This window comes from Gavia stellata, chromosome 17 (genome assembly GCF_030936135.1).
Source record: "Gavia stellata isolate bGavSte3 chromosome 17, bGavSte3.hap2, whole genome shotgun sequence".
NCBI lineage: Eukaryota > Metazoa > Chordata > Aves > Gaviiformes > Gaviidae > Gavia > Gavia stellata.
Window position 1 is genome coordinate 14,382,867 of NC_082610.1, and position 121,896 is coordinate 14,504,762.

Here is a 121,896-nt window from a genome sequence, read left to right on the forward strand (position 1 = left end):
TGCCAGATTTCTTATCAGAAGAAATGGCTTTTGACTCTTGGAACATATTGTTTTCATTCCATGTCTAAAAAATTTACATTTGTATTTGTGAACTATGTTCAGTGATTAAGTAATTAACAGTACATGGAGAGTACCTGATTCTATTGGTTAAGGTTCATGTAAGTTAAATTTCTGCAAGTAATTTTGTCATTACGACTAACTTTTGAAGTATCTGGGAAAGCATGGCCTGACTTCACAAACTTCTTATAAAACATCATGTCCATTTATAAAAATGATTTATATATGTTTCAGATTAACACAAACAGAAAACAAATGTACCTGTGCGTACTGCTCTGGCAACTGGAATCTTGTTACCTTACATATAGTAAAATAAACTGATATATACTCATTTCATTTATGTCCCAAGTCAATATATTCCTGCATATGCTATAAAAACAAAGGCTTTTAGCTAGACCTCTCAGAAGCATGATCCTGTTTATAGGTCATTATTGCCTAAAGCCTCAGTATAAAAAAATAAATACTAAAGCATCATTCCTGCCTATCCTCTCTAAGGCTCTTTTATTTTGCTGGGCAGTGTACAGAATCGGGCTTCTCAACTCAAAACCTGAAAATTCTTTAGTTATTTTAATTTACATGCCAGATTAATACATTTTACAGCAATTCAACGTTTTTCTGTTCAGAAATATGTTAATTGCACCATTACATTTGGTACAGACCTATTTGTGTAGGAGACCTGGCTGGGGAGCTAACTAAATAGGATACATCCCAGAATTTCAGTTAACAGCACAACTGCCCCATGTACATTTTAACAATTCCTAAACTACTAAATATATAAATTAAGTGTGGAAAATGGTTATCTTTTTTTCCCTAATATATCAGAAAGCATTGAAAGTTTAATTAAGCATTTCCTTAAAACTGGAACGCTGTTTTCCTTCTTTCTTCCACCCCTCTCAGAACTTGCATGAAAAATGCATCAATCATGGGAACGGGCCATGTTAACAAATAAAAGCAAAACTAAATTTATGTGTAAAGGATAGATTCCTAACTTTCAGCATTAAAGAAAGCAAACATGCCAACTACATAATATATTAACGAACAGGGCTATTTGAGTAACTTCACAATAAGTAATCAAGTCCAAAACTGAAGAACATAAAATCTTGTTTAAATCCAACCTTTAACAATACTATTTCACATCCGATGTTCACTTTTTTATATAAAAGTGCCTCAGAATTAACAGCAGCAATTCAAATACATGATGTAAGCAACTTCAGTTAAAGAATGTCACTCAGCTTTGGTATTTGGCTAACCCCCGATATATAGCTTCTTTGGTAATTTTTATGTATCAGCTAATGAAAGCAGCGTGTAGTGTTTTAAACCCCAAAGGCTGCATGCATCTAGGAGACCTACATTTAGGAAACTACTACATTGCAATAAGCCTTACAATAATTAAGTACTAAAAAACAAAGTGGCCAGGAATCACAAACTTTCAAACCATTATCAAGCACGCTTTGGTATTAAGCAGTAATTATTATGAATTTTAGAGTCTTTGTAATTAGCAGCAGTCACAGAGAAACAGATTACAAATCAGCAAATTTTACAAATCAGCAAGTAAGTAAACAATAATAAAGGGTAATACAGGTACATGTTCACTTCATTTACTAATTGTACTGTTTGTTCACTATGCTTTTTTCTCTAGCAATATATTGGCATAATATTCACATTTAATAAACATTCTAATTCTAGTAAGGAAGACACTTTGAATATAGCAATACAAGTAATCAAGTAAACATAGCAGTACAGTTTGTTGCAGATCAGCACTAGTGAATACTGATTCAGTGAAATTTATTATGTGATATCTATTCCTCTTGAAAAAAATATTTGAATGCTCAGTAAATAAAAACCTCTGTAACTCAGTTCATGGGCAATGTTATGCTAATAGTTATAATGAGATAAGATACATGTGTTTCATGTAACTTGCAATTGATATAATGTTTTTTCCAAACGTAATTAAAATTCCATCAAGGTTGAACTAGACAAGACTTTCAGGTCTCAAAAAACCCTCAAGATTTTTTTCCATGCTTCCATAAACTCTTACATAATTTAAACAATCACAACAGGAATCATTATGGAATGGTATAAATGATATTGCAAGTACATGCTAAACAAGAAATCCGTTAATGATGTAAACGTAAATGTAGTTCTTCACTGATACAGTGTTTGAGTTTGTTATATTAAGCATCAGTCATTGCTACGTAGTTATTACTAATTGAGCGTAAGTGCAAAGATATCATAATGTAAACTTCTGGGTTTCATTAATCAGCTCTGGTAAAACCTATTGCTGTGTCCAGTTTGCTCTCTTTCAAGGTCCTTTCCTCTCAGGTTGTTGTAATTCAAACACAAAAACTCCAAAGCAACGAAAGAACCCTTCTAAATGTGTTGCTTTTGTTACTGTGGGTCAATTATTATTTCATTGCAAGAAAGATCCAACAGGTGCACATGGCTGATTGTTTCTACATCATTACTTTGTACCCCAAAACGCTGGACACATTTGAGCTACAAATAAGCACATAAAATTTAATCAACTGAAGTTAATACACTTGCATTATCTAGATTCAGAATTTGTAAAATTTCCACAGCATACCCTCATTTTTGCTTACATAGTCAATTCAGACATGTTGTTAACAATAGGGGAGAGAGGCTTTTTATGATGGACTAGTCTTTGCTGCTTGGGTAAACCCCACAGAGATTAGCAGTATTTTCTAAAAGATCCTGTTTATTCTTACTCATAAAGAATATCACCTGACAAAAATGAAGAGCTTGGAAATATTTAAATACATTTTCACATCCAACTATTCTTCCTCCTCTTACTGTAACATGCCTAAAGGTAATAAGCGCTAGTTTTGAGCACAAAAAGAGCTGAGTTAAATGAGCAAGTCACTTATCTGCTACTCAGTCTTGTGAAACTGCTGTCTGCTTTACCTACATTTGTTTGCATTTGACGACTAAATACAATCCCTCAATGTTTGTAAATAATCATGACGTATCATTATACCATACAGAGGAGACAAAAGCAGCAAACCCAGCAGAGTTACAAAAACATTTCAAGTCTTCAGCTGGTGTGCAGTTTCTGATGTGGTAAATTCAGGCTCTGAGTTGTCCTGAGCCCACAGCACGCAGCGGGTACTGCTTTCAATAAACTGTGAATGGTGAAAGGGAGAGGGAGCTTCAGCTAAGATGCTAAGAGCAGACTGATAAATTACTGCAATTGTACGCAGTATTGACTATGAATGCTGAACAGTCCTATTGCTTTATATGAGGAAGAAAAGTAACTTTTAGCTAAATAAGTAGACTTAAATAGGAAAGATTACTGAGACAAGTTGTTTGAAATTGGAACACTTCACTGCATGTCATGACTTCCTGGACAACATAGAAGGCTCAGGTTGTGTATGATGAACAACTTGGTCTTAACAATTAATAAAAATAATATTAACCTAAGAAATGCTGGTGCCGTGCTTAGGTTTTAGAGGACAGACATAAACCACGTAAATTTGTAATTTTAAAACCAGATGATTTCTGTCTCTTACCACAATTTATTCCTGTCTGCCTTTTTACTCAAATGAATTCCTTCTGTGGTTAGAATTACAAAATACTTCCACATTAATGAGCTAATTAGCTTAATTGCGTAATTTTGCTATTTTTTTAATCTCATGTTGAATCTCCAGAAGAAATAGTTACTAAGTCACAATTACAGGATTCTGTTACAATTCTCCTTCTTTTGGGAGGGGGCGGGGGAAGTTACATGTACGTGTTTTGTTCTGGAGATTTATTTACATAGACTGTCTTATTAGACGATCATTACTTTGAATGCTAAAACCGAATTAATCTCCAAACATCTTAGAAGTCAAGATAATGATACATAATAGTTTATGATAATCTTTGAATGCTTAATATTCCAGATAATACTTTTTTTTATTAAAGAGGTAAGATATTGTACATATTTCCACATAATTTCTGTCAAAGCACTATTATTCAGACGTCTGCAGCCTGATACTTCAAGTCAAAGGTTTTGGTTTTATGTAATTATGAACAAAATAAATAGTGAATATGTTAATATCTTCTTCTAGGTCCAAGCTTTTACAATACTTACCACAAGAAAGCATTAAGTATGATGAACTTCTGAATACATTAAGGCCTATAAGGGTTTCATACACATAACTGAATGAAATAATACAGCCAAACAAAACAGTTGAGGTTGTACTCAAGCATGTGCTGAAACACAGGCCAGACCCTGAAGAGGTATAACTCAGCACAATTTCTTTACTGGGTTGTTTTATGCCTGCTGACAATATAATGTAATTTTAGCAATTTAACAGAATTTAAATGAATGTTAATTAACAAGGACCTGTCTTAATGATTTAGGGTCAATAAAATGGCTATCTGAAAGAAGTGGAAATGAGAGAAGCTGACTGAATGATTCAGCTCACTTTTTCTTCCCCTCTTCCCCCCAATAAATGACTGACTTGGACTGATTTTGATCTTTTTCAGAATATATTTATGCATCTGATGCTCATGTGTTAAGTCAGACTTCTCTGAAAAACCAAACCAGCTCCCTAGTTAGATTTAATCTTTAGCACTATTAATGAACAGAGTCCATAAAATGCCTCTATTTCAATTCAAGACAGAAATTTCAATTAGCAAGTTAAGGACTGAATTGCCATTGAAATATTAGTATGTATTCTTAAGTTTAATGCTATTTCACTGAAGGTGTAGATTTTATAATAAAACATGATTCAGCATAAAGTAAACTTTTTATAGAGAGATGCTACGTATGAAGAAAGTCACCCATTTTCTGTTTTATTATTAATCTTCAGTTTTGCTTACAATAGAATGACAAATTGTACTCGAATAATCAGCTTTGAAAAAGGGAAATCTGGCAAAAAAATTCACATTTGACAAATTCCTTCATTTTTATTGTCAAAAAAATTAAACTATCCCGCTATTCTCCAAATAAGCTCATGTAAAAAAATCAGTACCATATATAATTACAGTTCTCTAATATCTTAAAGCCAGTATTTTGACAGCCATTTGTTGAACTTGATAGCCCATTATCTTTATTTTTATTAGGAAATAAGCATCCAAATTAGGGAAAAAATTCAGCCAAAGACATCCTCATTTATTTAAATGGGTAATTTCTGAATGACTTCTCCAATTTTTTTTTTTAATTTATACATTATATATTGCATAAAAGTGATGTTTTAAAAAGTTATGCAATTCCATCAAAACTTTCCATAAAGCTAATATGAAGTGTTAGACTATTAATGTTATTTGAAAAAATACACAGATTATACGTGGCCTGACTGTTGAATCAATAATCACATCAGCGTCAATAGATTCTGCTTGTAAAACATTAAAAATCACTGTCTATTGACAATTTCACCTTTAAAGTGAGAGCTAGGGTATGATCAAGACACATTTCAGCTGTAGAGGTGCACGTCATTACATACTTATCTGGAGATACACGTTGGTCCATTTCAGAAAAGTCCAAGTTTGTTCAGATAAGGAGGCCGATTGCTTAGATTTAAAAAAATATAGTAGTAGGAGCATCTGGATACAGTACCAGAAGCCAGCATACTGCTGCTTCTCTTCATAAAACCAAAAATATGTGCACCAGAAAAAACTAGAGAGACCAGATAAAGATTTGTGTCCTTCTAGTTTCTAAAGAGTTAGTGTTTAATTAGGTTGACACAATATTTCTGCTACTCACTGATTGTTCCTCAAAGTTTGTTACTGCTGAGCTACAGCTTGGATCATCGCACCGACGTTTTCCTTCACCAGAAATGGGAAATCTCATCTAACAATGGCATATCATAGCAGCTCCATCTTCCCAGTGCAATCACGGACACTTTTTAAACTGACAAGCGCTATATCCACTAGAGACATCTTATCCCACAAGAAACAATTTTTTTTTCCACTACTCATTTCTAGTTTTCTTTGCCATGTGCCTGTTTTTGACAAATTAAACTAAAAGATGTAATTTGTAGTAACTTGGTCTTTGCTGCCATGTGATGAAGACTGAAATGTTGTGACGTACCTTTGAAACTGACTGCTTCACTTAATGTGGAATGCAACTGGATCTCCCTTTCCCACCCTTAGACAGGACAAATACATTAACACCACCTTATTGCAAGTATGCTGACATCACGCATAGTGAATACACTTGCACAAGAAGCCTCTTTTACCTGTATTTTTTTTCTTCCCTTAGTAACTACATCTTGGTATCCTTCAGTCACTTGTTTCCATTATGTCTGGTTGCCTGTGAACCACGGCAGATCTCTCTAGGCCTTTAGTGCTGACGACATATGAACATCTTAGCAGTTGATATCATAGCCTGCTTTTAAAGGATACCACATTACAGACAGATAAATTTGAGATCATCCAGGCAGATCTAATTGCTAGCAGCAGCACGTGTTTCTACAGTTTGCTAAACAGAGCAGCCACAGTGTTTGCCACAATATAAACTTAGAAAGATAATGTGTAATGCTGGTGTTTCTCCAAACATTCGCTCAAGTTTGGTTAAGACTTCTGATTTCCCTGAAATCAGTGAACCACACTTGTATGGGTTTTCTGGAGGTCTAATATTTCTTTTGTTTGTTGGTTTTTTTTGCTAACTGATTATGGCTCTAATAATGCCATTTCTTTATTTATTCAAGCATCTGATGTAAAACTGGTAACAAAGTTGAGGTACACACAGACAGTTACCGCCTGCACCATCTTAACTGTCTTTATATTAATTTACTAATTAATTTCTCCAACTGTAATAGTCAAGGAAAAAATAATGAAAAACATGGTATTCAAACATCAACTTCCTCATGGATATGAATGAAAGAAAAGCAGCAAATGCAGAAACTTATTAACTCAGAGCTCCAACACAAGCTATGTCCTCTGTTCCCACCTGTTGGGTTTTTTAATACACACTCTACCCTACACCAGTAGTCAGGTAGTAGAATATTGTTCCCTAAACAAGGCATCAATTTACCCATTCTTCAATTATACACAAGAATTTCTAGGCAAGTGATCCCAGATTATAGTTAGAAAGCCAAGCTATTTAAACCACATAGCTGGTTTAAATTTGTTTCCAATTTCAAAGGATACTTTGTTTAAAGAACTTGATTACATCTAAATCCGTTATTAAAAATGAATTTCAAATACAACAGATGCATTTTAGCCAAGATAAAGTTCAGTCCTTGAGAAAGCTATCAACCGTATCTGGGACAATTTTGTCACAGAAATACACAGAAAGGAGAATCTAGAAAGCACTAGATATGTCTAATAATTTCCTGAAATATTAGCCTGTCAAAGTTTCTAAGTTAGGCACCATATTATTAATATCTTTCCCCATGTAAAAAGGGCAAGATTACAGTCAGGGCACAATTACATACAATAATAATTAGATCTAATTATTATTGCTTTGATGAATACAGTATGGAAAGCTTGAAGAGAAACTTTAAAGAGAACCTCCTAGAATGTGATTAACCTTTCCATGCTGATACAAGAGAAAGCACAAAATGGTTTTCTGAAGCAAAGAGCTGGGCAACTGTGTCCAAAGTTATTATATGGATGCAAAAGTTGTCCACATGGTGAGAAACTGATTGGAATCACAAGACTACATTGGGAAGGAAGAATCTAATGTTTGTATTTGATGTGTCTGAAGAACAGGAGACAACAAAGGTACTTAAAGGTGAAAATGACAGCAATTTGGAACAGTGCTGGTCCCTGCCCATACCAAGATTACAGGGCACACAATAGCCAGGGCATTGACAAAAAAAATTTGGCAGTGCAAACAGAAGGGAATGATTAAAACTTAGAAATATTCAAGTGGATGTGGTAAGATTTAGTCATGTTCTGGATGTGTGGGTCAAAGGAGAGAAACAAGCCAAAGAAGATGCCAAGATAACAGCTTTGAGTGAAGAGAGTCACAGTTACACTCTCTGTTCTTTCTAGTTACTCTGTTTTGGAATGGAGAACAGACAATTAAAACAGCATCTTAGTATTTTGAAATATTATAGCCCAATTTTTATTTAGAAACTTACCAAATAGCAACTGAAGACATTTATTGGTACATAGAGGCCATAGTATCAATAGTCACCGTTAAACAGATGCAGGTATTATATCATATGGTACCTTAAGAACCAACCAAAAATCACTAAACTACCTATTTCCGTTTGTTGGTGAAACTGGAAGATGACAAAAAAATACTACATTACCCTGAAATTAATTTCTTCATCCCTATTTAAATAAAACACTTTCTATTTTTCTGTATTTCTTTGAGGACCTTATTTCTTTGAGGATTACTACCTACCAGTAGTAAATGAAAAGGTATTTCTTTATTCTTAAAACTATTCTGTCACAAGGAGAAATTTAGTTAATGCTCTTCTAATTTATGATAGATGCTATCCTACTCAAACCAAGTTTTCCTTATACTGAAATTGTTGATCCTTAGATGGTAAACTCCTCAGGACAGGGCCCTATTCATAGTCATATCCTTTGACAAAGGAATACGCTAGGAAGAGTCTCGTTAGGCAACAGGGATGCTACTAGAGAACAATTATATTCCCATGACATTTTGGAATGAATTCTGTATCCATTTCTTCAGGGTGTTTTTGCACAGTCATACCACTGAAATAAAAGCTAATTATTTCATCGTAAATGATCTGAAAACAAATAAATAGTAAGGTGGTGAAGTATGCTGTCGATACTAAGTTACTGAGATAGTAAAAATAGAGCTGGCTGAGGGAATCTGCATCCAGCCTCACAATCTTGAGTGCATAGGCAGGTGAAATTTAATGTAGATAAGCATAACGTGAACACAGAAAAAAATCCTATCCTTACCTATAAAATCATCTAGTGGATGTAGATGTGAACAGTCAGAAAATAGATCCTGGGATCTCTATAGTTAATGTTTGTTCAGTGTTCAACAGAACAACGTTCAGCAATGCTCAGTTTGTCTGTTTTCTGCTTCCTTAACAAAGCAAAACAAATAAATGACAGGAATTTTAAAGAAAGAACTGGATAATGACAAGAAAACCATTATTTTTGACTGTTCTTGTATCTTGAATACTGTGTGTAACTCCTGGTGTCCTCAAGTCCAAAAGCATATAGTACTGCTCACAAAATAAAAAAAAAAGACAGATTAATAAGAACATATGAAAAAAACCAAATAGACTAGAAGTCTTCAGCCTGGAAAAGACAAGACTGAGGAAAGATATCAAATCATGAGTTGAGGAGAGAAGGTGACTAGAGAGCAGCTGTTCATTGTTTCTATCAAAATGAAAAGCACCTATAACAGATAGGAACCTAAAAAAACCCAAAATGAAACATTTCACACAATGCATAGTCAAGTTGCACTGAGCAAGGACCTCTTCCTGTAGTACGCTGCAGATGCCAAAAGCCTATGTGGACTTAAAAAAAAAAAAATCAAGCAAATTTGTGGAATAAAAATCTACTGACAACTGTTAAAAATAAGACACCATTTCTGATTCAGAAAGTGCTAAAGCCACAGATGGTTGCATTCAGGCTATTAAGGGATCATATGATGTCCTATCTCTATACTCTTCCTTAGGCACTTTCTAGTGTCCACTGCTACAGTCATATACACTCAAATATGGTATTTTAATGAAGACTACACTATCTAATTATTTCTGAAATGCATGTATTTATAGCTGGATTCAATTGGAAAATAAAGGATATACATAATAGCAAGAAACATCTCAGCCTTGAAAACATTTACGTATACGCTTGATTGTGGCCCAGTTGATGTCGATAACATATGAATAAAAGGTAATGTAAGAATATAACCCCCAAAGGAACTTCACGCTTTCTCTTTTGAAAACTTTTTAACAAGCATTCTGTACCATCATATTGGTACGAAGTGTACCAAGCCAGGACAGAATTTCTTTTTTTGGGGGAAGAGTGTAGGAGTATTTCTTACAGAGGAAGGTGTACAATGGTATTCAAGTTCTATCTATTTGATCTGCCTTTTGAAAAGCAAATCATCACTTATTTCCATCTTCTTATGTAGAGAAGATACTTTGCCTGTCACTGCATATTGTATTTTCTGTCAGGAATCGTGCTGGATGATTTCTGCATATTGGCAACGTTTAGGCCCGCATCCTGCGGCAGCACTTCCTGCTGCACCACCGCTTCCCCAGAGCAACTGCTACTCGAGTGCTATCCAAATGTAGCAAATCACGCACAACGGCACCAAGTCATTTCACGAATTCCTTGTTTCAATAAGCAAAAAGTGCAATCGCTGGCTTACCTGATCTGGTTTCTAAACCCATTTAAGTAAAGCGGTACAATATGTTGTGGAAACATGGCTCAAAGGACACTTACTTTAAGTAACGAGGTAAAGGTGCAGAGAGTTATAATCAATTTCAAACGTGCTAAGCAGTTGCTCTTCCAAAAACAAACAAACAGGATGAATGAGCAAAGGCATTGCTCGCAATCCCATTAGCTGCCTGTTTTCCCTTACAGCAGTCTAAACACTTTCCATAGTCTGGCCCAGAATTATTGTTTTGATCCATTCCAAAGGGATTAGCTGTGCAAATAATCAGACCTGGTCGAGCAACGCGGTCTGATCTGTAACTTAGTTAACAACGGCTGAAAAAGGCGTAGGCAATTACTCTAATCCATACTTACTTTTCAGGTGTTAAAAACCAAAAGAGAGCACACTTCGATACTCTCTCCCTCTGCGCTTTAAAGCCCGTGTAGCAACTTTCCCGTGGTACCTCAGAACAGAAGGGCAAGGGGAAGAAAAGAAGTTCAAGCAGCTCAGCCTTCCCGCCCCTACACCGCTTCACCAGACGTCCCCTCCCGCAGCTGCGGCGCGCTGCCGAGGGCGGTGCGCGGCCGTCCAGGCCGGCGGGGGCCGGGCCCGCTCGCCCCGCGCTCGCCCGTGGGGGCGGCTGGCCGCCGCGCGGGACGTACGTGTTTTTTAAAGGATCTCCTCAAAGCGCACGGAGGGCGCCGCGGGACTCCTCCGCGGGCTGCGGCGGGAGCCGCTCCGGGGGGACCGGGGCCCCGCCTATCACCTCAGGGCAGGCAGCCGCCGGGCACGGGGCGCCCTCCCGCCCGCGCGGGCGGCGGGAAGGAGCCGGCGGCTCGCGCCGGGCGTGGAGCGCGAGCGCGCCTCCCCCCCCCCGCCCCCGCTACCGTGCTGCCGTTAGCGCGTGGCAGTTAGCGCGCAACCGCTCCCGGGGCGCGTGCCGCCGCAGGGGCTTCCGCGCGCGCCGTGTGCAGCGGCGTGAAGTGAGGCGGACGGGCGGGCGGGCGGGCCGCCGGCTGTTCCTCGCCTCACTCCCACCCCCGCCGGGGCTTCGCCAGCGGCCGCTGCCGCCGGTGAGCGCTGGGAGGCGGCAGCGAGTCCCTGCCGCTGGATCCGCTCGGGGAAAGCGAACGAGCGAGCGAGACTTTTACCTTTTCTCTCTTTCCCGTCTTTACCCACCATGCTGCGGACGCCGCTGCCCGCGGAGGAGAAGCGGCGGCTCGGCCCGGCGCCTTTCTCCTGAGGAGATGAGGGAGGCGCGGCCGGGCCGGAGCTAGGGCGACCCGCGCCTCTCCCCCGTCCTCCCCCCCTCCCGCGTCCCCGACCACCATGAGGGAAGAGAGAGAAGCCGCCGCCGCGGCCGCCTCCCACCACGGACCGAGCAAACCCCCGCAGCACTGCCAGCAGCCGGACGGCGGCGGGGCGGCTGCCCCCCTGGCGCTCCCCGGCAGCGGCAGCAGCCCGGAGAGCCTGCGGAACGGCTACGTGAAGAGCTGCGCGACCCCCCTGAGGCAGGACCCCCCGAAGAGCTTCCTCTCTCTGCTGCTGTTCCCTGCCGCCGCCTCCTCCTCCTCCTCCTCCTCCCGGGCTCTGCTCAGCCTGGGCGCCCTGGCCGCCGTTGTCCTCTCCCTCCTGGCCTTTCACGGCCGGGGCAGCGCCGGGGGCCAGCAGGACGCCAGCAGCTGGCGGAGCCCCCGGCCGCTGCATGCCTTGCTGTGCCTGTCCCGCTGCCTCAGCCCGCTCTTCAGCATCGCCTGTGCCTTCTTCTTCCTCACCTGCTACCTGGCCGGCGGCAGGCGCGGGGGGCACGGCGGCGGCACGACCCGCTGGTGGCTGCTGGCGCTTCCCGTGTGCTGCTACTCGGGGGACTTCGTGGCGCTGCAGTGGCTGCTGCCCGCGGAGGGGCACGAAGAGGAGCCCCAGCCCCCCGCCGAGCCGCAGATGGTCCTCGGCAGGCTCCTGACAGTGCTGGGCTCGGTGGCAGCTCTGACCCTGCTGCAGAGCTCCCTGAAGTTGCGCCGGAGCCTCCTCGTCTTGGTCTTCTCCAGCCTGGTGTGGCTGGTGTCGCTCACCAGCCTTCACTCGCTCCCCCCAGCCCTCAGACCGCTGCTGGCCGGCTCGGTCGGGGTGGCAGGCTGCCTCCTGGCACTCTGTGGCGGGGAGCACGGCATCTTCTCGGCTCAGAGCCGAGGAGCGCACCACCAGCATCATCACCGCCCACGGCTCCCCAGCGTGGAGGAAAAAGTGCCTGTGATCAGACCCAGGAGGAGATCTAGCTGCGTATCCTTAGGGGAAACTTCGGCCAGCTACTATGGCAGCTACAAAATGTTTAGGAGACCCTCGCTGCCTTGCATTTCGAGAGAGCAGGTAGGTTTCTCCGAAACTGGAGGGAGAAACTTTCTGAGGAATGAGCGCCACTCGCTTTTCCTAACTGCTGTATATGTCTGTGCTGGATGTCTGCTAACTGTCAAACTCCTGTTAGAGGAATGGAGGAAAATGTTAGTCTCTTAGCGGGTTTCTCAACTCGGTTTTGCAGAATCGATATAATCCTTTATGTCTGCATAGAAGCTAGATCGTAATAATGTATTTGCTATAGGACAGAAGGCTCGCTCGCTTTTCATACGATCTTAAATATTAAAAAGTAGTTCTTATTGATTAAAACAAAACCCCAAACCAAACGTCTTCCGCTATCAGCTACCTTGTTATTTTGATTGTTACTTTTCCAAAGCCCACCACCTCCTCCGCTTCTGGCAGACTTTACGAGAGAAAGAAACCACAGCTTTCTAGCTGCTCAGCACTTCAGGTTCTTACCGCTTTCTATCGACAAAATGATTGCCAAGTGCTAAAGAAATAGCAGGTTTTGAGAGATATTATTTATCAACTGTTGGCGCTGTTTGAGTGGCAGCTGTCCTTCTGTCTTGCAGATCACTGTCTCTTGTTTCTCCCTCTCAGCCTCTCTTCCTCGCTCCACGTAAGTTAACATTAGGTTTGGGCTGATGGGATTTAAGAAACTTCTTTTTACTGAAGAGAGAGCTGTTCAGTAGAGTCTGGAGGGATGCCCGAAACGCTCAGTTTTCTTGAATGGAACTCTGTTGGTTTCTACCTCCCGGAAAACTTTTCAATGAGTCTTGTTTTTTGTAGCGCAAACCCCCGTGGGGGGGAGTTTGTTTTTATTTGGGAACTTGCACGTGAACTGCAGGAACATCGAGTTGTGTTGCCGGTGGAACTGGCCTGAGGCTGCGGCAAGTGGATTATCAGCCCGTAATAGGAGGGAAAATAGGGGGAGTGTATTTAATAAACGTGCAAGTGAACAGTTTCTGGGAAGTGATTGTTGCTGCAGAATCCCCCATCTACTACTGTTGTGTCTGAAATTCATGGATACTAAAGGAAATGTTCTAATTTTGCTTTGACATCTGTTCCATAATGCACTTGTGATTGACTGTGAAATAGGTCTGAGGAAATACGAGGTGAACCTGAAACGGTGGAGTAGTTTTCGACCATTTCTTTTCCTGTATTTGCACAATAGAATAATACAACGGTAATTGTTTCTGCATAAAAGCTTAAAATGCAAGTATGCTGTAACAGGCTTCAGAAATAACTCATTCAATAAGTTTCAAATTATCTAATGTATACTATGAAGTAAACATTAAAATATTGTACTAGCAGTTAAGATATGTAGGCAATATTACATAATAATTTACTTTCTCTGCTCCCTTCTGGACAGTAAATGCTCTCTTTTTCTGTCACATTTGTCTGCAGTACAAAAACCTCAGAAAATGTGGTTTCATTAACCTTTCTAGATGATACAAGATATTTGTTGTTGTGCAAGTGACTAAATGCTTCCTTTGATATTCGGCTCACTTCCTAAAAGCATGCGCGTATTTCAAGTTAAGGCATTTATTATTCTTTAAGTAACATCATAAATGTCAACCATAACTAAATACGTAAAATTTATTGGCAGTACTTAAATCATACGTGTTCATAATAAAATGTAACTGTTTGGTAGACTTCCAGAATTTGATATCTTTGTTATCACTAGAAGTGAACAGCAACAACAAAGAGATCTGAGGATCTTTATTTTCCTAATAGTCTATTATGCTTTACAATAAATATTTGTGCTTTATTAAGCACAGTTTAAATGGGATTCAGAGATATATGTTCTGTGCAGTATTTTATATGTGATTTTATAAGCATAACGCAGGTTAAATCCTCTGATCTCCTGTCTGACTTGGAGAGAGATCAGACATTGTAGAGCTGATAAAACGTCAATTGTTTGGGCGGGGGCGGTGGGGAGAAGTAAGCCTATAATGTGTGACTTTATTTGAATAAACACTATGAGGTTTTTGTATTGCTTCCTTGAAACAGAAGGAGTGTATGCACTTAATGCTTTTCAGAGAGCATTTATTATGTGAAATTTCTTTAAGGACTGACTGCATGTTTTGCAGATCTTTATAAAATATTACAATGATTCTTTTCCAATATTAATATTCTAAGACAGCGAGTTTAATGAGCATTGTTAGGAAGATCAGTGGAGTATAAGGAATGTGTTGCAGGTCCACCATGACAGGGATACTTTGATGAATGAGAGCGAAGTTGCTATTGTGATCCTATTAGATGTGTTTTGCAAGATTGTTATGAACCTCTTGTATGTAGAGGTTTGTATGAACCACTGCAAGCAGGGGTGCATAAGAACAAAAAAAGGCAGATGTAGATTTTAGCTACTTTTTGAGTAAAATAGGGAATGCTAGTATTGACCTTAATTTTTCTGTTACTTGTTGATTTGAAATTATGCCCAACTCTCTGTCTAGTTAAATACATGAGAAAATAATTATATTGAGTTGACTGGTTTTTTCATTAATAAGCTCAAGCCAAAAATTCTAAGAGGTCTGTGTGCATGGAGTGTGTGTGGGGGGAACGGGCATGTACAACCAGTAGTGTGTGCACCCTGGAATCGGGTGGAGCTATCCCTGTTTTTTGGGGTAGAAGTGGAAAGAGGCCCTGTCAGCACAACCCTGTAAATGCTTTCTAATTTGAGCAATCTGTATGACAAATATTTAGATTATTGCTTTCTGTACTTGAACAGGTATGGCAACTATAATGCTGGAAGGTTGATTAAAACTAATTACCTTTATTCTTCTCTTTTATATGAGTGTCCATACTTCAGCCACCAAAGTCTACAAATTTGTGCTATGTGTGGCTTTTCTGCAGTACATACAGCTAGTAATGTAGTTTGAGATGAAAGGAAAAGAGTCTTGAATAGATTATAGCCTTAATTTTTTATGTGAGTATACTTAAATGTCATTATCAAAATATAAATACACATAGAAGGAAGCAATATGACTAATGTTAAGGTGAAAAAATATGCAAATGCAATGTCTTTTCTGAACTCTACTATATTAACACTTCTGCTCACAGAAATTCATATGATTTTAGCAGTAAACAGGCTTTTTGTATTCTTACTTCAGTATTTATCTTGGACCTAGAGAGGAATTGCTTATTAGCAGTATGACTGCAGTATTGATTGGTATTACAAATTTTGTGTAGATGATGTTTTCATTGCATGTATTAATTGGATGCTAATCTGCTACCTGTACCTACCGCTACTGGTATTCAAAGGGTTTATCTTCATAGACTGTTGCACAGTTAGCACTTAACCCTTCCCCGCGCCCCCCCCCCCCCCCCCCCCCCCCCTGCCCCATGAAAGCCAAATCAGAACTGGGAATCTAAAAGGTGCTTGTTAGTATTGCAGGTCTTATAAACACTCTATGTCCTGAAAAATACTGTAGTAAACCTTTTTTTTTTTTATTTTAACATGATGGTGAACATGTATATGAGAGCAAATAACTATGTGTAGGAACTCATACATAGGAACTTCTCAGAATCCAGAAAGAATATGTGATTTCTAAAATTATTATTTTTCCTTGAGTAAAGAATAGGTGTTCCTAAATAAATATACAGGCTATGTGTCCAAAACAGTCTGCAAACAGAGATGATACTCTTCCTAGCTACCTGACTAGGTTCAAACACATAGGAAGACTGGTATATTTCATAGATAAAGACTGCTTTCATGTTGCACTCTGTTAATTACAGGAAGAATTGTTAGGTTGTTGGATTGAGTGCCACTGCTCCCTAGTTTCTGTTCCAAGCTATCTCATACCTTTGATGCGTTACCTTAGGAAGATCAGGACTCAATTTCAAAAGTTTAAAATATTTATGTAACTTGAAATTAATGCAGTTCCTTATTTGCTTAGACAAGTTATATCTGTGTCTGTTACCTATTTGTGAAACAAATTATAATTTGTCCTTAAGTACTCAGGGTATAAACTTTCTAGCGCAGAAGCTGTCAATATGTATTTTACAGTGTCTTAAAATTGTTAAATTTGGATACTGTTTGCAGCCTAGAAACATGTGAGCCTTTACCTGTTGATTGCAGTCAGTAACATAAAATGTAACTCTCCTTGCTATGTATTTGACAAACTAGCTCTTTGAAATTTTAAGTTTTCCCCTAATGATTACAATGACTGTTATCACAAGTGTACCTGCATGTCAAGATTTGTTTCTGTTGTTAACAGAATCTTCATATCTCTTGGGTTTTTATTGTTTGTCTTATGAGGAAAATCAAGGTAGAATTGTGGGTGTGTTGAGCTGTGAATGTAATCAATTTCAATGGGATGCAATTGAGTGAGTGTGGGGAATAAACAAAGAGAAGGATTACATGGTGAAAACAATAGTCTTGGAAAATTGTTTTTGCAACCATATTTCAGATGAGTAGGATTATATTGTTTCTGTCTGGTTCTCTCTGACCTTGACAAAATATTTTGTGCTAGATGAAATGTGAAATGGGAAGACTCTTGGTAAGAGTTGCATCCTTTTTTCTTCTTTCTTTCTTCTTTTTTGTTTTATAAAGTTATATTCTTGAAATATCATACCAGAAAGAAAGGAAAATTTGAGCATGGTCTGCTAATAGAGACCTGTAGACAGGTCAGAGTTTAAGATGGTATCCTCTGGCAAAGCGACCACCAGGACCATACAGTGGTTCACAGAGAATGACAAAGAATGCTGTTAGGGTGACTGAGTGCAGTTAAGAGCTGTGTTAGCTAAGTTTTACCTTAAGCTGGTTTTTAGATATCCAGGGCTGGATGGCAGCTCATGTTCTGGACAGAAAAAGTATGCTAAAAGCAGGGAAACATGTCTGTAAGTCGTCAGTGTAGCAAAGGGGGTTGACTGTTTCTGCAGGTGTGGTTTCCTGGAAAGAAAATGTAAAAAGGGAAAGGAAGGAGGTCAAAGACAACTGCTGTGGAAATGCTGGAGAAATCTGGAGGAAGGTGAGGCTGGCATATTACAGGAGTGACCAGAGTGCCAATAGGAAAGAAATGGAGGAAGCTAGGAGAGAAGGTTCTAAGAACTGGGTGATTGACTTCTAAACAGACAGGAACCACGGATGCTAATAAATTAGAGTTCACAGGGTAACAAGTAATGGTTACAGATGATGGTATTTGGGAAGGGGAAGTGTGACAGAAACAGATCCGAGAGATCTGTCCTTAAGGAAGACCAGTTAAGTGAATGGCCTTATCGGTGAGTGTGACCAAATGAAGTGTTCTAGGAACTAGAGGCAGCATAACTATGTATGACTGATGAAATAAAATTATAGTTTCCGGAGCAGTTTTATATTTGCAAATGGATCATACAGCTTTGGAAAAGGATGTAATTCATAGAAATACAGGCAGCTGGTGACCAGGAGTAAGTTTTGATGTGGTGGGCCATACCTACTTTTTCATAGCTTTTATAGGTAGCATGTTCCTTTGAAACAAGTGCAAATTTACTGGGAGAGGGACAGAATGGGGCACAGATATCCAAGTAATTTTTTTATATCCCTCTATTTGTTTGAGAGTTCAATATTTATGAAAACCAGTGCTGCTATGCAGAACATTCATGACTACCAGTGCTACCTCACTTTGTGCAGGAGGTGTGGAAAAAGCTGACATATTTCCAATTAAATGACTGATTGAATAGTAATCCTGACAAGTTTTGTTACCCAGTACTGAGTTGCCAGCCTTAATGTTCCTTTATGCAAACACAAATACCTTCACTAAGTTAAAGGCACATTTGCAGCAAATGTTCCTTTTGTTGTTAATTTGATAAATAAAAGTTTGTTTTATGGAATGTTAAAATGATCTTTTTCCTATATAATTTACTACTTTTAAGCTATTCAAGTTACTATAGAAAATGTACCACGTGAAGCTGTATTTGGGTGCTTTGGATTAGGTTTTGACAGATCTTCCCTCTTTTATGAGGAACATTCCAGGCTTTTTGGTATGAATTAAGCAATATAGGTACGTTGATTTAGCTATATCCATGCTGGTAATAGTAATTGAGAAATATACATGGGGTTTAATTTGGGGTGAGTATTTTTAGTATGCCCAAACCAGCCAGTGTTGCTCCCCTACCCCAGAGGAACTGTACCACTGTTAAGCGGTGATACAGCAAGCCTGTGTCACATCTGCTTGTTTCTGTCTATTGTCAGTACAGTTTTATCAGCAAAGTTTATAATATAGAATAAACTCTTCTGAAAGTGTGTGAAACTTAAGGTTTGCAGAGGGAAGTTTTATCAGTTTTATTGAAATAACAGCTTAACTATAACTCCCTGCATAGGCACTATGGTATTAGCATGCCTCTTTTAACCTTCATTATTGGTCATGTTACATTTACTTTTGATTAGGTTAAACCCTTTTAACAGGATAGGAGCTAAACTAGAAGCTAAAAAAGGTGTTCTTATACTAGGCTCACTGTCCGCAACTTTAGCATGATTTTTGTTCCAATGTGACCTAAAATTAAAGGCCTGTATTTACATTTAGGGTCTTTTTATTTTTCTTAGAGTCAGTTTAATATTACAGATTCAATCATAACTTATTTTCTGGGGGTTTTTAATGTTGGTTTGTGGTTTGTTTTTTTTTTTTTTTTCTCCTAGGCACTGTTGTGTGATACCTGTTTGCCACTTCAGGAATATAGTTTTGTTCCTTCCATCTAGTAGATTCTCTTAAAAGAAGACTAAATTTCTGGGTACTCTAAGTTATTAATATAGGATAAGAAGACAGGTTTTTTTTCAGAACAGGTATCAGTGAGTTTTTCTAGTACTTTAGGCTCTCCAGAACAGTTTCTATTCTTTCACACAAATTGCTGATACACCTACTGTTTTTTCAACATTTGATGACTGATAATCTGAGGATTAGTGTTTATTTTCTTTGGGAGAGATGTATGGTGGCTAAGGAACCTAACAGTGTGTATGCTTTACAGAAGTGGATGGCCTCTGAGCTGGGCTTGTAACCTGGGAAAGGATAGGTGTGAACTGACTTTTTGTGAGCTTTCTCCAAGGCAGGGATTGATCTCTGTATTTATAGGACATCATCAGTAGTTAATAAAATTCAATGTCATGTGTGTCATTTAATGATGCTAACTTTAAAAAGAAAGGTATGTATTTGAAGGAAGTCTTAAGTAATTATTGTCTTGATTAACGTCCACACTAACCTTCATTTCATTTGGTTTGCCACCCAGACAGTGTAATGTGTAAATGCACTCACAGGCTCTTTGATACCCGCTCTTGCAATTCTGTAGTACCCCACACATTCTCACTCTCTTAAATTATCCTCATTACATAATACAAAATTGTATTTCAGTTAATTTAAACTGCATTTTTGTAGATACAAGCAGTTATAGTCTTATGTGTGGGTAGTAGGGGAGGGAAGTTTGTGTTGAAACCTGAAGCTGTCACTAGCAGACAGCAAAAGTTTAGATCCTGCTGTGCCTGTGAAACACCATCAGGTCTGGCACTGCCCTGAAGGAATTGGCTTGGACTGGAAGAAATAAAAGCACACTAGCACGGTTTTCCTCTTGACTCGCTGGATCTGCGAGAAGCAGGCTGTATTTTGCTCAGGGAAAGATGAATGTTGATCTGTGTTATCCTGTTTCCATTGAGATTGTCCATACAAAAGTGCACTGAAACACAGGTGTACCTACTGTGTATTGCTGCTTATAGACTGGAGTAAATAAACACATACATTCATTATGATAGGGGCTTGGTTCTTCCCAACATGTTAGTATGTGATAGGGCAGTGTATTTCATGTCTTAACTAGAAAACACAAGCGAGCTTGTGTTGTCCACCCTGTATGTGTCCTCCTTTTGTCCTTGTTTTAGCTAACAGCATTTTCGGGGCAGCATGGTATCCGTTTGGGGATCACTGAAGCATGCCTACAAAGTAAATTTCAAATGAAACTTGCAATGAGAGAATTTCAGTTGATTATGCACACAGATGTTTAACTAGGCATCTTCTAGTCAGGTTTTTTTGGTTATTTTTACTAGTAAAAAGCTAAGGAATATTAGGTAGGATCTTTCCAGTGATTAACAAAATGTAGTATGTCTATCTGAAGTCAAAATGAGTGATTACCATGATGTAAATAACAGCTTTGTGCTGTTATGGCAAGGCATTGAAAGTATCTCAACTTACTTTTATGTAGTTATAGGAAAGCATTAATTAGAATCTGTATCAGAGATTCTTGCTGCTTTTTATTCACCATAGCAGAATGTTTCCATGCCATGGTGATATTGAAAATCTAAGTTTTCCTTCTATTTGGAGTTTCTGGTTGAACAAGTTTTATTAAGAAAGAAGATTTTGGAACAGCTTTTGTGTTAATGACTAGGCTTTTTTGTCATTGCTTTTAATTAATTTATTTTTCATAACTGGCAACCCGTTTGTTGTATGCCAAAGAATTTTTAAAGAAGCTTGAAAATAATAGATTTGCAAGTGATTTTCTATGATGTCAAGATGAAAATAAGAAGACGGGAGTAGATGAGCAGAGGCAGATGCTGGCTATTGCTTGTAAGGGTGGCCTGTTTTCAAACCTTCTGGGACAATGACCGTCATATCGGAGACAGCTGTAGAATGTTCTGAAGAAGAAAATAGTACTTCAGTCTATGTGTGAAGGATAACAATTTTTTTATATGAAGAATAAAAATCAAAACTAGTTAAACCCTAAGCTTCAAACAATCTTGTTAAAACTAAGTAAAACTCTGTGCTTACATATGAATTTTGTGTAACCCATTATTAAGACAGTTAAGGATAAAATTTCAGGACAAATTCATTTAGAAACTGATGTTATATCCGTAAATATGAAATTGATATCTTGTTCAGGAAAGTATCTTACAACTTTAGAAAAGATTCAAACTGTGTTTCATGTGATAAAGAGATACCATTTTGGGATTAACTGCAAAAGTCAATACAGCTTTAATAACAGACCTATAAAGGTACATAGTTAGTCTTATGTAACTTTCCTTGTATGAGACTAGTTGCTGTTAAAAATCTCATTGCTAAAGATTTGTAAGTCTTCTATACTTGCCTTAACACTTAGTCTAGTAGGGAGCTCCCTAGAGTCAGCAGAGCACTTAAGCTTTCAAGTGGAAAAGAATATGTGTTTTACAGTGTTTAAGCATTGAGATTATAGTCCTTACTTGTTTAAAAATTCCAGGGTTTAATGTAATTTATGACTTTAGCTCTCTAGTAGCAAGTGTTAACAATCTCAAATGAATACCTTCTTAAAGTTACATTCTTTTAACCTGTCTGGTGATGGACAGGATCAGTGTGCCTTTGGAAGGCACATCTTTATTTTTAATTATTTGGGCCTTGAAAGTACAAGAAAAATAATTTCTCAGGAGATTAACATTCAATAGTAAATTGCTTACTTGCTTATCTTTTTTTGAAATGTCATTTTTCTTTCTCTTTCCCTGTCCTTAGTTGTTTTTAATTTTACAATGATTTTAACACCTCTTCCTACCAGTGTGTTCTTTCTCTTTCTACATGTTACAAGATCAGTAACATAATTTGGTCCAAAATTACAAGTCTGTTTCAGCAAAGACATAAAAATGTTCTCACTGAAAACATTTTACTTTTTTAGAAACCTAGCAATCGAATTATTGTTTAAAAAAATGTGTAGACATTTGGTAACATATAATTTATGAAATAGAATAATTAAATATTTCTCTGCATTTACAGCATAAAAATATTTCTAGAATCCCTTACTTCAGTACCATGTAAATTTCCATTATCGAAAAATGATACAAAAGTGGACTGAATTTGAAAAGGCGCGTACATTTATTTTTGACATACTCATACAGACCTTATCCTTTACCTTGATACTATACAATATTGTAAAGTTCTTTGTTTTTAAAATTTTGTTGTTTTATTTCTGCAAGTTAGATGGAAGGTGCTTACTCACCTCCTTCATTCTCTGTAAGCATAACTGCAAATTTATTTGTAAGATCTGAGCTCTTAATATGTAGGCTTTTGTAGTTAAGAACTTATTCTTCGCTGCCCAAAGAGAATCTGTATGTCTTTGGTAGTTTCAAAGCTGATAACAATCCTCTGTTTATTTCCTGGATAGAGGGGACAAAGGTTTTCTAGGTTGTTTTTTTTTGTTTTTTGTTCGTTTTGTTTTGGTTTTTTTGACAAGACTAAGCCTTTAGCCATCTTGTTTATGTTTTGCATCTTTCCTATTATAAGCAAGTGAGGAGGGAGAAATAGAAGTAGTTTTGGCTCAAGTTCTGTAGTTCTAGCAGGAGTAGCTGGCTGACTAATGATAATAGGGAACGTCTTTTTCTTCCCATCAGCTCTGCTTCACTTACTGAGATGTTCTGCAGTGGTAGCCCTGCAGATTTCAGCAAGAGGGGTAAGCCAAGAAAAGCCAGAGTCATAAAGAACAGCGAGTTCCCTGCATCTGTCTTGTCATGAGTGTCATTTGGGAGGTTATCTAGCTTGGTAGGCAGAGCTGTATTTTTCTTCTCGTGTCCCAGTCAGAGTATAGCAGGAGGCAGAGCTGGATAAAAACTGTGTATTGTGATGGTGGATTCTGTAGTTGGTGGATTGTTACAAGGCGGATAACAGTTCTGAGTATTGCAAAAGTACTACATCGTTAGTATTTGGATAGACTTCCAAGCCTTTGTAGAGGCTAACCTTCTATGCAAAATGGTCTTATTATACATCAATTACATAACTGAAATGGTTAAGTCATTTGGTGCCTATGTTCTTATTTAGATATAAGTATTTTTTAGTGCCCTCTGACAGAACTTGTATGTGGATGTTCCTCCGCTTGGTTCTAATCCAGGCATCTAAAACCCCATTTTATGTCCTCAGCAGCCATTTTATGTCATGGTTTTGGAGAACCTGTCTGAACCTTGAATCCCATAACCTAAAGCTGTCATGTGGCTCATTATTTTTCTCAGGGTTTCTTGATCCATTGTTGAGTAGGGTTGGGGTGGGAATCTTTTGTATCCCAGCATAACCCTGCAACAAGAGGCTCGCTAGCGTGTGCTGGTTTGCTTCCTTCCCCTACAGGGATATTCGGGTTCCTCAGCATGCCTTGTGTCATCACAGGTTTTCTGCCTATCGTTGCCTCTTCATCCCTGAAACTTCTTGATCTCTTTCTGGAATTTCCATAATCACATACCAGACTACTTCCTTTATATTTTTCTGAGCTGGCTTTCCATTCAATTGAGGAAAATTGTCTATTGGTGAAGAAAACATTTCTTTCTTTTTTTCTTCTGCCTTCCTACCTACTATGTGCGTACTGCAACGTCAGAATGAAAAGAAATGCAGGTGTATGGGAAGAATCTAGGAAGTGATGCAGAGGAAAACTATACTATAGAGTAGAAAAGTCTGCTGATGGAAACATCTACATTTAAAGAAAAACATCACTGAGGTGCTAACAAGTAGTTAATTGCTGATTAAGCCAGAACATTGATATCATGTAAACATGGTAGCCCTTTTCTGTTTCTTACTTTCTAGATAAGTATAGTTGCCAGTGCATACCTGCATACTGTTCTTCGAAGTTTTATTTCAGGCCGCTCATTTGTCTGTACCCGTGGGCTTCTTGGCCTAACACTTCGTGGTTTTTGTTTTGGAATATGGATAAGTTATGAAACTAGATTTGAGCAAGAAGGCCTCCCAAGAAGCTGGAGAATCCGTGATGTATTTGAAAGGATGAGACTTCCAGTTACTGGAAAATCAGGACTGTTTTAGACCTCCTTTTAGAGCGGTTCTAACTTGATATGAACCTCGCCTCCTGAGTGACTAAGTTTTTGTGAAAGAAATAGTGAAAAGTCCCTAACGTCGCCTCCTCCCTGCACCTTCACCCTCTTTAGCGGTCAGGAAGCTGCCGTGACAGGTTGTTCTGGCTAGCTGTCATCTGTCTATTTCAGAATGCTTTAGGGGATTTCCCACTTAAAATTGCACTGGGTAGGTCAGTCAGTGAAGGTGGGAGACTTTTTTTTCAGCAGTAAATTTCATGTGCATTTTGCCTTGGGGAAACGTTGCCCAGAAGTGTTAATCAAAAAATGTTACTTTTATCTTGCCTTTTTGCTTTCTTTGTGTCCCGCAACTACTCCATAGTACAGAAAAACAGTTATATTTTACACCAAATAAGTACCGATGTCAGCACATAAAAGCTCTGGCTGGAAATAGTTTGTTTCATGTTTATTCACGTCCTGAAATGACCAAACTCACATTTAAAGATAAACCCTAAAATTATCCTTTTTTTTGTGTGTGCAGTATATTGTCAGAAAGGCCAATATTTGCATTTTTTATTAATGTATTTGATTTTCTTATTTGCTCTAGAATCTGCAATTCCCCTGAACGATAGCTCACTGAGATCTATGCTCTCTACATTTTTTTAGATCAAAATGTGATTTTTGTTTTCCTTGGTGTACACAGCAACTCTTTTGTGATACTTTTTTAAAACATGCTTCCTACTGATATATGAATACACATCTATTTGAAGTGAATGTGAAGTAGTTTCATAGATCTTGATGTTTGTATCTAATTTACTTTGGGTATAAAAAAAAATAAAGGAAAATTCTGGAATTATAAAGTTAGAATCAGAGATACAGATAATTTGATGTTTTATGTAAAATCTGCGGGTGACTAATTTTTTTTAAACTTAATTTGTGGCAGAAACTTTCAGTAGTGCAAATGCAAATTAAAAGTATCTCTGACGTATTTTTTTATTTTAGATGATGTTTTCTTTCTCGTGTTTTCCTTCTCAATTAAAAAGAAAACGCAGTGTAGACAGCTACTGCAAAGGTGTGAGAAAATTAAAAATGCATGCACAAAACTGCTGTAAAAGTTAATTTACAGGTCTGATAGGTTAACTGTAAAGAGTTAGTCAAGGGTTAAGCTCAGTGTGTTTCGCTGGCTGCTGAGTGAAACAGGATGCAGTGACTACATTGTCAGACTGCTGGTGTGAGTGCAAACAGATGAGGAAATGCTGGATCAGGCACTTCAGCAACTTGGGCTGTTACCTAGGAAACCGCTTGCGTCATACTTGCCAGCAATTAGCTTACAGTTCTTTTATTTTTGATAGTGTTGCAAGCTGAACTCGACTGTTACAAAGGGAAAGACTGGCTTCATCTCAAACTGTTCGGTTGTGACTGCAGCTATGGCGCTCATGAGAATTTGCAAAGTGCTACTTCAGATAAATTGAAAAATTATTTAAACTCTCCAGCCTACCTCTCCAAAGAACGTTGTAGTTGTTCTTGATTCTGAAAGACATACAATCAAATTTTTGTGATCTGTATGAAAATGATCTTCCCTAGTTACCAAAATTAAGTACTACGCAAGTTTCACCAGTGTTTCGGATATCACTGCCTTTTTCGAGCAATTATACTGAAGCATTCGTGTGTGTTACATATTAAAACATAGTTTTCAAAATTAATGCTCCCTGAGGTTTAACCTCTAAAGCAAGGGATTCTTTTTCTAAATACTTTTTTCCTGTGTTGATTAAAATTCAGTAACTTCCAGTGGTTACCTAGCCACTAATATAAACCAGTTAGTGTTGAAAGCAGTGTGTGTTTTATCTCAGAAAATCATCATGTCTTGTGCATTTCACTTAAAAACTGTAAACAAATTCACAGTAACTGATTTAATATTGATGTATGTTGTTAGTATGGGTATCGCCTTATGGCTAGTTATTTTTTAGGGAAAAATCATGCAGTGACCGACAGGTTAAACCAAGAGTGTTTGTCACTGTGTTTTTACTTTTTTTTTATATATAGGCAAACACACAAATAAATGTAGATTTTAACAAACGAGTATTATAGTACATAGTTAAAGGCTAAATCTGTTAAAATGTTGAGGTTAATACAGAATACACTTCTGTTCCTGTGTTTGTGTGAAGCTTAAAAAGTTAATATGTTTTAAGTGTTTGAATACTGGGGTTTTCAAATTATTTTGGAAGAATTCTTCCATATAAAACTCCCTCATTTTCATCCTTGTTAAAAGAATAACTTTGACAGATCATCAGTTAGAGCTGTGTTAGTATCTGAAGTCTATAGGCAAAGCTCTTGGGCAGGGTGGGGGGGAAAAACCCCAATGAACCAAACCTCCCTAACCCCACCAAAAAACAAAAATCCCTAACCAACCAAAAAAACCCAAACTCCAAACCCAGTTCTTCCCTGCCCCAAACCCTTGTATTCAAGGCTTAGAAAGATTAAGTATCTCTGTTTCTGCATGTTTGTGATAGATTATCATGTCTTTAAGAGTCTAGCAGCCCATATTTTTAGCCCATTTTTCACACTGTAGGCCAGTGTCATCTATGGTTAGCTGGTCACTGGGGCTGCATTCCAAACAGTGATCACTGTCTACCTGGCCTGGGATCTTCATACGGGATTGTCTCCAATTTTATTTTATTTAAAAAAAAAAAAAAAAAAATTGTGTGTGGGTGGAGGTGGCTAAAGCACTGGGTTGCCATTCTAAAGGAAGAGTAACTTGGTTTTGCTGCTAGTTCAAAATTGTTTGATTGACTTGTCCGACCTCACTAGCACATATTGTTGCACATGGCCACTGCTTGGTATGTGCTTTATTTGATATGTATTCATATTAGCTGAATTGCAAGTTATGAAGTTTTACCATTGAAGTCAATGAGTATTGGGATTTAAAGCTGTATGATTAATAAACAGCTAATGTAGATGTTAACAAAGCAAGAGTGGGAAATCTCAATTTTGAATTGTGAATTTTGTCCTAAATCTTCTTTATCTCTTCAATTCCTGACAGTAAAATGGTGGTTATTGTGCCATCAGATCACCACTGTGTTCCATGAGTGTATGTCCAGTAACTTTGCCGTTTATTTAGGACAATGCCTGCAAGTTATGCAATAGATCAAAAATATGTAATATTTTATTTTATCCTCATTTAGTGTTTTAGCCCTGTAAGCCTTGTCAGTCTTCTGTCAATGAAGGAGATAGAAGTTACATGATCCCATACTTATTTTTCTGCATAACTTTTAATATTGTTTAATTATCTGAATTTAATAATCATTCTGGCACTTGTTAGCTATTTTCAAAGTGCTTTTATGAGCTGACAACATTCAGTTGTTGTTTCCTGAATGTCACATTCTCAGCCAGACTGGTACACATGCATGTTTCAAAAGATAAGTCTGTAATAACAAATGGAACTACAGCTTAGTAGGACACTACTTGGCTATTTAATCTTTCAGGCTATGAAAGAGAAAAGGGATTAAGGTCTCTTCCATCTTCTTCCGACTGTGATTTTTACTGAGGAAAACAGATCAGATTCTTTGCAACTCTTATGCTATGAAGTATTTTGTAGAAAATTCCACTGAACGTATCAAGAAAGTGTGTTGTTTGTTTATGTATGTAGCTAAAATGGCCAGCAGTCAGATCACCTTGCATGGATAGTTTTGTGCATCAGGAATATTTTAATGCTTTTCTGAGCAACACAAAGCGTTTTTTTCCTTGTTTTGTTTTCTCATCATACGGTTATGTTCCTAAATGATCATTAGAATCACCTAGGATGGGCAGGCTTTTAAAAAATACTATTATTATTCCCATTGTCTAATTTTAATAACTTTCTTCCAGGTCTTCTTGTTTTCAAACCATCTTTGCCAGTAATGGGTTTTTGTTTCCATATAATCATTAAGATCAAAAGAGGAAATGATGTAGACTTACTTCTGTTTACTGCCCCCTTTCTCCTGACATTAAAATCTCCCTCTTTCCTCTGAATAGGAAGTTTATCTACAGCTCCACCATAGGACATCATAACTTCAGCCTGCAGTAAACCTGTCATTGGCCTTCTTTGTTTGTTTTGAATTTTCGGAGGATAAAAGCTAGGGGGAATTACAGAGAGGCATGCCTTAGCCATCTCTAAATTTTCCTGGCATGTCACAAGTTTTCCTTTATTATTTTGTGATTTTTCACTGTTTATTTATTGCCTGTGTCCAAGTAAGTAACTTGTTTCCAGTTTCTTCAGTGTCAGGCTTTCTCTCAATGTGGTTGGTATCCACATAGAATTTGAGTCCTTAATTAATCAATAGAATGTAACAGTTCCCTAAAATCTTGTGGAATGGAGAGCTTGTTTCTCCTTTTCATTGCCTTAGATGAGAGTTACAGGTGGTTTTTCCTCAGTCGTCATATCCCACTACAGTTTTCTTCTGGGATAGTAATTTTACAAACATTTCTGACTTAAAATGTTGTCCTCTGTGTACTGTAGCTGTTTAGAGGAAATGCTTTTGCTAAGATGCACATTGGAGGCCGAGACTTCAATGGCTTTTAAGGTCAAGTGATATAGGAATATTAGTAACTTTTCTATACCTCCCTCTTGTTTTTTTTTCTTTGGGTTTTTTGATGTCTGGTGGTTTGGTTTTTTTTTTTTTTACATTTTGGAATGTTGAACTCTTGTATTTGTCTCTGATATATATATATATATTTTTTTTTTTTTTTTCCCCCCTAGCCTTCCTCATTGTTCCTTCACATTTTGGTGTTTTTTTGGTTTGGGTTTGGGTTTTTTTTTCTCTCTTTTTTTTTTTTTTTTTTTTTTTTTTTCCCCCCCTGATAATACCAGCAGCAGAACTAACTAAAATGTGTGGTGCAACAGAGCAGCTTTTGTTGGCTGGGAGGTACAATTGCAGTGCAAGTCTTGATTAAAATTTTGAGTTCTGGGGTCAGAGCATGATAATTTTCTGATGCTAAGAATTATGTCCAATTTAGATTAACTTTTATGTAGTCGCAAAAAAGGAGTTATTTTTTTTTTTACCTTTGGACATATCCTTTCTAATCTGAACCTCTACTCAAATGTTCCAATTCCCTGAATGCTTTGTGTCACTTCAACTGAAAGGAGTGGTCCTTCCCAACACTGTCTGCTCGTTCCTGCCCTGGCACCATCCTCCTTTGTGCTGACACAAGCATTTGTGAGACTACACTGTGAACTAAATTGGGGAACTAACCCATGTTAAAACTAATCAGTTCTTTTTGTAGCTCCTTGCCACATGTCTGCATGAATGCTATTGCTACGTAAGAGAGGGAGTGACACAGGGATGGGAACGAGCAGCTGAGTGAGGGCAGGACTGCTCCTTTATTGTGGCAATGCCAAGTTGTGCTGATTTAAGAGAACTAATGGCATTGCAGTGTGAAGAATGTGTTAGAACTTCCTAATAAATCGGTCAAAATAGCATCCCCTCATACCCAAAGGTGTCTATATTTTTTCTATGTCTTGAGTGAACAGTATATTCTGTGTTTGTCTACTTGAAGTAAAAGGAACAGAATGCTTCAACATTGGGTAGCTGAAATATGGCAAACAGGTACTTAAAATGTATGATACTAAGCATTGCAGTCAGGTGTGGTACCATGCTTACAAGGTATAACATTATACACGAAGTTTTCACAAAGACCTTGAATGGAAAGGTGCAATTTAGATATCTAAGTTAGACTTGTACAGTAAATGGGGCAGAGGGTTCTTTTGAAAAACAATTGTAAGATTGTGTGGTAACAGACAGAATCATACCGCATTCATATGTGAGAACAGAATGAACAGGTAGAGCACACATGTGAATCAGATTCTTCCTAATATCTGAGTATTTGACACTCATGTAAAACAGTGCTTTAATACTGTTGTGTTTATGTGAAAATTCTTCATTATTTTTGGAGTGAAGTAAAATGAAAACATTATAAAACTCTAACAACACTTTTGTGAGTCACCTTATGAGTCTTGGACTCTCATCAATCCATCATGGTTCCATCTACAGGACTACACATGTAATATGGTAGTAGAGAAAAGCTATTACTTTAGAATATAGATGTGTAAGTCCTCTCATGCTGAGTCAGGAAGTATGTCTGTCCCGCTTTGATGCTTCTACGTATTGTGATGATTTTTGCACCCACTTTTGCGGGTACCTGAAGTTTCCAGTAAAATAAGTTGCTACAGTAAGGAAGCTTCAATCCAGCTCTTTGCAGTAACCCTCCTTGGCTCTTAGTTTTCATGTTGCCAAAAATTCACATACATGACAGCAAGGAAGAGGAAAATGTGATCAAAATTACAGTTTCTTATTAATAGTTCTATCAGGTTTACAATTTTTTATAATATGGAATTGATCAATCCAATCATGTATCACTTATTCCTTTAATAGTAACTCTTGAGTCTGTTCACATTACAGAGGTATTTGCTTATGTTCTGTCCATCATCCCAGTAGAATCACCAATGTAAAAGGCATTAGCTACAATGATAATTTTTTGCAGAAGGGGTTGGGAGTGGAGAAATGGAAGCAGGCGCACCACATGTCTCATTTCAGCTTTTGAATAAATCAATCTGTTGGGGAGTATACACAAATGACTTCAGGTATCTGCTTCTGTTATGAACTTTTTGAGTTTTCTCCTACTGTATGCTGGAGGTTTGTGATCAAAGATAAAATCTTGTGAAAAGACCTGCAGTCCTGCTGCTCTGAGTTCTTAGCTCTACCCCTTTATGAAATCTGAAATATTAGATCTTGCATTGTGCAACTAATAATGCTCTCCTAATACAAAGATGGTTTCTCATCACCTAATTAGTTTATTTTTTTTAAATAATGTTCAGGAAGATAAAGCAGAAATTTGCCCTTGATTACGTTCACATTTTGTAAAAAAAAAAAACATTAACAAAAATGGTGATTATATAGACGCTTGACAAAGATTAAGCTCAAACCCAGGAGAAGTGAGGGGGAAGTGAAAAGAATGATTAGCTGGAGAGAATAATTACATAAAGGAGAAACAAGACTATAGAAACATAAAGTTTGTAAGTAAAGCCTAACTATCAAGCTGAATTCACTTGATAATTTTTTTTATATTCCATACCAGTTATTCCTAGCCAGAAGATGGAGTTAGAACACTTTTTTTTGATTATGTCAAAATCAGGATTTAGCAATTCTTAGGGCTCTATCTCTTCGGTAGTGATTGTACAAGATAATCTGTTCTAGACAATGCTGTGTGAAGTGCCAAGGATGTGCCAGGTCCTCTGTTGCTGGAATTCCCAGAATATGGTCTGTAAGATCTTTATGGCTAGTTGGCAAGAGTATACTGAAGAGCTAAAACAGTACAAAGACTTTTCAACTGAAAACTTTATTAGAAATATATTGTGAGAAGTAGTTGAGGGGAGTTATTCTTTGACGGAGACAGTTTGGCAATCACTTTCGAAGAGTGTAAGAGTGGTCCTTTGCAGTCATTATAGTGGATGACTGCTAAAAGGTATAACGGCCCTACAACATCTCAAGAAAAGGGGTACAGTGACTACTGTTTGTGATGGCTTTAAAACAGCTACATCTAATGCTGTCAACAGTACAGCTGAGACAATTTGCAGCATACTGTGAAACCTACTCAGGAAATTGGGTGAACACAGGTGGATAGTTTGTGTTGAATTCCATTCTGCCATTAATTACAAGTGTTTGATTGTACTAGTATTTAATATAGCTTGATCCACAACAAGATTACAGATTTTGTTGCTATATTAAAATGCTAAAAAAGCTGTAATGCATTTGTATTTATTAGATTTCATTACATAAAATAGAGCTTTAGTCTCTCTTTTCTTGGAACACTTATAAAGCAAAGGATTCTTATTCTGCCAAAATGCTTAAAGATAGTACTTTTGGAAGATAGTATTTAGTCAGAAAATTTCAACAAAGTATTCAAAATGTCTCAAATTTTCAGTATAAAAACTGGGACTATTGAGATTATCATAAATACTGTTTAGTGAACTGATTCAGGGTTTTTTTATTTTGTTCATTCCATAACTTCTTGTATGTGCTTTGTGTAGCTTTATTGTTTTTATTTGATTGAAGGATTGTTGCATTCTGCTGTGGTGGTTATTTAGTAATGATTGTTAGAACATTTACTTCAAAGTTAAAAGAAAAAGCAAATTCATGTACCCAAAATTCTAAAATTTTATGAAAATAAAAAAAGAGAAGTAGAATGCCTAACATTCACAAAACATGTTTCCCCCCGTTTTTCAGATCTGTGTATTTAATGACTGACTTGTTATGATGTGTCTAAATATTGTAAAATGCCCTGTATGTTCACACTGAAGTCTCATAACTTCAAAGCAGCTACACAACTTTTTTTGTATTAGCAAAATTATTGACAATGTCAAAAATATAATCAAAAAACTTTGAAATTATATTACAGCGTTTGCATTTTGACATTTAAAACACGTTGCTTAGTATTCTGACTAGTTTCATAACCTGTATGAACTGTGCAGTATGCTTTTGTTTGAGCAGTTGTAGTAATTTTTAGTAACCATTTATACACACTGAGAAACTGCATTTTCTAGTTTGCGAAGTAGTAGCTCATTTTCTGTGTCCCGAGGCAATTAATTAAAACTGTTTAAGTGTGATAGTGAGAGTTAACATTGTTTAAACATAATAGCATGAGTCAGTGTTATGGTGTTTGTAATAACAAGTTTCCACATCACTTTTTTTTAAGCACCAATACAATTTTTTTTTTTAAGAGTAAATCAATTGAACGGTTCCATTCTGGAAATGAATCAGTATTTCTTTTATAAGTAGCTTTTTCTAGTCTTAACCAATTCATTTTTGTGAGCTCCAAGTTGAGTTTCCTCTAAACAACATCTTTCATCATTAAAGCTTTAGTCCTGAACTTGCAGTACTTCTTGAAATCATAGTCCTTACAAGAAGCTAAAGCATCTTTTGTCTATGTAAATGTTTCCCTAAAGTTTACTTTACAAGACAAAAAAGTGTTCCTGTTAAACACTAATAAAAGACACTGTCCCATGCTGTCAAATATCTGGACTTGGCGAGGAATTTTTGTTTCCTTAGCACAGATTTTTTTCCAGGTCATCTCTAAAGTGGGTATTCTGACCTTCTTTTTGGATGTAGTTCTGTAAGTTAATTTGTTGGCAATATAACCCTATATTAAATTATGACCTTAACTTTCTGTAAATATATACAAATTTATGTATGTACATGTGTATGTGTGCACACATCAAAGACAGTTTAATTCAAGTACCTTTTTGTCATGTAATCATCCATCCCTTGTATCTTTGAATTCATTGGCTTATTTCAATTAAATTTGACAGAGGATAATGATCTTGAATAATAAATTTCCTGTAACTTTTGTGAAAATCAGTAGTCAGCAAGAGAAGAGAGCCTACTAGCACCCTCATTACGAAAAAGACTGAAGAAGCCACAAAAGACAGATGGAATGAGTACTCTAAATACAGGAAAATGGGGCATTTAGAGCTTGCAACTCTAAGTTGCCAAGTAATCTAGTCATAAGAAGAAAGTTCCAAGGATTTCATCATTTGTGCTCCTCACAGAGCTACTTACCCCTTTTTCTGAAAAAGTGTGTTTACTGTTCTGATATTCCTCGTTGAGATGTTTTATTCAAGTTTTGGGAAGATGGTCTTCCGTGTAGTGAAACATGACAGCGTATTTCCTGTCACGTTATAGGACTTAATTTACTGTTCTTCAGTCTTTACCAGTTACAGAAACAAGCTGTCTAGCAATGACAGCTCCAAGATAAATGAAATGTTGTCTCATTTATTGGCTGATTTATTTATGCTCTGAGCCTTTCTCACAGTAGACTATCACTTTTTTTGTTTGTAACAGACTACTAGATGGGGATGGCAGTGGCCATTCTTTGAAGGAGGCGCTCAAACAGGTTTTGGCTTGGCATCAGGCATGCTTCACTGCTGTTGCTGGGATGTGAAAGCAAGTTGTCTCACTGGTATTTTATTTCGTGTTGTACCTATTCAGAAGTAGAAGAATAGGTCATAGTCTATTCTTGTGGAGGTCTGAATAGTAAAATGGACAGCAGATAAAAGGATATTGCAAAGAAGCCTGCTCTTCAGGGAAAAGATGAATTTTCATAGAATTTATTTTCTCAGGATGACCAGAAAGCCTAAACTTTTATTAACATTGATTCCCAGTCATTTTTCTCAGTCTTTTCTGATGCTGCAAGTTACTTTTCTTAGAGGGGAAAAAAATAACTTATGTGTGAGTGAAGTATGATTCTCATTGTATCTACAAGTTCACGTTTTGTTTGCAGATAAGATAGTTTGTATGTTTATCATTTATTATCCTGTTTATATGTATGTGTTGTCTATTTCAGCAGTAAGGTGTTTTTTTTTTTAAATTAACTAGCTAACATTTAAGCAGGAGAGGGTGAAGAAGGAAAAAAAGACACTTACTTAAAACTTGTCCGTTTCCAAGGCCAGTTATTAGAACAACAAAATCGATCTCCCTGTAAATCTTACCTCTTTAAGGGATACAAAGCTGGCATTGTAGGAGCATAATTCTAACTAGAATTCTGCAATTGTGTGCTTAGTGCATTGGCTGCATTTTTGGTAACAACTGGACATTTGCTTCTGGGTCTTTGCTTCCTATCACAAGTTATATTTAAAAGATTATTCAGGTGGCTTCTGAATGCCTCTGTATGGGAGGTTTACCAGCAGTCAGCCTTGGACAACAGTCTGCTGCTGTCCATTGAAGCACAGTTGAACTATGTTCTAGCCCCTCAAAAATTCTCAAAGTATAGCAGTTTGAACAGCTAGTTGTTCCCTTTGGCACCTTGATTGTTTCCAGATACAGCAGCAGAAAAATGATGCTTTGTTTTGCAAGAGTATTAGAAAACTGGCAACTTAGTTCTCACCTGTCATGGTGGAAGGTGTGATGGGAAGTACATTCAGAATCCTGGAAAAGGTGACTTAGAGTCCATGTACAGGAATATAAACCAGAAAGCAAGCTGAAGCAATTTCTGAACTCTAACAGAATCAATGAGGAAGGCTTTACTGAGTTTAGTAGAGCCAATTTTTTTTTCTTCCGATCTCTCTGCTTGACTTGCAGATAAAATACTTAGACCTTTGGCTGGTGTTGGAATGTTTCAGTTTGAGATCAAATAGCTATTCTTGGCCCAAATTACTTCTAGACATTTTTCAGAGACCATATTCTTTAGGGGTGCATTGAAATCACAGAAACAGCGTTCTGCCACTCCTGATAGCAGACCAAAAAAATACTATGAGATGAATGATTACCTGCTTCAGATCAAATTGATGTTACTTGCTCCTTTTCCTTGTCTTGGTTTTAGAGAATTTGGGGATGGATTGTGTAAAACTGTTTGCATGTCAGGAAGTTAATATTTAAAAAAAGATGATTATCCCTGTTTACTGTCTTTTTATATAGTTTTTCCACTTTGCATATGGATGGTGGGTTTCTTTTGGGATGAAGGGGTAATTTTCCTGATTTTGATCACTTCCATTTGATATAGCATACGTTCCAGTTAGCTTTCCCAAATTTATAGTAATTCTTATGTTAGCTTAAAGGAAAAGGCAGATTGTTTTCTCTTGCCATGCAGTTTTTTGATTGGAGATGTGTACAGCAAAAAACTGTGATAAACGCATACACAGCTTCTCACGTCTCAGTAACTAATTGTAGTTCAGGCGTTGAGAGTGACTGTTGAATGTAAGGTTTCGTATTGGAAATATGTCAAAAGAATATTAAAGTAAGCATGCATGTTTTTGTAATATTGACTCGTATTATTCAGTTTTCTTATCTGCAATGCCCTTTTTTGGCCATTCTAGTTTTAGCTTCTTCCTTCATGTTTTCTCAGAGCCAGCAGGAGGAATGTGAATGCAGAAGGTACAGACTCTGTTATGATGTCTAACATTATAGTGCATTCCTATTAGGCCCAGCTCTGGTGAGAAAACTGCTTAATTTTCATAGCCTGAAGCTGGAGAATGCCTACTAGATGTGCAAGACATAAATTAGCACTTAACTTTAAATAACATTTTTTGAACTTGTGCAAACTATGCAAATTTTTTTTTTTCTTTTTCAATAGATTTCTGAAAGTGTAACAAGTGGTTAAAACTTTATAATATGTTGTTATAGAATGGAAAGCATCAGGCTACTCAAAATTTGGGCTTTATTTGTAAATTACTCTGGACTAATAAATAATCCTGTACATACAGTTTTCACACACATTCTTTCTAAATTAAAAGTCTGTAACTGTAAAATTATTTGGGAAGCTGTCACAAACAGATTTGCAGCTGTATAGTTTTATGGTTTTTATTCTTGAGGTTCTTCAGAATAAATAACTCAATACAAAAATTAAAATAGAGCATTTCTAAGTTCCTTAAATACTAGACTTTCTAAACATTTGACTATTTAGAAAATAGTGATGGGATGATTATTTCTACTGGTGCAGGTTGTTTTGTGGGATCTTTTGTTTTCCTGCTGTGGTAACAACAGGGCTTTGTCCCTGTAAACAGTTACCCAATGAAGTTGTTACTGGATTTGAATTTTTGTTTACAGATTAAACAGAAGTGAAAGAAGCTCAAAGCTTGCATTCCAAAACTGATGACTTTTTTTTTTTTTTGGAGGGGGGGTAGGAGTGGAAATTGTACCATTTAAAATATAGAAAAATAAATCTATTACTCTTGGTATTCACTCTTGATATTTAAGCAGATAAACATTCTTTGAAAATCCCATGAAGTTTTGGAAAAGATCTTTTGTAGTTTTTATTTATAAATTTGTATCTCTTTTCCTAAAGCTATGGTGAGCCCTGCATACTGTCATTCTTTTTCAATTGTAAACATAGTTTCCGTACTACCACTTTTGCACCAAACGCTGTTCCTAAGCGACTGCTGACGTCAGTTGGTGCAGCACAAGAAGGTTTGTGTGTTTATCTGCTGTGGGCAGACTCTTAGAAAAGACGAAAGTATGTAACTAGATTAGGCCAAAGAGATTGCTGCTTTAAATAAGCATGCATACTGTTTGCAATGTCATACTATATTTTTTCTGTATTTTATTTTGATTAGCAATTGTATCTTCTGTTGCATATGCCACAATATCTAGTTTGCAGGCGATGATAAGGAGGGTTATATATTCTCTTTGCTATTGTTTTAAAGGGATAGCCTTTTTTCTTCTTTTCTATAGCATAATTAGAATGAGAATTTAAAAGGACTATGTGTTGTAGCATAAACCTTTCACATACCTGATCTCAAGGTTAGCAATAGGACTATTAGAAATGAAAGCAGGCATACAATTTCCAGTTCAAGGGAAATGTATTTACTTAGAGATTTTTGGCCAGAGTCTATACATTTGGAAAAACTGGAATGATACTCTTGGAATATTTTACTGCATGCCTTTGTGTCAAACAAAGTTGCAGTGGAGATGTCTTAATGACCTTTGTGATTTTTTTTTTTTTTTTTGTCCTTGATTATACTTGCAGCACACCCACACTGAATAAAAATTACCTGTAGCAAAAACTCTTTGTATGAAAATCTTTTTATGAAAGTAAGGGAAATAGTAGTGGGACTGAAGTCATGGTAGGCCAAAAGGTGAAGCTAAAAAGTTTATGGGAAGTAGTAGTCCCTGATGGTTTAATAAGGCAGGAAGAAAAATGACAAGCATAGAATCTCTTCTTCAGATTGAAGAATAGAAGCAGCAGCTTTCAGAACTAAATAAAAGCTGAGAACAATTGCTCCAAATTAACTTAAATTAGATTAAAATTAAAGAAAATGCCTGTGGGACATAGGAGGACATTAGCAAGTATAAAGGTGAAAAGGTCAAGCTAAATAAGGTCTACTTTGAATGTGGCTGTTGTGATGGTCTTGCTGGTCTTGAAGTCCACATCTATCTTTTTACATTTCCTGTATCGTTATATTGTACTATCCAGTCTGGCCTTGAAAACCTTCAAGGATGAAGACTGCACAGCCTCTCTGGGTGCTCTGCTTCACCTTGTCCCACTGCTCATGTGTCCTCATAGTGAGAAATTTTTTCCTCATGTCTAGTCTGAACTTCTCTTGTTTCAATGTTGCCTCTCATTTTCCCACTATGCACCAGTAGGTACAGCCTGGCTTTGCTGTCTTGATGGCCTCCTATTAGACACTGGCAGGCTGCTGTTAGGGGGTGCGTGTGTGTGTGTTCCAAAAGCCATCGCTTCTCCAGAGTGGACAAGCCCAGCTCACCCAGCCTCTCCTCACAGGGTAGGTTCTCCAGTCCTGTAGTTGTCCTGGTGGTCCTCTGCTGAACTTGCTCCATTTTATCAATGTCTTTCTTGTATTGAGGAGCCCAAAACTGGATGTACTTTTCTAGGTATGGTCTCACAAGAGCTGAGCAGGGGGGATGATCATTTGCCTCGGTCCGATGGCTGTGCTCCTGTGAATATAGACCAGCATACTGTTGGCTGCCTTTGCTGCCAGGGCACACTGCAGGCTCATGTTCAGCCCTTCATCCTTTTCAGAAGGGCAGCTCTCAGCCTGTGTTGTTGCAGGGGACTCTTCCTTCCCAGGTGTGGGGCTTTGTGTATGTCGCTCCTGAATTTCATAAGACTCCTGTTGACTCACTCCTCCAGTTTGTCTAGGTCCCTCTGGATGGTAGCCCTACCCCTGCATGTACTGTCTGCTTCCCCCAGTTTGGTATCATTTGCAAGCATGTCTTGTAAACTTTCATTGTTCGGAAGAACATAGTGGGTTTTAATTCAGGTTAATAAAAGTTAAGTAGCTGCAGGTGCTATTACTGATTTGCCTGTACTGCTTCTTCTTCTAGGTCTTTATTGAATTTGCATTCCCTTTAACCATATTTTCTTATTATAAGAATCTTTTCTCCAGCTTTCAATAACAAAGGTAGAGTTAGAAAATGACATTTAATTCAGTAAACTACTCTTAAACAAATGGTAAAGTTACTTGTGAGTTTCATTAGTATAAAAGCATAAAAATGGCTGAGATTAAGAGTTCATTTAGCGTAATATTCTGTCTCTAATTTCTGATCTTTGTCTAAGGTCAAGTTTAACATCTATTCTTATCAGTTAAATATCTTTTACATCCTTGACTTGAAGATGTCATCTTAAACAGATTTTTGGAACCAAAAGATGGTTTAGAACTTTTCCTATCTATTCTATGCATCTGCCTGTTTTTGCAGTGTCTCCAGAAGCAGCACACCAAGGGAAAAATCAGTAAAAACTGTAATCGTAAGTTGCTGCTTATCATCTTCCCGTCCGTTACAAGGGCTAATGTGCAATTAAATGCATTGAAGATCATGGGGGGAAAAGAAAGTAGCCATGATCAGAGGCCAATGGAAGGATAAAAATATGACAACATATGATACTCCCCCCCCCCCCCCCCCCCCATGCCACCTTCCTACACTCTCCCAAATTCCATCTGTTCTCAGCTCAGGGGACTTCCTAATGCAGTTTAGCTTTTTAGTTACAAGTGCCTGTTCAGTCTCCTCTTCAACTTATGGGCACTTCCTCCTTTGCCCAGTTTCCCCTTGAACTTACTTAAACTTCTTGCAACCACAACTTCCTTTAAGGCAGGTTACGTACTACCTGTTAGTGAAGAACTGCCTCTTTCTCTTTTGGACCTGGCTCATCCTAGCTCTTTCTAATGGCTTCTGGTTCTTGTGCTGTAAAGAAGTAGACTATTGAGTTTAACTTTCTACTGACTGGTTCCTTAGGCAGAATTTGCAACAATGATGAGTTCAGTGTAGCAATATACATGACATCTAGCAGTGATAATAACTAATTTGTTTAAAAATTATTTGAGGTGATTTTAGAGATCAACTTGATATGTCAAAGTTCATGACTTTGAATATTCTTAGACTGAATATCTTGCAGTAATATATAGTTTTGTTGTTTCCTGGAGGTCGATAACTGTCTGCCATTAGGATTTTTTGTTGCAGGATGATGGTACTCAAAGTTCCGCTCAATGATATCCGATGTGCTTGTGCAAAGCACCTGGAGACAAGTGAACAGCAGAAAAATCCGCTCATTGAGAAATTATACCATGCTATTACATTAATTTCCCTTTTGCAGGGGAAAGTTGTTGACTCTGTGTTGTGTGAGATCAGTTGGAATTACTACAACTGTCTTTGCATGCTTACAGAGAAATGGCTGCATCTTGGACAGATGGTTTGGGTTTTTACAAGCATTTGTTATGCAGGTTCTGCTCTTGTTCACAGAGAGCAAACTTTGTATGTTTTTGTAAATAAATGGATTATTCAAAAAATTATAATTTCAGTGTCACTGACTTCAAAAGGCAGCCACAGCAGAAATCCCAAAATACAGTTTTATAGACAAAGAAAAGGTCACTTTCCTTCTTAGGTCATGTGTTAACAGTAAAAATAATAATTAAATAATTTTTCAAAAAGTAACTAATTGTTTATGACTTATGATCTTAAAATAATCCTATTTCAAATTTTAAAAGCTGTTGCTCTGGGATACTGTACAAAGAACATTGAATTTCTATAACGATTTTTTTTAAATGAACCTGTTTAATTTGTTAAACAGTTTAAACAATTATTATAATCTCTCCTTGAACTAAGGCTATAAAATATTAAAATTAAATTTTCAAGAACCTGTGGGTTAACCATAATTATCTCAATTTAAGACAAAGCAACAGGTTTTTATGACATTTTCTAATTGCAGTACAACCTATAGCAACCATTCTTGTCTCAGGTTTCTTAGTTACCATCCTGTATGTTCTATTAGTTTGTGAAACTGTAGCTGGGCTCTGATCCAAAAACTTCTCTCTGTAAATTTATGATAGACAAACTGAGAAGCATTTCTCTCTAGACTTGCAAGAAATACCCATGCTGGTTCTTTATCACTTTTTGATAAGTTATTTGCTGGATTATTTTTAGCAGTCCAATGTTACTTTTCAAAAAAGTTACATTTTTCAGTACAGTATCATAATATATTAAAGCTGCATTATTTTATCATCTAGGCTTTTTTCATAGGTTTTCAATACATCTTAAACTGGCAAACTCAATTTTAAAATTCTGAAACACAGTGTAGAGTCAACAGAACTTTTCAGAACTCTTTTGCTCATTTACCTAGGAAAATAAAGTTTTAATAAGGAAATGGAATAAATTGGGAAGATGTGTGATGTTAATATGAGATGCTGAAAATGGAATAATCTTTCACTGATAATTAGCTAACAGTAAGATTTTGTTGGTTTGCTCATTATTTATACAAAGATTATGAAAATATAAATTTGATCTGGCTTTGATACTGTAAATTTCTTCTTCCTACTTTTCATTTGACTTTTGGTTTTATTCCTGATATAAAGTTAAACAAGTATAAAACTAGTGTCTTCAGAAATATCCTGAAAGGCTAGGAGACTTCAACAGATATAGCTTGATTTTTGGTTAGCATGTGTTATACAGCGATTAATAGGAAAGCTGGCTGATAAGGTGCATTTATAAAGTTAAAAATCAAATATATTTGTACATAAGCGGCAAAGATGCTTTTTTGTCTCTGTAGCCCAGAATAAACAATTCTATGAGGGATAGTTCACCTATGGCTGCCAAAAAAAGGAAAGGTTTATAGATAAACTAGTCATGATGTCTGAAAGAATTAGTTTCAACTCAAATATGGTAATGCCTAATGTAGTCTTTGGAGGTAATTTGGACACATAGGCTTTATTTTGTGATTTCCTTTTGAGTTATTCTTTTTTGGAGGCAACCACTTTAATGTGTTCCTAGAGTGGATTCATAGCATATTTTGTGAAATATTAGTTATCCTCTTTTGCTCTTGGTAGCTTTGCCTCACAGCCATGTTTCAGAAACTGACCATTCTTTTTGGCCAAATCATTGGTTCTCTTACATGTTGTACAGCAGTGGACCCCAAACTACTTGGAATGGTGAATGGTTACCATCCCACTTTTGCTTAGAGCAGTTGCAAGGGGAATTCCATCCCTGATGTAGAAACTTAACCGCTTGTTAATATTTGGAGTTCTAACCCTAGTAGAAATGAGGCTTGAAATGGAAATTATCACAACAAGGGAAATAAAATTTGAATTGGCAACTACGCCTTTTGGTATAAAGGTAAGATGGGGATACAGGATAACATTTATTCTTTCATAGAAAACATCTACTATTGACATATTATGACTCTATGACCTCTTGAGGTTCCTTTCAAAGGAATTATCCTAGAAGGCTATGTACCTGTTGGTGTGAAATTTTGTGTAGACATAGCTAACTAGTTCAGGTACTGCTGAGGGCATGTTTGCAGCAGCACATAATTCTTCTCAGGCTGTGAATCCTGGGAAAGGAGCTGAGCAAATATTTAAGTACTGAATCAATGTTGAACCCCAGCCACTGTGGCTGCTGAGCTAGTACTACCTAAGTTTTTTAGCTTGTAGTTCTCTAGGAGTTTTCTAACGTACTCCTTGCTAGCTTGTATGAATGAACTAGAAACATCTCAGTACCTTTGACTACTACTCATAACTCTTCTGTCACTATAGAAATAGGCCATACAACTTTATATGTCCTGTCTTTCTTTTCTTGGGTTTTAAACTTGCCAAAAAACTAGAGGGATCTTCATTACTTTAACCAGTACCTCAAACAATCTGTTAGCTTACTGTGATAATGTAAGCTTATCAGCATGTATTAAATCTACGTTTCAAAAGGTGGTGGGAGCAGACTAAATGTTTAGTGTTTTGAAACACGCATTTTAGATGTCTGTAATACATTCTCATTGTATATCACGGCAGTCATAGCAACTGTTGCGTTCAAATCATATTGTGCCTTTAAATATCATTGAAACATGAAAAATTCTGCTACCATGATATAAATCTTAAGTTGCACTGATGTTTAACTTAGCATTTTGGTTAAATCTTGTGAATTTTGGAGGAAAATATTCATATGCTTTAATGATATGTTGCAATGCTCTCTGACTGCAGCATTAGTTGCCTTTAATGTCAGTGACCGAACTCTTCAAAAACTAAAACCTCTTATTATTTTTAATTTAGTTCTCGGGTCCCCACACTGGTATGAAACCTTTGTTGATTTTGGATGCTGCTGTTTAACGCTGCTGAAGTAATTCGTGATAGAATGAGCTTTGAAGTATATTTTGCTTAAAAGCATAGGTCTGTATCTTCCTTTAAAGTGTGTTCTGTATGGGAGAACTATCAGAAATTTGCACCTCTTAAACTGGGGAAAGAAGTGATAGTATACGATTCTTGTCCTTCAGTAGATTACATCAGCAAAGTATGTAATATATAATGAGTAAACTACATACGTGATTCACATTAGAATTTTTAGTGTTTTTCTCTGTAAGCACAAAATCTATTTTAAAATTCTCAGTTTGCGAATCATAAAATTTTTGACTTTCATAAACAGATTACAGGTATATTTTGAACCCACTGATCTTTAGGTTAACTGCTAGTACTTGAGCTAAAGAAATCATTCTGAAATCCCTCTGTAGACCTGTTCCTGAAGAAAGATTTGATGCATGTTTAACCAATTGATTAGTGAATCTTGGGGTTTTTTGTGAGTGAAGAACCATGCAGCAGAGGAACCCTGGCGTAGGAAAGGTGCTGGATCACACAGCAAGCTGAGATTGCAGTGCTTAAACAGGTTAGCATCTGGTAAGGCCCTGCTGGATGTCACTCTCCTCCGTCAGATTGAGGTGCTACAGTCTTCTTGAGACTTTGATTTTGAAGCTTGTTAATAGCTTCATTAACTATTATAGGGGTTGAAGCAGCTGTTTGATGGACTGGACCACTAAGAAATCATTACTAAACATTCTGTAACAGAAAAATGTGCTTCTAAGGTCTACAAAAATTCCTCATTGCATCAGTAGTATACTGGATTTATGTTATAGGAGTTTCAAAATTGGGTAGTCCCTCACACCAGGCTTTATCAAGAAAGTTAGATATTAATAGTGGTATTATGGGTAACACAGTAGAAAAGTTTGCAAGAACCATCTTACAAACCAGTCTGAACAAAAGAACGAACAATATTGCTGCTTTTTACAAGTTGTCGTCTATGTGTTTAGTTTAGACTTGTGAGATTTTCACTGATCTTAAGAATCCAGATAATTGTAAATAGTTGGCTATTGAGTGAGTTGGAGTTAATATCAATAATAATTTTAACTGCTGGGTAAAGACTGAGTTACATATCATGACAGTAAAAAAAAATAAAAATCTTGGAAGCTAGAATGAGTATCTCCTCACGAAGCTGTACTGTGCAATGTCAATAATATCAAGAGTTATTACTGAATTTTGAAGTAGATGGCTTGTGCGAGTTAAAACAATAAATGTTTTGTGCAGATAATGTGAATATGTCTTCAAGCATACGCATGAATAATTACGGAAACTCTTGCAGGCACTTGTCCATTCCTCTGCTAAGAATTTCTTTAGATGTTTCAAAAAGACTTTTTCTCCCTTCAGAGATCTTGCATCTTGTGGCACCTTAAGAATTTTAAAACTACATTAATGAAATGTATCTTCATGTGGATTGTTTAGATTTTGCATGAGGGTGGGGCGCTCAGGTTAAATCTGTAGATACCATCAATGATTATTGAAGCAGCCAATCAGAGAAACCAGAAAAGGGTAAGCAACTGTTCACTTCTTCCTGAGGATTATTTAGGATCTGCTTCAAAATAGCAATCAGAGAGCATCTCTATAATGATGATTGCAATGTCAGCGATCATTCAGAATTCATATTGGAGCAATGGCAACCAAAAGATCCATTACACTTGTGCTCAGAAAAATTGTTAATATAAAAGGGGAAAGTAAATAAAGTATGCTGCCTGCAGGGATTCTAGAGACTATTCAAAGACACCATACAGGAAACTTGAGACAAATGCATGCCATTTATCAAAACAAGATAAAAAAATAAAAAGAAAGATGCCATCATTAAACAGGATGGTAAAAGAGACTCATAGGAAAAAGTAAGCATTCGTGAAAAAAGTTGAGGTTGTATTTAGAACAGACAGGTTAAATGCAATAGTCCAAGGCAGATCAAAAATAATCTAAAGAGCAACTTGTAGAAAATATAAGAAATTATTAATAATACTTGTACAAATTCATTAGAAACTGGAAGCCCCCCAGAATGCCTGTAGGACTGGTAGGTTCTCAGAAATAGAAGCAGTGTCCATATAAGATGAGGCCACAGCAGGAAAACAAAATATTCTTTTTGATAATGTTTGCTGTGGGAGAACCTGGAGAAAATTCATGTGGTGGAAGTTTACAGGCAATGTTTCAGAGGGTTTAAGTCGAATTTAAGTGTTGTGAAAGAAATTTGTTAAAGGAAAAACAGCAAAATGTCAGGACCAGATAACAGATGCCCAAGGTTCTTGAGAAACTTGAGGACGAAACAACCGAATTGCTGAATGTAATGTGCAGCTTTTTACTTAAAATTGATTAGGTCCCAGCTGACTACAAGTTGGCTGATGTCATCTCACTTTATGAAAGTTCCCAGGAAAGCTCTAAAGAACTGTTGGCCAATAATCACGACTTTCATAGCAGGCAAATTGGTAGAAAACATAACAAACATTAACGTCACTAATTTCAGAGGAAGATGATCTTTGGGGAAGAGTCAACACTGCTTTTGTTAGCGAGTCTAGCATCAAACTTAAGAGAATTTTTTTGAAGGAACCAGCAAGTTTCTAGATAATAAAGAACTATCCAATACAGCCTGCTTGGATTTCTAAAAGGCAAGATTGGAAAAAGGAACAGAAAGAGATAATGGCGTAATCAAAGCTATTGGAAACACTTTCATAGAAGGCACTGTGAGGGCTGCTATGGGGAAAGTTAACTCCATCCCAGCCAGACTCAATACAATGGGTGTGTCTGCAGCATGGAAGAAGATAGCTGTAGGGAGGACATGAGAGTGGTCTGTGAAATAATGAATGGTGGAGAAAGCCTTAAGAGGCTGGGGGTATCAGATGTTTGAGCCTGCTTGAGATGGTATGTATTTTAAGCTGTGAAACTTACTTTGATAAGACATTGCAGATGCCAGAAGTTTAAGGAAGAAAATTCATTGAAGCTATTAAATGCAGTGCCACTTTGAGGAAGCACTTGAGCTGCAAATTGCTGGATACTGGGAAGGTTTGGGAGAAGACCTTTTTTTATTTCTCTGTAGGAATGTTCTGTTGGCTTGTCAGGATACTAGGATAAGGGACGTTTGTGGCTAGTTTATATTCTTGTTTAAACCGGTAGGACAATGTTTGTTACTTCTTTTGTAATTTAAGTGGGTATTCCTGATTGCAGTTGCATACAGAAGAGAAGGGAAGAAAGCACAGGTAAATTAACAGTTTTAAAGTCATACTCTGTTGTTTGGGGTTTTTTTTCATTTAATCAGAGATTTTGATGTTAATAAACTTAACTATGGTTTTTTTTGAACTTACGTGAATGAAAATAACAGTAGCCAAATTTCCAATAAACCTACCTTATTTTAACATAATTATAAAGAATCTTTTGGCTTGTATCCCTAATGATTAATAACTAACTTTTTGTCTCAGAACCAACTTGAATTCGAAAGTAGGCTATACAGTTACCTGTTACTGTAAATTTGCTCTGGAATTCCATTAATACTTCTACAAAATATCCTGTAGATCTAAGTTCTAGTTCTAATGTTTAATTTTGCCAAATGTTCCCCCTCTCAATATTTAATCATGTTTTTTCTTTTATCTTCATTGGTTTACAATCTCTGCGTAACCCGAACCATGAAGAACTTTTAGGGAAAATACGACAGTTACCTTCTTCCAATTAGAGTTCTCAGAAATTGATTCTGAATATTTATACTGTTTGTGCACCTTCCACTTTGTCACCTGAATTATCAGTTATTAGGAGTTTGAGGAACTGGAAGAATCTGATTTGATTGGAATGCCAAAGGCAGGGGCAGCTGGTGTATGTGACAGCAAGTATTGATACAGGAATTGCTCTTATTTGATGTATTTTGTTAGCATGAATGCATGCAGTCCCTCTTGAGGAACTAAAATTACAAGTACGTAAAGCTCATTTTTATATAATGCTATAGGTCATGAAAATGTAAAACCTGGACTGAATATAGACATATTTGAGTAGAAATTTGTATGGTTTATTTTTTAGCTTTGCACATAGGAGAACATTTGTTAGGTTAGATATAAGGTTCTGAAGGGAAATCAAACTTTTGCTAAACCTGTCTAGCTAAAACTGATTAGTAATAATCTAACTTGTCTTTGCCTTCCTTTTTCAAAATGAAGACTATGAACTTGGCACACAGACTAAACTTACCTTATTATTTCTTTCCTTTTTCTTTCACTGGTTTAAGACCAATGTTGTCTCAAACTCCTCTGTTGTAGGACAAGACTGGAAATTGAAGAGAAAAGGCCTTTATGTTACGTGTATTGTTATCTTTGTGAAAATCTGCTCTCAGATCAGCTATATATATTTTTTTAAATTGTATTTTGCATATGCTCAATAAAACTTCTTTTATCTTTATAGCACAGTACCTGAAGATTCCACCATAATGTGTACGATCCTATCTGAAGTGGACTTGGCCTGTAGTTTCAGCTCTGAGCTTGGGCTGTGCCCCAGGACTGAACAGGAGGATGGTTTCTTCTGTGCTTTGTCTCTCCCTTGCCTTGTCTTGCCTGATTTGATTGCAGTAGGGATAAGAACAGGATGTGGGTGTGGGGAAGAAAGTAAGTTAAAATGTTTTGGTAAGCTGGGGCTGAAGGATAGGAGGTTCAAATGATGGTTTGAACTTGAATGAGAATGGGATCATTTTATGTCTGGAGTAATGAGAGTGACATGCTATACAAAGAGGTTATGATGAGAAGCTTGTGAAGTAAACATAGCTGGAGATACCTGAAGAATGAAACTGGAATAAGGAGGTAAGGGATGGGTCTGGATTAATGCTGGAAGGGACAGGGCTGTAAATCTTGTATTTGAGAGAACAAACAGAAGTGTGTGCCTGCTGAGGAACATTGCAGTTAGGAGCCTGGATGACACCATCTCCCTCTGCTGCAGGCAAGCAAGCACCTGAGAAAGGCTTTTAATACTTTCTAATATTCATCTGAATAAAAGATACTAACCTGACTTCTACCATTGCTTGCTCCAATGGGACAGATCTTCTGGTGGCTTGTCACTCCATCAGTGTGATGACATATAATGGAATTTGGGAGTTTTGGTTTGCCTTCTTGAGAACACTTAGGCAGTAGCAATAAAAAAGCTAAAATGGGCTGTGTTTCTGAAGGAATTAAAAAAATAAATAATTCTGGAAATAAAAGTGCCTATGGTTTTGCAAGTTCTGATTATATAATTCCATGCCCCTCTCCTGTCCCCCCTGCCCCCCAAATCCTGAAATTTGTGGTGCATCACAGTGACTAATGAGAGATTTTGTCTTGTTTTGTTTTCTCACTGTAGTTCCCAGTTCTCCGTGCCCCCAAATAAGTGTAAAGAATGAGTCAGGGGTCAGAAAAAAGAAGAGCTGGGCATAGGCTTGAGGCAGTTGAACATTACATTGGAGAATTGAGTTTTATTCTGACTTTGTCATTGAAATTTCTTTGTGTGTGTGAGATCCTTGGTGAGTCACTAAAATCTAACTTTTCCCAAGTGGTTACTAATGGTATGTGTGGTTTTTGGTTTGTTTTTTGTTTGGGGTTTTTTGAGACTATGGATCTGATTTGCAGTAATGGTAACCACTCTTTGCTGTAGCCAAAGACTATCAACTTTACTTTGAATGCCTAAAATCTGTGTAAGTCGTGAAAGAAACTGAACGTTCAGTTAGGCATCCAAATTTAGCAAGATTATTTTTAATTAATTTTTTTATCTGAGTTACTAATCAGTAAAATACTCCAATGTTTTACAAGCATTTTGTAACTAATTTTGTAAGAATGTTTGTGAATATTCAGGTGTTATCATGGTAAGCACTATACCAAAGCCAGAGAAATTTAAAAAAAAAAAAAAAAAAATTGTTGAGTGGTTTTGAACTGCATTCAGCAAGTAGGGGGCCATACACTGAACAATAAAGAAGCAGAGTACTGTGCTCTTTCTGTGGAGCTGATCACTTGCCTTTCAAGCATGGCAAGTCACACTTGCTATATTCTTTGTTGATGGACAAAATTTCTATCTCATTTACTCATCTGTAAATCCCTTAAAAATAAGTCGTCTTAGTATATTGACAATGAGTGTGTTTGCTTCTTTTTCTATATATACACACATTAGCATGATATTTTCTAAACATAATTATTGCATCAAACTTGAGGCTACGTTATGAGACTGAGAATTTCAGAGATACATTTTCTACATTGAATTTTGAAAAATGCTTTCCATTTGCTTGAATAAGTGATGATGAACTACTTACATGCATCACCAAAAAGGAATGTGACAGCTAATTAATTGTTCTGCTGCAATAGAACAAGTTCTGTCAGTCATGAATTGAAATTTTTGTTTATAATACATCAGCATGTGGCAGAGGTACTGTGATCCTAAAATATTAACCACAGTATTTTTAATGTCTAGAACACTGTGAGTGCTGCTTATATACTATACAACTCTCTTACAAATATACATATGTATATTATACTATACATTACTGTATAGCAGACTTTTATATATTTCAATTCAAATATTGGAGCTTTATGTACCGTAAAGCACTGTGATGCTTTTAAGAATCTGCTTTGCAGTTTTGCTTGAAATGTTACAATACTAATAGCCCTCAATTCACTTCTGTTGTACATGATTATGATAATGCCTTTCCTTTTCCAGCTATCATTTCTTTTCTCCAGGTACAGCCTGGATGTGTTCAAATAAAATAATCAGTGTAGATAATTAGAGATATGCAATAAATTCTATAGCTGATAAGACTTTTTAAGAGCTATGCCTTGTTTTGTTTCAGGGTTGAAAGTATGACGAGAAAGGATCATTTTGTGGTTGTAATAGCTGAATGACAAAGAATCTTTGTCTGATACAGTGTTGTTGTGCTGATAACCAGTCTATTTCAATTGTCTTTCTGTCTTGGTCTGTCTTTAAAAATTTATCAAAATGCTTTCATCTGTCTTGGAGAAGATGGAGAAGGGTTTTTTAAAAACACGATAGAAAACTCATTAGAAAATTAATTTTTATTCTAGTCACAGTTTGGAAGGTTTACAGTAAAGAACGTATGAGGTCACACTAAATGCGTGGAATAGAAAGAAACACTGAATTGTTTCTTTACTTAAAATGGTCTAAGTTAACCTTTTATCCCGTAATCATTTAGACATGTGGGTGGATATGTTACTATGGCTTGGCTAGTTTATGATACATCAGCTGTTCTGCAGTAATTGCTGATGGATTTGCTTTTATTTCCAGTGTAGTAATGCATTCCCAGTGTATTTTCTCTGAGGGGTGATAACTTGAAGTATTTTGTTTTTTAAAAACAGTAAGAGGTTTCAGATGGAGCAGCTGAAAAGTAGCAGCTTGCATCATACTAATTGCCTAATGGATGGGTCTGAGAGGGCCTAATGGTTAGAAAAATGTCCCACTTGACTGGGGTATATTCAACTCTACGTGAAACTGCAGCAATTCTGATATCTTGAGTCATGCATTATCAACCTATTTCTACTAGTTGAGAAACCAGGTAATTCACATTTTCTGGGGTTAAGAGGTGTATATATTGAGAGCTTTGGATTTATCAGATTGCTTCAAAAGATTATAATTCTAGTCCTTTTATTAATTTATTCATAACTTCCAAGAGTTTACTTTGCACTTTCTTTACAATACTACAAAGAAATTTGGGCTACTGCTTGCACAGCACATGTAAGAATGTTAAATGGGTTGATGTAATTTATTACAACATTAATATTAGGAATATTGGCATTTATCTTTGGTTTGAGTACGGGTTCAATTAACATAATTTCTATCCCCTTGATTTGACCCAATAGTTTCACATGCTGACTGACAGTTTGAAACTGATGATAAGTCTCTTGTGGTGGTTTTTGTCTTTGGAATATTTCACCATTTTACATATATTCTGAAGGTTTAGGTTAAAATTGCTGAAGTCCAATGAATATCTAGTTGCAGAGCTGTCTTCACTGCTGTGGCAGGCGATTTCTGTCATTTACTGCAGTGGCATCCAAGTTTTTCTAAATTGTGAGTGAAAAACAGTCTCCCAGCCTTTCACTGCCTATATTGGTGTAAACGTGCTATTCAGAATGACAGATTTTATCTGCTCACTATGTAGTATGCTGATTTCTCAGCACTTTAACCTCTTTTTCTTTCCCACCAGCCTGTAGCAAGTTGGTTCAAGCATTTGCATGTTAATAGTATAAAAAAAGTCAAATTTGCATATTTTACCACCAGGAATAATTTTCTATACAGACTGATGATGCAGTAATGAACCAGTTGTGAGAGGGCAACCCATGAATATAAATAGTCCCATTTTACAAGTATTTTGCCAAGGCCAGTGGGAGAGAGGAGGGAGGTCAGAAGTAGCTCCTTAGTCACAATCACATCTGGAGCTGAAACAAACTCTTTCTTTGTAGAAATTTGGCAGTGTTTTAGGGTTGCCAGAGTTTAGATGCTAAAATCTGGGGCAATGGCAGAGAACTAAACTGCGCATACATAGATTAACTGTGCATGGAAAGTACAATTTATCTGCATAATAACCACTTTTGCTGGATGCCTCGTAGCCTTGATTTCTGCATGTTTGGAAAAACTCCTGTATTTCTGCGGTAACAGTTAAAGCCTATATGCTTTTCATAAGGTATTGGATTTGACCACTAGAACACAATATCTTAATTATACAGGACATCTGGCAGTCCCATGAGGTTCAGTCTGCATTTTTCTCTCATCACAGAAGAAATATTAATGCATCAGCAGAAGCATTCTTTGGATACAGTGATTATTGTTCAAGATAGCACTACTGGCATTTGTTTTTGACCTCTAAACTTGTTTCTGCTTGGCAGTGGCTTTTGGTATTGTCCAAGGGCAGACTGGTTTCTTCTCAAAGAAAAAATGTTTTTGTTTTCTCTTATCTGTAAATCTGTCCACTTAAGTAGTCTCTGTTATCATAATATTATAAAATGCGACTCACAAATTGTCTCTGAATGGAGGAGGAAAAAAAAAAAAAGCTTGTCTGAAAGTTCCAAAAGAGCGGTGCTTCTGTGATTCTTTTCGCAGTTTCTTAGTTTAATACTGTATTTTAAGGAAACTGTCTTGGAAATGTAAGCTTTTCAGGGGAAGAGGGCACAGGTTGTCCTAAAAAAAATTTAGCAGCTCAAGAGGACAAAAAGTTTATATTATTGCCACAAAGAACACCACAGCCAAGGGACATGGTGGTGGGTGCTTTCTAGAAATCATTTTCCAGCCACAATAGTCTCCTTTTTTTATGTATACAGCAGTTATTTTTCTTCCATATCCAACATGTCAAACTGATGGAGTACATAAACTTTTTCTATAATTACCAACCAATCTTGAAGTTTCACTGAAGAAATATTTTATATTTGACAGTCATTATACATAATCAGTCTAGAATAATTCCATAAAGAGGAATCACTGAATGCCTGAGGAGTGAGATCTGCCCTTAGCTATCAGCTGATGAATAAACCAAGCATTGTGTCCTCATACCCCCTGAAACATTCCCACAGGTTTGAAGTACTGTTGGTCATGGGACTTACTACTTTCCAAATTCAAGGCCTTTTATGTTACAGTTCAGGTAAAACTGTGGTGCCATATAGATTTGGAAAACTTGAAGTACTTTTAAATTACCTAATGGCCATGGTGATATATGTCTGAAATGACAGAGTTGTGGTAAAAGGTTTTAAATGTGTTTTTTCTGCTGCAGCAGATGAGGAATGGTTCATAATCTGCTGTTATCTGAGCTCGAGTGAAGGCAGGAGCAGCATTAGCTTCCTGTGCGCGTCATCTGCCCAGTGCAGTAGCCTTAGCACATTACTGATTAGTCCAGAGAGAGCATTAAGCTACTTGAGTTATTTGATTTCTGGTATCTCAGGTGGCTTGTCAGAATTGTAGCTTGAAAATAGCATACATCCTTAGACCTTTAGAAGTTTCGAATGATAACGCTGTTTGAATTTAGTGTTCAGTAGTTGCGTATGAGGTTATGACCAGCATGGATATTACAGCATGGTGCTAGCCTCAGTAACATCAGAAGCTCTGACCATTTTGAAGTAGAAAAGCTTTTCAGGAACTTCTTTGGGAAGGGCATTATTAGCCTGCTTCCAAAAAGGTTCATTCAGTGATGAGAAAGCCACAGTGTGAACCATGTGGATCTAATAACTATAAGCCATCAAGTAATTTTTTTTTAAAACTATTTTGGAACAATGCAACAAGTAGTGGAAGAGGTATGGTGGAAGGAGGTATTGGGATTTTTTATTAAAAATAAGAAATTGATGATGGAGAAATTGGCCTGTAGGCTTTTTCTGTATAATTTCTTACCACTGGAAATATCTATTGGTTGCATTTCACAGAATCACAGAATCACTACGGTTGGAAAAGACCTGTAAGATCATCGAGTCCAACCTGAAAAGGAAAAAAAAAAAAAAAAAAGAAAAAAAAAAAGCCAACCACCACACAACAACAACAAGCCACAACACACCAAAAACCAACCCACCCAACACCACACAGCACCATGTCCATCAAGCTACATGCCACAATGCCACATCCACACGCTCCTTGAATACCTCCAGGGAGGGTGACTCTACCACCTCCTTGGGCAGCCAATTCCAATGTTTCACTACTCTCTCAGTGAAGAACTTTTTCCTAATATCTAGCCTGAACCTCCCCTGGCGCAACTTGAGGCCATTTCCTCTAGTCCTGTCACTAGTCACTTGGGAGAAGAGACCAACACCCACCTCCCTGCAACCCCCCTTCAGGTAGTTGTAGAGAGCGATAAGGTCTCCCCTCAGCCTCCTCTTCTCCAGGCTAAACAACCCCAGCTCCCTCAGCTGCTCCTCATAAGACTTGTGTTCCAGACCCCTCACCAGCTTCGTCGCCCTTCTCTGGACACGCTCCAGCACCTCAATGTCTTTCTTGTAGTGACATTTGTTTTCTGTTTTAATAGTGAGTATTTATATACTCCCTTTTTTTATTTCAAAATGTAATGCCTGGTTTAGAAAAGCAAACAAGGTGAAAAGCTCCTATTCAAGCAATGTATATATATATGTATCAGTGGTGTGACCTCTTAAGTGATGTGTCACTATCACCCCAAAAGATCATAACTGAGAAATCAATTTCTATCCTAATTCTAAAGTTATTCAACGTGTTCAGGTGTGGACATACAAGCAAATTATTATAACTTTTCCACAAAATTATATGATGAAGGGAAAAAATATTGGAACTTGCTCAGAATTTAAAAAATACATTTGATCTCACCTGGGACTACAGACCTGTGCACCCATCTTAATTGTGCAGTTCATAGAATTACACAATGGTTGAGGTTGGACAGGAACTCTGGAGGTCATCTGCTCCGAGTCCCCTGCTCAGGCAGGGCCACCTAGAGCCAGTTGCCCAGGACCATGTCCAGATAGCAAATGATGGCCTGAATTGAATGTAGTTTTTTGTCTGGGAGAAATAATAATAGGAGAGCTAGTCTTCTTGTGGATATTTCTATAATAGACTAAAGATTTTATTCTGTACATTATTTCTTATGAAGATCAAACATAACATGGCTAGAAAAACTAGCAGAATTACTAAATATTTTCAATCTTTGAGAATTAATAATTTGTTGTTGTTGTTGCTCTATTGTAGGAAGATTGTGCACATATATAAAAGATTTAATAAAATCTACAAGTTTCTCTATAATGGTTATTACGTTGAAAAACTAACTGATAAAATTTATTCAGCTGATTTCTGTTGAAAGGTGATAGTGAGGCTTAAAATGTATCATGGTAGAATAAAGTTCATTTCTGATGTAATACTTTGACCTTCCTCAGTTTGTAGCACTTTGATTTTCCTGCAGATGTCTTTTGTCATTGTTTTAACTTCTTTAAACACATACATACTCATGGAAGGTATGGGTAATTAAAAATAAAATTTAAAAAAAAATTAAAAAGCAGCTTGGCATCATTATAGATAAATACTGAAAAAGAATTCTTTAGTCATTTTATACACTTAAGTTGTATTGTTACATGTGAATCATGTAACTCTTTTCACTTTTCAAGTTAAACTTGATCCTTGCTCAAATGGACTTCATTACAAAAGCTGAAATCTTAGTCTTTTTACAGATTATACAAACCACATTTATATTGCATAAAAATGCGTTTTCTTTAGTTATTATACAAAATGATTATTTATGGATTTAAACTGCCCGTAAAATCAGAAGTACTGTGAAATGGAATGGAAAATTTCATAGCTGTGCCCTGGTATGGCTGACTAAAAATGTTCATACGGCCCTTCAAGCACTTGTAGTATGTTAGTGTCTGACAAATGGCTTCTTGGTTGTTAGATGGTCTGAAGTGGTCACTCCTCAGCTTATACATCATGATTCTATTACTGCTGTTACTTTGTTAAGTAAATGGCAGGCCTCAATAAATGCATTTCTGTCCTGTCAGGTTCACTTGCCATTCCTGGCAGGTGTTTATATTATTTGTATAATTAATGAAATAATAGCATGCCTATAGGAGGCTTTTCTAAAGTCAGTTATTAGTTGGGTAAATCTTGTGTCATAAAAGTTTGTAGAGTTATTATCTATCTAAATATTTTTTAAAGGTTTTGATTGTTTTTGTTTCATTACTTAAAGGTGGCAAATGCCTTTGTAAGTATTGACAGTGCATCTTGTACCAAAACATATTAAGGCTTAGAAAGCTAAATTTAAGATGGTACAAGTAACCAAACTGTGCTATGGCTGGGGTTGGAGATACCTGTTATCCTTATCTGAATCTGAGGGGTAACTGCATGGCCTCAGCATTTCTATGTGATAGGGGAATAGAAAGATGGCACAGTGGCAGGAGAGAGACTGCAGCTCCTTTACATCGCTTAAACGTTCCTGGGGAGGTTGCCTGACACTTTATCATGTCATTCACAGTTTTGACATGCTAGATTCATGCAATAGATAGATTTAAACTGTTCTATTTAATTTTTTAGAAATAAGTAGAGCAGAAAGAAAAATTCCTGTTGAAGAAGTAAATAGTATTGGAGGTATAATATGTATTTTAGCTCAGCTTCCAAAGGAAGTGAAGCTTATATGATTTGCAGGCAGAAAGGTGCAGGAGAGTGTTTGTGCTATCTGTATTTGCCTGTACATCTGTCCCCTCTTGCCTGCTAGCTTTTGAACCTGTTGCATCATTTCAAAAAAAATTGATAGAGGAGTAGTTATTTTACTGATGATCCAGTTCCTGTAAGTTTTGGGATTGTAGGCATTAAGGGTTTCATTGTAAGCTTCTGTCTGAGCTCTGCTACTTGATAGAGATTACCTGTGGGAGAAAGACCTCACAAACATTTTAAGTACATGGCAATTTCGGTTTCAATTTAAGTTTTTGGTGTATTTTTTGACTGTTCCCTTTTGCTTTTTTTACCATACAACATTTCACTAAATGAATTTTGAGGCATTCATATTGAATTTTTGGTTTTTAACTTTCTCACTTTAATAGTGAGCCCATTCCAAAAGATTTGCTAAAATTATGAGGAGCAGAGTTCCTTTCTGTAAATCTTTAACTACATTGCAGGTACCAGGTAATCAAGCAGGAGTTTCCCTTCTGCCTTGTTATCCTGAGGTTTCTAAAGATGTGGAGTTCTTTATGGTTCTGTCTTACTCTAGCTGCTCCTTGTCTATTCTAAACGTGTCTTGTTGAACCAAGTAGCTTGTTTGAGTAGGTGTATGACTGTTATGTACCTCTTTGAAGTTGTTTACGTTGTTGGAATTAAAATTTACCAAACTAATTTTGATCTTATGATTTCTAATGTACTACTTTATTAAATGTAGTTATAATTAATATTTTTTTAATTTTTGTTACAAGTATGAACAAATTACAAGGCTTTATGAATAATTCTATCTATTGGGGGGGGAGAAAGTAAAAAAGTAGAGAGATGACTGATTTAGGTGTCTCATCAGTTTTTCTAGTTTTGAAACCAAAAGATAACTTTTACACACTTATTTGGGGAAGTAATGTTGGGATAGGGCTTGTAACAGAGCTATAGTTGTATTCTTCATTTTAGAGTATCTTCCACTGTAGTGACGGTTGCCAAGCAGTGATACTGTAATAATATTTTGGCAAACAACTATTCCTGCTATTTAGGAAACAAAACAGAAAACCACCACCAAATAAGGCATATTTACATGTTTAATAATGCTTCTGTTTTGATTTTTCTATTATGCATGTGGATTAGCGTGTGTTCTCTTTATAAACCTGGAGATAGTCTCCTAATACACAGCCCTGGAAGTTAATCTGTCAAAATACAAAGTGTGGACTAATGTTTTTAGCTCTAACATAGTCAGACTTTTTCCTGGTGAAGAGAAGGCTCCCTAGAGATTGAAGCATGTGCAGACCTTAATTTTCATATATTTTGACAATTAGTGAAAACTTGCTGTGAACAAAAGAGCATTAAAAAAATAATTTGGTGTGATACAACTGTCAAAACTTACTCAGATGTGCTCAGCTTGAATCTTGCTTGCTACCTGCAAAAAAAAAATAATCCTGGCTGCTTTTCAGTTCATGGCTGGAGAGGATTTCTTTATTACATTCCTAAATTATTAATGTTTTTTTAAGAACAAAATATATGAAACTCAGATGGTAATATTTGAAAGAAGACAATATAAATAATGTTTGTTTTCATTCCCTCACATAAGTAGGGTAAAATAATGTCACTTGTGTAAATTAATTATTGACTCTTTCTTCTTGAATAAGTACCCTGTGCTTTTTGAATGAAAGGTAGCATTGCACGAGCAATTGGGATTTAAGCAATTATTTAAGATATCTTCCTGCATTTTAAATATTGTCATTTGGTTTCATGTTTTTAAAAAAGCTTGCTAGCTTTTAGGTGAAACTTAATTTTCCATTTTATCTTGTGTAAAAGCTGATAAGAAGGAAAGATGAGGTGGTCCTACAGTATCCATACACTGTAGTTGAATGCTGAAAGTTCCTTCAGGCTGCCTCATACTCTCTCAGCCCTGTTCTGAGCCCCAAGATTCAAAAATGCTTGCATAACTGGGTACTGTTTTGTGACTTATTAATTGCTGTCTTGGGTATATAGTTGCATGTGAGCCAGACTGGCTAGTTGCCCAGCTTGCATCACTGGCAGCTGTTTTGCTTGAGGCAGATGGCTTGTAAGAGAAGCACCCATAAATTAGGGCATTGCTACTTTTTTCAAACCATTCTGTGAGAGAGAACCTGATGAGATGACGTTTCAAAGTGGGTTTTGTACACCCTGCTAAACTTCTTTGTAAGTGCCTAAATAGCACATTTTACAGTCATCTCTATTTTTTAAAAGAATTTTAGGGCAGTACAGACACTACAATGTACTCGGCATGAAAATGTTAAATTATATTAAAACCATTGGTAATGTTTTCTATATGAAGGAAGGTTCTGAAAAAAAGAATTCATATCAGAAAGAGGAAAGAGCCTTAATACCCTTTAAAAATGCTCTTACTCTCATCATATAAGGGCAGTAGCTAGAGAGGAAATGCAATAATGTAGGGTAGGAAAATTTTAATGGTCTGTCTCCTCAAGTGTTTTAGACATGTTTGTGTGTAACATTTTCTTCTGGACTTCCTGCTCACAGTTCCTACGTAGAATTTTAATAGTTAGATTTCTAGAAAACTACTTCTAAGGAGTAGTATGAGACTTGTTCAATTTTCTTGTAGTTAAGAATTCTATTATTGTGCTTCTCCATCCCTAAGTTCATTCTGTAGGTGTACACATACTACTGCTTTGGAGAGTGGAAAATTTCTTGCATGAGCAGGATCCATGGACACACACACACAGACACACAAATCTTGCCTTTCTATGTGTCTCCATACCAGCATAAACCAAAATCTCATCTTAGAATTGTCATTTCTTAAAACTACATAGCAATTATAAGCCAGAGCAGTTTACTACTTTTGCTGTCTGTTTATTCTTTTGTTCCTGTACTGCTGTATGTTGTTAAAGCAAATTACTTTTGGTCTTTTCTAGTTTGTGCCTCAAATATTATTCTTTACTGTTGACCATGCCTGCAATCCTCCAGTGGGTTTTAAGAACAACCTTTACTATAGAGACTGCTTCTGAAATTCATGTCTCTGTACATCTGTGCAATAAGGCATGCATTTGAGAAATGTTATATTTGATTTGGACTCATACTCCAGGAGATAAAGGATTATTAGAGGAAACATCAATAATTTCCTCCAGTGAAGTTCTAAGTTTTCATGCTCTGGTGGCAAGTTGGGAAGGTTTCTAAACCTAACTCAGGCCCAGTTAGGACACGCTATAAAGGAGGGAAGAATAGGCTCTGATAAAGAATTGGTCTCTAACCAAATTTAGGTCAGAGAAAATAGTTTTTCCTTCTTCCCTTGGGAAGCAATCCTCTTAAGTTGAGCTGTGTCAGAGCTTTTGATCTACAGTATTGGTTCAAGCTGCCTTCGTACATGGGCTACTGTTAAGTCTCTGGGTTTCATTCCTTCTTGCCTTACTGGGAAGAAGTACTTAGGAGCAGCTCTGCTTACAAACTGGACACAGAACTGTCTGTCTTCATCATGCTGTTATTTATAAATTATGTTTTAGTTGTTAAAACATTTAAATAGTTTAGCTTTTGTGGTTAGGACAGGTGTCTGTTGATCCCCCCTGTCCCTGATATTTTTAATTTTCTTGAAATGCCAGATTTGTTCATTTTACTACTGAGAGGAAATGCTGAAATGCTCTGCTAAACTTGTTATATAATTCCTCTTTGTATGTGCAAAAGATACTGTAGGTATATGCATATTCTTTTCAAGGAGAGAAGTAAGTTGGAATCCGAAGGTAGATATGAACTATCTCTTGCTGTAAGTGTTCAAATCAGAATTATTTTTTAAAACAACCTTAATTTGGGGAGGATGGGATTTTTGCACTCCCACACAGTCCATAGAGATGAGGTGATTTAGAGCACTCCTATTTAGGCTGCATATGACATAATCTAGACCTAATATTTAAAACATTCATTAACACATGCTCTCTTTCAAGAAAAATTAGCTTCTGTGAAAAGACCCAGACATTCTTATTAAAAATGGGCTCTAGAGTAAACCAGTTGGTAGTTACGGAGTGGGTGCAGAAATTACTGCAATCAGTTCTGTCCTATGTAAGTAAAGAATAAAAATAGTCCCTTTGGGCCTAGTATTTCATAACTTTGACTGTGTGTATCCTGTTCTATCTTCTGCTGTTAAAGCTTAACTTGGCTGCTCTTACTTCTTCAGTGTTAAAAGATACTTTCAGCAATCAGTGGCGTAACTGAAGCATAGGAAACACAGGCAACTGCCATCACAGAGCTCCAAAGCAAGAAGAGTATCCCTGTTTGTATTAACCTGGAGTTAGTAATAGGTCTTTAATGAGCGCTACCATTTCTGACGGATACCTGCATAACTGTCTTTACTGACCAAGAAAGCACCACTGCATAGGTAGACCAGGAAAGATTCAAATCATAATGCTCTGAAGAAGAGAGGGGATTGAAATAAAGGCAAACTTCTGTGTAGGGTTTTTTTTTCTTGTAAAAATGTGAAAGCAGGAAAAAAAGAAACAGCAAAGGCTGTTGGCAATTTTCAGGTGAGTTGGGTTGGTTTGTTTGTTTATAAGTCTGTCTTCCTCCAAAATTTGAGAGAGATTTTTGGTTTGTTTGTTTGTTTTTCCTGCCATCTACTTCCTACTGTCTGATCTCTGGGTCAGAATCCCTGGTAATACGTATGGCAATTAGCCTATGTCTTGCTGATCTAACTGCCCTTATAGGCCAACTGACTGTCCTTGGCAGAAACAAATATAAAAAAGTTAGACAGTATGAACAGGTAGATTGAAAAGAGAGGATTAAAAAAAAAAAAGGAAAAGACAAAAAAGCTAACAGAGAAGAATTCATTCCTTCTTTCCATATATTTCAGACAAGGTTCTGTCAATCTATTTTTGCATATCTGAGTTTATGCCTGTCTGACTTTAATCTTTTTTTTTGAAACATTTGATCTGTAAAGTATCTTTATTTTCAATAGCATCCGTGACATACAAACTTACATGTCAGTGATTTTCTTTCCAATTCCACTAGCATAAGTAGAACTTTTTCTATATAAAACTTGTTTATTTCTGTCTTAAATACAGATTATTTGCTGTAATATAGTTGGAGTGAAGAGACAAATATTCTGTATCTTCTTGCCACTGCTTTTCAGGGGAATAAGATATTGGTTATTTTGGTTATCCTTACTTCAAAACATTCCCACTTGAATATGAGAATAAAGGTAGTTTAACCTTACATTATGCTATTTGCAGTTGGGCAAAGAAAATGCTTTAATGATAGACATGAAGAAATCTAGCATGGCTCAGGAGAATAAATACCCTTCACTTGAAGATTTGCTGTTCTTCACTCTCCCTGTCATATGGCCATCTTTATTTAAAAGGACATGTAAACTTATGATTAAAAACTCTTCTTTCAGGTTATTTGATCCAGTATAGTGGAATGTGCTCATATGATCATCAGCCATCACCATCAAATTAAAAAATAAGCAATTACATAGACAGAGCAGATCATGGACCTTTGTATGACAATCTGAACAGTCTGGAAAATGCATTTAAAATATTAAATAATAATTTTGAAAGAAAACAGCAAATTAAGGAATTAATAGAATCTCACCAGAATATTAGTCCTTTATTTCTCTTTTCCCCTCCCTCAAGCTGCTGCTCATTTAGTTTCTTTCCAAGCAGTAATAGTAAAATCATTGGAGAATGAAGAATGGGGAAAGAACTGAACTTGTTTTCATTGAGGACTGCAATTAAACACCTTTTAATTTAAAATTTCAATTACAGCTTCTGAAGGTCACTAGCTAGTTTTAAGGGAAGTGCCAATCTCCTCAAGAATTCTTGTACATCTTTTCTGAATTAGGGTTCATTTAAGCTATTTGGTGATATAATGTTCAGTTTAGAGGCATACACCTTTTGCCTTTTTAAAGCAGGTATAGTTACGGTTGTGACAGTGCCTGTCATCTTCAGGTTAGTCTTGCAATTCACTCTGATCTTCAAAAAGTAGGTTCTAATTGGATGTCCTGATAATAGATTCATCAATGTGTTTGTTTAGTTAAGTATAATTGTAAGCAAGTTCTCAGCTTTATTGGCTTGCTATCTGCAGCTTGGTTCAGTTTTGTGTTTATTTTAATATTTGATGTTGCATTCTGTTACTTGGAGATCTGTGCTGCTGGAAGTGCTGCTCTTTTCCTTATTTGTCACTATTGAACCATCCCAATTATTTTTAGTTACCAGCCTGATAGTCACATTTTGAAAGTGTAAAGAGAAATAAAGCTGAGATGCATTAAATGAAAAAGCGGTTGTTCTGTAGCTTACTTTTTCAATGGGTTTTTCTGAGCATTATACAAGATGGTGTCTTAGTGTGTTTGTTTATTTTTTTGTTACTTACTTTGCTGATGCTCTAGTATGACAGAGGTGATAATACTGTTAGTGCAATGATACATTTTAAGAAACTTTCGTAATGTAATTAGCTACTTTATATAACCATTTCTGTAGCGTTTGTGTGTGTAATACATATATATGTATAAACATGAATATACATATATTTAAAAAAATATAAAAAGTCTGAAAAGGAAATGTAATAGAGGTTTTCCAAGCTCTTTGATCTGTCTGGTATTTAAGTTTTGAAGAGGATACATACTTAGTTATCGGTGGAGGAGGGCTAGATCATTAGTGTCAATTACTCTGCAAAAGGAACAAATGGATTAAGTAATATTTGAGCCATTATATAAACAAATCTGGTGGATAGTATACTTTTTAAAACTGTATTTCTTCTAAGGGGAATGAGTGGGTCATGTGGAACTCTCTGGAGGGAGTAGGAGACTGCTGCTGCCCTTGGGAGCATATTGGGTGGAAGGAAGAGGAGAAGCTTTCGGACTACAAGAGTGGAGGAAGAATGAGATTTACAGAAAGGAGCTGGAGACCTGTAGTTCAAAGACAGAGATGGATGAGAGGAGCAACTCCATAACCAGGCCTCAGAAGGAAACTTCCCAAGGATACAGACGGATAGTGCAGTATGCTGTACTAGGAAAATTGCTAAGATAGGTCCCTTTTTATAATTACTCATTTTATGTTAGTTGGAGATGATATCAAAGTGGTCCACTCAGGCCAGGCTTTTCATCTTTAATGATAGTCAGTAGTAGCATTTGTTTCAGAAGTGGGTGTTTTCCCCTCTGAGGTTCTCTGCCATGTTTTGTCAAATTACGGTTTGGGCCATCCTTAGGTAGAGGATACGTCTGGGCTGTGGTGAGTAGCCATGGATTGATCAATCTCTGTGAACTTTTTTAACATCTTTGGTTACATTTAGTTTCTGTAAAAACCTGCAGCAATGACTGCAATAATTTAATTATGTAGTGTGTGAGAAATACCTCCTTTGGCTTGTTTTAAGCCTGCTGCCAGATGATCTAATTACATGGCCCTCATTCATGTGCTTGTGAACAGTACTGACTAACCATTCCCTATTTATCTTCTCCATAACATTGGTAACTATAGACCGTTGTCATAACCCTCTGTTTTCTTCACACTCGGGGGATCCTAGTTGGTGTAGCTCCTCACAGTAGGAGCTGTTCCATTTCTTTGATTTCTCTTATTAGCCTGTCCTTTTTTTATTTCGTCTATACTTGTGTATCTACATGCAGCACTCAGACTGTGGGTGTAGCACAGATTTATGCAGTGACACTGTTTTTTCTGTATTGTTTGATGTTCCTTTTCTAATATTTCAATTAACATCTTTGAGAATTGGGCTGATGCAAATGACTTAAAGATCTCTCTTCTGGTTGCTATTTGATGTAATATGAGCCCAACTTTCTATGTAAATAGTTTAAAATTTATTTTTGTTCTCAGCATTTAGTCATTAGTTAGTACTGAATATCAGTAATGTCTTATTGCCTATTTGCTTGCTACATTAAGATCTTTCGATGCTTTTTCACAATCAGTTCTATTTCTGACTATCCTCAGGAATTTTGTGTCATCAGTGCATGTTGACACTTCAGACTTTTATTGCCTTTTCAATTAATTTTGAGTGGGTTGATTAAGAGAGATCCCAGCTTGAATCTTTGAGGAAGTCTCTATTGGCAGTTTTTTTTCTTTCGCGAACTTTCTACCGTTATTCTTTACTTTCTATGTTTTAACAAATTGCTGATCCAGAGGAGAGCCATCCCTTTCTTTCCATGTAAATGTGATTTCTTCAGGAGCACTAAGGGGAGACCATGTCAAAGTTGGTTTTGGGGGTTTTTTGTGTTGTGTTGTTTTCTTTTGCTTTAAAAATCAAAGTACACTGGCTGACTGGTTCACTTTTATTGGTGTGTGCAGTCTGTTTCGAAGAGTCCAGTAGATTTGTTGGGCATGGTATTCATGTATGAAAATCCTACTGATTTTTGTCCATGTTTTATTTAAATGGTGCATCTATAAATTCATTTTGTGGGGTTTCTTTTTTTTACCCCTCTTTTTGCCCATTTCCTCTGATAGTTTTCCCCACATTCTTCTGGATCCCTTTAAAAGCTGATGTTACAGCTGCTGGTTTCTAGTCCTGTGGTACAAGACACAACTTGTGATTGGTTATACCACATTGTACAGATTTTACTCCTTTGAAGGTTACTGTAATAAAATCTTATCTTTCATGTGTTGGATCAGGTATGATTAAATATTTGATTATTTATTTTGGCCAGTCTATCTCCTAGTTTAGTTTGTATGTGCTTTACAAGGGTATTTGATTAATATATACATTTTGAATGTCATAAGTTAACTGGTACATGAAAAATACTCAAATAGAGAAAACAACTCTAATTGCTGCATTTCAGTGTAAAGATTTTAATTAAATGCTGTAGAAGATATTTGTTATATGTATTAATTTTAGAATGAAATTTATAATTCCTGTAATGGAAGAACCCTTTGTTTTTAAAGCGTAAAGTGTATAGCTTTCAGTTTAAAAAAAACCCCAAAATAATAACTATACAACTATTTGCCTTTTTCATAAACATTATGAGGGTTTTTTTAAATTGACTAGCCAATTACAATGGTCTGATAGGTGTTGTAGAAGCTTTTCTGCTTGCCTCATTGGGACAGTATTTTTCTAGTTAGGTATTGCTGGGAATCTTGGCATCCCATAGTTTTCTTTATGGTTAGTGTTAGTTTTAAATTCTAGGTATTTTCCCCTTTTCTGCTTTAAAAAAAATCAAAATATATGCAAGTTCTAGGAGATGATAGTCGAGAGTTGTATTTGTTGATAAGAACATAGAATTAGTCACAGATGAGTGTAGACTTGTTTTTGTTAGGTTCATCTCATTAATAGCTATTTTGAAAACATAGTCTGAAAGAGACTTCATAGCAAACACATTAAAGGCTATTAGAAAAAGGCTGAGAAATGAAAAAAATTAGTGGTGTTCCCCAAGGAAAAGTTACTTTGCATGCATTTATAATATTTGGTGAATTTATTGGGCATGCTACACTGCAACTTTATTGTAAATAATACTTGTCCCAAATGGCAAGTTATATTCTCACTGCTAGTGTTGCTCTCTGTAGGCATTTACGTAACTTTCACTATTGTGATGATTTTGATAAAAATATCTTGCAGTTTAAAAGAACATCCCAATACTTTTCTCCTTGTATAGAAAAGGCTGCAAGATATTCTTATTATCTTACAATCATTGGAAGAGACTTGACCCATCTTGACCTCTTTCTTTCATGTTAGTTTCTCCATCTGAGTCATGCTACCAAAATGAAAGAAAAAAAATCATTGTGTTAAGTCTGGGTATTTTTAAGATCTACTCAACCTGATGTATTGCAAGGTTTGGTGGTTTTTTTTATTTTTTTTTTTTTTTTTGTGATGGGGATATCAATTTCACTCATCAAAATCATAGGAAAACCTATTATAGAAACAAAAGTCAGTAGGTTACTCAGTGAAGTTGACTTGTTCCTTATTCTGTTTTTCACAATTTTCTTTTGTGCTGGAATTTTATATGCCTGTATTCAGACACCTTTGCAATAAGAATGTTGTATGTAACGAACTTGTGCTGTATGAACAGGGTAGCCAAGTGGCTTAGAGAGTAAGTCAAAACACTGGAGTGAAACCAGGCTTTTGGATATGATCTTCCATTATAGTATAGTAGGTTATACAGTTATCTCTTCAAGTGTGGGAGAGTCCTGTGATAGTTTGAACAGCAGAATGGAATATAATTTATGAAAAGGCCAATGAAGAAAATAAACTGTAGTTTTGGAGATGTTGATTGTGGGACAAAGATGACTTTTCTTTCCTGGAAGCGTACCTTCAGTTACTATATTAGCAGAGTGTGAAATTCAGCTTACATCTACATAAAGTGAATCAATTTCAGGAAGATGTGCTATTAAACATTATAAAACCCATAGCATTTCACAACGACTTCTGGAGTTTTAGGGTGTTGGGGATTCTTTTTCCCTCTTTAACTGAAATCTGAGCTTCTTCATCCCTCAATCTTTTCATGAAGAACTTTTTCACAACAAGATTAGTAACTGGTAACAACTACCAGAGGTGTCTGACTGCAGGCACTCTTCCTAGATGGATGAATTTATCACGAGGCAAGGTGGAATGGTGTATGTGGCCCTGCCTGTATTGCTAGTGGTGAACCCTTTGTTCACTTCGCACATGCAAGATAAGCATGACATAAACAGCTATCTAGGCAATACTTACTATTTGGGGAACAAAGTGGATCTCCCCAAGTAGTTCTATTTAATCTAGTCTAATTTAATAATTTAACATTAATTAATAATTTAATCATCTAATGTTACAACAAGTAGGAAGGCATCATTGTTCGTTCTTTTTCATTTAGAACAGCATCACAACGTCACTACATGCAAAAAAATTTTCTACATTCTTTCAAATCTGCTGCCATTTGAGGTTTTTTTTCTCAACTGCTTAGGAAGCTGCCAACTAAAGTACTACTTAACATGAGTACGTTAGAGAAAAGTAAATTGGCACTTTCTGTAGAATGCCGCAGTTTGCATTCCCTTGTTCTTCTCTGTTTCTGACAGCAATCTGTATTAAATTCTTCAGAGTTTCAATATTTTTTTCCCCCAAGAGATCTCATCTTGTATTTCTTGGCACTTCAACCAGAAACTTGTCCATTAAGATATTTTTTTAATACTGATTTAACTTTCGCTAACACAATTACTCTTGTAATCAGACTCATAATTATAGTCTCTCATCTGTTTTTAAATTATTGCTTTTAATTCTTTAGCTTGAGCAACTGAGAACTTAGTTCAATCCCCGTGTATAACTTCCAACCACAGCACTGCAGAAATATTTGCTTTCCTTCATGACATAATATCTTCTTTGGCTTCTTGACCATTTTCTTTCAGCTTACTTCCCTAACTTCAGTCCCTGTAATGTTTCTTTTTGGGTCATCATCAAGTTATTGAGAGAAAACAACACTGATTTGTGGAAAGCTTGTACCTTGTGGCAACTTTGTAAATAAAAATCCTTAAGACAACAATTAATGCAATCAAATAAAAAAGTGGCAGTGTTTAGTGAATTAGAGGTTTTGTTACTCTGAAGGTGCTGTGTCTCTTAATGAACTAGCCTAGGGGATTTGAAAATACAGCCTCATAATCTGTAAAAAATTGTGTCTTGTGCCTGAAGTTAACAGGAAAGTAACTGTAAGCTTTTGCAAAAACAAATCGTTCAGTGGGTAGACTGCATGAAAATTTTGCTGATTGTTTGCTTCCTCACTGTACGAATTTGGCGTTGACAGGTTCAGAATAAAGGGGAACTTTGCATAACCTGTATTTAACTTGTGAAATGCCTTTGGGTATGATATTGGATCTGTCAGAATTTTACGCAGATTCTGAAAAGGTGATCAGAGAAATGCAAAGGTGAAAAATCTATTGACCTTTGTCATATGCAAAGGCATACAACATGGCTCCTTGAGCTGTGTTGCTGAGGCTGAAAGACTATTCTGAGAATTAGCACTGATTGCTTAAGAATATTCTTATCTTGAGGTGGCTGCTGTTGTCAGTGGCAAGATACTGGACTAGATGATCATTTGGTCTAATTCATCTGATGTGAACCATTCTCACATTCATGTTAATTTTTGGCTGAGAGTTGTACAGCTTAATTTTATGCTGCTTGTTTTAGAGGGGGGCTTGAGGAGAGAGGAGAAATGTAAGTATTTTTATGAGATTTTAAAGAGAAAGTTATGAAAAAAATCATTGTGAAAAATTCAGTATCTCCTTTTCTTCAGCTCAGTGCTGAAAACCAAAACTTGTGGTCATATGAAATAGTTTCTCTTTGTTTGCTGAAAAGGATTTGAGATTAATTCTTGTATCTCTAGTGTAACAGGTGGAAAAAACCCACTTGATTAAAAAAAATTAAGTCAGTAGAGGGGGAAATCGGTTCATCTCTAGTAAGTGCTTTTAGTTACTGCATTAAGAATATATCACCATACAGTAAAATGCTTCAGCATAAAATTTGTGCACATCCTTCTATTGCAAAAAGATAAAATTTAAGGTTGCTCTCTCCATCTGTTCCAACACAATACATTAACAGTGTGTCAACACAGCAATAAAGGCTTTTACTCTGTATAATTGTAAAATAATGCCAACAGGTAAATGTGAAAAGGATGTTTTGGGAGCAATTTCTCGATTTTGCTTTTTGTAAAATAAACACAACTTTAAAAAATGGTTTTAGGTTTAGGATGACAGTAAAAGAAGTACAGAATGCCAGAACACCAAAGCAACTGTACCAGATCAGAGCAGTAATCCACCTAGCACTATTTCTTTTCTTTGATGGTGATTAGAACCACATGCTTTAAAGGAAAATGCTTATAATGGGCAACTAAAGGATCTGCACATAGCAGGCTTTTTTCCTCTGCCCTCCCTCCCCCAGTTGCCATAAATTACTGGTTGGCCTTTACTCTGATGTGCAAGTCTGACAAAACCTAGAAGGAACAGGAAATGACCTAAGTGTGGTTTTAGCCAGTTTTTTTCATTACCTACATATGAAGAAAAAAAACCCCTACTTTCCCTTGATAGACAAAACACCTTTTAGAACATTTTTGAAACATTTGAAGATCTTAAAAAATATTAAAAGGAGGATTGGAGCAAACAGAACAAGCAATAAGAAAACTGAAAACTTTCTACAGCAGACAAAGTAGAAGCTGACCTGCTGATACTCCTGGTTACAAAAGCAGAAGTAGCATGTCTTTTTAAAAACAAAGAAATGAAACAAACACATAAAACAGAAACAAAACCCCAACCAAACAAAAAATATTTTTCCGCTTGCAGGGAGTAATATTAACTTTAAGAATAATCCTGCTGAAGGCTTATTTGAAACTTTAGCATAACAGTGGAGCATTTTTGCTCTGTTTTTGTATCTGCGCTGAGGAAAAAGTTACTGAAAACAGTAACTAAAATATGAAGACTCTAAAGTGTCTTGTTAAAGTTTACTTAGGTGCAGTTCTTGTCGAAGATTTATATTTGCAAGGAAGATCCGAATGCTGTTGAGTCTGGTGAAAACATTATGCTGGGCAGACACCTGTATGGTCCAGTTGTGTTCATACGTGTCCAGCCAAATATGTTGCAAGTACTATTTAATGTATAGAATAGTAGTTACTAAAGCAATTAATTAGAAGCAAGTCTCTTTCCAGTGAAGGAATATTTTAGACTTCTTAAAGTGAAGATAATGCCTTTTATGAAAGAGTACCATAGAGTCAACAACAGAGTCTGGGATAGGGGATATGACTGTTTCCTTCAGTACATGTATCCAACCTCAGAACCATGAAAGCACACTCAGTTTCTGTTCAAAGGTTGTGGCTATCTGCAGACTTCACAACCTATTAGCTGTTTTACAACCTTGGATAAATAAATTGTATAGAGTTAGGAAGTGATAAGTATTAGGATTCCAAAAATATCCTAGTTTTCTCCTGTCTTAATTATTTTTATGGGAAGGTTTAGGGGGTGGAGAAATACCGTCATGACTCTAAATGCCTTAAGTATTATATTGAATGCTTTTCCAAGTGCTGTATTTTGTCTTGATTATTGTAATCTACTCAAGTGGCTGTTATTTTGTCTTGCAAGATTTCACAACAGAAGGTTGTCTTGTGTTATCTAACTAATGCCACCTCTACTTTGACAGAGTCATTCTTTGGTTGCATCACCTCTGGTGTAATTCTGAATACAACTTAACTACTTAATAACATCCTGTTTTTCAAAATCTACCTTTTCTACACAGAGAGGGAAAAATCCTAATAAATAAATAAATAAATAAACCAAGACTTCTAGGTTGTATACTGCTGTGTTTGTATCACTAAATTACATGGGTTTAAAGAGCTAATTGATTGTAAGTTGTTACAAAAAACTAATTTAGAAATAAAAGCAATGAATCCAGCATCAGTCTTGTTTGAAAGGCAGTCATGAAAAGAAATGGATATGTAACGTAACCTTTTTCATATTTTACAATAAATTAGTTTCTCATCTGGTTGTAGAACTTTGCTTTTGAATGAGGTGATTTTTTACAGAGTTGATTTCTGAATCAAGTTGCTATGGTGTTGGTTTCATTGTTTAGTTAATTCTATGCTTGGTTGCTATGGAAATACTTATTTACGGAGCTAATGCCTAATGGTGTAAAACAGATGCTACTAGCAACTAGGAATCTTTTACATTTGATCAATGAAAGACTCGGGCAGAAGTAGAAACTCATTTTTGTACTCATTTTTTCTCCACTAAAATTTTGGAGCATGGAATGTGAATGGGTGGTGTCAAATAGGACAAGTTTTCTTTTCTTAACAACTACTAAAGCACACGCTGAATCTCCTGAGTAGTACCGTCATTGAAACTAAAACTTCCTACTTACCTAGTTTAGGCAATCAAACAGCAATGTTACAAATCTTGACATTGTGTATGCCCTTAGATGGTATGTGCATTTCAGCTTAGGGTATGGAGCATACGTATTAGTTACATCCTAGTTTTAAAATTGATTTTTTAGATTTCTAAGCTCTGAAATAGTTTTTTGTATGTGTGTGTGCTGTGTATTTTAAATCTCTGCACAAGTATGAATATTGTCCTTAGTATAACTTTGCACAAACACAAGTAATTCTCAAGTAGCTAAGATGATATGATTTTGTATTTTATAAGTTAAGTTACTCTGAAAATATCATTACACAGTTAATCTAGCCAAATACAGTTTGAGTTGAGCATTAAAGTTTTTTTAAAAAAATTGTTTAAAAATGCTTAGTTTACTTTTATAGTAATTGTAGCGGTTTATAACTTGAGAAAAGTAAAACGCATAGGCTTTTATTGCGCTTAAACCTTTAGAAGTTTAAAATACTCCTCAAACATGACTTTAGCCAAATGGAGCTGTGGCACTCATGCAAAGAAGATCCAGAAGAACTCCACCCTCCATGGCATCAACTCACTTCTGAAAGACACGTGAGTTACAGGCTCTGGAAACACTGGTTGTGCCATGGTAGGAAAGATAACTTTTTATATAGAAAAATCATGAAAAACAAACCAAAAAACCCTGAAGCTTTGCCAGTTCTCACTGACTGTCTTTTCCCATTTCTCATCTGTTATTAGAATATAAGCTTCTTGGAGGAGCACTTTTTTCCTTTTTCTTTGTAAAAATTAATATTGCTTGCTCCTGTTGCTTTTTGAACTATAAGCTGTATTAGGGAAGGCCTTTATTACTGTTACTTTATGTACCTTTTTACCAAATGTTTCTGATGTTGCTAGCAACATGTGCTTTGCAAAAGGGCCATCCTTAGGTTTTAGTAATTCTTGGGTTGATATTCCACAGTCGGGGCCATCGCTTCTCCTCCCCCCCGCCAAGTGAATAAATGGATTACAAATAGAGTCAGATAAGTTGATTCTAAAATTCTTTTGTTCAAATTGTATGGCAATTCCTCTGGAGTATATGGAACTACTGTGGTAATATCTGATGCCTACTGTCAATTTTCCTGCGTATTTCTAGTAAGTGATATGTATTTAAAATCTCCTTAGATTTGACTAAACATCCATAGAACTGAATACAGGATTCATTCTTCAGAACAGGAACTCTGTGGAGAATTTGTTGAGCTTTAACAACTTATTTAGCCTTTTAAACAATCTATTTCTAGTGATGTAAATTCCTTCTGTTGATACTCTTAGCCTGTTTTGAGTGACATGTTTCAGTTTGACCTAAACCCATCACTGGCTGATGGCAGCCAAATCGGAAAAGGTCACTGGTACTTAAAGGGTTTTTGTAAGCTGGCTTGTGGTCTTTTAACTGTGTTGAAATTTACTTCATAGGCTAAATATGTTCAATTATTATAGTTAAACGTAATACAGTCCCTGACAGTTAAAGAACAAGGCATAGTACTGTGTTATGCGTGGGTTTTATTTCTTTTTTATTTCTGTCCTTCAAAACCCTGATCAGCTTGACAGGTGATTATATAAAACCAAGGAAGTGTGATCATTACTCTCTGGATGGACTGGGAGACTCTGGGGTTAGAGTCAGGAGAACTTCTCCAAGCTGGCTGGTAAATTGGTATACATAGTTGTGGGGGGAGGGCTATATGCGTCTCTCCTTTCAGAAGTTCATCTGCAATATCAGACCCCATTGCAGTTTTCAGAGGAGCTCCCAGACGTGTGATTGCTGTGATGTTGGCACTGTCAATGGATGCTTAAAACCCAAAGTGCGTGAGTTGCTAAGCAGAGGTTTAAGTTGTAGTTTGGAACTTTTATGACTCAAGTCCCTCCTAGATCAGGTGTTTCTTGTTGGAGGAGGTGAGGAAGAATGTTATGTGCAATGGATTACAAAATCTTAGTATTACAGAGTGCACATCTTTCTGCAACAAGTCTTATGGTTGCAAAATCAAAAATTGCTGAGGTTCTGCCTGAGACCTATTTTAAGATCTGGTGGTCTGCTCACATTAAGTCAAAATAAACTGTATACTTTTTACTCCTGTTGTAAGATTAATGCAACTCTGGGAATACTTTGTAACTTTTGCTGATGAGCCACAGTAATTAATTAAAGCTTTGACTGCCAAACTCTCCATAAAAATAATGCCAAAAATGCTGCTTTTTTAGTATTCCAGATTTAACTTGCAAGGCATGGAGTTAGGCTAATGAAACTCAGCGGTAGGTAGTGAGAAACAACGTACAGTTTCCTTACAGTTAGTTTCTGAATAGAATGGTAAGGAGTAAATTCTTCTTTAAGCAGAGAAGTTTTTGTAAAGAAGCAGAATTTATCAGCTGTTAACCTTTAAAACTGTCACCCCCCTTGTCTGTCAAACATTTTCAATTCTGCAGAAGGTCTATTAAGGAATATGCTGCTGGTTTCTGTTCCTTTCTCCCAAAAGTGTTTTTGTGGGGGAGGCTTTCTGGATTTGAGTGCCATCTTGTGGTGTGTAAGCCTCTAAGAAAAGGTAATAACCCCCCTTTCATTATCAACCTGTGAGTATTTGATTAGTATAGAGAGGTACCAATTTGTATTTACCATGGAAAAATATTCATTGCATAGTGATCTGCATTTTTTGCATTGTGCTTAGTAGAAGAGATTGCTACTTTTTGCCTAAAATTTTCATCAGCTCATTTTAATTACTTCAATGTGTAGCACATGAAACGAGCCCTGAAAATTTTACAGCTAATATAGACTGTGGTAGCCTGCTAGCTGTGTTAATATACTACACTTGTCGTCTTTTAGGAGATAGGACTTCTAATTAATGGTGATGTATAGAGAATTAAAAAATAATCTGTTGGGAACGTACAGGTAAACTTAAGTTCTGTTTATTTCAGAACTGTTTTAGTTTCTTTGCTGTAAAATTGGTATCAGTGGAGAAGCTTAAATCTTCTGGTTTAAATGACAACAGAAAAATTTCAGTCATGAATCCAAGCTGTGAGACTTTTAATTTAAATAAAATTTTGTATAAAATGGTGCCCTGCCATTTAAGATATCAAACCATTATTTGCATTGGAAGTAGATTTTTGCATAAGCTGTGGACATTATTTTACCTTGTGTATACTGTGTGACTATGGGACATAAGATATAGCAGTAACACTTTCTATTGAATATTTTTTTGCCTCTGCAACTTTGAGCCTATTTCTTTACTATAGCAGGGCTAAAGCCAAAAGGAAGGTTTTGAACTTTTTTAGTCATATAGATTGACCCCCAAAATTATAACAGTATAGCTTATGTGAGCACGCGTGTGTGTACATATATGTATGCAAAAGCTCCCAGTGGCTTAAGGTATGAATAAAGGAGGTTGCATCAGTAAAAGTAGTTGCAGTTAAAGGTTTGGTACAGAAACGTTCTGAAGTTAGCAAGAGCATAGGTATTTTATTAAGATCTCATTTACGACAAATAAATAAAATTAGCTAACATACACATATTTAAAAGAAAAATAAAATATTAGAAGAGCAGGGGGAAGGGAAATCTCTTTTGTGTCCCCTAACAGAGGTTGCAAGATTGCAAGCAAGCTGACGCAATTTCGTGGACCATTAGTATCAAAGGTTGCTAATACAACTAACAAAACTCATGTGGACATCTGATCTTTGTTGCTGGTTGAGTCAAAAGTCAATGAAGCAGATTAATGCAGTCTCTGCATCTGAGATTATGAGGATAGAATGAAACCAAAAGATTTACCTATGTTTTATACAGTAAATAAATGTCAATCTGGAAAGAGAAACCTGAGAATGGAAAAAAACCCCAACCAAACATAAACCCCAAAACAAAACAAAAAACCAACACCACCACCCCCCCCCAAAAAAAAAAAAAAAAACAAAAAACCCACAAAACCCCCCCCCCAAAACAGAACCTGCCCAGATGGAGAACTGATTCTAGTTTGTTATGGAAGAAAAACCCCTTCATCTTTACAATGATCATGCTAAAACCAAACGCATCACACAAAATGTGTATGGCCAGATACTATTGGTCATTATCTTAATGCTTGTCACTGACAGGCTAACAGTCATCTCTCATGCTTAGGGTATTTTAAAAAAAAAAAAAAAGATGAATGAGGAGATGGTAGCTAGACTTAAAAAAACCCAGAAAACTAAAATTCTTAAATTCTTAATTCTTTATTTAAATCTGCTTACTTTACACAATATGGCTTTCTGATATAGCATAACTTACTCCTAGTTTAAGCACATGCTTAATGATAGATCTCTTCACTTTTCATAGCAAGTGGATGTCATAACTATTAACTTTAAACATGGTTTAATGTTATCTCTAGGAAGATAACAGAAGAGAAAAAGAGCCTTTAAGTGCTGCCCTTGCCTGGGTACTGCTGACACGTCAGCCTGTGTTTCTTTATTGACACTTTCTGCACCTTGTGCTGGACAAGTGCCAGCCTGGAACATTGTGTTTTCTTCATGAGAGCACTGTTAGTCTTAGAGGAACAAAACCAAACATAGTTATCACCTATAAAAATAAGCAGAAAAACTTACAGGACTGCAGAATATGAACTACCAAGTGGGGTATTGGCACTTTATTTGTCCTCTGTAGCTACGGAAAAGAAGAAAAAAAGGGTTATCTTTATATTTGTTTAATTTGTGAATGCATGTTGTGCAAATGAATTCATTTATCAGAGAATAATTAGAACCTGTCAAGAAGTCACAAAGCCTGTACACTTTTGAAACAAAACAGACATCTGAATGTCATTCCTTGTATGTTGTTTTTATTTTTTGTCAGTATAGAAGAAAAATTAAGTGAGTGCTGTTGACGTACTTGAAGCTGATAGTATCTTGAGATTGTGTTGCTGACGTTCTTTTGTGGGTTTGGTGGATTTTGTGAAGTTATTCAGAACATGTAGATTTGTAACCATATTCAAGCAAAACCTAACAAAACCTCCTGCAAGACAATGCTTTTAAAATTATCTGGTTTTAACCTGAGATATTGAGAAGCTTTTTTTGCCTTATTAAAAAATAAATTATGTTAATGTAGTGCTTTCTGCACTGTATTTACAAAATTGCTACTGTTTGAATGGTTCTGGAAAGAAAAAAATTATAAAATGTTGGAGGTTTTAGGACAGATTTGCTTCTGTAAGTTGAGGTGAATAGAACCAGAAAAATACTGTCACCACCTAATTTAGTGTACATGTTAAATGATTTATAAACAATCCAGAAATATTGAAATAAGGCCATATAATTATTCTGTCATCAAGAGATCTCTGCACACAATTTCTTCAAACTCTTCTTTAGGATTTTTACTGGGTTAGCATTAACTGAGAAAATGGCCTAAGTTATATATAAAAACATGAAGGAAGAAGCATTTTATATTACATGCCATAATCAAGATTTATTCCATTGTTGTTTTTCAGCATCAGCATATCACCTATGACTCTTCTTTTTTCTTTTTTTTTTTTCTTTTTTTGTCTTTACAGATGATACTTTGGGATTGGGATTTGAAGCAGTGGTACAAGCCTTATTACCAGGTCAGTGTATTATGAATCTAATTATTCTTTTGTGAAATGTGATTGAGTACAGAGTTCACTGTAAACTGTCCAATTTCAATTTTTCTGTTGCTGTTTTATTTACCTAGCTTGCCCTAGTACATTCTAGCTCTGTGTAGCAGAGGCTTGATATTTAGTGGTTCTGACCAAGTTGACAGGGATCTACTTTCTGTGGTGGATGAGAACAGTCTCAAACTTAACTAAGATGACAGGGGCTTTTGGAAATATCCGTTAGCATAAGGTTAGAGAGTGGTTCCCCAGCAACGTCACCAACCTCAGGTCTACCAGGTTCTCACCTTTTTTTTCTTGATTGCTTTTTTCTCCCCCTCTCTCTTGCAGCAGCAGTGGCATCTAATCAGCTATTGCTGTTCCTATTCAGAGAATTATGCTAAATAAAAACTAATCACTTTTTTGACAGAATTGTTAGGATTTGTTTCAGTAGAATGAGGGTTGATAAAAGTAATGAGGCTGTGGAAATTGCACCTCTACAAGGGGCTTATAACAGTTTGGCCACCAAAATTTCTGTTGATATTATTGGAAGAGACAGAATACTAATTTTAATTCTGAGACAAAGTAATGAAAAAGTGAAATAAAAAATTGGCACCAGACCTTTATTTTGAATAGAGAAAAATAAACTGAAAGCTAATGTTGAATTCTGAAATTATTATTGCGTGGAAAAAACACTTGCAAAAATTGGTGTCTGAATATGTCTATATGTATATATTTTCTTTAAAAGAAAAATACATTGCATTGATTTATTATTTATTTTTAAAATTTGCAATGGATAAGATGCTTATTTAAAACTTAGAATACTGTGAAATGTTTTGACATGTTAACAGTTTGCAACATTTCCATCTATTCTAGAATGCTGGCAGTGGAAATGGAGTTGATCTTTCAGTACTAAATGAGGCTCGGAGCATGCTAACAGACCTCCTGACTGATCCATCCCTTCCACCACAAGTGATTTCTTGCCTTCGAAGCATTAATAGTTTGATTGGTGCTTTCTCAGGCACATGCAGGCCAAAGGCTAGTCCGTTCACACCATTTCCTGGTTTCTTCCCCTGTCCTGAAATAGAGGATCCTGCTGAAAAAGGAGATCGAAAGCTGCTCAAGGTCAAATGACTTTAATTTTCATTCATATGTGTGTTGCAATTAAAAAAAAAATTATCAGGGAAAATTCATCTGGAAAGAATGTTCCTGTATGGATAGTAGCTTCTTTACTGAGTACCTGTGAACTACGTTTAAGGTCAAAAAGAGAGCGGCTGTGAAAACACATGGAATGAAATGTAGATAGGTACCAAAATGCAAATTCAGGTGGTTGATGGATAGACAGGTAAAAGCACTGGTCTGCACTCTGAACACATGGTTCCTCAAAATAACCACAGAATTAAAAAAACTAAAAGCAAATATTAAATGAAGATGTTATATTCTCATGATATGGCATAAACAGGGCTGTTCTCGATTCTCCCACGTTCTTGATCTAACAATTACTGTCAGTGTGGCTTTTTCGCTGATGTTTTTTTTCCAAAGAAATTTACTCTTGTGAACATCAAACTAGCCATCAGACAGAAGCAAATCAGCTATGTAAAAGGAAAAATAGAGATCTTCTTTCTGTGCAGCACATCACGTTATGGACCAGTGTGTAAATCTACTGTCACTTCTTCATTATCTAGGGTAATTAAGTGAAAGACGACTGTAGTTACTATATGACGTGTTAAGGAACGTGGTGGAAAAATGCAAATATGGACACTCAGCTGTAGTGCATCAGAGCTAATAATTCTAGGGTAGCCCTGTATTGACAGCTTGAGCCTGTTTATTGTGGAGGCTGGTCTGGGACATCCCTGCCCTGAGTTGCTTCCATTTCCAGGCAGTGAGCAGCTTGGCCCAAATTGATCAACTTGTTGGCTTAGTATTTTGGAGCAGATAAACTGTCTCAAGCCAGATTCAGCCTGTGAAATGTCTTTTGGGAACCATTGTCAAGACAAATGCTTTTGGGGAAAACCTCAGTGTCTATAGATTACTCTGTGGAAGATCCTGCAGGATCATTGCAGTATGAAATTTCTTGGAATATCACATGGATATCTGCACAAATCAGTTGGGTAGGGATCATAATCATTCAGCATATGTTTTTCTTTGTGGATTTTTTTGAAAACTGCTAAGGACTGGTATACCAATGTGAAAAATATAATTTATGTGAATGTGAAAATGTTTTTTAAAATTTCTATATAGAAATCATCTTTGACTTTGCTAACATAGAGTGATATGGAGTTCCTTAGTTCCTCAGCTACCCATGTTTTGTTTGTTCTCTGCTTCTTGATTTAGTAGGGGAAAGTTCTGGAGATTTGTCATATCCCCAGTGTTCCCTTGTTCTTAGAGTAGCCAGGAAGAAGAAAAAGCAAGTGCAGGTGCTGGGGTGGTCTTTCCATATTGTGCTCACATGCATTTTTTTCGGGAGTGGACCTTTCTCCTCCAATGTTGGGGATTTTCAGCTGAGCTCTCCATGTTGTAGAGAGCATACAGGTTAGATTGATGTGGTCCACTGACAGAGAAGTCCATTCTAGCCTGAGAGCACTACCACTGTATGATAGCACACAGAATATGCTCCTCTGGTTCTCTTTCTGTTAGGGCTGGTTAAGGACTGCTGCATATTTCTATGGGCAATATGGTGGTCTTATTCTGCCTGTCCAATTCTACCTTTCTGGCTGTGACTACAGCTTTGCAGCAAAACTAACAGAGTCAAGGTACATCCCATATCAAGGACGCAAAACAGTCTGATTTTTCAGGGTAAGAGATTGTGCTCTCTTGTGTCAATGCTGTTTCATTTTTTTTTAAATATATAATAGCTTTGTGAGTTAAGTATGATATTCGACCACATGATGAAGCTTAAAATTGCAAAGTCATTATTTCTACCAGACTTTTGAAGTGATAGTATCCAAGGGTCACCTGTCCTCACACATGACCCTGCAGACCTTACTCAATACTGCAAATATTGTCTCAGACTTTTTGTTTTAAACATTTTTTTCCTGGCATCCTTTTTACTTTGCAAGGTCTGATTACACACATCTGTATTATGCAGAGGAATCTTCCCACCCTCCACCACCCCCCTCCATTGAATGGCCAAATCTAGGGATGAGTTAACAGGTAGACTGTGGACTGAATGCAGTCAGATAGAGGGGGGGTTTTTTATATTATTTGTTTGAAATACAATGTATAGGTTATCTGTGCAATGTATGCAGATATGCCACAGCTGGCTTTGCAGTTTCAGTTCAGTGATCCTATCCTTTCTATTAGTTTGGTTCTACTAGTTGCTATTTAAACATGGATATACCTTTCTGGGGGTATGTCAGTCAGGCAGAGCTAATAAGTCCTGAGTTATTTCCATACAGGACCGTTTGAGTGCTGTTGCCCTGCTTTGCAGAGGGCTTTGTGTTCAAGTACAGCTGTGATTCCCAGTGTGTCTAAACTAACACAGCTTCCAGGCTGGGAGTAGTGAGGTGCCTTGGGAAGCTTCCCAAGTGGCTGTGGGGCTGGTATGGAAGCAGAGAGGGAGCCTTGATGGACCAGAACTGACCCTGTGTATTGTGCATCACCCTTTCCACAAGTTCCACAATACTTGCACTGTCAATATTAGGCATCTGAGTTATTGAAATCTCAGGCTATCCTGAGAGCTGGAGAGCTGACTGTGTAGTTGTATGATTGGGATGCATAGAAAAAGAATCCATAATCCTACAGCAACTGACTATGACTAGAAGATCTCCATAAAAGCTCTGAAGAGTAATTGTTGGACCACATGGATTTCAGAGTACAAGTATTTTTACATATTTTAATTTGGGGAAAGAAAAAAGGAGATATGAAAAATAATTATTGCTAGTAAGCAAAATAATTTGCTTGCATCTTTTTTATTTTCTTGACCAATAAGAGTGAATGTAAGATACTATACTTGCTGTTTCACTGTAAAAAATTAACAATAGTCTTCACTAACAGTAAATAAAATTTTAATGTCTGTTTATAATTATATAGATTTTAACCATGGTTAAATTACTCAACAGGGATTAAATAGCAGGAATAGCCTTCCAACACCACAGCTGAGACGAACATCAGGAGTTTCTGGCATTCCACCTATAGAATCAGCATCTTCTAGATGGGAACGGAGTAACAGCAAGAGATCTCATCAGGAATATAACACATCAAGGTAAGCACTTAACCACATGTTAAGAGCAATAAGAAATGTAGCCTTTCTAAAATGTTCATGCCTGTAATGTTGGAACTTGGCAGTGGAAGTATTTAATGTAAAATCTTGTGAATTAAGTCTCCAAATTCTGCCAGCATAAACTGGAAAATGTTTCAAGTTAATTATATACTCTACTTTGTAACTCTGTTTGATCTCAAGTAGAAATCAGGTCATTCTGAGGTTGAATGGCATGCTCTGTCATAACAAGTAAGCCTGCATATCAGTTTTAGTAGGAAATGAAAAAAAAAGTCCAACATACACAATTGCAAAACAAACTAGTTTAACCTCTAAACCTTTACTGACTTCCTCCTTCTCCTTTTTACTTAAAATATGTATCACTTGCTAACTTCCACATACCCCAAAATTTGTCTTCTAATTAAAAGGTGATATGACTTTCTTGCGTTTGGTAGCCACTGTTGTGTATATTAAAACATTTATTATTCCTATGGTCATCAAGCAAGCAGTAATGTAGATTAAGAAAGTAATCTCTTCTCTACTTGTTAGTCAATATGGTGCAAATAAAGCTTCTTTCCAGAATTAAGATTACATTTTGAATTAGGATTAAAATAAATGTACTTTTTTTTCTTTTTGTTGAATGTTTTATGAGTGAAACTTCACACATTTAGTTTTATTTAAATGTTAAATGTGTATGGCTTTGCTCAATATCTTGTAAGAAAATTACAACAGATGTTTGAAATTGTGTTGCAGCTTAAATCCATAAAAATGTGTGTGGTTTTGCTTCTTTTCATACTTGGTATCCCTTAAGACTTTAATGGTTTTATATAGGTCATAAGTAGAGTATAATAGATGCATTTTTTAAAAGAAAATATGAGTTATGCTGATAACTGATAATTACTAGTAGTGGATGAAAGTTTATATACACACATACAAGAATTTATTTATCAATATTATATTTAATTTTAAAGTAAACCATTTAAATAATTTGGCCCTTGTCAGTGGCTTTTCCCCCTTGAATAAAATATGTTTTTCAAGTTTTTACATAGTAAAACTTAATTGTGGTTTGTGTATAAAATATAATTGAAGATGCTAGTAGTAGCAACAGTAGTAGTAGTTTAAGGATTGTATTTTCATGCTGATTTGGTTATCAGTGTTTGAAAGAATCTCCTCAGTTATATCCACTGGAAATAACCAGAGACCAGAGAAATTGCTTTAAACCGTGGGACTTCGGTTTGAGGCTCTGCACTTCTGGTGCAGATGCAGTGTATGTTTACAGAGGGTTTCCTTACAGGTTCTACTGACCAAAGAACCTACTCAAGCTCACCCGATTAAAAGTTGCAATACGGAAAACACCCTCACTCGTACTGCATCACTTTTAAATTACCTCTTGACCCTGATGACTAGCACTTCTAGTGAGTCATGTTCCCCTGCTCTGCTCCCATCCGCCCCCAGACAGCCCTAGAATATGTGTTCGCTTTTTTGTGGTTTGTGTCCTACCCTTCAGAGTGTTTGCCGACACTTGCACTGTCCCTGTCTCCTTGCATCTTTCAGTGATTATTCTTACCAGGTTCCCTTTAACTTCTAACACATAATCATCTCAAAATCCCCCATAGGTGCTTACCTTACAGATAAGGTTAGATGAAATAGCTGAACTGGCATAGCTGTTCCTGCTGCCAAAAGAGGCAGTCCTGCATTCCTAGAGCACTTTGTGCCATTGGCTCTGGCTCTTGAGTCAGCCCCTTGAATTGTTAGAAAAATAACAGCAGTAAAAAGACCACTTTTCCTGCCTTGGGGAGCTGATTCAGCCCAATGAAGGACCCAATGAATGTTAGAAGAGAAGCAAGGAGGAGCAGGCTAATAGTAAAAAGGGAGAGTGAAACAGCAAACTGTTCACTTAGGAGGAAAGCTTATAAAAAATTGAAGTGTTTTTTGTTTGTTGTTTTTTTTTTTTTACATACAATGACTTTCAACTGAATTCTAGCTGGGTTGAGAAAGATAAGATATTACAGAGTGGTGCTATAAATTAATATTGCTACAAAATTTTACTTAATGTTCCAGAATTTTTTTGTATCCATCCAGACAGTGTTCAAAAGCAACTCTTGAGAGCTGCTGTTTTATTTGCATGCAAATTCTTGATTTGGTTTCACATTCAAACACTAGTTCAAGATGAACTGACCTTGCTTAATACATAGTCTTCCTACACTAAATACTGTTACAGTATTTTTATGTGCTTTAAAAGAACACATGGAAGCTATGATAGCTAAACACTGTACAAATAGTAAGAAGTTCAATCTATCCCAATCGTCAGCCCAAACATTTTTTAGAGTTGACTAACATGTCAGCATCAGACTTCAGAAGAATAAATTTGTGTTTATTCTTTAACTCATTTTTTTTATATTTATATATTTAAACAAATGATGGGAGATCAAGTATTATTTCTGTATTCAACTTTTGTTTGAAATCTGATTAAACAAGATTAAATCTGTTTTGGTAAATACTGTTTTCCCATACTGAAATGAAATAATTAGTTTTACATAAACTATTTTCATTTGAAAGTACGTGCATACAGTTATTTTTAATCGCATATCACTTTTTTGTTTACTAAAGGAAATATATAACTGAATTTTGGAGTGCAATTTCATGCCTAGAACAGCAGATGGCGTAATACAACAACTGAATTTAACGATTTAGCTACTGAAATACAATATGCCTTTATGTCACAACCAACTTTAGTTTTAAGATGATAATAAATAAAATTATTAATTAAGTATGCAAAATTGATTTGAAAAGCAAGCCATGGCTGCATAAGTGTGCCATGGTATTTCCAAAATAGCCAATCTTTTAAAGGTTCTCAGATCTGTTAGAAAATACCCTGCTTTGTTAAAACATTCAAGAAAAGTAAATACCATGTTAGAAAGTAAAACCTATGGCACATGCTCTGAATACACTTATTGTGTCATTTTAGAACTGCGTAAAGTTTTCTGTTGCTTTCACCCATCACCCAGCAGGTTTTTTTCCATATAATTGACATACATATATTGTCTAGCTCATCTTGAATTTGACTTCTTTGTAGTACTCTCTTTTTCTTGAATGGTAGTGGACCTGTAACAGAGCAGTCTGGCCATTTTATAAGCATTTTATTTAATAAAAATGGAAGACAAGGTAGGAAAGAAAAAAAAATTCTTACTGTTTTATTTTCAGCCAAGGATCTCATTCAAATGGGTCTTTTGGTGCAAACTTGCTGACAATACCAAAACAAAGATCATCTTCTATGACATTGACTCATCATATAGGTCCCAGACGAGCAGGTAAGATGCAATTTTATAGCTTAGGGGCAGGATGTCAAGGTAGTAGCTAGTACATCATGTATTACAATTGGTTTTTTTGATGTAAATGTAGTACTAAAATAACATCAGCATGTTGCATATATTTAAAAAATATTTTATTTTCAATCTGCTTCTAAGAATACTCAAAATTACATTCAACATCAACTTTGTAGAAATCTCAACTATTCACCTATGTAGCTGCAAATTGCTATGATGTCCAGTATGGTTGAAAATCACAACATTCACATATATTAATAAGGGACTTTTTTTTAGTAATTATGCTTTTTGTAATGGAACAGTGTCACTTAGACACTCCTAAATACCTGATAGCCATCTGAGATGAATATTTAAACAAATTTTGGAGCAGGTTTTATTCTAACACTGTCAGTGTAATAAGCTAGTAAATACTCTAACAGCAGTGCTGAAATAATGTGTGTATCAGTATTTCAGAGATTATAACTGGTCTGTTTGCCCATATTAAGTGAAAACTTGAACACTACTTCTTTTGACATTTTTGTCTATCCATTTTAGCATGATCTTAGATTAACAACCTGTCTAACAATTTTGTGTTATAAAATTTTAAATATGCAGGTTGGATTGAGAAAGATGAATGCACTTTTTAATTTTTTTTTTTTTTTTTAAAAAAACCCCAAACTCACCAGTTTTCTCTGTATTACTTACTAATGGTTTGGTGTTTCCTTTTCACTCTTCTAAACACCAAGAAACATGCAAAGTTAGGCCAGATCCACATGTAAATACATTGTTGCACATTCTCAATGGTTCCATCTTCATAAAAAGCTGGGCTGCCTTCTGCACTTTTCTACTTTGAATCTTGTGGAAAATACAGAGCATAATGATATGCGTTAAAACCTGCTGATGTGTACGTGTAAAAAGGATGAAATTAAGAAACCATCATTATATTATTAATCTGTTTTAGTTCTGAAAGGGAGTTTACAAATTGCTTCTCATCTTTCCAGATCTTTCTTTGCAGCAGTGAAGTGACATTTGCTTTCTAAAACTTCTGTCTCTGCACCTAGCAATGTGGACTTAGAAAAATCTTATCTTTTACTGTAACAAAATGTAAATACTACTCTTAGGGGGTGTGAGTCAAGTCAGTGTAGCCTATGACACTGTTGGAACTGTATAATCTATGCATTCCTTATCTAAGGGCAATACTGTATATTCTCTTAGTGATTTGTTATCAGGCACTGTACAGTCATAAAACTTATGATGGAGTTTTTGCTTCATAGTTTGCAGCAGAATAAGTGATTCAGCTTTGGAAAATCCACAGAATACCTTGTTATTTTGCTCACAGGCACTTTATTCTTTTTGATAAAACTATGTTTACAATGGCTATAACTTACCTTGGGCACTTGTAGATACCCTGTCTTTTGTATGTTTTCACAAGGGAAAGAAATGATGTTTTGGCTTAATGCAAAATTTTGTTGCAAATTCACGTTAGGCACAGAGTAGCCAAAGTCCAGATTTACCAGCTTGCTTTCCTAGATTTCACAGGCAGAAGCCTGAAGTACACCCTAGCTTACTGTTCAAACAGGAATAGGGAATTTCATGGACCTAAGGAAGACGGAGTTGTTTGTTGGTTGGTTGGTTGTTTTTTATCTCTAACTACCCATGAGCAAACTTCAATATTTTTTTTTTCCAGTGGCTTATTAGGCAGATTTAGATAGGTTATCATGCCAATAAAAAGAAGGTACATCACTGTCAAAAGAGGCCAGTATCTGCTCAATTTAAACCCTTGCTTCAAAAATATGATTACAACATTTTGGTTTTTTACTTTGTTTTTAAAAATGTCTCAAGCATATTTTTTTCTTTATTGCAAAACAATGAGGTAAAAGAATTTTTTCTGGGTCAGTTATCAATACTGAATTGGTTTTGATGATTTTTTTTTTCCGGAAAATTTTAAAAAGCAATCCTGAATCAGAAAAGAATGTGGAAAGTTTCAGCCACTGATTTATTTTTGGCAAAGCTAAAAACAAAACAAAACCTTTGAAAGCCAAATTTGTAACACGTTACATAGTTTGCCCATTCAGATGTATAGCCTGGACTGCTGCATAGTTGTAGATCTCAAAACTTGTAATAGATCTAGCTACTTTATATGTGTCTAACAGTGTGCCTGTACACTAGGTTTTGAAAATTTGCATATTCTTTATAATTTATAAAGGTGGTTGTCATTCAATTTCAGTCTTTCTAAGCTGTAATGTTTTTATTGTAATCTGAACCCCATGTAATATTTGTTTTGGAAGGTGGTTCTCCTGGCCTGAGTCCTGTGGGTTCACCTAGTCATGGATCCGTCTCCAGTGGGGCTTTCAGCAGCTGGTCACCTGTAGAATTTCCTGATACTGCTGATTTTCTTACAAAACCAAGCATTAACATACATAAACCTCCAGGATACACATTTAATTCTCCAGATTTTCAGCAGCAAGTTAAAACACCTGTAGGTTATATGTGTATCAGGTACTGCAAACTCTGTTATGTTTTTAGTAACTTCATATGCATTAAAAAGAATACAATTAAAATGAAAAAATATAACGAGACCTATACATCTACTAGTGTTGAAAAAAAGGCACATGATGTCATAATAATCAATAACTATATTATCCATAGGAGACTAAAGAATGCTGTATGTATGCCATTGATTTGAAATGGCTCATCCTTGAAAGCAGCAGTTATTGTACAGTTACAATATTTTACAGATTTTTAGAAAAGGAGGACTTCGTACCTGGGAATTTAATTCGGTATTTCTGAATACTTTCTAAATAATTAACTCTATTTTATTAATTCATGGAAGTGAGTCCAGGAAAGGGGATGGTTGATTATTTTCTAAGTACAGACCAAATTTGTATGTGCCAAATTTAGGAGAAAGTACTAAGGTCACTTGGTGGAAGAACCTTCAAAAGCATGCCTTTTTAAGAAAAGTAATTTGCAGATATTTTTCAGTACAACACAGCAGTAGCAAAAGAAGAAAATTACTGAATGTTGTAAATATTTTTCATGTATTCTGTAAGCTGTGGACGTCAGATACCCAAGCCTGTGTCAACACCAGAACCAGAATTTGCAGAATATAAAGACAGAAAATCAGGTGGGATTTCAAAATAGACAAATATTTGATATCAACTAGCTTTTTTTTTTTAAAAGCCGATTAAATTAAAATTTTTATATTTCTACATGACATTTTTCCTATACTTTAAGTAACTCATATGCATATATTTTATTTTAGTTTGTGACTTAAGATAATCAAGATAATGGAAAATATTGCCTGCTTCAGAGTAAGGATTTTATAATAGGCTTCCACTCATAGCTTTATAGTTCTGTACTCCATATATCAAAGAAGTTATCTTCCATCTCAGCTAAACTAATCACTGAACCAATTTTTGCAAGTAAAACGTTATGCTTCTAGCTTTTCTCAATCTTCAAATAGGTTTTGTCTAATAAATGTTGTCCTTTACAACTTTTTTATTGTTAAATTCTTAAATAAAAATGGTTTAGAAACAAGCTATTACTTCTGTTTCTGTGAAGAATCTGTATGATCAGTTCAAGAATTATTAGACAGGAGTAATTTACAAATAAATTGTTGATAACGATTTATGCATGTATTTTCTTTAAGGTGAAATTGGAAGTGCTATTGTTTCAAAAGAATCTTTCCACCATACAGAGAAGAAAAAAGATGAAAGGAAGGAAACGATCGATCAAACACAAAATAACCTACTTGTAAGCATGTAATTGCAAAAAAATTTGCAATAACTTTTATCAATACAGTATTTCTTTATAATTTCTAACATGCTGTAAAGAGGTTTTCGCATTGCTAAGAATTGTAATTCTGAAGGGAAATGGTGCGTTGTTGAAATTCAAATTTTCATTTAATAATTGTGTGTTTACAGCTTGCATAAATTTCACTAGCAAATGACAAGGAAGATGGTGATTGTATTAATTTTGTTGATCAAAATTAATTTGTGTAGATTTAATGTTGATAGTATGCTCAAACACTGATTGACTAGTATTTTCTCTAGGAATTTTATGAAAGATGTAGCAGTTTCAGTTAGACTTACAAATGAATGTTCATGCAGTGCAGTGTATTGGAAGTGCAGGGAGAGAAACAGTTTAAGCTTTACAATATTCTGGGTTTATACGTCAATTTTTTTAAAGCTTGTTCAATGAATGAATTGTTAAAGCTCAGTAAATGTTTTGTTAGCCTATGCATATTTTTGCTTTTTTTAACTCATCCTGTTTAAAAAGAAATAAGAATGAAAATGTAGCACCATCTCAGAAAGCCCTGAAATTTGCTGTCCCAAAATATGAAAAGTCAAGCCCTTAACTGTGCTATTTGTACCATTAATTTATGATTTTCTCATAGCTGTAATTACAGCACCATTCAGTAAGTTCAACAATGATTTATCATTTTCATGGCTTTTTTTGCCAGTACAACTGAAAAATTAGTTTTCATTGTTATTTTAGAGATGATAAAGTATCTTACTCTCATACAGGCGGAGCAGAGTCCTACATTAGAAACAATGTTATTAGACCATGATTCACTAATGGAGAAGATGAACAACTGGAATTTCCAAATCTTTGACCTTGTACAAGAAATGGGAGACCAGTCTGGAAGGATCCTTAGCCAGGTTTGTTGTCTTTTATTATATGAGGGAGGGTATGTAAAGCTGTCATGCTTATGTATTTTATTTAAACCGTGAAGAAGTTTTGCTGTCAACATAGATGTGAATGCTAACTTGACAAGTAGAAATACCATTTCGCATGTACTCCATCTCATTGTAAACCGTAAAAAGTGATTTATCTATAGGCAACTTGCTCCAAATTTTCTGAAATTTATTCTCAGTGTAAAAATATGTTAGATTCACACAGTCTTTTGCCTCTTGATCCTACAAACAATGGGATTCTTTTTTTGCATGCTGCTTTCTGCATGTAGTATCCTTTTTATCTCTTCCTGACTTACTACTAAGCTCTTTCATGCAGTTTCATGTTGTGCTGAAGCCAATCTACCGGCAGGTGCAAAAGTATGATCCTGTTTGCTCTTGCCCACCCTCTTCCATTCATCAATGTCATCTGGAAGCTTCTGTCTCTTTCTTTATACTGGGTTTACCAATCATGGAGCTGTAGTATGAGCTGGATTTGCTTCTGATCTGACCACAAAATATTTTTATTGCCAGTATCTTAGTTTCCTACCCTGGAGTAGAATGCATGTTACTCTTGTTCAAGGGTAGTGTTAGGAACAATCAGCTGGAGGGAAGGAAACGGGTTAGAAGCACTCAGGTACGGTTGGAACCATAGGCCTGCACCTATACTGAAGACGGGAGAACAATGGGGATAATTCATTTTTGTCATTAGAGACTGTCTTTTCTTTCATAATTCTGGGTATTGCTTTAAATCTTCAATTAGTCTTGTTTGATCAAATGTTTTCAGGCCTTTTGTCACCTCAGTTAATGACAACTGTTAATGTACAGACTAGAATGCCACTATCCACTTTTGATTGGTGTTTTTACTGTAGTATACTAGTACTCTGTGATCCACATTAGCTTGCACTTCATTTGTGTGCAATCTAGGGGATAGTTCAAACCTGTAAGTACTTAAGTGTGCAGATTTCTACTTAACTCTACCAGAATTTCTGTATCAGTTCTTCCTGATACTGTATGTATGTGTACTACTTGTCCTTCTCCTCCTCTCGTCCCAGTCCTTTTGCCTGTTGTGCTGTAAGCATCTGATACGTATCTATCTTAAGAGTCAAATAAAAACTGTATTTTACCATCATCAGTTGTAAGGTTCTCAGATTGGGTATGTGTAAAGGGGAATGGTTGGGACAGGTGGAAGGAGGGATGTCCCCTCATTTTGCTCTCATGTTCCCTTGAGCACCTCCCACACTTCAGAATTTATTCTTTCTCTTAAGTGTCTGGGAAAGAAGTGATAAAAATGAGTAGCAGTGACTTGTTTTGAAAAGCTTTCTTAATATTTGCAGTCTTGGGGGGTATTAGGTCTTTGTAGTCACTAAGTTCTATTTGTAAACCATAATGTATTTGCACAGTGTATAGACGTGTGGTGTTCTGAGTACATTTTTGAAATGTTTCTTTCATTTACTAGCTAGCTGTGTTAAAAATACCCAAGATAAGTCATAAGAAATAAAAGAAATAGGATTTCTTTGCCCAAGTCTCAAAAATAAATATAATGCTGTTTTTTTTTATATTAATAGCTCTGCTACTATAGTTAAGTAATTTGAATTTTTGAATAAGTAAGAATATAGATTTCTTCTTTTTAGGTCTCTAATGGAATAAAGCATGAGTTCTTTAACATCATGGAAATTTTGGGAGAATATTATTAAAAATAATCAGTTGTGCATAGAATTTATCAGTAAAGAAATAAAAGCTTTTCTTATTCTGTATTTGAGAGGATGATAAAAATCCACGTTTTTCTGCCAAAAAAATCATTAAACATGTCTCTATGACAATAACTTTCAGATAATCTTTAATGGAATTTCAGTAAGTTCCATCTCTATCAGCAACAGGAATATTTTTAGAGTTGAAAAAGCAGAGTATGCTTAGGCATATTTTTCAGACTACAATTAATTTTAATATGTATTTAGGTAACTTATACCTTGTTTCAAGACACTGGTTTGTTTGAAATTTTCAAAATCCCAGCCCAAGAATTCATGAATTACTTCCGTGCACTAGAAAATGGCTACCGAGATATTCCCTGTAAGTACTATCCAATTACATATGGTTTTCTTTTATATTAGTGTATCATCTCCTTTAGTGTGTGTATTAGTCTAATGTTTAATACAGAGGTAGACAATGTCTGAGCTTAGTATATTTTTAATTAGTACATTTGTCAGAATTTAAAACTGATTTAATGAATTGCAGCAAAAAATTGGTGGACTCCAAAATTGAATTTGTTAATATGTAGGTTGAATATAATCTCAAAGAATTTGAATGAGTAGGTGAATCAAACGTACTAAAGTCAGTGGGAGAATTTTTGTTGATTCAACAGAAATTTGGTTTAGGCCCGTAATAGAATAATAAGAAAATATAGAATTTTGATAGTAATTATTCATCTTGCTGTTTAGGGCAGCCAAATCTATTGGAAAACAAAACAAAACAAAAACCACCCCCCCCCATCCCATTTCACAGATGTTTGCACAAACCCAGATGCTTGTAGGTATCAGATTGGAAGCAATGCTAGTGGCTCACCATCACTGATTTAAAAGGCTACTTAATCCCTTCCTGACTCTCAGGCAAGATGAAGTATGCTTAGATGATGTTTGATGTTTATCTAACTTGTTTCTTAAAAACGTTCAGTGATATAGCCTCTACTAACAATTTACATTCAATTTTTCCTTTGTATTTAATCAGAATCTCCCTTATAATAAATTTGGTACATTATATTTCTTATTTTTTCTGTTTGTTCCTTTTGATTATATTTCAGATAATATTTTTGATTATATTTTGACAATTTTCAGATCACAATCGTATACATGCCACAGATGTTCTTCATGCAGTTTGGTATCTGACAACACGGCCCATTCCTGGATTTCAGCAAATTCATAATGAGCATATAGTAGAAAGTGATATGGGTATGTATTCACATAGGTTATTGTTTTCTTTTGCTCTAAGAATGTTTAAGTGAAACTACAATAGGTAAACCAAATTACTCTGGAAGAAAATATCTTATTATTCTTATCACTCAAATATTTTTTTGTATTTTAATATACAGCAGTAGAAGTATCACAATGTTAGTACACACCATTCAGAAATATCATGCAGTAGGTTTTTAGAAAAATTATTAGATGAGTAGGGGTTAGTTTGTTAGCCGAGAATATAGATTCACTTAATAAATTTTCTGTGCTGAATGAAACCTCTGTATACTGCTACAGTCAGCATATTTTTAGCATTTGAAATACACTAGACTAATATTTCTTAACTTTATTGGGAAATTAAATAGACCAAAGAAAAAAATACTAAAGTCAAAGTATTTAACTTAATTGAAGTTCTCCTTAATGGTTTTAGTGTAAAAATGAGTATTTCAGAATTCTGTATTAGGTATCACACGCAGACATTCAGGCATTGAAGTGACTACCCTAACAATAACTGCATAAAAGCATCCCTCAAAGAGAAATACGGACTTGAAATTCAAATTTTGTATGACATTAGTTCTAATGAAGCTTGCTTTTGTGTTGTATGTGACTTCATGGAATTAACTATTTTAGCTTTGTATTTTTTACTAAAATATATACTGTAAGTAAAGTACAATTATTCTGAAGATACACTTTTATACTAAAATGTATGCATTTAAGAAAAATAAAATGAGGAAATCAAGCACTCTCCAAGAACTCTGTTTTATATGTGCAGTAAAAAAAGACAAGATGCAAGTCATGCGACTTTTAAAGGGCTGTGATTCTAAGAAATAATTTGTGAACTGTACAGAACATCATACAGTATATGTTATTTCTTCCTTACTAATTAGCCCCTCTGCTGTCACCTTTCTTTTTTTTCAAGTTTGTCCATATCCACTGATTGCACCCTATTGCATTTTCTTTCTCTAAGTGTTAAAAGGGTTGTGACTGGAAACTTGATTGGAGGAAAGAAAAATAATAAAAATCCTTTTGCTTCCCTTTACAAAAAAGTAAAATTAAAATAAGAAATTATACTCTTATTGCTTTGGAACTCTTCCAGTATAAAAGTTACTAGGATTTTTAATCCTCGCTTATTCTATTAAGGCAAAAGAGCCCCTTTTTATTATGCAGTGACAAAATATGTACTGTTGCTTTTTTTTTTTTTTTAAAAGTAGTCACTTTATCCAGGTGAAAGAGGAGGATAAAACTGTGAATCTCCTTGTCACGCAAGTATTTCTAACTTAATGGGTTTAGTTGCTTTTACAGTAGTTTCCACTGTCCCCCGAGCTTTTCCTATAGGTCTGCAAGTTCAAGAAATGGGCAAATTATAGAAATACTAAGGGATATGCTAACTGATCCTTTCTTGGCCTTATTGAGGTTGGAGAGAAACTGTAGAATGCTCTTTTTTTAGTGCTGCCATTTTAAGAAGGGAGTGAAATTCCAGGTCTGCGTAACAGCAGGAGTTCTTTCGCAGCATGACAGTAAGGAGTTGGCAAAGAAATGACAGAGTAACATTAACAGTAATATGTAACCATTGGTATCCATGTGGATTTTCCAAGATCTGTAGTTTGGACTCTGAGAGGTATATTTTTGTTAGTTTTTCTCCTTCTTTTCATTCTTCCCCATGGAACAAATACCTACAAGTGCATTTTAATAATGAAAAGCTTAGATTGTTATGGTTGCTTTCTAATCTAAATGACATCTCTACTACAATCAAAAGACACAGACTAGATGGCCACTATGCCTTGTTCCACTAGATTGCCTTCTCTGCTTGCTGAAACATTCCTCTAAACCAGCCTTCTGCAGCACGAGTGAACTGTAGCTGCAGAGAGTGACTTCCTCTGTTTTATGTCTTCTAAGGCACTGTACAGTTTCAAGGACCAAAGCAAATCTTTTCTTCCTTCCTCTCTTCTTCTGATGAGGGCAGTAAGTGTGGATACGTGCCCCACACATATTGCCAAAACTGTGAAGTCTACATTTCTTTTTCAAAAATTGTATGGCAAGAGTGAGCGCTGACTGTGGTGAATTAAAAATATTTCTTTCTCCTGGCTATGACTGTTCAAAGCTCTTCTGAAAGTCTCCTTTATTTGTGTGAATGATAATTATCCCTCAGCATTGTAATGGCAAATCTTGTCTGAAAAAAATGGATCCTGAGGTATATCTGTATGTAGTATTAGGTAAAGAATTGGTTTTAGAACAGGAACATTCCACTTTCCAGTTTGGGGACACTTCTTACAGGCTCCACAATGTCCTGTAGGATTTTGCCCACCTTGTGTAATGTCATGAAACAGCTGAAGCTTTTCATGTATTTGTAAGACTGCATCTACCCTTTTTGGACAACACATGTGGCCATGACAAATTTACAACTTACTGGCATTTCAACTTTTCTTCAAAATTGCTGGTTTATCTATGAACAATAGTATGACCTTTTTTTTTTTTTTTAAAGTATAAGTCTTTCTTTGCCAATTATTCAGCTTCACAATTACAAGGATGACTATATTAAGATGATGTTTGCAATGGTATCTGGCTGAGTCATTTAAAATCTATTAAAAATATGAATGAAATAATGCTCTAAAAAAGATTTTATTTTTGTATTTTCAATTTTCTTAGATGAAGCCAGTGGTATTGCCCCTGTTCAAGTCAGCTATATTTCTTCAAAAAGTTGTTCTATTGCTGATGACAGTTATGGTTGTCTGGCATCAAACATTCCTGCTTTGGAATTGATGGCTTTATATGTAGCAGCTGCTATGCACGATTATGATCATCCTGGTCGTACAAATGCTTTTCTAGTGGCTACAAATGCACCTCAGGTAAGAAATTCTTTAATCAGAAAGTTATTTGTCTGTATCTGAAATCAGAATAATGAAAATTTTTCTCTTCTATATGCCTACTGTAGCCTGTTTAGGAACATTTGCCCAACTTAAGAAACAGGGAAATTAATTTGTACTTGACTTGTGTAATACTTTTTTCTTTTTCTGATAAATTCCAATGTGTTTTGTACGTATTGGTTGTGTATGTGTAAAAATAAATTTCAATTTACAAAATTGAAAATAATAATGTAAATCAGTGCAGGTTACAGTAAAAGATTATTCCGTAGAGAGGTGGCCCTAGGACTGCTCTAAGCAGCTAGTTCATGGCTATCTTACATTTTGGGAGTCCTCTGAAATCATAGTGGTATCTGCAATTACGTTAAAACACAGGTTCCTCTAATAGTCCAATTAACTGCATTGCCTAATCTCTGTATTTCAAATTAGTCCTTTATGGTAAATAGCCATTACTTTAAGGGAAATTGAGTAACATAAGAAGAAATCAGCATGGCATCCTTGCTTTTAGCTCCCATATTCAACTTTGTTGTTAGAACAGAGACTAGAAAGAAAGGAGATGCTATGCTCTTCAGGGTCTAAAAGGCTAAGACAAAAGAGGTAAAGGAGCGTAAAGCTAAGATAGCAGATAGGAGAAAAAAAAAAAGGTGGGGCAGGGAAGAATTGGAACGAAAAGCACTGAAGAAAAGATGCCTAAACTGCATGGCGAAATATTTTTATCTAAAGAGTGGAATATTATCTGAGGAAGAATACTTGTGATGGCTATTTTGACCTCTCTTAATAAGTTAGAGATAAGAAGCTAAAATAATAATGACAACATCAACAACAACAAAAATAATAATAGTAAATCAGAAACCAATACAACTTGTCAGGAGATGGAGACTTTAAAAGTGAACATTCTAGTCAGTTTTCAACAATTCCTCATTGCAAAAAAAGTTTAGGATATAAGCAGTTATGTATTTCTGCTGAAAACAGTATACAAGGAAGAATAAAAACAAACACAGACATTCATCTCCAATTTTCAAAAATATACACATTCATTTTGTTAATGATCTGTTCCTTTCCTCAAAACATAAAGATTATTTTTACAGTTTTCCAAAGAATTTTTTTCAGGTCCTATTTTATCTGTATTCAATTAATTATTTTTTAGGATGTTTTGTATAAACATGGGAGTTGTGAGTAAAATTTACTACTGTTTTACTATTTTAGTTAACTCACTTGCAGTTAAAATGTATTCATCAGTGTTAAACATAGCACACTGAAAACTAGCGATACTCCACACCATTTCACATTAACCACAGTTCTTGGAGTCCTTTTTTGTGTTTTTTTTAAACAATACTGGAATTAAGAGGAATTAAAAGCATATGCTTAGATCTGGGATTTGGTTTGGGTTTTTTTGTTTGTGTGTTGTGGGTTTTTTTTATTATGTCAGAGTGTGTGCTTTACACATATGGCCAAGAGTGCAAAGTCTACATTTTAAGTGGTTTGTGTATGTGTGCCTGCAGTGTGAATGTAGATGTCACTAAGACATCATTAAGGAATTTTAAGGAAAGAAAAAACTTTGCTAATTGTTTGTGGTTTTTTTTTCTCATCTGCCATTTTTGTTTCACTTTAACCCTTAAAACTAGAAGGCAAAACGTAATTTCCAATAGTTGTTTTTTTTTTTTTAAATTAAGACTTGTTTCTGACTAGTCCCTAAGCTTCAGAATGTTTAATTATAATTTTAAGTCTTTACTCTGTCATTTATGATTCTCTCTTATTTTATTTTTTACTTTTTATTGGTAGGCTGTTCTCTACAATGACAGATCAGTCTTAGAAAATCACCATGCTGCTTCTGCCTGGAATCTTTTCTTATCACGACCAGAATACAACTTTTTATCAAATCTTGATCATGTAGAATTCAAGCGTTTTCGTTTCTTAGTGATTGAAGCAATCCTTGCCACTGATCTCAAGAAGCATTTTGATTTTCTTGCAGAATTTAATGCCAAGGTTTGTTACTTTTTAGTGTCTGCACTGAGCTGCTCATGATATACTGATGTTAGTGTTGCTATTCAGTAGTTGTTTGTATTAATAACTTGCATTTAATGTTTTATATTATTTAAATTTAAGTTACTAAAAAATGCAAATAGAGTATTTCCTTTGTACAAACCAATTGTACATTGTTTTGTAGATTGCCTAATAAGCCTAGTAGATGTGAGACGTCAATCATATCTCACATTTCCATCTTCTGAGAGATAGTAAATGACTTTTTTTTTCTTTTAACTATATAAGACCAAAAAAAAACCATAGAAAAATTAATGCAAGTGTTTGTTCTGTAAAGCCTGGGGGGAAAAAAAAATAAATTGATGAATGGTTTTAACTTAATTTTTAAAAATGTTTGTGCTCAACCCAGGTCAATGATATCAACAGTCATGGTATAGAATGGAGCAATGAAAATGATCGCCTACTGGCCTGTCAAATATGCATCAAACTGGCAGATATTAATGGCCCAGCAAAGGTTAGAGAGCTGCATCTGAAATGGACAGAAGGCATTGTTAATGAGTTTTATGAACAGGTGGGTATGGAAAGTGTAATTTACTTTTTTTTAATGACAGGCAGATGATCAATTCTTTGCGTTACTAAATGTATAACAAAATTAAACATTATTCCTTGTGTTAAATCTTCAGGTAAGGTATTTCCATCTTCTCTCTCTCTGAATACTAAAAATTTATTTTTATAGGTAGCATACTAACATAATCTTCTACTTCCTATCAATTGTGTTAGAAGCTTAAAAACAATCTCCCTGCCAATGTTCACCTTTTTTCAGATATTAGTTTATTTTCTTTTGGTTTTGGTTTGGTTTGGTTTTTTTTTTAGGATGATGCTCATAAACCAAAATAACTTCTTCCATTTTGAGGAGTTAAGTTCACTGGTATGTTTCCAGATCAAAGAATATGTATAGAATCCACAAGACTGGAAATGTATGTTCAGCTAACTCTTAGTGCAAGGACAGAAGATACTTCAAAACTTTCAAAATTAAATATTAAAAATACACATTAGTACCTAACAGTATTAAAATGTAAATAAGATTTTTACAGCAGAACTTTGATAAATAATCCAATCAAGATTAACTGGAAAAAAGTCTGCAAATTTGTTGCCTATTTTTACATTTACAACTTCTGTAAGGCCCCCAAAATGTATTCTACATTTCTACTCTGTTGTTTTTCTGTCGTCAACTTTCTGAGGAGTTAACTATTTACGAGACAACAACCAAGAATTGAAAAATATTTTTTCAAACTAGGAAGGTAAAAGTAAACAACAAAATCACTTGGGAGATTTAAGCAATAGCAATAATAATCTGAAGTGCTTACACATACTGTAAGACCTTAGTATTCTAAGTTGCTCCTTTAGGAAGAACTTTTTCGTAAAACTATCAAGTCCACAGAAATGCTGAGATAAGTGATTAAAACTCAGAATTGTGTATGAGCAACTGTTGAATTTTTTCTTCTCCAATTTATAAAATGGGGAAAAATCCCCAAACGAAACCACTTTATTCTGGATGTTGTACTTCATTTCATTCTTCTATGACTTTTGAGGGAAGCCATTTAGTCTAGCTGATTAGTTTCCCATTTTCTCTGTTCATCAGCTCAGCAATTGAAGTCAAATCTCTGCTTACCCTGAAGCTATCCCTTAAAGGCAGAGGAATAGCAGTTCCAGCAGAAGTCTCCATCTATGCCTAAGGGTATCTCACAGCAAAACTGAATGGAGGATTATGGGCTATGCAAGTCTGAGCCATAATGTGTCTTTATTTTAAATTGGCCTAATTACATTTTCATTCACTTAGTCTATACTATTATTGCCTCTAGTAAAAAGATAAAATCCATGTGATGTTTACTTGGTTCCTTAAAAGTAATCTTTAAAATAAAAAAAGTCAGTTTTGTGAGAAGTTCTGCTAATTTATTTTTTTTCATTTCTTTTTCAGGGTGATGAAGAAGCAAGTCTTGGATTACCTATAAGCCCCTTCATGGATCGTACTTCTCCACAGCTTGCAAAACTGCAAGAATCTTTCATCACTCACATAGTTGGCCCTCTTTGTAATTCCTATAATGCAGCTGGGTTGCTTCCAGGGCAATGGGTTGATGAAGAGGAGGAGGATGCAGAAAGTACTGATGATGATGATGGAGCACAGTTAGAGAGTGATGATGAAGAAATGGAAGATGATCTTATTTTAAGTAAGTTTCTGTATTTAAGTTGGTGCATATGATTGTTATTTAATAGATTCAGATGTAGCAATGATGGTTGAAATTGTATTGTACAAATATTGTAGATTTTGTGATTATGCTGCTTCATAAATTTTACTCTTCTAATAAAATTTTTGTTAATACCAGGAGACTTGCAATTTGAAACAGAAACTCATTGTTATTCTTTGCCATGTCACTATTTAAATATTCTGAATAAGCATCTATGTTTTTTGCTCAAATTTACATCTCTCTTATAACGTGCCATTGGTTTTGTATGTATAAAATACAATTACTTTGAATCTCAAACAATCAAATATGCTTATAATTTTACAGAAGCTCAAAGAAAAAAAGGTAGACGAATATTTTGCCAGCTAATACACCATCTCAGTGAAAATCACAAAATATGGAAGAAAGTGATTGAAGAGGAAGAAAAAAATAAAGCTGAAGGAGCTAAACTGCTGACTGAGATCTCATCTTTACCTCAAGCAGATGAAATTCAGGTTATTGAGGAAGCTGATGAAGAAGATGAGCGACAACTAGGAGAAGACCAGACAGGCTAAGAAAACTTGAGTGGTGTCCAGTATGATGATAGCCTATTTTTTTTTCCCACTGTGCTGACTTTAGCCTGACACAGTTCACATAAAATTGAAAGGCCTTAATACTGTGAGAGGATTCTTTCTACTCTAGTGGAATCCCACTCCTATGCACTTTCGCCACACGGAATATGAAACTTTTTTCAAAGGTTGAGTATTGTATACCCTGATGCAAAGTTCTTTATGCCTTAGTTGGTATAAAATATCCTGATATAATGCTGCCTTGCTGAATATGGAACTCTTATTTTCTTTGAGGTACCTGCCATTTTTAAAAACATTCAGTGACTTCAATTACCAAAGTGTCAAGAACTTTTTGCTAACCAGGAAATGTGGGATGGATCCTAATATTGTCTTGAGTTGTTTATTTCATGTTGTTTTTGAACATGAATAAGAAAAAGTCTGTGCCTATATGAAAACTATGTTACTGTTGCAGTGCAAGCCTGTTGTGGGGTGTCTACTTAGTGCAGTAGTGTGCTTAATGTAGTCATCTCAGAGCAACTGTTCAAGGACTGTGACATAAATGCTGAATTCTGATGTTTCTGGTTTAAAAAAGAAAAAAATCCAGGTGCATCTATTTCTGATGCTTTTTATTATTGTGCATAATCTGATGTTTTATTTTTGCAGAAAATATTTAGGTTTGCAGTGGGTGTTCATGACAATTCATTGAATACAAGGCCATTATCATCTGTTGCCTTGCTGTTTTGTGGTAGAACATTAAAAACCTGTTCAGCTACTTCAATTATTAAGGAATTTTATTCTTTTAGTCATAATGCTATATTTCCTGCCCTTACTCAGGTTCCTGTTTAAAAACAAGTCAACCACATCATAGATTTTTATCTTGCACCGATTTCTGGTATTAAATTTTAAGGAAATAAGATCTTACTTCATTTATTCTTTGTATGTAAAACTTTAGGAAAATTAAAGACCTTTTTTTTTTTTTTTTCACAAAAACCCAAAACAAAAACATAAACTACTGTTTCAAAATGGCTAGTGTATTTTAATGTGCCCCACATCTTTTCTCCCATCACAGACTAGCTTATATTGCCTTCAAGTTTGATGTTCATCCTGAACTATACATATGGAAAGCAGAACTTGAAAACTTCATGTAACGCCTAATAGTAAGATAAACATCACTGTACTATATTACATTTTAGATTGTTGAGTTTTTAAATAAGAAACTTAGACATTCCACACAGATGTATTTTTAGGAACACTACCATTTTAGGTCTAATTTAAAAAACAAAAAAAAAAAGCATAAATTAGGCTACAAGTATGTATGCAAGCCACAAATAAAGCTAGTTTTAAAAGTGCACCTTTTAGTACTAAACATTTATATGCTGTGCAGTTGAATTGAATAAAAACAAATGCACACGTGTGCAAGTTACTAAATATATCTTAGCATATTCGTGTTTACATTTACATCAGTTGACTTGAAAAAAGGTAACATTCTTAAGATAACCTTGTGTAAATTGTATTGCACTATTTTACACAAACAAATTTTTATTCTGCTCTTTGATCGGCCAGTTTAAATAACTGAAAGGAATTCCTCTTTTATTTTCCACTAATAAGCTTTTTGTTGATCCATTTAGAAGACCACTGAGACGTGCTTTTGCTATTTTATATATTCAGTGCCAAATCCCCCTTGCTGCCATTATTACTATCACTGCATTTTTTTGTAACATGAGCAGTGTTAAAAACAGATATTTCTGTCATTAATAAAATGATGCACTATTGAAGCTGGCACTTACTGATCATTCACTTGTATTTCACATTTGTTGTTCATATATTTTCTTAACAGATAATTTGAAGACTACAGAAATTATGCTTGTTTCAGTATGCTGTATTCTCAGCATTTTGTGTTTAGCCTATGTGTTTGTATGTTAAAAAAAATCACGTTAATACTGTTTAGTTTCATTTTGCTTCGACTGAAAAAAGATGCAAATGAGCTTGTCCAAAGTTACTGTTATATTATTTTACATTACAGTTTTCCATTTAGTTTCCTTTAAAAAAATTATATTAAAAACTAATGAAAGAATAAGAAGGTAAAAATAACATTTTATCTTTTACTAAAGCATTGGCAGCATTTATATATGATGACAACTTTGCCCGCAACTTTCTTATCTCAGGTTTCCCTTAAACTCTTTCGAAATACTGACACAATTTTTAAATTCAGAAACAAGTAGCAAACCTCAGTGTTTATAATGCTAATATTTATTTCCAATTAGGTATTTTCAAGTTAACAATAGCTTGCTTCAAAGATATGTTTAATTATGAACGTGTTCAAAATCCACCTAAAATGTCTGTTATTTATGAATATATAATATGTGACTAATTGTTACTCTGAGAGCAACGGGAAAAGAATGTACAAATGTCATCAAAGGTCAGTTCAGGGCATGTTTGCAGAAGTGGATGGAGCTGTAACTGAAGGTGTCTTCATCTTTCAAAAATGGTAATGGAGGGTCATTTGAATGTTGATTGAGCTGTTGTCAACAATAATATATCTCCATATAAGGCATATCACTCTTACTCTGGTAACAACCCACTGAGAAATTACAACCAATTTAAATCTGTGATCAGGCTTCAATTCAAAGCTACCAAGGGATGCTAAGGAACACAGAAAAGCACACAAAAGAACACACTTAAAATACTTCCAAAAGCAACACTCACCACTTCTTTTTTGTCAAGAAGTAGGCCAAATTAGCCTACACTGAAGTTTTTGCTGCTACTAGTAGATATACCTTTTATGGATAATATTCTCAGGTTTAAGTAAAATCTTCAGCCCCATTCTTATCAAGAGTCTCCCATCTCCTCACTGCTTTCTTTTACAATGTATGTTGGATCACTTGTTCCTGTGTAGTCTACTTCTGTATGTACCGTATGCCAAGTTTTCTGTAAGGACCCAATTCCCTCCATGCCTCTGGAGACCTCTGGATGTTATGGTGGTGCTAAACTAGCCAAAATTAACTACTTGGATCCTCCTCCCGTGAGTTCTTCCTCCGTGACAAAGTTAGATGGTGAGCCTAAGAGTCAAAATGAAAGGACTGGTGTAACATTACTTAAGGTAAGTCCAAATTAACAAAGTTCGTGCAAGACCTGATTTGCTCTGTGCATAGAACCGTTTCTTCTCTGTACTACTTGCGTTCAATTAACCACAACCAGTGGCAGGTGAATCAGCAAAAGGAGTTAGCAGAATTCAAGAGCTCGCTTTTAGCTTTGGTGCTTCCTCCTGGGCAGGCATAGTTGAGGCTGGGCTTCTGGTTCCTCTAAAAGTATACACAGAATTTGAGGTAATCCAGTGTGTAGCACTAACATTCACAGGACAGTTCTTTCCCTTTTGTCCAAAAAACATTCAAGAAGGTGTGAGAGGTGCAGAATTGGAAGTGTCTCATAGGCTGGTGAGTGCGAGATCAGGAATCCCAGTCTGAGAGACATGTTTTGGAGTAAAAGGACGGAATTAGCTTAGGTGATGAGAATTAGAAAGGAGGCATAAGGATGGCATACACACACACACAAAAGATACATTCTTATTCAGAAGAGAGACACTGTTTATTGTTTCAAGCCAGTTCATTGTCTTCAGAAGAATACAGAAACAGGATATCTTTGGTAAGTCAGAATGTTTGGATTGTTAGAAATGGAATGAAAATAGAAATGAAAATTAAATTGTACTACTAATAATGGTACAATTATAATAACTTAAGTTGTGATGCAAGTTTAAGAAAATTAATTTTTCTGTGGCCAATAAAGATTAGATGAGAAAAAAAAATATATGAAGTTGATTAAATGAGGTACAAAAAGTATGATCAAGGCAGTGTTTTATTTTGCTTTTTTTCCTCCAGCTTTCTTCAGAATTGTGTTTCTGGACAACATACTTCTTCATGTTTGTGTTAAGGCAAATGAGGTAATGAATTGCTTTCATTTTTGTAATGAAGAATTTTCGATATCTTCTGAAGTAAGCCTTTAACTTTCTGTAAGAATCATACTGCAGATTCTCAGTGATGAAACTGGCAAAAGAATACAACTGTTAACTGGTCCCTATCTGATCTTAATTTAATAGGGCCATAAGCAATTAGTATTTTGTCCTCTGCTAAATAAGAAAGAATAACATGTATTTCAGAGAAAAAAGGAAAGAAAGCTTATCAACTAAGCAGCTATAGGATAAACATTCCAGTGCACTTTGAGTTTCTAGTTGGCAGTGACCCTCCTGGCATAGTGTATATCCCCCACGTCCTTACGGATCCAGCTAATAGATACATAACTCCTAACTGAGCAATCTGTCTCGATGGTTTTGTTGTCCATTTGTTACTCTCTCTAACACATTTCTAGCTTAGACTTGAAATAATACTGCTGGTTAGTCTCATTTCTGTAATTTGCAATACTGTAAAAAAAAAAAAAGAAGTAGAGTAACTAGCAATTGCTTGTTTTGTTAATAATAGTATTAAGCTATAGAAAGTGGTTCCAGTAAAGAAGAAACTGTTTTCCGTTGGTACTGAGATTGAAACATCTGTCCAGAAATTGGCTGACTTTAAATGCTATTGTTGTGATACAGTCAGGATACTGAATAATGGATGCTTAATGTGATTGACACTTATTTGGTCTTATGTGACACTACAGACACCCTTTAAAAAGGGCACAACACAATCAGAAATATTTGACCAGAAGGTTTCTTTTGGAATCTGTACACCGTGAGTCTTCTTTTGGTTTCTGTACTTCGAGATCACAGGTGATAGCAACTGGTGTCTATGATAGGTTCTACTGCGCAGGCTGTATTACCCGGCAGAATGTTACCATCTGTGAAATCTAAGTGAAGAGAGTAAAAATCGTATACAGAGGAGAAACCTTCTGCCTTCTGATTTATCTATGAGGTTTCAGAAAAATAGAAATGTGTAACATTAAACCAATAAAGCCTTTAAATAATGGTGAGAGAGCATAGTGTTTCAAATGATTCCTACCATTCACCTTGTGATTTGTCCATGTTCTAAATATCTTGCCAAAAAACAGGTGATGAGTCACTTCTGACTCATCTCTCCAGATCAGCAGAACCCTTTGCACCTTGAATGAGATCAAAGTCTTTTTTTTTTAATATGCAAGTAAAATGAAAAATACTAATGCTTAGCTTAAAATATAAGTATTATACCAAAAATCCAAAGGGTAAACTTGACATTACTTATTGCACGTGGGGAGCAGACTGCAGGCTTTGTCACCTTTGTCAGTTAGATGTGAAAACTTGCTCCTATATGTGGTCATTCAAATGGACTTAGTATGCCTCTCTTTCTTTTATCATGATGTTCATCCATTTATTAATCTCTGTGGTATTGCCAATTTATCTGAGTCTTATATTAACTAAGCTTTCCCTCAGTCAAAGAAGTGAATGAAGAAGCCCTCCTATTTATCTTTGAGAATGGGTTTGTAATCATTTTGCTCTATTCATCATAAATAAGGCATTACCAAAATACTGTTTCTAATTCCAGATGTCACATCCCAGGAAAAATATCTGTCCATTAGACAGATTGCAGAATTGCAGTACAGACCAGTAAGTCTGACAGACATATGGAAGATGTGGCCTAAAGAGGAGAAAGATAAAATGAATTCAAGAGATTTTTCTGAGTCTAGAGAAAATGAGACTTAAGTATGGTATTCTAAGGTTTTAAATAATAAGGCTGCTTCAAAGAGCAAAGTCATCAGAATAATGCTTTCACTGTTCATAGTGTTTAGGACAAGAAGTAACAGCTTTAGATTCCAAGAAGGAAGATTCAGGCTCAACATGGCTAATTGTATAAGAATTGAGAGAGCTGTGACTCACTGAAATAGATTGCCCTAGAGTATTAAGGAAGTCTTTGAAAAAAAAAAAAAAGTTGGAAAAACAGCTTTCAGAAAAATGTATTACTGGGTCAGATGAGTGAACTGCATAACTTACTGAGATCCTTTGTGGACCTATTTTTTTAAATACTAGGACCAGAGATGAGATCTGATATGGATCACTTTAATTGCCAATAAGTAAATGCGCACAATGATAGAAAATAGTCATATAATAACACTCAAGCAACAGGAATTGGGTGTATCAACCGAATCTCTATTTCAATGAATAGTAAATGCTTTTCATTTACTGAGTATTTAACTGGTAATGCATCTCCCACCAGAAACAGTCTTTTTACTTGTTGAGAGAGAAAGCTAGAATTCTTCTGAAAAAACAGACAAAATTTGAAGCTCAGCCAGAGTTCAGATTCTGTCTAGTTGTCAGCTTATGAATAAATGGAAATGCAGGAGCCAAAATGTTTAAAAAAATTACTGCCTAAAGTTATTTTGCTAAAGCTTATTATATTTTAGATATTTGTCAAGCTATATGGTCCTCTCTAGACCTTAAGAAAGTGCATACTTAAGACATTGGGAGGTGTTAGATGCTTTTGAAGATGATGTAATTAATATACTTACAAAGAGGATTAGTTTAAGCAAGTAGGGATTTTCAGATAAATTTTAGCTCTTAGCACCGATTTTCATCAAGAATGAATTATTCTTACAGTCTCTTCAAATATATAATCATGACACTCATTATGACATGAAGAACTTGAATATTCTATAGACTCTATGTACAATTTGTAATGAAGTAAATGCAATATTAAGGTATGTTGCATTTCCCTCTATACTGTGACAGTTTAGACTGTATATTCTTTGACAGAGAAACAGTATGTCTTTATACAACATAAAGTACAATGGAACAAGATGTGAAGATGCTTTGAAGGGGCTTTAAAAAGCAACTTTTATGCTTCCAGAAAAGAGCAATTAAATTAACTTCCTAACCTATATAGGCACAAGAAGGGTCATAAGCACCTATGTTTTTCCTGGAAAAATTAGGTTTATAAAATTCTGCTGTGGTGCATGTTCACCAGCATTATTATTTTAAGGGAGCTTATTGTGCAAGTTGAAGAGAACCAAAAGGGCATTTGGACTCTTGAAACAAGGATGCGTGTGGAGAAAGGAAACTTAATTACCTGAGAATAACTGGAATTAAGATGTGTTATCCATAGTGATTCTATTACCTAACTTTCATTAGCCAAGGACCTGAACAACAATTGAGCCATCCTTTATTCCCTCATTTTAGTGAGTGTATAAGAGTGTCCATGGAGCGTACAGCGTGGACCCTGTTGTCTAGATGCTAATGGTGGGACTAATGTGGGTAAGCATCCTAACAAATTAACTGTAACATAAAAAGCTCATATTTTTTTATATGTAATATTTTTTCATGCTTCTGATAAGTCATAGTTTATACAAATTAAAACTATTTCTTTTAAGATTTCTAGTATTAGCGTAGAAAAGGAAGTCAGCACTTGAAACCAGCAAGGGAATAAATAGAAAGTATATTGTTTTCTGGTATCTTACTATAGGCTGGTATATATCACATGTAAAATTTTAGGCAAGCAGCCATCTGCTGCGGTAATAGTAAACTATTGGATTAGATTGCACATTCCTGATATGCTCCATTATTTTAATGGATTTAATCTATTTGGAATATTACTTATTCAGAAGAATGTAACAAACGTAATGTCTCCTGAAGTCTGGCACTCTTCCTAAGAAATGACCACTCTGAGTATGGGTTCTGCCCAATTCTAATCACATTGACATCTAGATAGTTGACAGCCTTCAAAAATATCTAAAGGGATAATCTAGAAATGGAAGAATCTGCTGATCCTCAAATTGTATTGTATGAAAGGACAGAATACGGCATAATATTTCCAGAACTGAAGTTTAATTTGATCTTGATTAGAAAAAGGGTTTGAATTATGAGGCCCAATGCCAAAAAACCACCTCAGACATCTAGCCGCTATGAAAAAGCATGTCTGTACCTTCACAGACCAATTTATACTGAGACTTTACCTTTCAAACTGTTACTGAATAGTCCACTGTACTTGGCTGTGTTATCTTGTGTTTTCATCATTCCACCTATCTCACCCAAAGATAAATTCTGACCTGGCATCTTCACACTTATGATTTTTTTCCCCCCTGTTTATCCTTAATCCTTATATTTTCCTATTCAATGCATTGTTGCAAAGTTTACATAATCTTATTTTCACACCTTTTTCAAAGTGATTTGATTATCTTTTATGGTGTTTTCTCAGAACTTGTTACTTTTCAGCTGAATATGCTATCTTAACAACATAATCTGCCTCATCTACTTGCTAGCGCTCATACAAACCACTAGGCTCAATTCAGGCTAAAAAAATGCAGATTAATAGTTTATTTTCACTATTGAGACAGCCTGAATCAGAATTAGATTCAGAATCTAATGGTGTAGCAGAACAACATACTAAATCAAGAAAAGAGCTGCTTGCTATGTGAGCTGAGGCTGCTTTAACACTTGAACAGCTAGCAGAGGTTTGGAGTTCAGAGAGAATAGTAAATTTTGTAAGCTGATGATTGAGACAGGAGGGACTACTGTAAACTCGTGTAGTTTACATCTTATGCTGAAGACAGTGCAAATTAGAACCAGAGCACAGAAGAAAGGTCTGGTAACTGATTTTAAAATTTCTGTAACAATCCAGAAATAACTATTCTCGCTGCTAGTTATATACCTGATTCTTCATCTAAAGCTGGTCAAAGTATTCACCTTGTTCCTAGTTTAAAGATACTTCACCTTGACTTCTATTTATATTCTTGTCTACTTACTGAAAAGATCTTTTATCAACCTGTTGTTCTCTGTTTAGATAGCTGTAGACTGTAATGAAGTCACTTAATCATGTGTTTGGCAAACCAAGCAAATGAATTGTCTTGACTGTGTCACTAGCCAGTGTGTTCTACAGTACATTTCTGTGGTGTAAATTCTGGAGACATGCTTGAGCCTCCAACTGATCCAAAAACTTTCTAACAGTGCCAGTGTGTCACCAAGTCTGAAATAATAAATCGTTCTGAAATGGAAGCATATTAGCTTGGACATGGTGCTGCCCTTATATGATCACATACTATTTGGTCAGCTCATAAATCAGTAGAAGTACCTTGCAACAATCCAGAATATATAGTATAAACATGTTCTTAGTCATTTTTACAGTTTTATAGGAACACTACCAGTATTTTTTAAATGCTCCTTCAGTTATAGACAACAGAACAGGACACAGTATTCAAGGAATGCTTGTGCCAGCACCAAATACATATATAGCTTCTGTATCTGTCAATGGTTGGACTCAATGACCTTAAAGGTCTTTTCCAACCTAAATGATTCTATAATTCTATGATTCTATCCTCACTCAATATTCTGTCAACACAAGTCAACACTATGAATCCCAATCTCTTTCAGAATTACAGCTTTTCAATATAGATTTCCCTCATCCTATGCCTGTTTTCTGTGTCATTGGCTCATAGACATGACTTTATATTTGGACGCGTCCAAAAAGGCCAGAGTCCAGAAGGAAAGACCTTCCTTCTATTGACATTGGATCTGGCCCACAGGAGGTCAAAAACATATTTTGTGAAATTAATAGATTGTAGTGTGAGTGTATGAAATAAATGTAAATCAACTGAATTCTTTTCAGAATTACAATTTTATAACTTCTGCAACATTGCTAGAAAATAGAGTGATCTTGTATTGGAAACTTAGCTGCACAATGATGATGCTTAAGAAGAGATCACCAGAACAAATGCAGAAAGATCCATGGCTTCACCTCAAGCTCTGTTTGAGTCTAGTTATGGGCAAGGAACATTGGAGAGAGATGCTGAATACCACTGAACAGGGACTATTTTAAATTCCTGCAGCATAAAGTCAGGGCACAACAAATCATCCTGTGCAGTCCCTGTGGTGACAGCTATCCTCAACAAAATACCTGAAAATTTACCAGCTGTTGTCCAGCCACCTGCAGGCTAAAGGTGGCATTGCCATGGATCTGCAGGGCTGTTTAAGCAAGGTCCCTCAGCTAATGCCAGATCCTGGTCCCACATAACCTAAATTATTCTGCGTCTACAGAGAGCATATTCACTTTGCTCTCTTTAAAGATTTCTAGGGCTCCTGGGCACCGCATTTCCCTTTACTCATAATACAATGGCATATCCTCGTAGTAGAAGGAACTACTGGTTTTGCACAATGAAAAGCCAATTTTCCTTGCAGGTTCAGTTCACGTTTCCTGCAGTGATACTCAAACCGTGGACAAGGGACATCATGTCTTCCAGGCATATTTTAGCTCTTAAGTCACTACAGATCTTGAACATGAGTGAGTTTTGCTCCATTCCAACCCTGATTCTGTACGGAATTAAAAATGACCACGGTTCTATGATACACTTAGTTTAAGGATGAAAGAAGCAGGCTCTTTGCAAATTCCACTCTGAAACAGCACTTTGGCTGCTACAGATACAGTGATTTCTGGTACTTAGAAAAATCCTGCCAATTCAATCCAGAAATGCCATCAAAAGAACTGTAATTATTTTTCCAGATAAACCACTCATGCTTCATAATGATTTGTAAATAATCGCAAAAATTAGAACACATCGTCTTTTTACTTTCAATCTACTCTTTTCTTCCCTATTTGTAATTTTTCTCTTTATTTAACTTTCTCTCATTTTCCAGATGATATGACCAATTCTCTGGACAGCTATTAGTTCCCAGTTAAAACATTACACAATTGACAGTGTGTACATAACATTAAAATACATGCTATATCATAAACACCAGGTATAATCGTCTCCTTTTTCCCTGTTTCTATTTTATCATTCCCTTATTAAGAGAAGTTGAGATCTAAGACATGAGAGATTGTTCATTGAAAAAATACGTAGCTACATCCTGGCATATAGTCCAAGTTAGCTGAACTATTTCTAGTATGTACTGGCAAACAAAAAAGAATTAATTATTATGATTCTCTAGGTCTTTCTCTCACAACATATTCTGGATACATATAAAGAATATATCACAGTAAATTCAAACTATTTACTTTCAGAGAAGCAGTAACATTTCTTGAACTTTTATGAAATCTCACTTTGTATAGTTTATTTCTGAAGGCATAAATTAATGAAACTTCCTGCATTTACTAGGTTCACGCTAAGCGTATGCCCACCAGTATCACAGAAACCGGTGGAAGTTCAGGAAATTAAGTGCTAAAGAGTAAGATTTTCTTCAGCATTCTTTCAGTGTCATATATGACATGCTTGTAGTGTTCCCTTTTTCAGTTTCTGGGGATGCTGGCATGGCCAAGGTTAACCTAAAAACTTAAGTTTAAGGATAGAGTTTTAGAAAGGAGGGTTTAAGATACTATGGTGGTACTGACTGCAGCTCTTGCAACAGTGTTAAGAAGGGAATCTCCTGCTGGATAGCAAGATGTGTTGCCCTGGGCCTGGACTTAAGGCTAGGAGTAGATACAGGAGTAGATTCTGTCTGAGAAATAGGGCAGAAAGCACTCATTCTCATGGTACAGAAATGGCACGACAGAGCAAAGGCACAGAACTACTTCTACAGTTTCTGATTTAAAGCAAGTATACAAAACCAGAGCCAAGATGGAGAAAATACATGTAGGAGAAACATGCAGCAGCTCATAACATTCCTACTAGTATTATACTGTAGTTGGCTGTGGAGACCTTTGAATGGGATATAGTAAACTAATACATTGGTGAGTTGACTATATTCTCCTCCAATTAGCAGAATTTCTGTGATTATACTCAGAAAAGATGACTAGTTATTGCTCAAGGAGAAATTAATTAAGTAAAGAATATAAAATCAAGTCTTAATCCTAAAATTCCTGTTTCTTAGGAAAGACTGCTGAATGTAGCCTGCATTTACAAATACTGAACAAGACCGAAAAATAGCATAAAGAACATTGCAATAATCTCACAGGAAAAGAAAAAAGCCAAAGTGGATTTTTCCTGGACAAACTAGAAAAAAAGAACGATTCAAAACTGTACATGGATTGAGAGCAGCAAAGGCAAGCCAAATATGCATTTTTAGCTATATTTACAGCAAAAAGTCCTTCACTGCTTTTAGGAACAGCAGTGGAGTTACAGAGAAGGTACATGGAAGTTTCTTCTTGTGATTGTGATACACCTGTATGTGGAAAAAGTGCTTCCAGTTCAAGCTATCATCGTGAATTCAAAGAGCTAACTCTGCAAAAGACAAAAATGAGAAAACTCTAAATACAGGAGGGAATAAAACTTGAGCGCAATAAATGGCGAAAACAAAAGCGCAATAAATGCCATTAGTATACAGAAACAGAGAGGTTACAACTTAAATTTCAAGAAATCTTTCCATCAGTTTCTGGACACATTGCTTTAATCCAAAACATTAGGACATTTAAAGCCAGATAGGAAAAACTTCTGCAAATGGGAACAATCTTACCTCAACACATTACTTAATGCCTTTTTTCATCCTTAAATTCTACAACCAGAAAAAAGATACACTAGTTAATATACTAACCTTTAATCCCAAACCAATGTTAAATAGCAGCCAGCTATGCCAGATATTTCAGCTGTAGAAAACTCTCACCAGGAAATTCTGAACATCTAGCTGGCTACTGATGTTCATTACTAATCAATCTTGATACCATAGAGAAATTCCGGAGGACTGGAAAAAACCTTTATGATGTCATTATTTCAAATTATTAAATTGGATCATTAGGATAATTCTAAGTCAGAGGGAAAATAATGAAAAAGTTGATGCAGAGTGAAACTTGTAAATATAACTAATATTGATATAGTTTTATAGAAAAGACAGTTTGTCAAATGTATTTGATTGCTAAAACGAGACCATAACTTGGCAGATATTGGTAAAAGTTTGGACTGATATTCTGAGGCTTTTTATAAGGCGTTTTGATTTAGAAACCAGAATGACATATAATCAATATGGTTCTCATTAAATGGATTAAAGACTAGCCAGGAATTAATCTCAAAATACCTCAGCAAAAGGGAATTATCACTGGCCAGCTGCATTTTGAGCGTAGCCCCTGCAAAGAACTGGTTCTTGATTATTTTTTTTTTTTAATCCTCCCCCCACTTCAGTTAGGATTATTTGAATCATGTTTTAACCGAAGGATGTCCTAGAGTTCTTGCAACCTAGAAAGCGAGCCTAGATACTAACAAAACTCTGTCTGTTTTACCTAAGAGCACAGGGAGGGATATAGGAAGAATTACCATGAGTCCAGAACTGTAGCACTGAACTTTTCTGTTTGGTACTGCTTCATACTGAAAGCACCTAAATTCGGTGGGTTCCACAATTTTTACTTAATCATTTCACAAGCACCCAACATCTACGTATGCAGGTATCCAGAAAAGCCTCAATTTTGACTCCTAAGCCCCACTGTTTGCCAGTATCTTAGGAGTGGTTTATTTTTAGCTTTCATGGTGTGCCCAATGCACAGCAGTCAGGCTTACCTCCTTCCTCTCCTTTTCGAATCTTAAAACTTCTCTACAGAAAGGCAGTTATTCAGCAAGAGGAACAGCCTGCCCACTCTCTTCAGTGCACCAGTAACATATGTTTGAGATGCTTTCTGTGGGATATGTAAGTAATTTAACCTGGACCTGCTGCATCTTAAGTCAATAGGCTATTACAGAAGTGGACTGGTATTAGCTCTGTCTGATCCTTCTCGTTTGCTATTTCAAAAGAAAGGAAGTATTTCTGCTTAGTATAAACTGGAAACATCAGGTCAGCAGAAAAACACCAATTCTGGCCTTTGAGCTTTCCTGCAGCTCCAAGTTGAAGCATAAGCTCTATAAAGAGCAAGGTCTAACATGCAGCCCTGTCCTTAAAAAGCCTCTTGCTCAGTGTGTGTTTTGTTCTGAACCCTATTCTGAGGCCCTACTTCTCCCCAGGTGGTGGGGACTGAACCTACCATATTTAAAGTATCAGGTTTTCCTGTAGAGCCTGCATGCATAAATCTTTATTTACCAATAACCATAAGCCAACAGCTGTCAAGAATAAAAAATGAAGCCAGCAGAAGTCAAGAGCAGCTGTTATGCCTAAAACTTGTGCTTAAAATCCATTGAAAATCTGTTTCTCCCCACCATTTTCCACTCCCCCTCCCAAAAAGGTCTCTTCTCTGGTCAGACTCATGAGTAGTTTATTTTCTTGACTCGTTGCATGTGACTCTGGTAACACAAACAGTGTTTTTTCCAGACTACTTAGGCAGAGATCAATTATTACATAATGCTTTGCGCTGGGAGGCAATGGCGGACTTGTGTCTGGAAATGCAATAAACCGGCAAAAAAGACTGCTGTAATTGTCAGGAGTATGGCAAAAATTGAACACTTCATATATGTTACTAAATAAGAAGCAAGATCTTAAAAGTGAATTCACACAGTTATCTGATTCACTAGAAAATTATGACCAACTGTGAAGATAGGGCGAGGAGAAAGAAGGATTAAAATGCTTTAATAGATAATTTATTTGTCAAGGCTGGAAAAGATAGTTTATTCTGAGTTACAGAAACTTAAATAGGTATCTTTTAAAACCTTTTTAGCTATGTAAATGTAATGGAGAATTATAAAGAACCGCTTAGCTGGAATAATGTAAATGAGATTTCCATGGATGAATCTGAGTATAAACATTTTTAGCCATATTCTCCATGCTTACAAAAATATCCTCTCAAAGTAAAATGGCTTGCTAAGTAATTAAATATTTAAAAGCTGAATCAGGAGTTAGTCAAAACAGACTTCTGGAGTGAAAACATCAACTTCAAACACAGGATGTGTTTCACATCCTGTGGGGTTTTTTTTGTGAAAACCAAGTTATTAACTTGTGCACAAATAGTCAGAATTTATCTGCACGTCTTTTAAATTTTTGTTCTTCTGACACATTTCTAAATGAACACATTTAGAAATAGAAGGCAAAGTGGATCCTCAGCTGCGCTTGGACCATTGTGCTCCCCCTGACAATCTAGGCCCTTCTCTTCACCGTCTTTCTGCACAGATGAGGTATGGCTGTGGTTGTAATGTCATGCCTAATCTTGGTTTGAGATCTGGAATCACGCCATGAGGAAAACACAGGTGAAATCGTTGTAGTAATGAAGTGAAAAACAAAAACATTTCCATTCGAGCTAGTTGTTCTCCAAGACAATGTCTTCTTCCTGGATTGAAAAGAAGGTTTTGAAAAGACTTCAAATGTGTTCAATTACATTTTCACTCTTATTATGAATAGGAATGGTCATTTCCGTGTTCTAAGAGGAGCTGTATGAGCTTGGTAGTATTCTGTAAGAGAGGACAGGTGATAATTTACAGCAAGAAACAGATTTTAGAGAATTTGTTCCTCTCACTAGACAAATGCCATTGTAACTAATTCTGTCAAATTTATTTAGATAAGCTATTAGCTACTTTATCTTGTCTTGAAATGCCAATCTAGACAGAAGATGTCTTAAAAAAATGATACTGTGAATTTCAGCTTTTGTCCCCTACTATCTTCTTAATTTCATCTACTGCCAGTCATTATTACCTGGAAATTATTATAACTCGGTAAGTAGAAAGACATGAAACAGGTTTGGATAATGCATTTAAATATTAGTTCCCATTCCGTGTATGACTAGTTACAGGGAGTAAATGCGGAAGACACAGATGAATGGATAACATCTGGAACTGGTAAGGTCAACCAGGCAAAGCGAAATGTAACAGAATACACAACAAGGGTGGACTTCATCAAATCTTAACTTTGGCCATTTAGATGTTGTGCATCTATTCCAAGGGAATTGTTTTGTCTCCTTGTATTTTTTGGAGAAAGAGTATCCCAGATAAGTAAACTAAGCCAGCCACTACACAAGGCTATGCCTTTCTGTGGGCTGCAGAGGTAGCTCTGGCAGTTAGCTTATACGGAACGTCAATTTTTTTATGTTGATAATCATATGTAAGGTTAACTATCCACTCTTACAGGCATCAAAAGACAAATCCATAATAATTTAGGACTGCCAGAATATTTCCTCAGGACAGAATGCAGTGCTATATGCTGACCCCCAAGCTACTTCTGAATAAAGTCTGCAGTTTCTGGTGCTGATCTAAGTGCTGAAATTTGAAAGCTGGTTGTATAAATCACCTGTATGTAATGACTTTAGCAGCAAATGACTGTGAATGGTGAAACGAGTAACACTTACGTACTGCAATGATATAAAATGTATAGGCTCCTCAGATAAGAAGATATCGTGCTGTCTTTTTTGTTAGTTCATATATAATAATGAGCTCATCTATATAGAAGAGATTATGCTAAAATGTGTTACGTCCAGAGTGCACCATATTGAATATCTTTAAAATAGCTGTTTCATCAGAACTGTGGATATTTTATATCATTCTGTCCATTGCTGATTTACTGCCATTACTTATATGTTATACATCTCTAGATTTATGAAAAGGAACAGTGGAAGGAATCACTCTTACCTAGTGAAAAAGGAATAAATGCATCTTTCTTGACAAACTGCCCGCTGCTGTCCAAAAATCTCTCGGGAAAAAACACTTCTGGATTGCTCCAGTATTTTTCATCAAAATGAACGGAGTAGAGGTTTGTAATGACCGTAGTGCCTTCAGGAATAGAGTAACCACGCACAACAGTATCTTTGGAAGTTGCGTGAAAAATACCTAGTGGAGCTATATTACAGAATCTTAGAACTTCATGTAGAACAGCCTCAGTGTATGGCATTTTGCATTTCTCTTCTAAGGCAGGCATTTTGTTTGGGCCAATGACTAAATCGATTTCTTTTTGAACTTGCCCTGTTAGGAACAGGAATAAAAGTTGATGTTTATTGTGCAATATCCTTTATTTTTTAATTTAAGCTACAAAATATATCGTTTTAAAAGGATACTGAAACATAAAATATCTTATATAAAATATAATAGCTTATAAGCTTTTAAATTTAGACTCTATATTCCTTATCCTGATAGTAGGAACCAGCGTATATACTAGTAATCTTCACTTCGAAAGCAATTATACTCAGTAAAATCATGTTTTAACATACTTTTCTTTGCTTGTATACATTTTTATTTTTGGAGCTCTTCAAAACTAAAGAAACAAGCAAAAGACTGCAAAGATAAAGTACATTAAATACTTGAGTGAACACAGATAACACTGAAATTAGCCACTTGAACTTTCCCTTGTCTAATTCTGCTATGATTCTTTAGAATTGTCACTGTGTAATATCATTCACTCTTAAACTGAAAATATCTGATACAAACCAGTGAGATTTCAGAGGGACAGGAGTCTGAATTTAACTGAAAAGGAACAAATTCAATCACTGGGGTTTTTAAGCTATTTTTAAAATTAAGCTCACAGGTTATTTAAATAATTTCAAAGGCATTCAAACTGCCTCTTCTTTTTTTTGATACACTTTGTTGAAACTGCCGAACAGCTCCTAACTAAAACAAAGTTGGACTTTCATTATTGGTTCCACGCGAATTATAAAAATCTGGGCAATGGCAGAAAATTTCCACCAGAATGACCAGGTTTTTCAACCTGAAATCACAACATTTCACATCAAAATAAAGAGGTGAAAAGCAGCTTAGTGAAAATACATTCTGTGATGTAGTGGTGCATCCATCTACGTTATAGCACTTTGACAGAGAAAGTCTAAACAAATGAAAGGTAACAGCGATTTTTATTTTTATCCAGATGAACTGATTTTGAAACCAAGTTCAGAAACTCATTATATCGTAAGATCTGAGATCAGAAGATTATTTTAGGTGAGTGGATCGCTACAAAACTGGCCAATGCATAGGAGACACAAAACTACAATGTTTTCTTGATCTTTATTGAAAAACAGTATTTTGGTCAGATCTTAATAGAGAAGGAATAAGACTGTTCTTGTTTTAAGATATGAATATTGTTTGTGAGCCAGGACAGACTGGTAAGAAACTTTGATTTAAGAGGACCATTTCTGCATTTGGGCTTTTTATAGAACGTAAAGCATAAATATATCCTATTGACTAATTATGGCACTTAATATATTTTTAACTAAAATATGGACAATGTATATATGCATACTAAAACTTAAGTACCTATAAAATCAGAGTCTATTTTTTTCATTTTATTAAATGTTTTTCTTTTTTGGTAGATTTTCTTATTATACTGTGTAAAGCATATAGATGAATCAGTGGAACTCAGAAACATAAAACCAGCATTTAATTTTTTTAAACCCATTTGTTTTAAATCGTCTGAAATGTGCTGACTGGTTAAAAATAACAATTGCAGTTTTAAGCTTCCACAAAAAAATTATTAGCTGTACTTAGTGAGCTGAAGCTACATATTTCTCTTAAGTATGTTCCTCAAAGTTTTTAAAATTAACAACTCAAATCCGGTTAGATCTTGCTTTTAATCCTAGGCTGGAAGAAATTTTTCCCATTTTTTAACTTTTAATGATTTTCCTCATGTTTAACTAATCAATCAACTAACTAAAACAGTTGAGTAAATGAAAATAAGAAAATATGTAAGAGGTTATGGGTCTCAGGAGGTATGTGAGCGAACTTTGATTCTACTTGCTCAGCCAGATATTTTAACCAGCTCAGTGAATATGGGACTTAAAATAATGATAACAGCAGCAACAAAAGAGCTTTGGCATCAACTTCTTTATTTAATCTGAGTGATTTTCACTGTTTATAGCATGTCAGGCCTTGACATGCATTATGATCACATTTTAATTTTCATTTTTTTCAAGTAAAGCTGTATTTACTTTAAATGTAAATATAAAATTTTATCTCTAATTTTAAAATAATAATTGCTTTTGTCCACCAATTTAAATTAAAAATTATTCTAGCTGAGAAAATCAGAAGGTATAGAGTCATGCACCTTCTACCATAAGAAGAAAATATATTCTTTCATACATAAAGGTATCTGGTTCCTATGCAGAACTTCAGATCTCAAGAGCCTTATAGCTACAGTTAGTGTTGTTATGCCCATTCTGAAATGATGATGATGGTGAAATTGATGTTAGAGCAATATTCTTTGGTCAAAGTATCAGTAGTAACTTTCTAAGTTATCTAGGCTGCTCTTTCTCCAAATACTGAAAGTCCCTAGTTGAACTAAATACTGCTAAGGTTTTGATAGGGCAATCAAAGTGGAGGCAGTGAAACAAGAACCGTGACTGTTCAATTCTAAAATCCAAACTTCTACACAAAACGTCTGTGCTGATGTTCCAACATCTACTGCTGTCTTCAGGATGACTGTAACACATATTTTTATTTTTAAATGCTACATTTGTTCTTTCAAAAGTATAAATATACATGTCTATAATACGTAAATCTATTGTGAATTGAGGCACTTAAAGGATTAAAAGAAATTGTACCTAAACTCTTAACCACAACCTAATTTACATTTTTGCTGATGTTTTAACATTTTAATTTAGTTTATTAATTTTGTATTTAACTGCATTTGCTTATTATTTATTAACTACATAGATTAGTACATCTGCCAACCAATATAATGCATCACAACACTAAACTTAGAGATACTTTATTAAAAATATTAAAGCTTCAGAAAAATCTATTCACAAAACAATATGCTAAAATTTTATCATCATACTTGACTTTTGATACCCTCTTCATCTGCATACAAAACAAGCTTTTCACATCCATCCATAGTATATTTGGTAAATGACACAATAGAATAATATATACAAACCTTCCTTTCTGGTTACGATTATGGATCACTGCACCACTTCGAAAAAGCATTTCAAATTTGCAATAGGAAAGTGTATCAGTTCCTCAAAATGTCAAAGTTCTTACCTTGAATGTTTGGATAAAGAGCCATAAATAACACTGCCCATCTTAAAACATTTGTTGTGGTTTCTGTCCCAGCTATGATGAGTTCTCCAACAGAGAAAATTAAGTTTTCTCTTGAATATGTAGATTCTGGATCATTTTCATGGCAATCCATCTCATCTAAATATGCATCTACAAAATGCCGAGGTGACTGGGGCTTCCTATTTTCAGAGACACGTTCAATAAGCTCATGAAGAAAGTCATAGACTTCAGCTGCATTTTTAAACAGCTGCTGGTGTTTCCCAAATGGCAAGATACCAATCCAAGGAAAAGCATTATATAAAAATACAGAAGCACTAGCAGCTAATTCAATATTTTCACTAAAAATCTCAATCATGTGCTGAAATTCAGTATCTTCGTATGTAAAACGTTCTCCAAAAATAATCAAATTAGTAATGTTTGAAACAGCATTTGTTATCAAGTGCTTAAGATCAAATGGTCTGCCTTTGTATGTATCAATGGCATCAAGAAAAAACATAGATTCTTCTGAAATTTTGTGTTCAAAGGACCTTTGACCATATCCAAAAATTCGAAAGGTATTTACAGCTAATTTGCGATGTTCTGTCCATCCTCTGCCATATTTACTGTTCAGTAAGCCTGAAAAAATATTTTGACACAGTATTTTATGCAACGCTTTATTTTTCCCCCATAAGATAATAAATTATTTAACAAGACAAAAAATGAGACAAAAAATTACACACATCTTGTCCAAGAGTGACAATCCTTTCCAAATAATAACTTTAAAGAAGCGTCAAGTATTTTATGATAGGAGATAAAGACGTAGAGAAAACAGCTAAAGCAAATGTTTCATGTGATCACAAACCCATGTATTGGACAAAAATTGGATTTTTATATAAAAGACATTAGCACTTACCTCCCATGTTTGTCAGCTTCTTAAACAAGGGAAGAGACGGTCTATCTGAAAAAATTTCGCTTTGATGAACAAGGCATTCTTTTACAGCATCATAGCCATTCAGTACAATAGCAGATATACCTCCAAGATCAAGACTGAAGATCTTCGGGGCAAAAAAAAAATTATAAAAACTGTAAAATGCTATTACAGCCAAATCTTAAGAACAAATAGTGAAAACAAGTAAAAACAAGCAACAAAAAAGTGAAACAACACTAAACATCAATACAAAATACAGACTTGAATAAACTTCAGTAGGGCATACAGGTAACCAGAGGTGATACAACTGTGGCATTACACAGTAGTCTGTTGTGAGCTAGTTCACTCTGTCAAAAGATAAAGTAAATTAGCCCACGCTACAGTCCGTGCTTTGCTGTGCACCTGAAGTGACCAGCTCTCCAAAGTAAGGAGTGGGGATGCTTTCATATAGTTATTTAAAAAGCGGGAATTTGGTATGACAATGCATATTTTTCAGAAAAAATGTACTGTCCCCTAACATTAGTAGATGTAAGTATACACTTACAAGTACATAATATAACGTAACATTATTAGATGTAAGGTATAGTTTTTATATAGGAACTAGAAATAAAATACATATATTGTCTACTTTCCTAATTTGCTGAGATGATTTCCACAGGAGGGAGGAAAGCTTTACTACTCTATCTGCTCCTCCTCCCTGCCTGAGTAAAGGTAAATTCCAATAGCTTAATTCGGTTAAGGGCACTATGACTGAAGCTATAAGTTCGTATCGCAGAGACTTCCAACATGTCACTTAGTAATGGCAGACACAGAAGTGGTGTCAGTTGTGAGAACAACCAAGCTGCACCCAGTCCTTTCTACCTCTGAAACTGGACACCAGCTTACTTTGCACAGGCTCCCAAAGAACCATCAGCTGATAGAAGTGGGAGCCATGATGACAGCCAACAAATGACAGCATAGCCCAGCTAGTCCCATCTCCTGTTTCCAGAAGTGGTTAGCACTAGATGCTTTGGAGAAAGATGCAATACATCCTGCAGAAGGCACATACAGGATAAACAAAATGAAAATCTTAACCTAAGTTTTAAAAATTAAAACCGAGGCTAAACTCAAGATTGAAATCCTATATCCCTTTCCATACTTTTCTTAGCATTATAAATCTGTGTTTCTACCTATACAAATCCCTAGTTTTTCCTTCATCTCAGAGCTGTTGACCTCCACAATAGGAAATAATGTCAGCCTAATTATACATTCTGTGACAACGGGGTTTTCACTGAAAGGGTGTCAAGCACTGGAACAGGCTGCCCAGGGAAGCGGTTGAGTCACCATCCCTGGAGGTATTTAAAAGATGTGGTGCTTAGAGACACGGTTTAGTGGTGGACTTGGAAGTGCTAGGTTAACGGTTGGACTCGACGATCTTAAGGGTCTTTTCCAACCTAAATGATTCTGTGATTCTATGACTACTTTGTTTTAGCAAACTTGATATTGTCACTGTTATAATGGCTCTTCTTTTCTATGTGACAAGAAGACACTCCCAATATATTTCTACAAACCATTTGTGAGTTTTGTATACTTTGATCACAGCTTATTTATCTTTCTTCCTACGTCATACATAATTTTAAAAAAAATCCTTTTGTTGTATTT

General features: G+C 35.8%; 2 protein-coding genes and 1 non-coding gene across 3 annotated transcripts; 2 read left to right on the forward strand and 1 right to left on the reverse strand.

The window, feature by feature from the left end:
- The first annotated feature begins 11,653 nt into the window (after positions 1–11,653).
- On the forward strand, positions 11,654–100,607 carry PDE3B (phosphodiesterase 3B). The gene is made up of 16 exons (XM_059825793.1): positions 11,654–12,691; positions 76,835–76,885; positions 77,768–78,016; positions 80,953–81,095; positions 84,294–84,400; positions 86,683–86,893; positions 87,445–87,518; positions 88,044–88,147; positions 88,921–89,055; positions 91,026–91,137; positions 91,899–92,012; positions 94,662–94,861; positions 96,659–96,862; positions 97,266–97,427; positions 98,835–99,084; positions 99,427–100,607. Exons 1-16 carry the CDS (start codon positions 11,654–11,656, stop codon positions 99,651–99,653), a joined length of 3,381 nt encoding a protein of 1,126 aa, XP_059681776.1. The 3' UTR covers positions 99,654–100,607.
- Positions 39,395–39,582, forward strand: LOC132318565 (U2 spliceosomal RNA). The gene has a single exon (XR_009484340.1). It is a non-coding gene; the product is annotated as a U2 spliceosomal RNA (small nuclear RNA).
- A 13,348-nt stretch (positions 100,608–113,955) lies between the features above and the next one.
- Positions 113,956–120,012, reverse strand: LOC104257651 (vitamin D 25-hydroxylase; the record flags this gene model as incomplete). The annotated part of the gene is made up of 3 exons (XM_009812499.2): positions 113,956–114,706; positions 115,998–116,327; positions 119,331–120,012. Coding segments are annotated over 3 exons (1,188 nt in total), but the record flags the coding sequence as incomplete, so codon positions are not given.
- Positions 120,013–121,896: the final 1,884 nt, after the last annotated feature.

What these genes read in the sequence shown, in the direction of transcription:
- PDE3B (XM_059825793.1), top strand. Translation starts at nt 11,654, where the DNA reads ATGAGGGAAGAGAGAGAAGCCGCCGCCGCGGCCGCCTCCCACCACGGA. An exon ending in CAGGAATATAACACATCAAG is followed by an intron (nt 81,096 to 84,293) that starts GTAAGCACTTAA and finishes TTTTATTTTCAG; the next exon opens with CCAAGGATCTCATTCAAATG. An exon ending in TGGCTACCGAGATATTCCCT is followed by an intron (nt 91,138 to 91,898) that starts GTAAGTACTATC and finishes GACAATTTTCAG; the next exon opens with ATCACAATCGTATACATGCC.